Raw genomic sequence first — 144,179 nt, forward strand, 5'->3', positions numbered from 1 at the left:
ACAGTTAAGTAAATTTAAAACAATTTACTTACAAAACATTCCAAAGGTCAGATTCATGCATTTATCCAGGCAGCAGCAAGGCAGAATACTCTTGGGTAGAAAATACAGATAGATAGTTCCAAACATGTGCTCTAAGCTTGGCACTTGCTTAGACACGTCTTCCTTGGTCAGTTCCATGGCGTGGAGGGGGAAGGGGAGAGAGAAATCTTCACTTCCTCCCTCTTGGCGACAGAGGGAAGAGGTGGCGTGACCTGAGCCTAGGAAACACAGCTCTATTATCTTAACCCTTTCATACACTAACTAGCCCTATGCTTGCTAGTTGAGCCACTGACGTTGCCTAAGAAGCTTCTTGTAGCACCAGCCACTCTGTGTTCCAACCCAGCTATGCACAGGATCAGGGAAGGGTTAGAAATCAGATCAATCCGCATTCCTTGTCAGCATCAGGATCATGGATGTTGTCAGATGGGAGTGCAAGCAAGTTTGGCAAGGCTACTCCTTTTAACCAAAGGTCAACTGCCTATTTTCAGTATGACTGAAGAAGATGCTGAGAGTGAATCACATCGCATGAATGCACCTAGGGCTGTGAAGACCAGCATGCAAGTGACAGTCCCTTCAACAATGCTTGAACGTGATGGGCAATGGGGCTGGGCGATATCTGGTTTCCAACATCGTGATATATCTATCACCAGCTAAACATTGCGATATACCGATATATCACAATGTCTGAAATAAAGATGGAGTTATGTAGAGGCACTGGCTGGCTTCACAGTTTTTCCAACATCATGATTTTTGCATAGCACACACGTACATTTGTGATATATTGCCAGATCAAAAATTATGAAACCACTATCACATCGAGGACTTCAATCTGGTTTGGACGATCTATTGCCCAGCCCTAACACACATCATGATTCATGATATATTGCCAGGTCAAAGATTATGAAACTGATATCACAATGTGGACTTTAAAATAGTTTTAGGCGATATATATTGGCCCAACCCTAATGGGCAGCCATTGGGGAATTAAAAGGGTGAGGACAAGCTTGTTTGGCCCATTATGGCTTTCTTCTTTATCTAGAGATATAAAGAACCAACCTATTAATTCTAGGCCATTGTTCCCCCAATGTCTGAGAACTGAGGCACATTTTTTCCCCTTGAATTAAAACTGGAGGCACCGTTCACTCCAGAAAGATGTACACATGTTCAATGCAGAACAGTAAAAAGCAACCTGTTCACCTCTGCTGGAGTCACTGTTCTGAGCATGTCTCCTGACAGGTAAAGCACATGGCATTGCAACTAGAAAGCCCCACTTGCTCAATATTGTCTTCTGGGAGCAGCTCATCTGTGTTTCTGGCACGTGTCTCTCCCAGCCTTAGTTGTAGATGCCAGAAACACAGATGAGCTGCTACCAGAAGACAACATTGAGCAAGGCAGACCACCGGTCTGACTAAGTGGAAGGTGGCATCTTCTGCTGCAGAGGAACTCACACAGAGATGCAACCCCTTCTGAGATTGGAGAAGGCTGCAGAGTCTCCGCATTGAAAAAGAGTGACTGAATTGTTGGATATGGCCAAATTAATACCCGCCCTATCGTGCTCAGGCAGAGCAATAAATCATGTTCCAAGACTCAAAGCCCTCGATGGGCAGGTCCTTCAAAGGCTGCTGGGAACTGTGCTTTTAATGAATTAATTCATCACAGAGAGAGAGAGAGAGCTCTCTTGTGGAACGTAGCACAAGCATTACTCGTCTCACTGCCATGAGCCAACAAAACCTCACCCGTGGTTCTCCTGTTTCGCATTCGTTCCTGTCAAACCCGCCAAATTCCACAACAAGGCAGAGTATCCCCAAACTATTTCTTCGGCCCACCTTGTTGGCACGCAAACATGGAAACATTTCCCACCCTGTTTCTATTTTAAAAGGGTCCCTGGGAACCTAACCTAGCATACCTCTGGAGCTGCCACGAATGGCATCAGTCAAGAGTATAGACTGTCCTATCTGGAGGAGCAGCTGCGTGTGTCTATTTCACAACTCCGTGAGAAATGGAAACCCGGAGGGATGGAGGAACGAGACGCTGCTTCAAAAAGACCAGCATGCACCGTGGCTGCAATCCTGCACACAGGACTGGCTGAAAGGCAGGTGCTCTATTAAAAGTGTCTGCGTGAGTCAGGTGGGAAGAGAAGAGTGATTTTATTTTGCATTCCAGCATACACTGTTGTTGCAATCCTACATGCAGCCACATTAGACAGGTTTGGTTTTTTAAAAGGATGGGGAAGAGGGAGTAATTTCCTTTTGCATTCCTTAGAGGAAACGTCGGGTGGGGTTGCCAAGGCACCAAATATTACAGTATTTTCTAAGCTGAGAGCCAATTGACTTGCAAAGCATCTGTAACATCCCGTTATCAGGAATGCTTGTACATATGTATGTATGTGTTGACGTTCCCTGGCATCACTGAAAATCACCCCCGAACTGATATGCATCAAACCACAGGCTTCAGTAATAACTGAATCAGCTTAATTTTCTTATGCTTGTTTTTCTTTAGGAGAAGCACAACATGTTTTCCTTCTCTAGCTTCCAAAAGTTTTAAATATGATTATCAGGAGGTTTTGCTAAAATGACACTGGACTCAGAGTGGGCCCACATTAAAGTGAAGGTGTCGGGCGGGGGGGACATGTCCAAGTTAATGAACAGTAAAAAAAAATGTATGCAAAAGGGAGTCACAAACAAGATATTCAAACCAAGAGCGATATGTAACAAGTTGATATACTGCAAAGTTAAGCCGACCAAGACTTCAAACGAGCTCCCTGTATTTTCATTTATGCACCTTACACATTGTTGTGCTTTGCAATAAAATCACAATATGTAGCATTACAGGTTGTCAAGGCATTTTGCATGTACTGTTTTCATAAATCGTTGCAAACAACAGTCCTATAAGGTGGGTCAGAATGATTATCTTTCTACTGCAGATGCAACAGGGAGACTGGGCTGGCAGAAACCTGCCTGAATCGACCTACTGAATTATTGGCAGCAGCGAGCTTTGATTGGACCCGGTTCACATCTGCAAACCTAGACCCACTTACCTGGGAGTAAGCTCCAATGAACTCAGTGACACTCGCTTCTGAGTAGTAGACATGTAAAGGATCCCACTGTTAGCTGCTACATTACAGTAGGTCTCCACATATAGTTATGGTTTTTCTCTCTTTCTCTCTCTGCCCTTCAAAGAAAGGATACAAAAATAGCCAGGACAAAAGTGCCCTTGTGCAATTCCTTACTATGCCAAAGTATGTTTGCTGTGCAACATAAAAGACCGTAAGAAAAGCATTGCTGGATCAGACCAAGCAAAGGTCCAACTAGCCCAGCAGTTGCTTAAGAAGCCCACCAGGAAGGCTGGAAGACAATATATTTTTCATGCTGTTGCCCCCACTCCTAGCAGTGTTCAAGAGCCATACGGCCTCTGAACACAAGGGAGTCGATCTGTGCGCAGTGGCTAATAGCCCTTGATAGACCCCACCCTGCTCCATAAATTTGTCTTATTTCTTTTAAAAGCACCTGAGCCAGCCTCCGTTGTCACAACCTGTGTTGGCGCATAGCCCATCAATTAAGCACAGTTCATACGAAGAAGAAGCGCTTTCTTTTGCCCGTCCGGAATCAGCTGCCAATCAATGTCATTGAGTGACCCCCAACTTTCTAGTGTTCTATGTTTTATATGGGCACAGACCCGCAGAATGGAAAGCTGGCTGTGCATGACTGACTCAAAAGACAATCTGGCAGGGGGCGGAGGGGAGGTGCATTCATAATCCTTTGCAAATGCATTGTTCCTGGCCAAAGCCAATCTGCTCAGATTGCAGCATGTCTTTGTGGGGATGGTGTGTGTGTGTTTGTGTGTGTGTGTGTGTGTGTGTCCGTCCGTCCATCCTACCCTTTATTTAATGCCTTTGTTAGTAAATCTTCCAGAGGGGTAGTGGGAAGAACTAAGTGGCTCTTCAGACGATGTCAAGAGGGCAAAAGCCAGACTTTCTGAGTTTTATTGCTTAATCAAATTGCTTTTCCTTCTGATGGAACAGCCATTAGATGAAACCGTAGCTGCTTCCAAACCTCCCTTCCCATCAGCTGACCAGACATTTCCCCAGCCTCCTTGGTGGGTTTTTGAAATAGACCAAACCAGATGTCGGAGGGGCTACGTCGGAAAAACATGCCCCCGCTGGCAAGCTCGCAAGACGTTTCCCTGGGAGCAATTAACCCGGAATTAACTAGCACTCCCTAAAATCACTAGCATCCCTCCGATGCCAAACTCAGCTAGCGAGTGCCGAAATAATTTTAGACATAATGGGGGCTGCTGAGAAAGAAGTGGGGGAAATCAGAATGTCTGTGGGAGGAGAGGGGAAGCAGAGGTTTGTGGAAGTGTAAGAAATCGTTTTGCAGGTTCCCCTGAGAGAACCCCACCCACAAGCACGAACTGTGAATGTGTGAGTACCTAAAAACCCCAGCAAACCAGGCGAAAGGCCTGCATACCCCAGTGTGGGGTTAAGTTAGTTAGTTCTTGTTTCCACCATGTTCAACCAAGACCACAAGCGGGGTGCAAAGAGCTCCTTTCCCACCCCCTTGTAATCCACAAGTGCTCGCAACCTCTGCTACTAGAGGTCGTATGTGGGGCTCTTATGGGAGGGGGAACCCATCATTTGACCACCTGATGGTGAATAAAACTAAGGTTTTTAACAGATGTTTTGAGGGCAAACTCGTCTGAATTAAGTGCTCTTGCCCACGGAAATGTTTTTTTTCCCCCTTTCTAAATGCAGGATTTACACTTTACGCTGCATAAATAGGGGCGCCAGCAGTGAGAAGAGCATTATTTCTTTTTTTGGCTGGACCTGCTTCTTCCTCTTTATCACCTGCCTGGGCATGCACAAAGCGAGCAGAAGACGCTTTACCTGGCAAGCAAGCAAATGGCACGTAAAGTGTCACCTGGTAAAATTCTGTAGGTGGGGGCTGCCCTTAAAAGGCACAGCAGTTAACAACAATAGCAAGCCTAGACATCAGCCTATTTCATTTATCCTTTGTTTCGTTTGTACGGTTGCCTAGTCCCCATAAAAACTGGCACCGTTTTACCGATGAGGAGGCACAGGGAGGACCGAAAAGCAGATCTATTCAAACAGGGAGGGGTGGCTGTGGTGTGATCTTCTGGTCAATTAATTTTAAAAAGGAGAACTATACAAATGAACCCCCTCACCTCCCACCCCACAAATACTGGGTCTCCCTGGGGATCGCCTCTCTTCCGACTTTTATTTAGTGTGGACCTCACAGAATAAATCTTAAAAGAGCAGGGCGGGGAGCGGGGAGAATTGCCCATCTGGTTGCAGGATGAGCAAACTAGAGCCTTATCCACCCATTGTCCCAACAGCAGAGAACAGACGAAGGGGCTTTCAAAAGGAAATCTACAGCCACATACTCCAGAGAGCTTGCTGCATGAGTCTGCTCAGCAAAAGCAGCCGTCAGTCCAAATCCTACATAGGCTTAGTTGGGAGCAAAGCTCACCAAACTCAGCATTCGTGAGCCTGAGTCCATTTATCCAGATGCACCCAGGGGAATTTAATTTAATTATCTCCAGTGCAAGGCAGCTTGATCCAAACTCAGTCTGGGTTCACAACAACCTGCCATGGAAGTAAGTGAGCTAGTAAGAAGACATGGGCAGAAATACACTTTCCTTTGCCAATGGAAGTCCAGGCTCCAAAATCTCCCCCTTATTTCCAGGCAGGATGCAGCAGTTTCGGCAGGTGTGGCTCACCGCTACGGTGCTGCTTGGAGATAGGAAAAGCTGCAACTGCCAAAATTCTCTCTTTCTACGTGCCTATTTTCTTTAAAAAGCACATGAGCCTTGACCTCTATTGGGTTGGGTCCCAAGAATCTGTAGAAAATGAATCACTCTCAGTTTTGGCCTTGAAAGGTAAGCCAACTCATTCCTTGTACTCTCTTGCTGATAGCTGATGCCAGATGAGCAACCTCAGCAACAGCAGCACCCCCCAGACACCCCCCCCCCGAAAAAGGAGGACCTGCATCTGTTATCTGGGTGTAAGATGAAGCTTCTCTGTTCCCTAGTGACCATCCTAAACAATCACTAGGCACATTTATTTCTCAGAAATATTGTAGGTGTGGGTAGTTGTCGTAGAACAAGGGAGGCTGGGGTTGCAATCCTACACACCCAAATGACCTAGGAATGAGTCCTATTGAGCTCACGGCGGCTTGCTTCCGAGTAGACTAGTCAGGATTGCAAAGCCAGGCAGATTTCCCTCTTCTGCTTAGTTTGCACACCTGTATAATGTGGCTCAGTTTCTCCTTGCATCTACTATTCCCCCTGCACACCTGTATAATGTGGCTCCGTTTCCCCTTGCATCTACTATTCCCCCTCCCTCAATTTTCTCTGTCCTTTCGTTGATGTCCGATTTCGCCAGCGTCAGCCGTAAAAAAAAAAAAAAAGGGGGGGGGAGCGGCGAGTGAAGTGTGCCCGCTCCAACACTGCAGTAACAAGAAAGACCAACCAAAGCACACTAACGTGGAAACCGATCCACCCGCCCCGTCCCAACTCCACCCCGCGTTTACTGTTCCAGGACCTTAACGATATAGCAAAGAATTTTTGCACAAGGTGGCAAACTGAGCAGGAAGCGAGAAGGCGAGATGCCAGCCTGGAACAAACACACGCACAGCTCCCCCCCCCCGGCGCTGCGTGGCTTGCCTTGCAGCAAACGGCTCCGCCGCCAAAGGGCTCGTCGAAGTTCGCAAGGGCGGGTCTCCGCCTGGCCGCGTCGGAAGGAAATGGGAGTTCCGACGGGGCTCTACGCAGCCAAGCAAAGAGGTTGCAACGCGAGCTTGCGCGGCGGCCAGGGGAGATCTTTGCAAACTCGAGTGTCTGTGCGCGTAACAGGAATTAAACCGCGAGGCTGCAAAAGCCGGGGATCCAAATCCCACTTGCTCTCGTTTTAAAATAAAGAATCGGGACCCACAGTGCAACCTTAGCTCTCCCAGCCCCGCTTTTTGCTCGACAGCCGCCGTGCAAAGAATCGGGTGCAGGTTCCCACCTACCCGCCCAGCTTTCCCGCTCCAAATGCACCAGCCACTGGGAGCCCCCCCCCCCCCCCGAGCCTTTGCAACGGTTGCTCCGCGCACTGCTACTGCTGCTGCAACCGGCGATTGCTCTTGGCGGCTCCCGGCGCGCCACCTGCACGCGGGCTGGCGCTGCAAGAGGAGCCGCCTCAACCGGCCACCGCCTCCTCCACGCCACGCCTGCACCTACATCCTCGACAGCAGCAGCAGCAATTGTTGCAGGCTGCCAATCGCTCCGTTGCCCATGCAGCCCCGCGGGTGCAACGCGTTGCAACAGCCTCTATCCACCGTTCCCTCCCTTCCCCACTCCCGGGTTGCCCTGGATGCTAGCGGGGCGGAGGAATTTGCATGCTACGAGGTAAAAAAATAAAATAAAAAATCATGCATGGGCTACTCCATCCGGACTCACGTCTCGGAAGCGGTTCCAGTGCTTGATCTTGCCGCTGTACTGGGAGATGGAAGACAGCCATTGCTCGTCCTCCATGAAATTGCCGGGATTGTCGCCTTCTTTGGCCGCCTTGCCGTCCCCTTCCGCCAAGGCGAGGGCCAGCAGCAGCGGCAGCAGCGGCACCAGACAACAACCTGGGGCTCTCATCTTGCCTGCGAGGCGGTGGCTCCCTCGCTGGCCGCAAAGCGATTATAGAGACTTCTTCTTCCTCCTCCTCCTCCTCTGATCTCTCTCCCGGCTCGGAGGGAGAGAAGGGCGGCTGGATCCCCGCTGAAATGTGACCTGATTAGGAGATGCACTACTTCTGCGAAGCCCGGCGCTGCCTGGGAGCCACCGGGAGGATTACGGAGTCTGCGCCAAAAGAGGCAGGCTTAAGTCACTGGAGCATCAGCATCACATTTGACATCATCATACCTGTTAAAAGAAGCCCACCCCCGACGGAAGGGGGTTGGGGGGGAACGGGAAAGGGGCGGACTCGGAATGCACCGGTCTCTTCGACTTCTGCCTAATTTGCAAAGGGCAACTGAGTGTTGCTATTGACTAATAATGACAGTGCATAGCCCAAGAAAGACCTTGGGAGTGGGGTCCTAGATTATTTTTTTATGAGCAGGAACCCTACATCTTTTTAGTTCAGTAGCTGTGGACGATTTGGGCGTAGCCAGGGTTTATGTTGACCAGGGTGGGCACCCGTCGTCATCCTCTGTCTGGCTCTGTCATGGGGAATGAAATGTCTCCACAACCGTTATTTTAAATTGCTTTCTTTTGACACCAAGTGCTCAGAAAAGTATTTCCACAATTTCTACTTTTAAGTTAAGCATATTTATTTATTTACTTGATGGGGGGGCACAGCCCTCCCCCCCAAGCTACGCCCATGTCCCAGAAGATAATAAATATACATGAAAGAGGAGCTTATTGTGATCGAAGGCATCCAAGCATTCAGGGTTATACAGAACTAAGAGCAGGTTGGGCAGACAGCAGTTTCTTTTAAAGCTACAGGACAGGTAAGAACATCAGAAGATGTTGGTGGATCAGGCCAATGGCCCCTCTAGGCCAGCATCCTATTCTCACAGCGGCCCACCAGAACCCAAGCACAAGAACACTCTACCCTCCTGTGGCTTCCAGCAACTGGTATTCCAAAACACCATACTGCTTCCAGCTGTGGAGACAGAGCTTTGCATCACAGCTAGCAGCCATCGATTGCTCTCTCCTTCGTGAATTTGTCCAATCTTCTTTGAAAGCCATCTAGGTTGTTGGTTACCACTACTTCCTGCAGAACTGAGTTCCATAGATTAACTATGTGCTGCATTAGGAAGCACTTTCCTTTATCTGCCCTGCATCTTCCATCATTCAGCTTCACTGAATGCCCACCACCAGGGCTAGCACTGAGAGAGAGAGGGTGCTTCCCCGCCCCCATGTCCACTTTCTTCCTGCCATGAATAGTTTTATAAACTTGCGTCCTGTTGCCTCTTACTTGCCTAAAAAGTTCCCAGTGCTGCAGTGGCGTAGCGTGGGTTGTCAGCACCTGGGGCAAGGCAAGTAATTTGCGCCCCCTAACCCGTGGATTTGCGCCCCCTAACCCGTGGATTTGCGCCCCCTAACCCTAACCCCCAGATGTTGCGCCCGGTGCGGCCAGCCCCCCCTGCACCCCCCACACTACGCCACTGCAGTGCTGCAGCCTTTCTTCATAGGGGCGTCTCTCCATCCCTTAAGGGGTTGTGTCACACAAGATGTATGGGCCCGTCGTAGGCTTGGCACTCAGCAGGGAGCTGTAGCGAGCCCAAGTGTACCCAAAGGATACACACAGTGATGCCCTTAGGTAATATTAGCTTCTGGACTTCATGGTCATATGGGACCATTGTGTAATAATATGTGTATAATTTCCACTTCCTGCAATATGTACTAAGCCAACCCCACTGTGTTTGGGGCCGCTGCCAAGATGGCATCACTCGATATAGCTGTTTGTTCTATTCACACTTTACATCTTAATTTTACTCCCCAAGAAAGGCCCCCTGCAGCTAGAGTGGCTTTACAGGAAAGGCTTTTAACCCCTCAGGCCACATCAGATAATGTTTCTCCCACACCCATGTTTCCCCCCACTTCCTAGCTATATGATACCGCAGGAACTCTCTGGGGGGTTACAGCTGCTTGTAACGACTTTGCCAAATGTGATAACTAAACATTTCAAGCCCAACTGCTTCTACTCAAACCCCTGCTCCCCAACTGAAAACTGCTGGATTCCGTACAATCTGGTGTCTCGAGGGATCCTAACCTATTCTCACCCAAGCACCAATGCGGCAACAGCAAGATCATACAAAGGACCAGGCCTATACCAAACACAAACACCTTATCAGAATATCTGGATACATTTTAAAAGTGGGGAAGGGGCACCCATTTGGTAGGTGCAATTATTAATAATTGTGAGGCCATTGTTCTCCACAGGAGAGAGTTATGCATGTCCTGGACTTTCCTTCTGAAATAATAAGTGGGAACTGAAAGTGCTTAACTGTGGCAGGATCATGTCCACAACGCTGACTCCCCTCACTCCCAAAATGCATACTGTACTCAGATTATTCAGTGCAGCTACTCTTGCTGACCTGAATAGTTGTAGAAGCTGTCAACTAAAACAACAGCGATAAAAACTAACCTCTACCTCACCAGGTGTCCACCCTCCCTGTTCTATGCTGCTACTATACTGGGCAATTAAGTGCACTGTCTAGCATATCACCTACGGGTTCAACCACCTAGCAGAATTTGATGTTGCAAGTCTCCAGTGAGACTTCCTTACTTTTGCAGCAATGAAGCCAATCAGTCCTGGTTCTTCCTGTGCAGGGATTTTACAGTCTTGCCAGACTCATGCTACAACCCTGTGCACACCTATCTGGAAATAAACACCATTGAACATGCATAGAAGTAAGGGGGGGGGGAGCCAACACTTCGATCTTCTAATGTTGTGCATGCTTAAGACAGTATCTTTCCAGCTCTTCAACCCAAACTCACCCCCCTCAAGAACCTCCAAGCCCATAGTCAAGGATTCATCCACTCTAAATTGGGAAAGCAGACAAAGAGCTATGGTTTCTCTTCTCAGAAAATCCTCCAAGAACAGGATACAAATGAGCTCTCCCGTACCTTTTCCTGGCCAATCATTTTTGATAGAAAGCTTCAAGGAATCCCAGTAGGGCATTTAATCATTGGACTATGCAGGGATGTTGAAACCAATTTCAAGAGTTGAAACCAATTTCAACCGTAGGTGATATGCTAGACACATGCTTTTCACTGTCTTGACCTGCTGATAACCAACTGCTAGAAACTATAAGCCACAGTGGGCCACCCTATCCATCTATCTATCGATCTATCTATCTATATCTATCTATCATCTATCTATCTATCTATCTATCTATCTATCTATCTATCTATCTATCATCTATCATCTATGTATCATCAGTGAACATTGCACATGAAGAGTACAGATGGGTATATTGAACAGACATTAAACAAAAACTAAAGAGTGAGTTTTTAACATCACGTGAGTTAGCCAAAGAAGAAGAAGCCAGGACATAGTAATACGATATGTGATTATTTCCATGGATCAGATGAAGAGTCATTCCAAAATGTGATGGGGGAAGCTGAAATTTAGAAATCCCGTTATTGATATATGGAAATAATCAGAGACCATTAAAAAGTTATTGTTTGGCTGTCTCCTAGCCAGGGTGGGGGTGGGGGGAGTATTCCTATGAGGCCCAGGCAACGTGACAAATAGCATGGGATGTTGTTGTCTCCATGTTGTCCCTGTTACTCAGATAATTTAAAAAATAAAGAAAAAAACCCAGCCCAATACTGTAAATATATAGCAGGACAAAGTTTCCAAATGTCTATTATTATTATTTTATTTTGATTGAATTTATATACCGCCCTATACCTGGAGGTCTCAGCTATTTCCTTCCTGCCTGTCACTAGTATAACATATTTAAGAAGAAACTGTCATTGCAGGTTAGAGGGGAGCCTTCAAGATAACAGAGAAAATGATGGTTCTGGTTGCACCAATTGTGCTAAGTCAGAGATAGTGCTAAATGCTCATTCCCCAAAGATATCTACATTGTAGCTAATCTATCACACATGAGTAAAAGATCCTTATTTCTTGAACCCAGTTTCTTGAACCCTTTTCAGTATCATATGCCAAATGTAAAGTAGCTTTTAAGTGGACCAGTCTTATTCCCCACCCCACAATCTCCATCCCTATTATAGAGAGAGAGAGAGAGAGAGATTTAAATGGAAAACACTCTGTCCTAAGAGTCCCTATCTGGAGTAGTGCCGCCCAGACAGAGGTTTAGCACCTCACTGAGTACTAGACCCATGCAATTAGTAAATGAAGTGCAGAATTAGTACCTTGGCGGATTCAACCTTGGTTGCCTGATTTATGAATAAGCCACATGTGGCTATAAGTTTGCAGACAATGCCTTTGCGGCACTACGTTCATTACAGAAATGCTTCAGCCATCTGTTCTGCTGGCAAGAGAGGCACGATTAAGTATCATGTGACACATTGCTAGCCGTGCAACTTAACATGGTTTAAGATGCTGCTATTTACACAGAGAGTGGACTGCTGAGGGTCTTAAATGGAGCCAAAGCTTGTTGGCTCCAAAGTCATAATCTATAAACCGGGCACCACTCTCTGACGCGGTTTTGCAAATATGCAGGATTATGAACTAGAAAAGAACGGTTTTCTGTCGAAGCCAACAAATGCAGTGATGTGATCTGAACTATTTCACAACATCCGTTCATTATAGCCATAGCTTGCAGTTGTTTGCATACAAAACTTCAATTATGCAGGGGAGGAGGCAAAAAATGTCTCTGGGTGTGTGTGTGTGTGTGTGTGTGTGAGAGAGAGAGAGAGAGAGAGAGAGAGAAACAGACAGGCAGACAGACAGACAGACAGACAGAGAGGAGGGTGCTTTCTGGGGGAAATAGAGCTAAAACCCTATGCAGACTAACTTGGAAGGAAGACCCATATACCGGTAACTCACCCAAAATAAGGAATCATACATAAGATCAGGCTACACATATAAAGGGCCAGGGTGCCTTAAAACATACAAAAGATTCAGTACCGTATAGTGACCATGAGTGTTAGACTGAAGAACTAAGTTCAAATCGCCATTTAGCCAAGAAGCTCACTGGGTGACCTTGGGCCAATCACTCTCGCTCAACCTAGCCTACCTCACAGGGTTGTTGTAAAGGTAGAATGGCATGGGAGGTGTGTGTGTGCTACCTTGAGCTCCTTGGAGGAAAGGCAGAATATAAACGTAATAAAGAAATCCTGGTTTCTTGCAGTCCTAGGTATTTGTGCCACGATTACAGTCAGAAAGCATTTTGTTGATGAATGCAAAAAGGCACTCCTAAAATCCTGAGAGCTGCCTTTGTATTAGGAAACTCAGCCACCGCTGGTCACATGTTTTTTCCACTTGCCAGTCATATTTGTTCTGTGAGGCATACAGAGGCTTGATCTACTAAAAGCCACACATAATCTGATCAAACACAGCCCATCCTAAACTGCTCCATCTATCTTATTTATTGTCTGCATGCAGATGGCACATCATGTAACCTTCTTTTAAGCAACGTGTATTACAGACAGGAACTCAGATGGCAACAGGATTCAGAAGGGTCCAGGTCTATGCAGCAAGGGTTTCTACCCCCCTCCCAACCCTGTCTCCAGTAACAAATCATAGGAAGAGCCATCTAGACACAGTTCATGCACATAGCTTTTGTGTGTGTTTTGAGATTTAGCAAAAGCAAAGATAAAATAAAACCAGAAAATTCAAGCAGTAGTTATCTCCAGCTCAGACACCATTGTTGGCAAAGCTTCCTTCTATTCCAGATAGGGAGAAAGAGATAGAAAAAGTACGCAGCAGGCATTTTTCACGAGCTGGTCCTGAATGTTTGGGGCCTGAGATGCAAAAAATATGCAATCTTGGGCACACACAGTATCATTTTCAAGTCAGGGATGCAATTTCAAAGTGGCTATCAAGATGAAAGGCTTTACGGTAAGAATAACCCTGTAATTTCCAGCTAGAATCACAAGGGATGGATAAAGCAGGGCAACATGAGCAGCAGAATCAATTCAGCTGTATTGCTCTGCAAAAGATGGTGCTTTGTCAAAGCGCAGTGCCAAGCTGTCTGTCAGGGGGGGAAGAAGTCAAAATGCTGTGCTCAGAAATTTCAGCCAGAGCCAGTTGCAAGCAGAGACAGAGGTGTGCTTAGATTGCCTGCATCTAACACACTTGTCAGATGTCAAGTGGCTGTGCGACTACAACCTGATGAGCCCAGTTCTTAATGTTTCTAAAGTGTTGACCCTGTCAGCTGGGCTTGTCTTTTGTGCAGGGCACAAATCAATTGCTACAGTCAGCTAATGCTACAGTGCTCAACACAATGACTCAGAAATAAGGACTGCTTAGAACACAATGCAGTGATTTTGAAACTGCCTTGGGCAGCAGATCCAGTGGTTACAGAGCAATGTTGTGATCTGCTTGCTCCTTGTAGATTTTTGTGCAGTGTCTCACAAAACCCTGTGGCTGCCAGAAAGGTTTGTTAATTAAGGCTCGTATACTTCTGTACCCTGATACATCTGTACGGTGTGCTCCGACTAAAATATATATTAATGTAGCATCTTCAATGTATACTTTGCATAAGAGGACATGCCCCTGCCCAACTGGAGACAGGAGAGATGACAGAGGAAACAGAGGCAAATGGAGGTGCATGTTCCATGTCGCTGTCTTGATCCTGTTATTCAGGGCTTTTGATGGTATACCTTGTGAGGTCACCTTGCTTAGACATCTTTGACACAGGGTTCTCTTCTCTCTCCACCCCCTCCCTTTGGGATGTCTTGCACCCCTTGTCAGTACCTATTTGAGGTGTGCTAATGTCCAGAACCTCACATTTTTAGATAATTTTAATTTTAAAAGGCCCTTAAAGTGTCCATTGTGCACCAGCTCCATTAAGCTCAAATAAGACTGGACTTTGTGCTTGTGTTTCTTTCAGTGCTGTTACATGTTACAACAGTCAAGACAGATCCTCATTTTTGCACCTCACAATTTTTAAAGGATGCTTACGTCTGTAAACATATGACGGACGATTTCCCAGCTACCACAATTGGCCAAAGTTCCCAGGGATATATTCATTCCTTGCTTTGAAATATGTGAATGTCCTTCAAATATTTAACAAAAGCATAGTCAATCCAGTAGAAATGCAAGGATTTGTTTTCGTTGCAAAATGTAAGCCACTTCTCTCTCACTGCAATAATATGCATCTTAAAAAGCAGAGACATCACCTTGCCGACAAAGGTCTATATAGTTAAAGCTATGGTTTTCCCAGTAGTGATGTATGGAAGTGAGAGCTGGACCATAAAGAAGGCTGATCGCCGAAGAATTGATGCTTTTGAATTATGGTGCTGGAGGAGACTCTTGAGAGTCCCATGGACTGCAAGAAGATCAAACCTATCCATTCTTAAGGAAATCAGCCCTGAGTGCTCACTGGAAGGACAGATCCTGAAGCTGAGGCTCCAATACCTTGGCCACCTCATAAGAGAAGACTCTCTGGAAAAGACACTGATGTTGGGAAAGATGGAGGGCACAAGGAGAAGGGAACGGCAGAGGACAAGATGGTTGGATAGTGCTCTTGAAGCTACCAGCATGAGTCTGACCAAACTGTGGGAGGCAGTGGAAGACAGGAGTGCCTGGCGTGCTCTGGTCCATGGGGTCACAAAGAGTCGGACATGACTAAACGACTAAACAACAATGTGTAAGTTTGCATACTGTACTAACCAGCAGATTTTTGGGGGGCGGCGGGGGGGGGGGGGGACACGGACATTTCCCAAATCTTAAGACTTAAGCCAGCATCAAGAAACACAAGCTTCTGTAGTCACTGAACACTGACAATGCTCTGCCACCAGCTCTTGTGATCACAATTTGCCTTCACCAACAGCATAGACCAGGTTTGCTCAACTTGGTGTCCCAGATGTGTTGGACTGCCACAGTGCTGCACCAATTATCCCCAGCTAACACAGCTGGAAGGAAGGCTGGAATAGATTGAATGTCCATTTATTTAAGGTGGGTTAGAGTTAGATGGCTATTTGGATAGACTTCCCAGTCGTCTTCAGAAAGAGGTATCCAGCGATGCTGGTACGTAGTCATTATCTTTGTGATGTGCTGAGTCCAAACGTTTGTATTAGAACACCTACCTGCAATGTAAGAATTTTGATAGGACTTGTGATGAGGCACCTGAGGTATCCCCAGTGCTAAGCATTTATAAGCTGTGTGTATTGTATTAGCTAACTGCCAAGGTTCTGCTGAGGACAGCTTTCAAAACAGATGTATCTAAAATAACTCGCTATAAAACAAAAATATATTTATTAATTAGCTTGCCCTTAAACATGTCCATATGAGGTATTGGACTACTACTCAGCTTCATAGAAATTAATTCCAGATCTACTTCTCTCTGCTGTGAATTTTATGTACCAACTTAATCCAGCATTGCTGAATTAATTATACTTCATACATTATAAAGGAACAAACTTATTAAATATATATATATTCAAAAACGAAAAAGAAAGTACATACAATTAAAATAAACCCTTTCCAATCTCATTTAAAATAAATTGTGTTCTCTGAGTTCAGACCTTGACCTACTAAGTAATTAACTATATTATAGTGGGTTTGCACTGAAATTCAGTGCTATACTACTTAATCTGTAGCACTGAAAAAGATGTGTCAAGCTTCAGGTTGGCCCATTTGGTATAGTTGGTAGTACCCAGAAAGAACTACTCTCATGAACAATGAGAATGGCAGAATCTGGCCCTGCATAATCAAACCCAGCCATATTAATGTCAACCTCAATAACCAACAAGCAGCTAGGGGAAAAATCAATGCTAGACGATAAAGGACAAAACTGGTCAGGAAAGAAAAATTATTGGAAAAGCTTCTACGAGGGAACTGCAGACAAAGAAGAATAAAAATAGTCCTCGTCTCCTTTTCGGGCTCTAATATGCAGCATGAAGTGCATTGCTAAGTGCATAAACAGCTTCTTGGTTACTGTTGTTAAAAATAAAAATATGTCAAGAAGCTTTCTGATGTACTTCTTTTCTTTCTGCTGCAGAAGAGATGCCTGGCTTTTGTGAGCAAGTGGAACAACAACAAAAACCCACCCCCCTCTGCCTTTGCTCTGGGTAAAGGAAGAACCAAAGGGGCCTGTATTTGGGCAAGCAGAGTACCTCTCAAAAGGTGCTGAAAATTGCTGTGTGGAGGAGAAGAGCACTCAGGATCAGACCTCCAATGAACTATCTGTGCTCTTCGAGGTGACTGGCAAAGTCAAGCCTTAAGAGCCTCAGAAGAGACTCTTGATAGCTGAAGAACGAAAGTGATGACATTAGCCAGCTAAGGAGTGAATAGGGAACGCAGGGGTTGCATATTTTAAGAGTAATCATTAAAATGGTTCGTAGTTATTCATATGCCACAAAAAGAGTTTCACTCTGCCTGCCTTTGGGAGAAAGGCCATAATGCATGCAAAAGATCCTAGCTTCAATCCCCATCTCCAGGTAGGGATGGTAAGGAATCGTTGAGAATAGTCCTGTAAGTCTGCTTTACCTGTGAAAGGTCCCAGCTCCAGGCAGGGCTGGAAGAGAGTCCTGTCTGAAATCATGGAAAGCCACCGCCAGCCGGTGTCGATGGACCAATGGTAGGACTCTAGGGCAGCTTCCTATGTTGCTATATACTGAAGATCCACTGGCAGTGAGAGAAGATAATACTTAGATAGACTGACATAGTATAAGGCAGGCTACTGTGTTCCCATATGCCACTGGGTTGTTTTTTTTTTTTAAAAAAAAGCCACGACAGGACATCCTAATGCAAGGAAACAGGTGTTGGTTGAGTTGGTAAACAAAAAAGCCCAGCCCACCCTCAGAAAACAATTGTGCTGCTAGTATAACTGGATGTGGACAGTGAGGATGATCCCCCAAGTGACAAACAGGAAAATGTATGCCATAGCTCCTGCATTCTAAAAATTGGCAGGTGTACATTTATTCACTTTAGCAGAATTTCTAGAAAACTGTTTTGTAACATTCAAGGGACAGGGATATGGATGCGAATTGGACATTTCTTGCCAGTACTAAAATAAGCAGCATGATTCAGTCCCATATCAAATACTGTCAACCAAATAAACAATAGAATTGTAGAGTTGGAAGGGACCACGAGGGGCATCTTGTCCAACCCGCTTCAGTGCAGGCATCCCTTGCCCAGTGTATTGCTATCAGTCATTAAGAAAGACTGGGTTAGATCTTCCAGAATTTACTCCAAGCATTCAGTAATATGGGGAATAATATTTCAGATATTACCAGAATTCTTGTATTTGCTTTTGCCTTACCTTCCATCTACCGTTTCACTTCTCACTGTTTCTCCTTATATACTCTTGTTCCCTTCTTTTTGTTATGAGATGAAATAATTCTAGAACTCATATACAATAGCTTGTAGATGTTTTTTAAGATACGGGTCACCACACTGTGAGCCGTAGTAAATGCTCAGAGCTGCACACAAGCGAACACATCATGCCTACTGCCTTTGGGGCTACACAAGGAAATAGGCAAGCATTATCACACTGCTGGGTGTGATTTTTCACTACCATGTAAGCAGAATCATCCAGGGTGTTGTCCACGTGGCAAAACCTGGCCCCTCGTACGGAAAAATGTTGCTTTGCATGGATTGTGCTCCATGGACAATGACCATTTCAGAGATGAAAAGAGTTACTTGCAGCCCACCTGGACATGCAGTAAGAACCCCTTCTAGGCAACTGAAGATGGGAGCTTTTGTAAACTGAAAGCATCGATTCTTAGGGCAATCCATGAGTAATAACTAGCATTAGATATGTGTTCAAAGGTAAGCTAGTAAAAAAAATGGATTGGTAACCTTGATTAATTTATTTACAACTAACTGAAAGCCTGTTACACGCAGAATGTATTATTTTATCTGTAACCAGCACCTATTCTTCAATAAAAGAACCAACAAACTAAAATATCTTATTTGAACAAGTAATTGTTTTCACTGTGTTCAGACCAAGGTGAATTTGCAAATTTAGAAGGAGGACAGAATGACGCTGGCCCATCAACAGGATCCATTTAAATCATCATCTTCTTCTTCCTCTCCCTCTTCTTCTTCTTCTTCTTCTTCTTCTTCTTCTTCTTCTTCTTCTTCTTCTTCTTCATTGTGCAGTTCTGATGTCATTCTGTTGGGGCATTGGTCTCTACTTCAGGAGAAATTTAACTGCCCAGATGTCGCATAGTAACCAGAGCTATCTGAGGAGAATCTCTGAGAGAGGTAGACTGAATTCAGCTGCACTTCTCCGAAGCAGAAGTTCTCAAAGAGCTGAAAGAAATGAGATGGAAATAATGAAAGATCCCTAAAAGCGTGTGCTCATATTTCTTATGAGTGAAACTACAAACAATATTTTTTAAACACTTTGATTTTGTTGGACAGTAAGAAGCCAGATGTAATAGCATCACAGATTATATCTGGCCTCTGGCCCAACCGTTGGCCATCTCTGTTCCTGACATTTCACAATTCTTGTTTACACTTGCCTCAGTAAAACACAAAGGGAAACATAAAAGTGGAATCAGCCCTTCAGACAAACTTTTGCTTGCTTCCCTGGGCTCCCCACAGATTGGAATGTGAGTACTGCTCCTTCATCAGCCAAAATGAGCTCAGTGACCAAGTTCCCAGTAGATTTCATAAAAGATGTTACTGCCTCTCTTTGTTGGTATGTAGTGGTATCAGAGAAGATATGGATTGTGGCTCAAGGAAGAGGTAAAATTATAGTTTAACCCTGAGTCTTCATTCTTCTGTTAGGCCTGAATATAATATAGGCGACGACCATTTTAGGTGCATCTGACTGACATGTGATCGCCAGTGCCACAGGTCCTTTTGGACCTGGAAGAATGGCAGAACAGGGGTGGGCTGGGGTGTAATGGAGCGGGGGATGTGGGGTAGGGGGATCAGGAACAACAGTCCCACACAAAATGGTCATCGCCAGTAGTTAATGAACTAGGTTAAACAAGGCTTTCTTTGGTGAGAGCTAGTTTGTAACGTCCATGATAAATAAACTGAGTTCATTTAATTAATGCAGGTTATCAAACTGCATACTGAAAGGAGACACCCTCGGGTGCTTTTGTTCAAGATAAGAAGAGTGAACCGGAACAAAAGGCTCTTTGACCCAATTCCTTCAATGAAGTCTTTCAAGGGCACTTAAACCACACACACACCACTACTGAAACCTAGTTCAGGAGAAAGCTGCTCCAGTGATTAACACTGTACAGGAGACAGATGAAATGATTACATCAGAATATATTACAAAGGGAAGCCAGTAATATTGCTTTGAAGAAACATCACATTCAAGTGCTTTTCTCCATTCCATTAAGAAGCAGGAAATTGCTCTGCCTTTAAAATGCCTTTGGAAAACCTTTCAACAAATACACTAATTTCAAACTCGATTTAATGCTGCTGTGCCAAGGGTCAACAAGGGCTGAGTAGCTTAGCTTCCCCATCATGGAGGCCTTAAAAACCCACACTCCATCTGACTTCTGTCCCTACAGACCTCAGCTCAACATGGGCACATACAACTCTTCTGGCCATTAAAGACTCCCAGCGGCTTTGAAAAAATCTACAGCTTCATTAAGCCCTGCTCATCCAGAGCTGACAATGCATTGATTCTTCTGTGTGAAACCACTAAAATTCAAAAATTTACTTGGCAGGCATAATGTAATATATTTCACTTCTTTCCAGAAATGTACTGAACTCTCCCTGGTACGGTTTATCTTAAACCACTTCTTCACTGATGTTGGCCATTTATTTTATGTTCCATGACCCTCTTATGTAAATCAGGATTTGCCCAAGTGGGTGGGGCATCTGACACCGTAAGAGTTTGCTAGGGGAGCCTGAGGGAGAGACATACTGTCAGAGCTGCCCGAGGTCCCAGCTCACAAAGGACCAAAGCCAGTTCGTTGTTATATACAAAAGTCTTTATTGAAGTTCAGTTTCGATTTCAAAGCCGCGGCACGCAGCTCTACATCTCAAACTCTAGACCGCTGAAGCTCCGTCTGAATCTCCTCCCCCCAGACACCAGTTTAAGACTCTAGCCTTGCTCCACCTCTTCCTTTGCTCTTTCCTCCTCTGGGTCCGCCTGTCCGCTGGGGTCTTGCCCTTTCTAGACTCTTCTGACGCTGAGTCCCCTGAGTCTTCCCCCTCCCCCTGGCGGGCTTTAGGACCTGGCTCCCAATCCGTGCTTCCTGCTGTCCCGCGCGCCTGTACATTCGAACTTGGCGCTCGCGCCCAGCCGGCAACCTTTCTCCTGACCGTTACACTGCTCCTGTCACTGCTTCCCCCTTCGGGGAGGCTAGCTGGACCTGACTTCCCCTCCGTTCCCTCACTCTCCGATAGAGGCATGGTCAGTCCTGACTCATCTTCTCTCCCTGCTGGAGGAGACGCTGGCCCTGATACATGGGACTCTTCCCCCCCCCGCTACGCTCTGGTGGGGGAGCTGGTCCTGATCTCCCGCTGCTGCTTTGGGAGTCCCCGCTGGCCCCTTGCTTCTGGTGCATCCCCCCTGGGACCCCCCTTGCCCTGGCCCTCGGCGCCCCCCTCTGGGAATCTTCTGATTCGCTGGAGAAGCTCATGGAATCTCTCGTGCCACTGTCATACTCCCCTACGCTGCCCTCAGATTCTTCCCCTTCGCTCTCCATTTCCTCTCTCCCCTGTGCCTCTGCTCCTGAGCCCCTGACACATATACTGTACTGCTCAAAGATGAAGACACTTCAAGGCAAGCTGCAGCTGACTGGGCTGTACTGTCAATCTCGCTGCAAATATATGGATGGGGAAGAGCAGAAGCAAAGACAGGGACTTAAAATGATCTGGTTGGCTGGGCAGAATACATTATGGGATCTAATAGGGTGGTAGGTAAAAGGAATTTCAAAATCTTGAGTCTCTAAGTATGGAGCCTTGGAAACAAACAAAAGGTTCTTAAACTATAAATCTAGCTTTTATTTTCAGATCCTTCTTCCTCCCAAGAGCTTCAGAGAATAAAGTAGCAAAGGAGAATTGCAATAAACCTCACTGTCCCTACTTTGGCCCCTCCTTGACTATTTTTCTGGTTGCCTGGATGGAGGACAGAGTGGAGTGTCAGTGTAGAAAGTCACCTACTGTGTAATGAGTAGAATTTACATTTGTTGCTCCAACCCTTTTTGGTTCTGGCCCCGCCCACCATTGGCATGTGGCCCCTTGAAGCATGCCAAGAAGGGAATGTGGCCCTCACTGTCCTCCGCCCTTGTTCTGGAAGCTGGTCCTGAAAACCTGACTTACTAAAAGATTGCCCCAACAACTGCTGGAAGTGCAGTTACATTTTGAAAAGGACATGAAACTACACAGGAGGAGGCCAAAAATTACTTTGAAATAATATTCTAGGAAAATCAATATTTGGATAATAAGACCTATCCTTTTATTGCTTCTTGTTAAGCCTAGCGAGAATACAGTTTATCGAAAACTTTTAAAAATAAGTTTTGATTTCATATTTAAAGCACAGGGTAAAAAAAGGAGAATTGAAAAGCCCTATGCAATTATAAACATGAATCCATAATGAGGCTCCAAAATCTTATGTTCCTGCAATCAAGATATACATTTCTCATATATTAGAACTAATAATGGTGTGTGTAGGGGGTTGTTTTTAAATTAAAATCCAGTTTGACTGAGCACAGTATTTAGAGAATATTTTTTGAAGACTGCAGCAATTTTGACAGGGCATAGGCTCTGAGCTTAGTGGCCAGAAGTGGGATTTTAAGACTACACCTGTTTTTTATTTTCCATATATTTTAAATAAGTAGCTCTCACAGGTCCTCATAATCCTACCTTTTTGCTTACTCAGCAAACAGGATGCTCCCTGCACTGCCTACACAACAGGAAATTGTTACTGTCAGATTGTTTGTGAGCCTGAAGATGTTTTTAAAGTGAGGAATATTGAAGTATTTATTTGCAGTGGCGGGGGCGGAATGTTGAAGTTTTAACTTCTAAGGGGATTATTTGCCTCAAGACAAGCTAGCACAGGAAGCAAAATGCATTTACAGGATATTGCAAATATCTGTTTGAGATAACAAAAGCAAGCTCTCTCTTACCATATAGGCAGTTCTTATTTGAAAATAAGCTCATGCACACACACACACAAACACTTTTCAGGGGGTACTCAAGAATACGCAGTACCAGCACCTCTTCTTGTTGTTGTTAAAAAGTGTAGCACTTACTGTAACAATTCATGGTGTGTACCAGCACCTATTTTTCTAGAAAAAAAGCACTATATACCGGTATATGTATACACTCACACAAACACACTTTGTGTACACAGACACAAACACAGATATAGTAACTAAGTGCAAGAGCATTCTCCCCTCCTGTGGTTTACAGCAACTGGTATTCCGAAGCATATTGCCTTTGACAATGGAGACAGGAAATAGCCAATAGTAACCACTGAAAGTCCCATCGTCCATGAATTTGTCGAACCCTCTTTCAAAGTCATCCAAGTTGGTAGCCATCACTGCCTCATGTGGGACTGAATTCCATAGCTTCACTAAGCATCACTGGGTGTCTGCAAGTTTTAATGTTATGATCCACTTTCTCCATGCCATGCTATGATTTTACAAATTTCTATAAAGTCACCTTTTGTCTAAACTAAAAAGCCCCACAGCAGCCCTATTGCTCAAGAAAGGGTAAGGGAAAACATGAAGCAGCTTAGTCATGCTGGCAACATGCTGTCTGCAGACAAATGCTGGCTCCCTCAGCTTATAGAGCAAGATGAGCGCCACAACCTCAGAGTCGTTCACGAATGGACCTAACGGTCAGGGGTACCTTTACACTTATTTAAAATACCTTTTACACTTATTTAAAAAGGATACACTTATTTAAAATAGCCACCTGTTCCCAGAGTGGGGTGTGACCTCAACATGTAAAAAAAAGAAGAGAGAAAATAGCACTTTCCCACAGTGAACTTTACTAGAACAATTGATTTTTCTGGAAAGGTACCAGCCGTACATTAATCATGAGCATAGCGCAAGATTTAAAGAACAGCCCCAGCCTTTTCTCTTCCCGCTTTCACATCAAGCCTCCTACTTTTATTACCTCACTTTATTCCCTCAGGTGACCGAAGCTGCTGGATACCAAGAGTAGGCAGATGAGGGCAATAGCGTAGTCCAAAGGGCATAAGCTCCCTCTCAAAGCACAGCTAGGAAAGAGGCTCTTGGGAGCACAGATGGTAGCAAAAGGTCTCTGATATTGCAATGTTAATTTCTTGCTTTGAAAAAGGGGTCCCGTGACCCTTCCTCCTGAGCTTTGTTTTAATAGAGCTGCTTTCTACTTCACATCTGATGAAGTTGACTCTGGGCCACGGAAACCTATGACATAATCAGTTATAGTGGTACCTTGGGTTAAGTACTTAATTCGTTCCGGAGGTCTGTTCTTAACCTGAAACTGTTCTTAACCTGAAACTGTTCTTAACCTGAAGCACTACTTTAGCTAATGGGACCTCCCATTGCCGCTGCACCGCCAGAGCACGATTTCTGTTCTCATCCTCAAGCAAAGTTCTTAACCTGAGGTACTATTTCTGGGTTAGCGGAGTCTGTAACCTGAAGCGTATGTAACCTGAAGCGTATGTAACCCGAGGTACCACTGTAGTTTTCAAAAGGTGCCACACCTGTCCTGATTTTGCTTACATTATTTCAGATTAAGGGGAGTTAACAGCAAGTAAAAAAACATTAGCAAGTTGGATGATCTTTTGTTTGCCCTCCTTTGTTTTCTCAAGCCACTCAAACTTTACTTATGATTGTAGGTCTTTTGAAGACAGAGATGAAACTGCTGTAGGCCACCCTGAACCCATGGTCTTGAGTGGGTTAAACATAGGATTAATAAAATTAAAATTTTCAAAAACATTTTAACTATAGTTTTAAGAATACTTTAAAGTGAGGCTTCCATAAATGTGCACAATATATTTTGCTTTGGGCAGCATGAGTGGAACACCCCCTTTCTTGTCTGCTCGGTTCCTGCAGTTTCCTTTCGGCTACCTTCCCCCAAAATGTGATGCACCACTTCTGTTTTCAAACCTGGCAATAGCTACAATCAATCACAGGGCTAATATATACCAGGCTACCAGCAGAGCAGCACGGCAGCTCCATTTATGATTTTTCTGGAAAGGTACCAGACATGCCAGCACAAACTACTGCTTTTAAATCACCTGTCATGAACACAGCAAGCATGAGAAACATTAATAGATTTGGCTGAAAAGGTGCTGGGCAGCAGGACGACAAATATAACCAGAAGAGAGGAAGGGGAAGCAGAGGTATTTAAGACTTCCTTCACGTAATCTCTCTGCTCTGCGCTTTGGGCAGGCTGGCCTGGATTTCACTGCTACTGTCACAGGTATTGATCAGTTCCAAAAGCTTTGCTCTTGCCTAAAGTGGCAAGGCCAAAAGGACCATTTGGAATTAATTAAAAAAAAGAAAAGAAAAAGAAAACCTAGCAGTTCTGCAGAGAATTTCAATACTTCAATACCATGGGAACAACTCACTGCAATGCTCTGCAGTTAAAAATCTACTAACAAAGAGAAGCAGTATCAGAGGATAAGATGCACACATTCACCCGGAAATGAATACACACATGCAGTCAGTCTGTAGGGAATCCATTCACTGAAAAGTATCAACCATATAAAGCACTGGCTAAGGATAAGGAGATTAATGGTGCAAAACTGTCCTTTGTGAAGCCGCACAAGAAGGCTGGCAAGAGAAATAGCATGTCCATAGCCGCCCGTACAGTTTATTCACAAAACCAGATACTCCCAGCCACGGGTGTGGGAGGCTAAGGACTCAGCCTGAAGGTAAGAATGTTTTAAGCATCAGAAGATGGAGGGGGGCCTTTCTCAACCTTGGGTCCCCAGATATTGTTGAACTACAACTCCCATCATCCCTCGCTAGCAAGGCCAGAGATCAGGGATGATGGGAGTTGTAGTCCAACAACATCTGGGGACCCAAGGTTAAGAAACACTGTGTTAAGGAATCAGATGCCTTGTTGGTGATACAAAGCAGCTACGCTGTGTGGTATCACTCCCAAAACTAAATATACCCCTAAGGGTGATAGTTCTTAGACTTGGATACAAGATCAGATAGGATATACAGTAAGAGCAACCAGGGACATAGTCAGACTTCTTGTGCCGGTGGAGCAGAGAGAGACAACACACCCATACCCACCCCTCAGTTTCCTCCTCAGGCAAGCTAAGCTGCCTAAACTGGTCCCATCATGACCCGCCCACAGAAAAGGACCTAAAAATATGATTACATCAGCTTAACTCCAAGGATAGATGTTTCTAAGGGCACTCCATCAACAGAAAATGTTTGTGGTGACTGCCCTTTCCTTTATCGCATCTGCAGCACCCAGTTTTCCCAAGAGGAGATAAAAAAATCCCCACCAAAAGATTCCATTGGGATTGTTTTCATGTCCACTCTTTTCTGAAGGCAAAACTCACACTTATTTCGAAGCAGCGAGGTTCACTACATCATTTTTAGCAGGGAAAGTGGTCGCCTACCATCTCACTCTCCCACAAATGAAAAGCACCAAAGTGTACACTTAAAATAAGGGGGCAAATTCACCATACACATATTAATTAGCTCTCAGCCACACTGATGAAGAAGTGGGAGGACTTGACTTCAGCTACATTCAAATAGGTACAGACTGGTAGAGAGTTTGGGATTTCACTCAAGATTACATTATTTGACTACAGTCTTAAAGAGCAATACATGCTCTGCATCTATCATGCAGATAATATTAGAAAGTAACTTTGCTCAGTTCTTGACTTACATATCATAACTCTCCCTAGTTTTCTACCTGGAGACTTTGAAATTTTCAGTGACTACAACTAAATATACACTTTAAAACAGGCATTCCAGAGCCCTTGGCTTCACAAACTTTTATCTACTCAAGTGCTTAGTCTATATTGCAAAATACAGGAGAGTACCAAGCCCTCAGCCAGCTTCTCTTGAAATTATCCATGAAAAATTTAATAATCCTACCCTAAACAAGTATAAATTAACCTAAATTGAAAATATATTGGTCCCGTGGCTTAGAAGAACTAGCTAGTTAAACCCATGCTCTTTATAGCCTGTCTTTGTGGAAAATATTACTTAAAGTGCAAATTATTATAATTTTTCAGACTTTGACTAAATCAGAATCTTAATACCTGCACAAGCTAGAGGGAAATAAGCTGTAAGTAGGTCACCCATCAAGCATACAATAATTTATCAAAGAAGACAATGTTTGTTGTATTGGCCTGCAGCTCTTGTTCAGTCTTTTTTGGCAGAAATGAGTATCTACTACAAGGTCTCTGACAAGGAGAAGATTGGTTTAAAACCAACGAGGGGTCTGCAAGTATAAATAAAGAACCTCTACTGCAGTCCTCTGGGAACCACATGGATTTAGAAACACATGCTATCCTGAGATGGCAGATATGGATACTGTGGGAGAGAGAAAGGGGGAGGAGGAATGCTTGTAGGGATAAGAAATAAATCAAAGTGATTGATAGGACAAAGGAGACTGATTGATACAAATGGGGTGAATTTCACAGTTCATGAATATGTGGAATGGATCTCAGTTGGCTAGCAGACAGATGGGAACTATGGACGCAGGATGCTTTGGCCATCTGTCCCACACAACTCTCGTTAATGAGCCTCCATTGCGACATGGAATGAATCTGATATTTTAGTTCCTAGAAGGCATGAAGCTGGAAGGAATCTAAAAATCACCTAAATCCAGCTTCTACACATCATCATACTTTCTCTTTCTCTCACACACACTGATTTACACAGGTGATCCAGATTGCAATGCCTCACCAAACAGGAAACAGGAAGGAATAAGAACATGCAGTCAATGAACATGCAGTAAAACAATGAGTTAAGAGCCTGTCCGTCCCTCCTGCCCCGGCACATCAGTACAGTGGTACCTTGGGTTACAAACACTTCAGGTTACAAACTCTGCTAACCCAGAAGTAGTACCTCGGGTTGCGAACTTTGCCTCAGGATGAGAACGGAAATCGTGTGCCAGCAGCGTGGCAGCAGCCGGGGGGCCCCATTAGCGAAAGAGCACCTCAGGTCAAGAACCGTTTCGGGTTAAGAACAGACCTCCGGAAAGAATTAAGTCCGTAACCCGAGGTACCACTGTATTATAAAAATACTAATGATAAAAAGGGTTCTGGCCAGAAAATGTCTAAAAGTGCATGTTGTTATAGTTCTGAAATGATCAGATATGAATCTAATCAATAGCATTCCATACACACTTCAGAAAAGAGCCTAACCATTCCCACATTACATAGATGAAAAATAACATGAAAAATGTATTTCAGTCTCTGTTACGTAACAAGAACCACAAACTTACAGCACTTCAGTGATTTATGTTCCAAGATCGTTCAACTGTTTCTAACAAAAGGGCCTCTTTGCTACATTTCCAAAGCAAAGCCTACTTCAGGTCACGGGCGTCAATAAAATCGATAAAAATACTTAACTAATTGAGGTTCTGCCCTCCCCCAACATAAAGCCTGACCCCCCCCCCAAATGAATCTTGGCTACACCCATGCTTCAGGAGGCAAGTTGTTGTTTGGATGAGTAGCAGTGAACCATAGATATGTTTCTTGAGTCAGATCTTTTACTGGATCAGGAGACAGAAGTTTACATACAACTAGCCATCACAACAAAGGAACAAATATGGAGGGTTAATTAGTTGATTCAGATCTTTTCATTCCACATTTGAAATATGTTTTCAATAACGTTTTGGTCACGTACAAAAAGCATATATCTGACTGTGTGCGACTCCAGACTCTGCAAGCCTAGTAATTACCTTGCACCATTTAATGGCACCTAGAAGCTTTCCAGCACTACAACCATTAAAAGAGCAGGTAGGCTGGTGCTGTTCCAGAGCGAAAGACCCTACCTTCTGCTCCAGAGTGAAATGAATGCTACCTTCTGTCAAAATGAGCCTGCTGCTCCTTTCTAATGGCTTTTTAAAGGCATGCTAGCCAGATGAAGAACAAAAACTTCTGTTATGGCACAGGTGCTTTGTGATTAAGATGTGCTGCAGAGTTTCACAAAAAGCATGGGGGGGGGGAATGAAAAGAAGAAAATGACGGCCTGGCATTCTTTCCTTACTTCCCATAGCAGGGCTTCCAAAACAACCCACAGGTTATCAAGGCCTTCCACCTTGAAAATACAGCTTGACAGATTTCTGGAACAGTCTCCCTAGAATAGCAAAGGGAGCAAATAATGTCATCAAGTCCCAAAGGAATAATTTGTAAGAGTATTTTATTCTTTTTCTTTAAAATCTGGTGTACTACTCAGAATCTGTTGCGTTCAGCTTTTCTCTCCCCCCCCCCACCCCTCAATCTTGTGTGTTTTTTTCTGGGTCCAATTGCATCTCCAGTCACTACAAAACTTTGGAAGACAGCATATGCCAAAATTCTCCCTTATATGAAACAAAAGGCACAGAAGCCTTCTCAGGGCCAGGCTGGGAAATCCTAGCTTTTTCCTGCACTTCTGGAGCAAGACAGGTTGTCACACTGAGAATGCTGACTGGGATGATGCTGTGATAAGAATGCCTTTTATTTGAATAGCTTGTGCTTCATCCTCAAGAGGCTACCAGTTTTTTTCTCCTGATTCAACAGGCTAGCTATCCAGCGACCTTTTTCCCCTCCTACTGCAGCATTTGGCTTGGCTCAGACAGATTGTTCCACTAAATAATAAGACAGTGGTTCTTCCATAAGTGAGTGTGCATGAAAAGTGTTCCATGAACATTGGAGGAGACTATTGATCTGGATAAGGTTTTACGAAGGACTTTGCCTTCAAGAATGAAGTGGTCTATCCAGTCCACTTCCCTTCCCATTCTTTTTTTTAAAAAATGTATTCTGCATTGTATTAATATTTTAAAGAGCTATGATCTGGAGATGTAGGATTATAAAGGATTAATGGGGTCTCCTTAGTATTCCATAAAAACACCTTCAAAGCTCCCCAAATGTTGTGTCTTATTCTGCAAAACTAACATGTCAAGCAATTTATAGAAGCCTCTGTTTTATCAGCAAGCGCAATATTCTTTTTGTTCAGTTCTCATTTTGATTAACTGTTTCCACAAGAACTTTAATATAATGAAGCTTATTAAAAAGTCTCATGCTAGGGTTAAAAAAAACCCAAGATTTGAGAACAAAATTAGATAGTGTTTGAATTATGAAGGCAATTCACAGAATCATAGAATTGTAGAGTTGGAAGGGACCCCAAGGGTCATCTAGTCCAACCCTCTGGAATGCAGGAGTTTCAACTAAAGTCCATGACAGATGGCCATCCAACCTCTGCTTAAAAACCTCCGATGAAGGAGAGTCCCTCACCTCCCAAGGGAGACCGTTGTTCTTCCCTTCATCCGAGCATCACAGAGCGGTTTACAATACAAAAACACAAAAATACATACCTCAGTAACAAATAAAAACAATACCCCCCTAAAACAGTTTAAAAGGCCATAGATTGTTTAATTAGCCAAAGGCCTGTTATACTTAAATGATCATGCAACAGAGTCACTCTTGGTACAAGACCTAATTACAATACCTGGAAATACCCACATTTGCTGCATTTTATGCTCCATTATTTTCAATACCCACTGCTAACAAACTACTAGCCCACCCACAGGACCGCACTCAAATTAGTAACAGATCATACTCTTGAGTAACTAGCTGCACACAGAGACAAGCACATACAGAGTTCCCTCTCCTTTAATCGGTGTTACAAGAGAGTTAAGCAAGCAGTAATGGCACCTGCTGAAAAATAATGAATTAAAGATACATCTGCACAGAGCAATCCGGCACATTTTAGTGATGCTCCATTAACTTTAATGCACTTTGAATGAAGCCATGTAGGCCTCTGAGAGTCTAATGTGTTAATGAGGTACTGATGGCTTTAGAAGTAGTTAGGCTGCAAAATGGGCCTTACTGGTTGCTTCCCAAGAAGCCTCACAGCTAAACAAAGACTACTTGAAACAGAAGCAAACATTTCGCTATGTCTCTCCATATTGCAAAACTTGGGCACGTTACAATATTCCATTCACACCTTCAGCAGACCCTGTTGCCTTGGTACCAGTGCTACTTCCGTGAAGCAGTATCTTGCTGTTATGTGACCTCTTTCTACTACCTTAAGCGGAACTATCACATTCTTTGGCAACCAATTTGTGTGCCCCATCTCTCCGTTTGTGTTTTGCTGAGGGAAGGATTGAACACTGAGATGTTCACAAGAGTGTAAGGAATCTAGACATTCGTCTTCAGATGAAGAGCTATTTCCTCCTTAGGGCAATACCAAAGATTCATATATGTTAATATGCCACAAGTAGGTCCCCCAAGAGTCTGTTCTCAGGCAAAAACATCTGAATTACTCTTACAATAAACCTAAAGATTGAGACTGGAACATCTCTTTCTATACATATGCTTGCCTCTGGGCATTTTCTCCATGCTTTTTGGAAAGGTTACTCAAGGTCAGTAGCAGAGAATAATCAAGTAAGTTAGTACTTACAGATGACAACAATACCCGACTCCCAGTATATTGTGAAGTGCAAACTGGAGTGCTTTGTTTTAAGGGAGGGAATAGATTTAGCGGGCAGTCATGGGATAAGAGGACAGGTCCTCTTATGGATCAGGCACTGGTTAAAGAACAGGAAGCAGGAGCTGTAATAAATGGATAGCTCTCCCAATGGAAGGATGTACTTTTAAGTATAGGAGTGAGAGTGTGCTCAATGATACTTATCGCCTTGTAGCTGTGTTTGGAATTGCACACATACTCTGGAAAGTCTAACATAAAGGGGATACAGAATTTCCAAAATCAATCACATACTTTCTCCCATAAAGTTTCTGTCTCGTAAGATACATAATGCATTGGGTCAGTGTGGTCTACTGGCCACTGTAAATCAAGTGTAGGACTTTCAACTCACCTACTAGAAAGGAGGCAGAGCTAATTGCTGCTATACTGATCGAAGAGAACCTAAGATTGAAAGGAATGCCCATTGAAAGGAGTATGAGGGAAAGGGAAAGATTCAAAAATATCACAAATTCCCTATACTGTATTACATTTCTTATTCACTTCTTCCTAGAATTGTTTCTCCAGTGGATTGCCTTTTTTTCTTTTTCTTTTTTGCTGTATTCGAGTTACTCCAACAAAATAAATTTTCTTCCCAGTCTCTCTTCTGAATGTTCTCATATTCTCTCTTAGATCACTAGCTTAAGGATTGCCCATATTCAGAGGATGTAAAAAAGCTTTTCCCCCTCAAATATTAGATTTCTATTAATGTATTTATACACTCATCCAGCCCCTTTAATCTTCCTTTCTCCAGACAATGCAAAAGTTGATTTTGAATCTCTCTTTAGCCCTGCGGTCTCCCTACCACAGCATCATTCTAATTGTGTGTTCTTGAATTTTCTCTAGTATATCAGAATCCTTTAATAATGCAGGGATCAGAAATAGATGCAATGTTCTGCAGTGTGCAAAGTGGCATTATGTGTTTCCAATTCTCCTTTCAATTTTTCTACCTAGCCACTCCAATATTAAAAAACCACTCTTTACCAAATATTCTATCCAAAAATGCTACAAAACATATATTTGTTTTCTTTCATCAACTTCTTAGTTTTATCTTCTGGTGTTTACGAAGCATGCCAGTAGTGTGTTATAGTCATCTTGCTTTTATTAATTTACTTGTGAAATGCCTGTCATTATGAAGGGTGGAAGGAGAGCACATATACTACAGGGACTCACAAGTGTGAGTATAATATTATTTATTTGGAAACTTTATAAACAGCTTGACTAAAAAAGTATCTCCAACTGGTGTACATTTAGCATGCAACAGTGTCAGTGGAGACTGGATCTCCTAATTTCAGAAGAAAGAAGCAGGCTTCAGAACAGTGTACCCAAGTACAGTACTTTTACCTATAAGACCAGACAGCAGCTACTCGTTTTAAAATAAAAAGATGCATGTGGGAACACTGCTGGGATGAGAGCTGAACCCACTCCTGCACCAAGTGACCCAAGTAGTTGCAATACAAGACATGTTCCACTCCCATCCCTACTGACACACCATCTTTCAATTCATTTATTTGTCACAGGAAGCAACTGACTTATAGCCAATGAGCTGCACCAGGATACACTCATGAGCCCCATGTCCAGAGCACAGGTAGATTTTCCTAGTCCCTTGCAATCCAGTCCCAGTTTGCATCTTAGCTTACTTTACCCACTAGGACTCTATGGAAGCCTTTAAGAACTAAGTCCATTCCTATATGCATATCCCCACCCTTGGCTTTATAGACTAGTCTCTCATTTTGTGTGACAAAACAAGAGAATCCAGGAGCTAGCTCTTATAAGAATATGATTGTGGGTTCATCCAAGTCACGCAGATTGCAACCAGACCCCCTCAATATGGCCTGTACAAACTCAACAATGCCTTAGCACTTCTTTCTCGTATTGTAATTAAATAAAATAACCAAACTGATTTTCAGTGTTCAGCACTAGTGGAGATGGGGCTGTAGCCTGGGAGGGTCATTATTAAGAAAGTTAAGCTCTGTCAGTTTCTCAATAATGGCTGTTGTGGAATGCCATAAAACCCTTCTCTATCAGGATGTAATTAACTCTGCTCAGCATTATGTAGGCAACTGTTACTCTAGGCTATTTTTTAAAAAAATCCAGGCAGTTTCCCCTCTATTTCACTTTAAATATATGACATTACAAAGTTAAGGGTCATACTAAAAATCTGTGTCCTGCATCTAGGTTATATCTATTTACCGACATGAGGATTACAAGCATACTCAAAGATCATACCCCATTATCACTTTATTATCTTTTGCTAAATCTCCCTTACTTTTCCTAATCACAGAGAGATGCAAAGACACCAAATGATCTTCGCTTCATTACAGGAGCAGAGTACCTCAAGGCCTGGACATTCTAATGGATTGGAAGTGAAGTAAGTGTGAGGTTTACGCCATAGGATGAAAGGGAAACCTTAGTGGGCCAGTGCAGTGCAAAGAATTGTTAAGGAAATGTATGATAAGACCTTGCTTGCTGTGTCATGCATTCAATTGGCAAGAGAACCTTCGGCATGAGTGTACCAGTTGTAAGGAACTCTGTTTCCTTGATGATTGGACAAACCTACTACTCTGTCCTTTTTACTCAGGCCTTCTCCAGCATTGCTTTTCAGTTGATATGATCTATGATGAAGGCTTTTCTTATTATGGAAAAGGGGCTTATAGCTCAGTGGCACAGCATCTGCTTTGCATGCAGAAGGTCCCACCTCATTCTCTGGCAGGTAGGGCTGGGAACGTCTGAAACCCTGAAACCCTGTCAGTATAGACAATACAGTGGTACCTCATTTTTCAAATGTCTCAGAAGTCGAACGTTTTGGTTTTCGAACGCCAAAAACCCAGAAGTAACTGCTTCGGTTTTCGAATGCTTTTCGGAAGTCAAACATTCCACGCGGCTTCCGTATTGAGTTTTCCGTAAGTAAATGCTTCTGGAAGTAAATGCTTCAGTTTTTGAACGTTTCAGAAGTCAAATGGTCTTCCGGAACGGATTACGTTGGAAAACCGAGGTACCACTGTACTGTGTTAGATGGATCAATGATCTAACTCAATATAAGGTACATTCCTACATTCCAACTATACTTTATAGTTTTGTTTTATGATGGATTTTATTTTATGCATTTTTATGCACTCTTGTTCACCACTTAGAGGTTTTATGTTAAGATCTTTATACATCCTTAAAATAAACAAGAGTTAAGTGTATGCAGGAATATTATGAAGGGATAGATTATTGCCGAGCACTGTCAGTTAAAGCCTCTGGAAATCTGTAAACCTGGGGATATACACTGCAATAGCCCCCATATTTTATCAGTCTACAACTCCCATCAGCTTTAGCCTGCACAGAGAATTGTGAGAGATTATGGAAATTGGGAGTCCAACATCCGTAATATGTTGACTACTCCTGCTTTAAACAAAAGGGGACTCTATGTCACTGGGATCCCATTATACTGACTTTGCATATGAAGGAAGAGATATCTTCTTTCAGAACATACAGTCAATAATGGCTTAGACTCATTAGAGCAGAGTTTCCCAAACTGGGGTCTCCAGTTGTTTTTGGACTACAACTCCCACCATTCCTAGCTAGCAGCATGAGTGATGATGGGAATTGTAGTTCAAAAGCAGCTGGAGACCCAAGTTTGGGAAACCCTTCCTTAAAGCCTTCCTCTCACATGTTTCTTCATGATTTCTAAGATCAGCTAGGAGTGCCCTCTTCAGGATCACACTCCTAGGTTGTTCTGGTGACAACGGCACATAGAAAAGAACTACCAGCAGCTGTCCAAACACAGAATCCACAAGCCTGCCCCAAATTTTCCAAAATTTAAACATTGTTGGAAGCAAGAAAACATTTCTGTTTACGTTGGCATTTGGTAGCAGTCATAAGCAGGCAAAAAGTTATTTTATGTTCTCATCCATTTGAAAACATGCGACATCTGCTGAGCCCTTTCTATCAGATTACTTTCTACTATATATTTATTACAGTCAGTATGGTGTTGTCTACAGGAAGGTACCAGCCGACTTTAATCTCAAAATTCTCCCAGCCTCATGTATTCTGGCTTCTTACAGACTTATTACCTCTTGAGCCCCTACTGTTGCATCCTAATGCCTAACTTCTGGCTTTTTCAGTAGTAGTAGGAGTAATTATTCTCAATGCATTTATATTCTGCCTTCCTGCCTTAATATGAGGCACTCAAGGTAACTCACAGCGTGGTAAATACACACATACACCACAAATCACTTTTAAAAAACTCACCTAAAAAGGGGGGGGGGATAGCAGAAAATACAAATCAAATACATGCAAAAGAGAAGGCCAAAAAGGAGAAACAAACTGCTGGAACAAAATAATAAATAAATCTGCCAGGCAGAGTAATCCAAAGCCTAGACACAATAGGGGAGAATGCTCTATTGAACATTCCCACCAGCCCACTCTCAGATATCAGTGGGATACACAAACAGGCTTCTCCAAATGACCTCACAGAACAGGCAGGCTCATAAGGTAGGAGGAGCCAGCGTATTTGATATACTGATTCCTAAGGTGTTTATGAATTTAAAGGTAATGGCCAGTACTCAAGTCCCAAACAAACCAGAATGAATACTGTAAATAGAGTGAGAGGGAGAGTTGACTAAATCCAAGAGGAGGAGGTGGGAGGTTTGGCTACTCAAGGTTTCCAAATGCCCCCACCCCACATTTCTCATTCAAACCTCCACAGGGGGTGGCATGGGGGGCTACACTGGAAGGCATGAACCCACCTGCCTATCAGCTTCTCCAGCACCCACCGCCCAGAAACTTCTCCCTTCAAACCTCAGTTCATTTTGATGTCCCAGCACAGCTTCAAAAAAATCACTTTGGCCCACTAGGGGTAAGGGAGATAAAGATTGAGCCTGATCTAATGGGGAGGAGTTTGGCAAGCTGTAAGGGGGGAGGTGGCTTTGGCAAGGAAGGGGATAGGGTGGTTTAGGCGGGGTGGGGGTAAATGAGGTTGGTGAGTTAAGCCAGCAGGGGTGGAAGCCCCTAGTACAGGGTTCCCCAAAATTGGGTCTCCAGCTGTTGTTGGACTACAACTCACATCATTCCTAGCTAGCAGGACCAATGGTCAGGGATGATAGGAACTGTAGTCCAAAAACAGTTTGAGAAACCCTGCCCTAGTACATTGACAAGAGCAAAATGACTGATCAAAGTGTGGCAGTAATCCTAAACATACTTGGCATAACACACTTAAAGCTGCAATCCAACTCCCCAATCTGTCACAGCCTCTCCTCAGAGTTCTGCTAGCATCACTCCTCCAGCCTGGAGCTTCTTGTTCTGCTCACTGAAAGTGTAGGTTGGAAGTATCGCTAGCAGGAACTCGCAGAAAGCCCCTAAATGGGGAATGCTGGGAGGAGAGGTTGCACTGGCCCTAGATTCACTGAATCCCAAACTAACCCCACTGCAGTCACTTGATGGTATTGGGCCTGATCCAGGAACAGTCACCACATCAGTTCCACATCAGCATGGAACAGGGTTTTATCTGCCCCAGGCAACGTTGAGTAGCAAGGCTGTGGATGCAGTAGTGGCCACCCCATCCATTCATGCCCCTCGGCTGCCCAGCCAGTGTCATGATTGCTCTGTGATTCAGTGGGTTTAATTCTGAGTAAATATGCACAGGATTGTGCTGTAATGGATCTTCTGTTTGTCTAACAGGGCTGTTGCTGGAAAACGTCTGGATGCACAGAAGTCTAAGGTTTGTTTTTTGTTTTTAATATGCATATTGCTTAGTAAGGTAAAGGTAAAGGTAAAGGTAAAGGTAAAGGTAAAGGTAAAGGTAAAGGTACCCCTGCCCGTACGGGCCAGTCGTGTCTGACTCTAGGGTTGTGCGCTCATCTCGCTCAAGAGGCCGTGAGCCGGCACCGTCCGAAGACACTTCCGGGTCACATGGCCATTGTGACGAAGCTGCAGCTGGCGAGCCAGCACCAGCGCAGCACACGGAAACGCCGTTTACCTTCCCGCTATAAAGCGCTCCCTATTTATCTACTTGCACTTAGGGGTGCTTTCGAACTGCTAGGTGGGCAGGAGCTGGGACCAAACAACGGGAGCTTACCCCGCCGTGGGGATTCGAACCGCCAACCTTACGATCAGCAAGTCCTAGGCACTGAGGTTTTACCCACAGCGCCACCCGCATCCCTGCATATTGCTTATTGTGAAGCATTAAATAATTGTTGGAAGATACTGGCAGATGTGCTGATGTGGATGAAATTAATTCAAGGTGAGTTAATAGATCTCAAAGATCTACACTGGCATGTAATGACCGCAAAATAAAAAAAAATCTACATTTATAACAGAAAAGGTTATTGGAAAGGCTATCTGCAGTGGCATATTTTGGAAGAAAATGCCACTGGAGGTGTATCGGTGGCTGAAACGGTGCCAGTCCAGTATCACAGCAGAACAAAAACGAAAAAGAGTTTTAAAAAATAGGCCTCTGCCTAACTTGCTGCAGGAAGTTCATCAGCTTGTGCCTGAGCTGTGCACTTTCTTTTGGCTGTTCCCACTTGAAGTTTGCAAATATACTTTAATTACTACTTCCAAATGAGATTTCTTTATACTACTGCTCAACCTCTTTTGGTTTTGCTCTATAAAAAGGGGCTTGCTCTTACCTGGCATGCTCTCATTTTCAGTTATCAAACCAATCTGAAAGTTATCCGACTGGGAGAATTAACCCCAATCACTGAGCTGGTTGCATAAGCATCCACAAAGCAAATAACAAGTCAACAATACGTAATTTGGACTGGAAGTAAAAAAAAATGAAAGACTACGATTTAAGGAGTAAGGGAGAATGGGTGAGTTTGTAAAGCACATTGCATTTAGATGGCAGGATGCAGCTGGTATGCTGTGACAGTCGCTGCAGCTGCATTTGTAACCAATCTGACATTTGGGCTTCTGTCTCTAAACCTAAGGAAACTACTTTGCAAGGAGAATTAGCAGAAGAATGTAACTAATATAAAATGGCAGGGGCAAGAGTGCCTATCAGAGCAAAATTCAAAAGAATGCATCACTGATCAATGGTCGGGCTGTCAGGGCTCTACTGCCAGTTATGAGTCATACTTAATTAGTGCCAGTGGGTGTTCCTCTGGGCAGTTGGCAACGAGGAGGGAAATGCCAAATGAGTGGCGAAAGAATGGGGGGGTGCTGGAGAAAGATGGTGTTTCTTAAAAGAAGGCGTGCTTGGGGGAAATTAGCAGAATTCTTTCATGCATCAAACAGCCAAGGTTCTGTTGGCTGGAAAAGTAAAAAAAAAATAAAAAAATAAACCCCACAATTAATGCTTCTAAAAAACAACTGGTCTGTCTCACATTTCACAGAACTGTGGTATGAATAATAGACATGGGTGATCAAATGTAATGTATTTTTCCACTTAGAAACTCCATACATCAGCATGCCAAGTCAAGACACAGAAGTGCAAATGACACAATCTTTAACTTGTTGCCAAGCAGGAAGATGGGACAGGTGGGAGATGAATGAACTACTTGAATGTATGCTTCTTTTAAAAATCTAAGTATTTGGGAAATGTTCAAGGAATGAAGGACTCAAAAGTAGCTTAAGGTAGACCTAATGACAGCTTATATTCTTTTCTGCTGTGTTGCAATTAAGTATTATTGTATGTTTTTGCCTGTCTGTCTGTCTGTCTCTCTCTCTCTCTCTCTCACACACACACACACACACAATAACTATGCTTGGATAATACTACCTGGGTTTGACATGCCAAGATATGAACAACTCTTTTGGCTGCATAGACAGCAACTTATTGCCACCTTTATCATTGCATGCTTGAATGAAATGCAGGCATTTCTAACTAAACAGAGTTTCCCATTTTGTTCCCACTGGTAAACTATGGCTACCTGCTTTGGACTACAGTTTCAATATCTGTATATGTGTGCCCCACCCCATTCTGCCCCCATTCCACCTTCTTCTGGGTCCAAAAGGACCCATGCATTGGCAATCACATATCTAATAGCTATATTAGGATCTCACTTAGTCCAGTCAATGTGCCTCCACATGTCAGTGTCATTTATACATTTCGCACATGTTAGACATGCCAACAGCATTTCAGACTGAATTCCTTTCCTTTTAGTACATACATTCTTTTTAAGTACATACATACATAGTACATACAATAGTCCATCCTCTCTCCCGCCAATTTGGATATCATAGATACAATATACAGCTGCAAGTTTGCAATTTATTTTTAATTTCACCTGGGATGTCATTTAACATAAGCTAAACAAGCCTACTTCACACTGACCTTCAATATATTTCGTCCATCAAATGACTCCCTTTCCTTGAAAAATTTGCCTGCAGATCTATTACTTTGCTCCTCAGCTGCAAAATAAATATATCAAATTACAGCTCATCCTAAAATGGTTTTTTCACACATGGAATACAACTCTGCACTCACCTTTTATACAAGAAAGAAAACCTGCAAATTATTTCCCAAAGTATCATGTCAAAATTCCTACAGTCATCAATATTGTTGCAAGGATTATGCAGGGCTGACAGTTCAGTGTAATAGAATCATCCAAGGGGAAACTAGAGTGTAATACTCAGTGCTCTGTCAAAGCACATTTCAGCAATAAAGCATTCTCTCATCTCTTGAATTACCAAGTCCAGCATCAAATATCTGATCACTCTGCATAGTATATATTTAAAACCAATGAGGAAAAGTAAGCACTTGGGCAATGCATCCTTGTTCACAAGGTGTCTCTAATCTCTCACTGCCAGTATCTTGAGAACAAACTCAAGAAGATGAATTACCCCTTAGCTAGGGTTCTGTTACTCTGCAATCTACATATTCTCCTCACAAGCATATAACCACCAATATGATTTCTGAGATGTTCATGTTTCATTAAAAACCCCTCAAAATTCTAGCTGTTGCATTGCACTGAGCTAAGCCAAGGTGTAGCTTAGCATATCATATGAACTGGAAACAGCGGTTCTCTCCTCACTAACCACAAGCTACAATCAATAAAAAACTTCAGTGCTATCTCACTAAGCCATAGTTTGGCTTACTATGTTGTGCAAACCAGCTATCTGAAAGTACGACTTTCAGAAGTTGTCTATTTGTTATAAATAAACATGAGCAGTAGTTTGTAATTCAGGCTTGTAAGCAGCAAGCTACCTGTTCACCTGTGAGAACTGCTTCCAGGAAAGATAGTAAAAACCGTGGTGGACTAAGAATTTTTATAATTTTTAATTTGCAGCTCAGGCACAAGATTTGAGATTGTGTGGACTCTTTGATAGAAAGTCTGAATTTTCAGATGCAGACATCACACAAACACATCTATTAAGTGTCCTATTTGTTCCATCAGCTAAAATCAAAGACAAAATCTTGATATACAGTTAGTTGGATGAACTTAGCATGGTAGTTCTTATGGCCTTAAAATATGCAATGCACAGAGTGACTTAAGGAAATGTCCTTGTCATAGTTTGCTGTAAGCAGTATGTTAGAATTAGTGCAAGGCATGTTCAGTTCAATTACTCAGTTACTATTCTATTTACTGATATAGTCATTCTCACTAAAACAAAACAAAACAATACAGGAGCCTGGAAGTACATAGCATTAACCAAATCCATTTTTTAGATACAGGAAATACGAATGAAGACAGTAAGAGTCTGGTCTAAAAAGCAATACACTACCCTAACTTTCATCAGACATAAGGGGAAGAAAGAGCCAATTTCTGCCAGATATAAACAGTGTGTTTAATGTTTTAACAAAAGATTTCTTCTCTGCTCTGTACTGTGTAACCTTAATGAAGGAACCCTACTCCTTTTGAGAGTCATGAACCAATTATCTTCTGCCTAAAGGTCACAAAACAATAACAAATGAGCAACACCAAACACAGGAATCATATAACAATTTCAGAGATCAAAGTGGTAGCTATATTTCCTCAAGGAGACCTTAACAAATGCTCACCACTAGGATCTTTCCGGAAGATTGTGTTCATGACTGTGGCATGGAGTTTCACCCGATCCCACTCTTTCATCATTAGTCCAGAGGTCACAAACCGATCTGTCAGTCTATCTGCTATGAGTTGGAGCCTATGGAAAGGGAAAGGAAGTAAGGAAAGCCACAATTTTTTCATTACCGTAATGGGATACATAATTGTATGTTCATAACCCTGCGAGGAAAAATACATAAAATTGTTGTTACTAAAACAACAGATGTTGCATTTACAGCCTGTCATTGCTTCAAGGTAGGGAGATATCAGTGGTGAAAGTTGGAATTGGCAGGTCTGGAGTACAGAAAAAAATGTTTCAGTCACATTTGTCACTGGGCTTAGAATACAAGGCAAGCCTAGATAAGGGATCAATCATGGGATGAGATGGCAAAACTATGTTCTTAAGACCAAAAATATACTGACCCCACCTGAAGATGGCTTGATATCATGCTAAAAACAATTTATCTTGTTCCATGTACAACTTTGTAGTGTGGAAATCAGAAACTTGGCCAAGGATGCTTGTCTGAGATAAAGAAATCACCTCTGAATCACAAGCACTTCTTCAAGTCATGCTGGTACCTGTCACTAATCGTGTCTAGTGACAGAGGTGATAAAACAATGTAGCTGGGAACTGACGATACCTTGCTTAACCCTAGCAATACAACACCTTCCCCTACCCTACAATGCAGACATTCCTAGGACAATGTAGTGCACAGGCAGGTCATCATACAGGATCGTTTTATTTGGGTGTGCACATCACATTCATTTTGGAATTAACCTGCAGCACACAGCCACAGGGTGGAGCTTTATTTGGACATGTTTGTTTTCTGAAGATTGCCAGAATAACCCAAAACATTTACAGTCAAGTGTTAAGATGTATTTAGAGACAAGTCAGATGGATCGTTTTTTGTTTATTCACTGCCAAGCATAATTGAACCCATTTGGTTTAATCTGCTGCGGTACAACTCAGCTGCATGGTTTATCTGGGAATGCTTTCCAAGGCTGGTGCTTATGAATGAATTATTCTGCCTTACGCTATTTAAAGCACAGAGTGATGGAATCCAGACAGAAGTAAAACATGAGGTCACCATATACAGCAGCTTTCCTCACCATTTCAGCTCCGGCTTGAGATAATGGTTCTCCACAGGAAAAGTGGAAGGACAGAAAGTGATAGAAAAGAGGCAAAGCAATGCTCTCAGCTTAGAGCGCCTTCCCAAAAATGAGCAGTTGACCAAAGCAGCTAGAACTGTATAGAGCTGCCATGAGATTTTAGCTGTCTCTGATGACATCGATCATGTTGCTTCTATAAGTGGAAATATATATATATATACGCACATATATATGGCAGGGGGACTGGAGCAGATATATAACCAATGCCTGAGCCAAAAATCCACCTATATCTGTAAGCAATAAAGTTGTGTCCATTTCTAATCCAGATCATTGTCTGCTTGAGTTTATTAAATACATCTTACATTTAGCCACTGCCCATGGGGGCGGTGGCACTATGACTGGGCCCGCAATAAACAAACAAACAAACAAATAAACAAACTTTGTGGCGAGTTCCCCACTTTTTTTCCAAAAAGAAAGCACTGGTTCTACATCATCTTAAAGGCATCAGTTTAATTCCAGTTTACAACTGAATGTTTCTGAAAGGTCAAATACGGGAATCAGGAAGTTCGCTAAGTGTACAGGAACTTGTCCCTGCTAGAACATACAAGTAATCTCCCCACACAAAAGTGTGATGATTCATATTTGTGCTAACTGCAAGCTAAATGTGTGCACTAGGGGATGAACACATTTCTAAAGCCCCGTAGCTCTTCAGTATGTTTTCTTCCTTGAAAGGACTGAGCAAGATTCATAGCACCATGGACAGAGAACATTCATTAAAACCAAACATTCCTGCTCATTAAAATGGGAAATCATCACACAAATGGGAAGTCTTATACAATCTTGTCACCAACTCCATTAGCAACATAATTTGCCAGATAGCTCATCCCTTTCCAGCTATAAATTGCCACCTTGGCCCTTTAGGTCTTACTCAGAGATGGAACAGTAATAAGGTTATTCCCTCTCCCTCTCTGGTCACCATTTGCTTGACAATCCTTGATGAGCTAACGCTACAGCCTGCTAGCTTTGAGCTGTCCCTTTGAAGCAGTTACTGGCCAATTTCTAGTCTTACTGATTGAATCTTATGTTTTGCCCCTCATCATTTTATTTCTGGTGATACATCAGTGACTTTTAAAATTAGCGATGACAAATGAAAGAAGTATCATCACAGATGATACTAAAACAAATTAACAAAATAGCTCAAGTGAAAATGGTGCTTTATTATGTTATAAAATTAATCAAAGAAATGAGACAAATTAAAATGAATTACAAAGTCTTTGCTACATGGGAACCATCAGAGCATAACCTTATTTCACTGTCTCCACCCACTCCACCCCACACAGTCTAAACACAGTCTCCAGCATCACCAAGGCAAAGGAGGGAAATGGGAACTCTTATGCTTTGAGAAATCAACTATTCAGAAGCAAACAAAAATCAGAAAGGATATTTGCTTCTCACATTGCCATATAAAGGATGGATCAAGAACTTATTTTATAATCCTAAGTGTTGAAAGAGTCAGTCACTTTTCGAACTTCCGGGTTAGCGCGATCCGAGTAATGGCGGATTCCCTCCGAGCTCCGGAGGGAATCGGCTCCATTGCAAACGGGTCTCACCGCGACGGCGACGCGGGGACCCTTAGAAACCGCAGGCGTGGAAGCCTGCGGACCTGGTGACTCGGCGGGCACCTAAAGCGCCCCCCCGACCCACGAAGAGCCTTTTTAAAGGCTGCGGAGAGGGTACGGGGAGTGGCGTGGTGCTGTGAGTAGACCGCTACTGCAGTGGAGCGAAGCCGCGAGCCATGGCCGGAGACCGCTGACTTTCTTCCCTGAAATTTGGACTCTAATTAATCCGTGAGTAGATTGGAATTTGGACTCTAAAAAGCTTATCCTTGAATTCGGCACGATCGGGGGATGTGCTAAAGGGAAGTCCGCACCCCCCTTGCCTACAGAAAATTTAAAGCAAAGATCGGAGAACTAAGGTGGAGAGTTCTTTCCTTGGTGTTCTGTAAAAGATAAGATTTGCATGAATTTGGCAGAAGAAGATGTGTGCTGGAGAGTAAGAGTGATTTTTTAGAAGTTTTTGTTTGAACCCCCCCAGACCCGGGGGTGTCCTTTTATGTGAGCTGGAGAATAAGGAACGAGGAGTTTGACAGCTGTCAAAGGAGCTGTCAAACGGGCAGCGAAAGTGAAAAACTCTATTATTTAACACTTTTTGGACTTAATTTGTTATATTCGAACTAAAGTGGTTGGAAACAAAGTAGGGAAATAACAAAGTAAAGGACTATTGGAAAAGATTACTAAGTAACTAGAATCCCCCTAGGGGAAACATTGAAACATTGCAATGGCTGCAGATGGAAAACTACAGGCAGAGCTAGAAAGAATGTTTTTTCTTGTGGGAAAACTGGAGGAGCAGACTATGGTCATGAGTAAACAACTCATAACCTTGAACTCTAAAATAAATGACTCTGCTGAAGGTACAATGGATTTGACTGGGGAAAAATCTGCGGCTGAATCAGAAGAGATAACTTTGGAACAGGGGGAGAGCGAGCAAGGGCTAGTACAGATGGAGACTACCAACCACAAGCCTTCATTGTTAGAATACAAAGAAGAAGACCCTTGGATTACAAATCTGCGAAAGATGTGAAAGAGGAGGGAGGAAGCCCCTGGAACATTTGGAACACCTGATTTTAAAAGATATAAGAAATATGACCGGGGCTTCCTATTTGAGTATGGACTGGTTGATCTTCTGCAGCAGCTGGTGTCAAGTACTTTGGATGGAAGAAATTTTGATGAGACTGAGCTGAAATTTCCCCGAAACCTGAGGACCAATGAGGAGGGTTACCAACAAGATCGGCAAAGAGAGACTGATAAGGACTTAAAGGCCTCAGATGTGAGGAACCCAGGCTAAAAACTGTTGTTATGGATGGGGGGACATTTGGAAGGGACAGAAACCGGGGCTGGGGGGGGGGAAAGAGAACTTGTTTTTAAATCTTTATGACTTTTGTGCTTGACTATTATGACCTATTTTTAAGATTAAAGGGAAATTCATGGAAGGAACTCGAGACGACCTTAGAAAAGGTTTTAATGTTTTATAAGAAAATTGGATAAGTAAAATCTGGCCAAGTAAATGGTCTTTTTTATAAAAAAAAAAAAAAAACATATATTTATAGATATAGTAATAATATGTAATGGATGAGAGATTTGAATTTGCTGAGTTAATGTAATTGAACTAGGATGTATGAAGGGGGGGTGGGGGGAGGTCAAGAACTGGGGTTAGGAAAGTAAGGTTATGAAATTTTATACGTGTTGTCTTTGTCTTTGTGTGTGTATGTTTGTCTTTATAAAATGTGAAAATTTAATAAAAATATTATAAAAAAAGAAAGAAAGAGTCAGTCACTTTTCTTAAGGTATCAGAGTAACTAATACTGTATGTTACTATTAGTTATTAAACTCATGGAATCTACTGAGTATATCTATTAAATCCAAGTGCCTTAGCTTTTATATCATCCCAAGTATGTATGTCCTGGTAGCACAGAATCCAGTTAATGGGTAGTGAGAGAGCTATGAAGCAATGGACACTTGGTCTTTGAAACTGTAAAATCCCAAAGTAATTAGGATCTGTTTCCACCACTGATCCTACGGATCAGATTCCTTGTAAGGCAGAGGGCTAAAGCAAATAAAAACACGGTAGTCCTTATTTTAACAAAAGCTGAGGATTAATTTGAAATGATACATTTAAATCTTGTTTTTTTAATTTTGCTGTAACTATTTACTCTGATGCTTCTTTTCAGGAAACCACAGATACATTTCAAAGGGAAGAAAGAAGGAAATTGAAACATTCAATATACATTTGAAAAGAAAACAAAAGGAAAGGCCTGGTCTATATTTAAACTGGTTTCTTAGGGAAGGTAGTGACAACACTGAATACAAAATAAATGAACATTCATACTTTGCAAGTAGGCAAAGTAAAGAGCATTACAAAATTGTGATAACAATGTGACTTAGCAGTCAGTTGAAAAGACAGGGGCCACATTCTCGCAGGTTAGCCATCTAGACAAGTCTGAACGGGTCCAAGCAAAGTTTTCAGCTTCCATGCTCCCCCTTCCTTTCTCTGCCTTCCATGGGGCCAGGACTTCAGCAGCATTTAGTTTCATTTTAAAAGAATTTTGGCTCAGCACCACCATGTGCATCAGAGATCCTGGTTTTAAAAAGCCTATGGCTAGCCACATAGCAAACAAACTCCAAACCATGGGTTATGAAAGTGGGTTTTAAAATGAACCAAGGTTTGTTTTAAATCAGAATCTGTGGTTCAAACCTAACACTTTAAAAGTGAAACAAAACTCTGCTGAAGTCATCTTGCTCCTGACTGCATGGAAAGAGAAGATGGGAGGGAGGAGTGCACAAGCCTGATGCACTGTTTGGGCACTTTCAGGTTCACCCACATATGTGCGAACGCAGCCACTAGCTAGCAGTGGTAAGAATTTCAACCACATATTTACCGTATTTTTCGCCCTATAGGACGCACTTTTTCTCCTCCAAAAATGAAGGGGAAATGTGTGTGCGTCCTATGGGGTGAATGCAGGCTTTCGCTGAAGCCTGGAGAGCGAGAGGGGTCGGTACGCACCAACCCCTCTCGCTCTCCAGGCTTCAGGAAGCTATCCGCAAGCCTTGCAAGCCCGGCGGGAGGTCCCGCGGGCTCGCAAGGCTTGTGGACAGCAACCTGCAGCCCACAAGCTCGGGGGACAGCGGGGAGGTGGCACGCCGCCACCCTGCTATTCCCGGACCTGATCTGGAGGCTGGCGGGGGGGGGGGAGAAGCAAACTTGCTTCTCCCCCCCCCCGCCAGCCCCACAAGTTCGGGGGATAGCGGGGAGGCGGAGCACCGCCACCCCGCTATTCCCGGACCTGATCTGGAGGCTGGCGGGGGGGGAGAAGCAAGCTTGCTTCTCCCCATCGCCAGCCCCACAAGCTCAGGGGACAGTAGGAGAAGCTGCTGCCCCATGGAGGCTGTCCCTGAAGACAGAAGAGGGAGACGGAGCGCTCCGTCTCCCTCTTCTAGCTTGGGGATGGCTGCGCAAACCTGGGGGGGAAATAAAAAAATTTTCCTTGATTCCCCCCCCAAAAAACTAGGTGCGTCCTATGGGCCGGTGCGTCCTATAGGGTGAAAAATACGGTAAATTAGAACTAACGAGAGTGGAAACAGTTTCTAGTTTTCAGAAGTATCAACATTAAGCAGAAACTGCACGGGTGGATACTCCATAATTATCTCTCTCAGTAATACTACTTGTTATCAGCCCAAGGGCAAACTCATTACAGACCCTTCTTTACCTACAAAGAGGTTGCAATAACCTTATCTCCTGGATATCTTGCGGTATATTTTCTGGCAGAAACAATCAAACTCAGAGGTTGAGAGCCTTCTCAAGAGTCATTATATTACTTTTGCAAATTCATATATAATCACTTTGTGGAATTAAAATGATTTTTTTAAATTAGAAAAGCAGGGGGAAACTTACTTGTTAGAGCCATCCTTCATGTGAACTTTTGCATAGAGAACATCCATCATGGCTGGATCATCATTCATGTACTCTACACCTGCTACTTCTACAGTTAGTGGTTTGCCTCCAGCAATTGAGCTGTTTGAAAGAGGGGGAAAACACCAAACACAGTTGTCAGGGGCTCAGGAGCAGAAGCACAGGGAAGAGGGGAGATGGAGAGCGAAGGGGAAGAATCTGAGGGCAGCGTAGGAGAAGATGACAGTGGCCTGAGAGATTCCATGAGCCTCTCCAGCGAATCGGAAGATTCACAGAAGGGGGCGCCGGTGGCCAGGGCAAGGGGGGTCCCAAGGGGGACACTCCAGAAGCAAGGGGCCAGCGGGGACTCCCAGAGCAGCAGTTGGAGATCAGGACCAGCTTCCCCACCTGAGCATAGTGGGGGGGAAGAGTCCCAGGTATCGGGGGTAGCGTCTCCCCCAGCAGGGAGAGAAGAGGAGTCAGGGCTGACCACGCCTCCATCGGAGAGTCAGGCAACGGAGGGGAGGTCAGGTCCAGCTAGCATCCCGGAAGAGGGAAGCAGTGACAGAAGCAGTGTAATGGTCAGGAGGAAGGTCACTGGGTTGGCGCGAGAGCCAAGTTCAAAAGTACAGGCGCGCAGGGCAGCAGAGAACGAGGATTGGGAACCGGGTCCTAAAGCCTGCCGGAGGCAGGGGGAGGAGTCAGGGGACTCAGCGTCAGAAGAGTCCAGAAAGGGGAATGCCTCAGCGGACAGGAGGACCCAGAGGAGAAGAGAGCAGAGGAAGAGGTGGAGCAGGGCTAGAATCTTAAACTGGTGTCAGGGGGGAGGAGATTCAGACGGAACTTCGGCGGTCTAGGGTTTAAGACGTAGAGCTGCGCGCTACGGCTTTAGAATGGAAACTGAACTTCAATAAAGACTTTTGTATATAACGACGACCTGGCGTTGGTCCTCTGTGAGCTGGGACCTTGGGCAGCTCTGACAACAGTTCATATTTAAGATTTGGCAACTGCATAATTCACTTGGTCAGCTGCACTAGGCTACACCAATTCACCAACACAGTTTCTCCCCCACTTTTTAATGGAGGTTTATGGATTACTTCAATTAAATTTATATATTTTAGTGCGGCTGTTATTTCAGTAGTTTGATGCATATTTAATTTTTTATTTTCATTATTTTCTTTTAAGCCTTTGTATGCTGCTTGAAAATACTTTTTTGAACAGAATATCATACAAAATAAAATGATCATCAGCAGAATTCACAACTATATCCTGTCCCCAGCAAATTCCCCAGAATACCTACCCTTTCTTCCCTAGAAGACAGAATGGATTGTTCATCACTATTGACTTTTGCCCTTGTTTCTGCTGTTTCTAGAATCATATAAACCTAACTTAGTTCAATTAATTTCAGTGCGTCTGCTCTGAGCACGTTAGCCGACTACAACCCAATGGATTCAGCTCACAACAATTTTACACTATAGAACATTGAATCATACAGAGCAATGCCTCCAGGCCTCCTAAGCCCCAACAGATTATTGTCCCATTGTGAAACTTATAATGAAGACATTCAGATTATTTTGCCACATAGAGTGTCACAGGCTGTATTAATGGTCCCATCAAATGGAATGTTGTATGATCATATGAGGGTCAGTTCATATGAGGTCATCACAGGGATTCACTGAGATAGAGGAAAATTAAATCCTGTCATTATTAATGTAGATTGCAAGCTTTACATGCAGCAACTTCTAGATACTATACAGCACAGTGCTAGTAATATTTAACTGTTAAAGAGTACAAACAACTGTAGCATATTTCCCATACATAATAAACTGCCAAATACTGTCAAATATTAAAGCAAAGGATGAGAATTTTATCTATTTCTGTGGATAGTATCAGAATCTATGCAGCTAGCTGCTCCCTGAATAACACAGACAAAGGCCTTTTCTCTGACAATTTAAACAAACAATCTAGAAAAGCATGTTGCTCATTGTGCTGCCAAGTCCTCATCACACACTAATGTCAACTTGGTGACACACACACAAGCATCCTGCGATGCAAAACTGGGTCCAGAAGTCCTCAACTTTGAGCTGGCCTCAATAAACCAAGTCAATTTTGTGACTGCCACCAATCCTCCTGCTATGGATAAAATCTTTGTCGTTGCACTTGGAGGCACTGAGCAGTGAGAAATTTTGCTGCATTAGAGTGACTCTGAAGCTCAGCAAAGCAGGGCCAAGCCCTCTCCATCAACCCCCTTTTCCTTAGGAGAGAGTGGTGGGAGGCTCAAGCCTGCAGTCACAAAAGGAATGTAAAGTAAGAGATGGGCAGGGGCTCATCTCTGACCTCTCTTTGGTCTTCAGGGGCACAGTAAGGCTTCTTGCCACTTCTGAGCACCTCACTGATTTCAAGTGCCTCTGAAGCCCAAAGCAAGGTCAGAGACAAGCCCCTGGCCATAACTCACTTTGCATTTGCCACCAATGTGCTTACCTGCTAAAAAAATATGCTCATCATTTGCAAGCTCATCTGCGGGTCTCACCCTGCAAGCTAGGGATCATTCTGCTAAAAGGTCCTTGCAAAAAGATTGGAAGTGAAAAAAATATCGGGGGGGGGGGGGGAGATTCATAGTTTCACAGCTTGCTAATTCTACAGCTCAAAGACAATGGGTTTGTGTAGTAGATTATGACAACTCCTGCACTGTAGAATCACTGATCTACTGTATTAGAGCTTATTTTTTTAATACAGTTCAATACTCTCTACCTTCGACTTGTTTCGGAAATTAATCTCAGGGATATACGACCATTGAGTGGGGGGAGCTATTTGCCAAAGGCTCTGCTAGTGAAAAAGTGCCAAGGCAATCCCATTTTTCATGCACTTCCAGGAGGGGAGAATCAATCTTTGTTCATGTACAAATAAAACCAGCTACTGTAAGAGAGAGAAATGCTAGGTTATAATAAGATTGCAAGCAAAGAGATGCTTCTAAATGGTTTATATCAAGAACAAAGTGCAATTAGGTCCTTGTATTGTTTTGTGTAGGCTTTTCATTTACTCCTAATAATGGTTTGCTGAACTGCTGCAAGCTGGGATACCCCACACCCCTCTAAGTTACCCTGGCCCTAGAACCAGTACTTCTTTTTGAGTGCTGCAGCTGGATTATGGCATCCCAAGTGCTTTCAATTTACTCACTCAACAAAGTCTTCTTTACACCTCTGTAGGAGTTCTTGGGCCTTCTGGATTTCCTGTTCATTCAGGAGTACCAGTGTCCCAATAGTCAGATGGAGCTTGGCAGGGTTCTGGAACAGGCTACTACTGACACCATAGTCCTGTAGAAACATTGAGAAATTCATTGAGTGACATCAGAAATTCATGTTTTCATTACTTTTGCATATCTAGGAATCTGTGTCGCTTTTAAGGTATAGAGCAGATCTCTATTACAAGCGAGGCTTTATGTTCTAAAAAATGTGGAGCAGCTATTGGTTCTTTATTCCAATCTCACATATTTGTAACCAGGTACCTGTAGCATCTGTGGGACGCAGGTGGCGCTGTGGGTTAAAGCCTCAGCGCCTAGGACTTGCCGATCGAAAGGTCGGCGGTTCGAATCCCTGCGGCGGCTTGTTTGTGCAGAGTGGGTGGGGGCGTCTACTATGTTCCATGGTATAAGCGTGCTAACACTGCCAGGGTAGATGACTGCAATGCGTTATACATGGGGCTGCCTCTGGTTCGGAAACTTCAGCTGGTGCAGAATTCAGTGCCCAGGTTGCTCACCAGGGCAAGATGCTTTGAGCATATTACACCAATCCTGGCCCAACTGCACTGGCTGCCAAATAAGTTTCCGGGCCCAATTCAAAGTGCTGGTTTTGACCTATAAAGCCTTAAATGGCTCAGGACTGCAATACCTCAAGGACTGCCTCTCCCCATATGAACTGACCCAAATAAAACTGATTGTTTTATTTTATTTAATACCATCCATCTGATCATCATCTAAGGTCCTTCTTTGTTTGCCTCTTCCACGAGAGGTCCGGAAGGTGGCAACACAAGAATGGTCCTTTTCCGTGGTGGCTCCGTTTGTGAATGTTCTCTCCCTGGGAGGCTCACCTGGCACCTTTGTTACATATCCTTAGGCACCAGGCAAAAGCATGCCTTTCGCTGGCCAGAGCAGCGATGTCACGCTGGCCACGTGACCCGGAAGTGTCTCCGGACAGCGCTGGCCCCTGGCCTCTTAAGTGAGATGGGCGCACAACCCCAGAGTCTGTCAAGACTGGCCCGTACGGGCAGGGGTACCTTTACCTTTACCTTTACCTGTAGCATCTTAGGGAGACTTATTCAACTGCTATCTCCATCTTGTAACTGAGTCTTCAAGGTAACCTCATAGCTAAACATCCAGCCCAATTTACTTTATTTCTTTTTCCTTCTCTCCCAATCCCCTATTTTGTGTAACATCTTGCCTAATTGAAGAATTCTCGAGAACTCAATAACTTTTTGTAATGTTTTGCTTTCTTCTGAGAAAGGTATTAACCAACTCCATATTTTTGAAGTAGAACGTCTGATGATCAGAATTCAAAATGGGTGACATGCAAAATTAAAGTCATATAATAACATGGCAATAGCAACAAATAGGAAATATTATTTTTTAAAAAAACAGCAAACTAAAAAATGCCCAGATAAATGTATTCAAATTACATTACATAATTTCCTACATTTTGCTGGCTCCTGCATTTTAAAATCAGTTAGCTCTTATCTTCATAGCTGCTTTAGAAAAGGTAATTTCCCTACAGGTAATTGTCTTGTCTCCATTCAACCACATTGTTAATTTTTACATTTCAGAAACCCAAGTGATGCTGCACAGCAGGGGGCCAGCTAATGACTCCCTTTCTTATATGCAAGTCTTATTTGAAGGAGCAAAGTGGCAGATCATTTGCTACTCCTCGGCCACATATACAGTGATGCAGGCTGTAGAATCAACACACCCTTACTCTCATCTTGTTTGATGCCTGCCTATGCGCTGCACACATGGGAGATGCTAGCAATATGTATCACACTGTAATAGCTATATGCCGTGGCTAGGCGTGGCACCAGCAAGGCTGGGGCGCATGTGTGTCAGATGACAGTGCATGGCAGGAGACACCGGGTGATGCAGGAAGCGTTGGAGTAGCAGGGGGCTCTGCCACACAAGGACCCTGGAATTATGATGACTAAATGTATTACCAACCCTTCATCAGCAGGTCCCACAACAGTAACAACAATTTAAAATTTGGTATTAAAAATGTTAAAAAGAAATAATAGTCACAGAATTTCAGGTGCCAAAGGCCGGGGTGAATTGGCGTGTCATCAGCATTCACTGAAAGCTGTATAGTGAAGTCACCAGATGTATCTCTGTGAAGAGGGAATTCCACACCTTAGGGGTTGCCACGGAGAGAATGCCCTTTCCCCAGGCCACTGCCCCCTGAATTTCTGAGGGTGGCAGAACTACCAGCCCCCCCCCCCGATCTTAACACCTGAGAGGGTCTGTAGAGAAGGAGGCAGTCTTTCAGCTATTTGGGGCCTAAGTCGTTTAGGGCTTTAAACACTATCTACATAGGGAAATTAATTTTCAACAGTGAATGAACTGTACCAACTGGAAGAAATATACCAACTGGAAGAAAGACCAAGAACATTGATTTAGGGCCCTACATCCTCCAAGAGTCAGGAATCACTATAGCATATCTATTCAGTGTAAAAATAGATCCAAGTATGAGGAACGCAGAGGTCTTGATCCCTGAATAGTAGAAGTTTGACAAAGGCTTTTTCTTGTTTCTAAGCTTTTAGAAAGACTGCTCCAATTTGAGTTTTGTCAGCCACCTTTATACACAGAAACTTTTAAATCATTCGCTGAAATCTTCCAGAAACAGAAAGTTCCACAGCAGTCTATGCCAACCTGGTGTCCCCGAGATGTTTTGGACTATAATTCCCATCAACCTCCGACAGCAAGGCGATAATGGACAGGCCTGATGGGAGTTACAGTCCAAAATATCTGAACAGAACCAGGTTGGCAAAGACTGCTTTTTTTAAAAAAAGTAATATTTATTAAAATTTCAAAAAATACATAATCTGAAAAAAAAGAAAAAAGAAAAAGAAAATTTCAACATTTACAATCCAAATTTTCAACACCTTCTTTCCAGGACTTCCCCTCGCCTCCCCTTCTTGTATTCCCTGTCCAGAAATTTGTTCAACAAGTTCTTCTTCTTAAGTTCTTAACCTTAAATTGTTATTATATTAACTTCACTTTATATATCAACTTTTAGCATATATACATCAATCATTATACTTAAAAACTTTTTCTAAGGTCGACCCAATTCTCCTTCCACGAATTCCCCATATCAATACTAGTAACAACATAGAAAGAAAAAAAGATATAATAAATCAGAATATTTTGGTACGCCTTTTGGATTTCCAAAACCCCACCCTCCCTTCCCCGGTTTCGATCCCCAAGCCACTGTCCATTAGTCCATCTGTTATCAGCCCGGCAGTCTCACATCTGAGGCCCTTAAATCTCTCTCAGTCCCTCTCTGCCAGTTTCTTTGAAAGTCTTTTATATTAAACACCAAGTCTCGGAGGGGCACTATCCCTATAATATCCATGTTTCTTCCAGCTGGATCTCCATATTTAAAATCTTGATTCTCAATCCTTCTAAGTCCAAATAGCCAGAAAATTCCATCTTCCACCTTGATCAAATTTGTAAAACATAAGTCTTCAGATCCCTGCTCAAGGAGATCCTTCCATTCCTGATTTTCCAAATTAAACCCAGTTTTTATCAACCAATTCTTACTTTCTTTTATATTCATCTTGACAGACCTCCGGCTCTCCTTTATCTTCTGCAACATTACAGCCCCTCCTTCCTGCTCCTCTTGCTCAAATTTTTTTCCCTGTTCAGCTGCCTGGGTTTTGTAGATCAAATCCTTTTCCAGCTCAGTAGGTTCCATTACTGTTGGCTTCAAAGTTGTGGCACTTGTAGACAAAACATGGCCTTGTTCATGTAACTTACACAACTTTCTCACGAGAAACCTAACCTCCTCCAGGCCAGCTAGTATTTTTTGGCCTATTTCCATTTTTGTAATGTCCCTGAACCCCCACTAGAGGGGTTCTGGTTATTTCAGTATTCCTTTCACAAAAGCCAAGTCAGTTTGTTTCAATTCTTCTTTATTTTCAACAGTTAACTATATTGTATCAAATGTAACCAGCAAAGACAACGGAAACAAAGTTCTCTACTTTCCCCGACTTTGACAGCTAGTTTGACAGCTGTCAAAATCTTCTATGTCTCTTCCGCAGGCTCCTCTCGCAGATCGCTCCCGGTCCCGGGATGAGTGGCACCTTAATTCAAAAAATAACTCTTCTCCTCCAGCCCAATCACTTATACAGTCAATCCGTGGAATTAATAACTTTTATCAAATAAAAAAAAGACTCCTCCTTCGACCTTAGTAGTTAAAATCCTTGCTTTATATTGTTATACAATAGGGGGGAGGCGGACTTCCTTTTTGCACCTCCCCCGCTCGTGCCAAACCAAAAAAGAAAAAAAAGTTTTAAGTCCAATTTCCAAGTTACTCACGGGTTGTTGTTTTTAGATTTAGTCCCAATTCTCCAAAGAAGAAGTTAGCGCTCTCCGTCGAATGGCATGCGGCTTCGCTCGGTAGGGGAAGCAGAAGACTCTCAGCACTGCGCCGCTCCCCGTCCTCCGCTCCGTAGCCTTTAAAAAGGCTCCTTCGTGGTCGGGGAGGACGCAAACGGTGCCCGCCGAGTCACCAGGTCCACGGGCTTCTGCGCCCGTGGTTTTTGAGGGTCCCCGCGTCGCCGGCGCGGCAGGACCCGACCCCTTTCGAGCCAATTCCCTCCGGAGCTCGGAGGGAATCCGCCATTCGGCTATGGCGCCAACCCGGAAGTCCGGCAAAGACTGCCTTAAACAAACCATTGTATTGTTCCATATCTTATGACTCCAGTTATGATCCTGCAGACTCCAAGACTCACTGAACATGGGCAATAATCTGCAGACAGAGCTAGGAATCCCTTATCAATGCTGCCCATGTTATTGGGAAAGCGTTACTACCGTCACTGCTACCTTCCAGGCCCTCACAGACAAAGGAGGCCAAATTGATAATATTCAATTCAATTCAGTTAATGACAATTCCACCTTTCAACGGGAATGCTCAAAGCAGCTGAGAACAAAAGCTCTCTCTCTCTCCCATTCTTTCCATTCTGCCAACTAGTACAAAAACAAAGCTGAAAAAGGTCCTCATTCTCTTCTGCATGAAAGCTTATTTAGGATATACTGCAAAGACAAAGTGGTTGTACTTATGAGCTTTCTCTTCAAATATGGGACAAGCCCCAGAAGCCATTTAGTCCATAATGAACACAGGGAGCCTCAGAAGCTGGGGAGGCAGCAGGGGGCAGGTTTGTTATGTTCCAACTGTTGACAGCAGTTCATTTTAATTTCTGTAATGCTCACAGAGATGATGTGCACAAAATATATTAACACAATAAATAAGCAGCTTTTAGGAAAAGAGGCATATTCAATCTAATCCCATGGGGGAGGGGAAAGGAGATTTCATGTTATAATTACCAGCAACCTAATCAGCTGAATTTCTTCTCTACAGCTTTCCAGGAATCAGTGGTATCTTACATGCTCTGACAGCTTCCTATTCTGATGCTGCACATCACTAGGAAACACCTGAACTAGCTTCGCAGGAGGAAGCCCCATTAATAGCAGAGAAGATCCATAACTCCTTCCTATAAATTATCTGCAAATATCAAACCAACTGCTTCTCATCTTTTACTACATTTTCAGAGCTCTAGTGATTGTGGTCTAAATTGGGCATAGGCAAACTCGGCCCTCCAGATGTTTTGGGACTACAACTCCCATCAACCCTGACCACTGGTTCTGTTAGCTAGGGATGATGGGAGTTGTAGTCCCAAAGCATCTAGAGGACCGAGTTTGGGGATGCCTGGTATAAACAGAACAATCCTAAGTAGGTTTACCCAGAAGTAAGACCTACTGAGTTCAATGGATCTTACTCCTTACCTGAAGGCGCAATCTTAATTCCTGGCAAGGGAACAGCAGGCTGAACAGAGAAGGAGAGCTGCCACCACATCTGAAGCTCTTCTGCTCACACTGGCCATGGAGGAAAGGGAAGGAGTATTTCACCTAATTTATGCTGTGCCAGCTTCATGTGACAACAGCAGAGAGACCTGGATCAAGTCCCTCCCTAGCTGCAGGACCAGTTCAGGGTCCAGCAAATTCATGGCTGGTCCAACTTCTCTCCACTGCCATTCCACCCCATACTGAGCCCTTAAACTGACTATTACCAATGGGAACACCACTAGCCATAGCATGTCAACAACTCACATTGTTGATGGTCAGAGACAAACAGAAGGGAAATCCTCCCCATACCCTAAATGCATCCCAGCAGTGGAGGTTGGGGGTTAGGATTGTTCTGCAAATGTGTTTTAATCTTAACAGTTTAGCCCCATGACGCTTCTGAGTGGACTTTTCCCAAGAAAAGCCTGCAGCAAAGTTGCAACAGGCTGCTCTAGCTTGCTGAGCCCTTGCTGTTTTGCTTAGATGCTTGCCTGCTTTAAGACAAAGAGCCTTTAAATTACTTGTTCAAACTCCCAGTTCATAATTTACTATTTAGTAATCAATGCAGTGCCATTGAATTGCATTGATTTTTCCTTTACATCTGCACCCAGCAATATCTTCAAACAACCCCTGTTGTACTTGAGCATCCTAACAGCAGCAGAAACATCAATAATAATAAAAAAGCAAGTCAGAAGCATATCTAGAACAACTCTTAAGTAAAGCAAAGTTAGAGAAGAAAGTTTGCTCACAAAAATCTGGACTAAACCAGACTTACAAGCTGTATACAGTGGTAAAGGTAAAGGTAAAGGTACCCCTGCCCGTACGGGCCAGTCTTGACAGACTCTGGGGTTGTGCGCCCATCTCACTTAAGAGGCCAGGGGCCAGCGCTGTCCGGAGACACTTCCGGGTCACGTGGCCAGCGTGACATCGCTGCTCTGGCCAGAGCCAGAGCCAGAGCCAGAGCCGCACACGGAAACGCCGTTTACCTTCCCGCTGGTAAGCGGTCCCTATTTATCTACTTGCACCCGGAGGTGCTTTCGAACTGCTAGGTTGGCAGGCGCTGGAACCGAGCAGCGGGAGCGCACCCCGCCGCAGGGATTCGAACCGCCGACCTTTCGATCGGCAAGCCCTAGGCGCTGAGGCTTTAACCCACAGCGCCACCTGCGTCCCGTATACAGTGGTACCTCGGGTTAAGTACTTAATTCGTTCCGGAGGTCCGTTCTTAACCTGAAACTGTTCTTAACCTGAAGCACCACTTTAGCTAATGGGGCCTCCCGCTGCCACCGTGCCGCCAGAGCCCGATTTCTGTTCTTATCCTGAAGCAAAGTTCTTAACCTGAAGTACTATTTCTGGGTTAGCGGAGTGTGTAACCTGAAGCATATGTAACCTGAAGCGTATGTAACCCAAGGTACCACTGTATCTAAATTCTATTTTCTTTCACCATTTAACTTGACACAAACTAATTTGGAGCCTCCACATTAGAATAATGGAAAGCTACCATTAACACTAGATTACTTCTCAGATACTTGTCACAATTTTTTTCTAAGCTTTCTTAGATGTAAGTTTCTAGCAGTAAATGCATCAGTTATATTGTGATAAAGCAACAAAGGGATATAAAGTGATTGGAATGGTTCAGAGCCACATGTGTACAATGACTTTCTATTACTATCTATGGGATTGTGCCTTGTGTGTGCATAAACCCAATGAAATCTTTGATGGCCACCAAACAGTTAAAGCAGTCCTCTTGTATTCCATAAAATGCAATGTATAATGTTGGTACCATACTATCACTGTTATTATTAATGCCTCAGAGAAGACGAACATTCAATTCAGCTGGACACATTGGTGCAAACTCAGCTTGCTTCATGTAACAGAAGGACAATGTAATTAGATATTATTATCTATGCAAATAGTGGTTAGATTTCATTTAAAAAGCAATTGTCTGTAATAGTTCTGCACATATGGTAGAAACAGAACACAATGTATCCATAAGTACAATCAAATTACTAAAGTATGAAGTAACCAGTAGTCCAGTGCATTCTGCCTCTTCTCAATGTGTGTACTTAGGGTCACAGTTTTTATATTGTTGTAGCATGAGTTGTACTCTGGGGCTCACTCTTAAAATGCTAAATTGAATTTAGAACTCCACTAGAAGCTAAAAAGATGCTCTAGCTTTTACAGCCCTTATAATTTGGCTTAGATACTTGCCTGCTCTGAAAAAAAAACCTCTTAACTATAATAATAATAATAATAATAATAAAGTGATAATAATAATAAAGTGAATAAATAAATAAATAATAATAAAGTGATAAAACAGCAAACATTAAAAACTTCCCTAACAGGGCTGCCTTCAGATGTCTTCTTAAAGTCGGATACAGTGGTACCTCGGGATGCGAGCAGAGCGTTTCGCCGCGACAGCGCATCTGTGTGTCGCGTTTCGCCGCTTCTGCGCATGCGTGTGATGTCATTTTGACCATCTGTGCATGTGTGAGCGGCGAAACCCGGAAGTAACGCGCTCTGTTACTTCCGGGTCGCCGTGGAGCACAACCCGAAAGCGCTCAACCTGAAGCGTATTTATCCCAAGATATGACTGTAGTTGTTTATTTCCTGCCCGCCCACAAGCCATTTCCAATTCAATTTTAAGTTCAATTATTTATTTTTGATGTGGGATAACTACTCATGTTTGCCAAGGAATAATTTGCCCAGAATCATGAGAAATGTTCCAGAATCAAAGTCAGCCTAAAAGTTCATCAGAACTATGGAGCTAAGTAAATGCACTGAGAAGAGACAGCGTGTGCTGACGGGTTGCATCCAACAATGGCAGAAAGCATTTTTGCTCATGCAAGTCTGGGTAGCCAATTCTTGTCGAGCCACTTAAGTCTCACATTTTCCCTCCTCAAAGCTGTTGAGGAACTCCCTGGAGAGGCTGGTAACGGCAGTATATTCAAAACTGAACATACTTTCCAACATCTAAGAAACTTTTTTTTTTTTTTAATGGAAGTACATTCCACTTAAACCAATATCATTTGTTTCACATTTATGTTTAGGAGTCGCGCATCAGACTCTTAAAATATTGAGTTTCAGATATCCACTACTGCTGCCTTCCTAGCACTGCCCTCTGCTGGACACAAAGTAATAGCAAGCCTTTATAACCCTATAAATAACCATAATTGTTCCATATAGTGGGAAATACTAAAGGTTGAAGGCTTAGAAGCAGATGAAGGAAATTAAAATTTGAAGGAAAGAGAAAATTGAAAATAAGGCTGCTGAGGCTTTCCCCGACAATGGTTTCTTCATACTTACATTACAGGAAAAAATAACTACAAATAAAAATGTTAGTTTCATGAACATTCTTATTTCAACATGGAAGTTACATTTAAAACAGCCAAAATAGCTCATGGTCAGGGATGGTGATAGTTGTAGTCCAACCAAATCTGGAGAACCACCAATTCCTCACTCATGATTTAAAAGAACTCGGGAGACCATAGTAACCTTATCATCATAGTAGCTTATATAATCTATGGCATGGAAGGTACCTCTGCTGATTTTGGGATTCCCCCTTCCACTCTCAGCCCTCCATTCCACATCCTCCTCCATTGATCAAGGCCCATAAGCCCTTGAAAGAGGTTTAGGGAGAGATGCCAGGAAGACTACCTTTTCCATCCAACAAGTGACCAAGAACTTCCACCCAGTCAGTCAGTTGGAAGTGCCATTTTTACAATCTGTTAACAATCTATAACAGGACCTACTTTCACTTATGGCAGTCTCATGCGATTTAGGAACTGTCAGATGCCATCTACCAGAAACTGTACTTAGTACAGTGGTACCTCGGGTTACAAACGTTTCAGGTTACAGACTCCGCTAACCCGGAAGTAGTACCTCGGGTTAAGAACTTTACTTCAGGATGAGAACAGAAATCGTGCGGCGGCAGTGGGAGGCCCCATTAGCTAAAGTGGTACCTCAGATTAAGAACAGTTTCAGGTTAAGAACGGACCTCCAGAACAAATTAAGTTCTTAACCAGAGGTACCACTGTATTTCAAACCTAACCCCATGTGCACAGTAAGCTCATCTATTGTATATAAAGGAAACCCTGTCTCAGTAAACTCATTTTAAAGGTGATTTCTCCAAAGGCAGAAAGATTGGAAAGATCTGATTCCTAATTTAAAATAACCACAGTTTGTTGTTATGGCCCAAATTACTAACTGCTGTGAGTTTAAACTATGGTTTATTAATTGCAGCAAGACACTTTCAAATCAGTTTGTGATGATGTCTCATTTCATTGAACCACAGTTTAAACTAACTAGAGTTCCTATTTCAGATAAAATGAAAGACTCTTATTAGTTTAAACCAGTAAGTGGATACCACTAAGCTCTTCCTCACAACTGCACCGACAAAAGAGGGATGGAGTAGGTCACAAACCCAACACTCACTTCTGACCATTCACATAATGCTAAATAAATCATGGGGCAGTGTTACATAGAATCTATGGCTTGATTAGATAAATGATCCTTCTGCCTATTTAATTTTTTTATTTTATTTGCCCTGGTCTGGGCTCCATTTACTTAGATTCTGGGAACCAATATTAAATATCTGCATTTTAGGTTTGTACTTCGATCTACAGCTATTTCCAGATTTATCCTTTTCCCCTCAGGAAATATTTTCTTGGTAATGTGTTTTTATCCATTTCGAAATTTACAGCAATAGATAAAAAAATGGCATTATAAAAACTTCAGGCATAAATCCTGTCTCTATCCAATGCATACTGCCAATGTATCAGGAGAGTACTAAGTACAGAACTTTTGAAAATTGTGGCCAAGATTATTTCCAGTTCTTCTATCACCATCAAACCCCAGATCTTAGCTTCCTCATATATACTTCAACAGATGAGATTTTCTTTTACTTTTAACAAAAGAAAGGATAACGTGTGGAGATATCAAGGCATTTTTAACACTCTTAAAGGTGAGTACTTGATAGAACACTTAAACAGGCAGTTGATCCTGACAAGCGGCGGAGGCACATCATGAAAAGCTACGAATGGTTGTGTTTTTTGTATATTTAGTACCGTATATCTGCTAATTGGGTGATTTAGTACAAAACACTGATCATTCTCTTTCCTGAACACCACCGGCTCTTTTGAAATTATGTTGTTTAAATTGGCCCAATCTTGCAACTTACTGGTAAAGAAACTGGTGGAGCCTTGAGCTGTTGTCTGTCTAACAGGCTGATAGGACAGCAATTGTTCCAATCAGATTTATTGCCTTCTTTGAGCACCAGAACTTCAATATTCATCCCCCAACCATTAAGCAGTCTTTTCATAGAAGTTTACATATGACAATTTGCTATGGTATGTCCACCTGGTGGTCATTATTCAGAAACATTTCAGAAGGCAATAATCAATTGTTGCAATACAGTCAATGGAATAGTCATGGCTTTGTTTGTTCTAATTTGGAAATTTAATTTGAGGATATAATACAAGTACAGTGGTACCTCAGGTTAAGAACTTAATTTGTTCTGGAGGTCCATTCTTAACCTGAAACTGTTCTTAACTTGAGATAACAGTTTAGCTAATGGGGCCTCCTGCTGCCGCCACCGTGCAATTTCTGTTCTCATCCTGAAGCAAAGTTCTTAACCCAAGGTACTATTTCTGGGTTAGCGGAGTCTGTAACCTGAAGCGTCTGTAACCTGAGGTACCACTGTACTGTATTTGATTTACTCAATAATTAAAGCCTTGATCAAATTGCGCTTTCCATCTTTCTGACTTTATTTGGGCATATATCATTACATTCACTGCTTTTGATTTATATGCTACTAGAATTATATGCTCCTTTGTTCACAGCAACTTCCATTAGTTTGTAGTTGTCTTAAACATGCTTCGTCCTCCCTGCTTTAACAGTTTGAGGAACCTAATGGAAATCAGCCTGCAACTTAACCTAAATATGTGAAACCAACACAATCACACATTGCCTCCTTGCTCATCCCTATTTCTCCTGCCCTGTCTTCCACTGAACTTTATATTGTAAGCTCGTCAGAGAAGGAACCTGCCTCATCTGTTCTGTAAAGTGTTAGGCACTCTGATTGTGCTATATAAAAATACTGACACTAACAAAGGGACAAAGCCACAAGCTGCAAGTAGCAGAAGCTACTTGAGAAATAAAATCAGTAAGGGCAAGGTCCTTTTTTGCTGTGATGCTTTGATGAGAAAACTTAGTCCCCTGAGACATCTGCCAGGGCAAATTAAACTTGTACACTTGTATTCAAACTTTTATTCTTTCAGAAGGCAAGCTATATATTTTCTGTTCAAGCAGGCATCTTGATTTCAACTTATTTGTGTTAGATTTATTTTCCATGTTATCTGGCATGATATTTTTATGAATTTTGATTATAATTGCTGTTATTCTGATGTTGTTAAGGCAACCATAGCTTTCCTCTGAGAAAGAAATCTGTGGTTTGTATAAAAATAACTTATAATAAATATAAATGTTCCTTGACCTTCAGTACAAGTTGTCTGCTCAGTGTAAAAGCTTAGATGGACAATGCTTATTCATTTTCACATTTTAATACACCCTTAATTTTCTAATGAAGCAAAAAAGAGGAAGAGTTATCTGCAGCATATACAGACGCATGAGACTACAGCAATATAAATGATGGATGTTCGGTTGCCATGGTAACTATTATCGTGAGAGGGAAAGATTCCGTACCATTGCTCAACAACCAGCAGAAATGTTAATCTCAACACCTGATATTATTCCATTTTTTAAATAACATGGCTGTTAATCAGCCTCATTTGAATAGAGACATCATTAACTGACTGCTCTATTTTGAAGCTGAAAAAAGCAGCAAGAACAAACACATACAGCTTCCATAACTAGCACCATATTCAGGTTCTAAGCATCCTAAAAGCTCACCCGCTGCTTTGCACAGCTGTATATACTTCCATATCGTGCTACAAAGCATAGGTTTGCAAATATTGCTTTCTGGCACATCCCACTGTGAGATAAAGTGACATAAGGGTGGGATAACTGACCATGAAATGAATGAGAGACATATGCGAAAGCAGTATGTTTTTTTCCTACTAACTAGCAGCTGTGTATTTTATACAACAGAGTTTAGAGAAAAGTGTGGAAAAAATAATGTACCTCACAGACTCCACTCTCTCTTGCAGTGACTTAATTCTAGGTTTTTAAAATGTGAAGACTATGAATTTTGACAAAGGGGATTATGTTGTCAGATTTCAAGGAATCCAATTAAACCCTCATAAAATACTGGAGTCACACATTCTGATGCACTATCAAATTATTTTCTCAGAATAGAGTATCAGTAGTTTGAAGTTGTTTTTTATCTGGCTGCACACAGAATTTCACCAGAAAGGTGCCAATACTATTCAACATGAAATGAAAATAGTGTGCCATAAATATATTGTGAGACTTACTGATCTCCAGATATATAGATAAATAATAGATAATAGATAATAAAAGGACTACCTTGTCTGTAACTTTTAGGGATTTTCTTAAAATTTAGTTATATATAGAGTATAAGTCTGTTTTTCCAGGAATACCAACATTTGAGGAACACTACACAGTTTCTGAAAGTGACTCCATGTAAACTGGACGCACTTCTGACCCCTTCTGCACAGACAGGCCACAGAACTTAGCTTAGAGGTCCTGGAAGTAGCAAGGTGCCAGTGCTGGGGAAATACTTGCTTTAGTAAGGGAAACATCTTGCAGGGCAGCAGCTGAAGAAGGAGCAAAAAGGGTTTTCTGGTGTGTGTGTTTCTTTGTGGCTGATTAGCTGCTCTCCCTGTGCAAGGGTCAGAGGGGGCAGGGTTTCTGTTGAGGCAGGTGATTAGCTGTGGGAGGAGCTTACCAGAGCTTGCAGGCGCGCGCAGTTTGATCCATCTTTTAGATTTAGGGGAGCTAGTCTCAAACGTTTGTTGGGGGAGACCTAGGTTTTTTTGGGGGGAGTTATTTGTCCTGTCTTCACGCTTTTTATGATGGAGGACCGCTGTAGACACCCCCAATGACATGTTCTCAAGATGGAGGGTGAGGGAACAGCTGCAGTCGCCTGCGGTTCCTGCGCAATGTTTGCCATCTTGCCAAAGGTTGCAGGCAGCTTTACCTGCAGCAATTGCATGTTGACTGCCCTCTTAAAAGACAAAGTCCAGCAACTGGAGGAACGTGTAGCTACGCTCCAAAGAATTAGAGAGCTGGAGCTCTTCTTGGAAGCAACAGAGCACACCGTCTCCACCAAGGAGGAGACAGGGGACTCCCCTGAGAAGGAGGCTAGTTCACCAACACAGGAGCCAGATATATGGAGAAACGTGACTCAAAGAAGTAGGAGGCCCAGGGTTCGCTCTGATTGTTTAGAAATACACAATTGCTTTGAGGTCCTCTCCCCTAGCATGGAAGACGAAGAGCAGACTCCATTTGAGTATCTCTCCCTCATTACAGTCGATCAGGTATATGAAGACGAGCAGCAAAGTCAGTCCTCAGGGAATGTGCAGGCAACCTTGGAACGGACAGCTCACGGAAGAACCCCGACCAAACCTAAAAGGAGGCGTGTAGTGGTGATAGAGGATTCCCTACTGAGGGGAACAGAAGCAGTGATCTGTGGGCCTGACAAGATGTCTCGGGAAGTGTGCTGTCTCCCCGGGGCTAAGATCCAAGATGTAACTGAACGACTGCAAGGAATCATAAAACCCACTGACAAATACCCCTTCCTCTTGGTTCATGTGGGAACCAATGACACTGCAAGCAATAGCCTCCAGAAGATCAAAAGAGACTACGAGGCTCTGGGCAGGAAATTGAAGCAATTAAATGCACAAACTGTCATCTCATCTGTCCTCCCAGTTGAACTACGTGGCCCAGGGAGAGAGGGAAAAATAGTGGAAGTGAACAGCTGGCTTCGCAAATGGTGTAAACAGGAACAGTTTGGATTCTTAGATCACGGACTGCAGTTTCTTGAAGATGGACTTCTGGCAAGCGATGGGCTGCACCTCACAACGGTTGGGAGGAATGTTTTTGCCAAAAATCTCAGAAACCTCATCAGGAGGGCTTTAAACTGACTAATGTGGGGGAGGGAGACAGTGCTCCTGAAGGTAGGAGTCTATCAATTGATGAAGATGATCATCCAAATGTCATAGACCAAATGGAGCAAACAGCACGCAGACCTAGTGGTGGGAGGAAAAAATCCTTAAATAAGAGACACGGGGGAATGATTAATGGACTTCAATGTCTGTACACTAATGCGCAAAGCATGGGAAATAAACAAGATGAGCTTGAGCTCTTGGTACAGCAAACTAAATATGACATAATAGGCATCACTGAAACCTGGTGGGATAAGTCCCACGATTGGAATGTAATAATGGAGGGATACAATCTATTTCAGAGAAACAGACCAGACAAAAAAGGAGGAGGAGTGGCGTTATATGTCAGGGATGTGTATACCTGTGAAGAGATCCAAGATTTAGAACCTCAAAGCCAAAGTGAGAGCATATGGGTCAAAATTAAGGGAGAGAAGAATAACAGTGACCTCATTGTGGGAGTTTACTATAGATCCCCAAGCCAAACGGAGGACATAGATGATGCCTTCCTGCAACAGATGGCCAAGCATGCAAAAGGAAGGGAGATAGCAGTAATGGGGGACTTAAATTACTCGGATATTTGTTGGATGTCACACTCAGCCAAGAGCATAAGGTTAAACAGATTCCTCACTGACCTTGAAGACAACTTCATTGTCCAGAAAGTGGGAGAAGCAACAAGAGGAGCACCATTTTAGATCTGGTCCTAACCAATGTTGATGACCTGGGAAGTGGAAGGATCATTAGGTGTGAGTGATCATGCTCTTCTGAAGTTTACTATACAGCGGAAAGGAGCAGCCAAGCATACTAGGACTCAATTTCTTGACTTTAAGAAAGCCGACTTCATAAAACTTAGGGAAGTGCTGGGTGAGATCCCATGGACAGTAATACTAAAAGGAAAGGGAGTTCATGATGGCTGGGAGTTTGTTAAGAGGGAGATAGTAAAAGCACAACTTCAGGCAATACCAATGAGACGGAAACATGGAAGGTGCCTAAAGAAGCCAGGGTGGCTATCTAAAGAACTTTTAACTGAGTTAAGATTAAAAAAGGATGTGTACAAAAAATGGAAAAGGGGGGAAACCACCAAAGAGGAATTCAAACAAATAGCCAGCACGTGTAGACACAAAGTCAGAAAAGCTAAAGCACGGAATGAACTCAGGCTTGCTAGAGAGGTTAAAAGCAACAAAAAAGGCTTTTATGGGTATGTTTGTAGCAAAAGGAAGAACAAAGAAACAGTGGGGTCACTCAGAGGAGAAGATGGTGAAATGCAAACAGGGGACACAGAAAGGGCTGAACTCCTCAATGCTTTCTTTGCCTCAGTCTTCTCCGATAAAGAAAACAATGCCCAACCTGAAGAATTTGGAGCAAATGATTCAGCAGAGGAAACACAGCCCAGAATAACTAAGGAGATAGTACAAGAATACTTGGCTAGTTTAGATGTATTCAAGTCTCCAGGGCCAGATGAACTGCATCCAAGAGTATTAAAAGAACTGGCAGATGTGATCTCAGAACCACTGGCAGTCATCTTTGAGAATTCCTGGAGAACAGGCGAAGTCCCGGCAGACTGGAGGAGGGCAAATGTTGTCCCTATTTTCAAAAAGGGGAAAAGAGAGGACCCAAATAATTACCGCCCAGTCAGTCTGACATCAATACCAGGGAAGATTCTGGAGCAGATCATTAAGCAAACAGTCTGTGAGCACCTAGAAAGGAATGCTGTGATCACCAATAGTCAGCATGGATTTCTGAAAAATAAGTCATGTCAGACTAACCTGATCTCGTTTTTTGACAGAATTACAAGCCTGGTAGATGAAGGGAACGCAGTGGATGTAGCCTACCTTGATTTCAGCAAGGCATTTGACAAGGTGCCCCATGATATTCTTGTAAAGAAGCTGGTAAAATGCGGTCTTGACTATGCTACCACTCAGTGGATTTGTAACTGGCTAACTGACCGAACCCAAAGGGTGCTCATCAATGGTTCCTCTTCATCCTGGAGAAGAGTGACTAGTGGGGTGCCACAGGGTTCTGCCTTGGGCCCGGTCTTATTCAACATCTTTATCAACGACTTGGATGATGGACTCAAGGGCATCCTGATCAAATTGCAGATGACACCAAACTGGGAGGGGTGGCTAACACCCCAGAGGACAGGATCACACTTCAAAACGACCTTGACAGATTAGAGAACTGGGCCAAAACAAACAAGATGAATTTGAACAGGGAGAAATGTAAAGTATTGCACTTGGGCAAAAAAAAATGAGAGGCACAAATACAAGATGGATGACACCTGGCTTGAGAGCAGTACATGTGAAAAGGATCTAGGAGTCTTGGTTGACCACAAACTTGACATGAGCCAACAGTGTGACGCGGCAGCTAAAAAAGCCAATGCAATTCTGGGCTGCATCAATAGGAGTATAGCATCTAGATCAAGGGAAGTAATAGTGCCACTGTATTCTGCTCTGGTCAGACCTCACCTGGAGTACTGTGTCCAGTTCTGGGCACCACAGTTCAAGAAGGACACTCACAAACTGGAACGTGTCCAGAGGAGGGCAACCAAAATGGTCAAAGGCCTGGAAACGATGCCTTATGAGGAATGGCTAAGGGAGCTGGGCATGTTTAGCCTGGAGAAGAGGAGGTTAAGGGGTGATATGATAGCCATGTTCAAATATATAAAAGGATGTCACATAGAGGAGGGAGAAAGGTTGTTTTCTGCTGCTCCAGAGAAGCGGACACGGAGCAATGGTTCCAAACTACAAGAAAGAAGATTCCACCTAAACATTAGGAAGAACTTCCTGACAGTAAGAGCTGTTCGACAGTGGAATTTGCTGCCAAGGAGTGTGGTGGAGTCTCCTTCTTTGGAGGTCTTTAAGCAGAGGCTTGACAACCATATGTCAGGAGTGCTCTGATGGTGTTTCCTGCTTGGCAGGGGGTTGGACTCGATGGCCCTTGTGGTCTCTTCCAACTCTATGATTCTATGATCTTTCACTTCTTCATCACTAAAGGATGTGGGCAGCTTCAATGGGGAAATCCTGGATTTTATCTTTATAATGTGCGAATTCCAGGGACAAAATACAAATTATATTTCTATGATCTCTCATGGCTTATCATCATACTTATTATCCCACCATATTGCTAACGTTGAGTATATCATCTCAGGTAATAGTGTTTTTACATATTTTTATGTAAAAAAATTAAAAAAAAATTATGTATTTTATGGGACGCAGGTGGCGCTGTGGGTTAAAGCCTCAGCGCCTAGGGCTTGCCGATCGAAAGGTCGGCGGTTCGAATCCCTGCGGCGGGGTGCGCTCCCGCTGCTCGGTCCCAGCGCCTGCCAACCTAGCAGTTCGAAAGCACCTCCGGGTGCAAGTAGATAAATAGGGACCGCTTACCAGCGGGAAGGTAAACGGCGTTTCCGTGTGCGGCTCTGGCTCGCCAGAGCAGCGATGTCACGCTGGCCACGTGACCCGGAAGTGTCTCCGGACAGCGCTGGCCCCTGGCCTCTTAAGTGAGATGGGCGCACAACCCCAGAGTCTGTCAAGACTGGCCCGTACGGGCAGGGGTACCTTTACCTTTTTAATGTGTCTCCCGATCTAGACAAGCTCATGTAGCATTTTGCAACATTCTCTACTTATTTTTTAAATTCAGATTATTTATGAGTATTATCATGGCAACTTACGTTTGAGCACTTCTCCAACACCTCCTCTTTGAACTGTAGAAACTTTTCCTGGATTGCAAGTTGGTTGAGTGCAAATGACAGAAAGTGTGTGAAGGGTTGCTTCTTGCGGAAGCTCTCCACAAGAACATCAATTCGCGTTCGAGCTGAAATAATACCATTCCGGTGTTGTCCTGTGATCACTGGAAACAAGCAAAACAGAAGACAGGATTTATGACAGCTTGCTACATGTGCTCACAAAAGTTTAGAATTAATAATAAGATTTTCCACTGTACCAGAAAGCCACTTCCTAACAAGGTGAGAGCTATCTCAGATGAATACACAGGTCAGTGTTACTATCAAACTAGTGTTTTTAAAGTGTGAGATGAAGCTCCCTGGTTTTAATATATTAATATTTATGTATTACTAGAATCTAACCATTAAAATATTTCTGTCCTTTAGTTCATACAATTTTTATTTCTCCTGATACAGGTTTGTATTTATTTATGTATACCTATTGATATTGCCAGGACTTTCTCTCTTATCAAAGTAGACTATTTTTGAGTCTCTTTGTTATAATAACTGATTCTACTTCCTCTGGAAACATTTGAGGTTTTCAGTTCACATTATTGGTGCACTGCAGAGTTTTGTCACTCGTTTTAGCCAAAGAGATTTTCGTGTGTGTTACTGTTATTACTGTGCAATGATTTGTGTAAAAGCAGTCCATACACTTTATGAATAAAGTGTATTGTGTGGAAAATAAATATCTAATGTTACATGCAGAAAGTATACCGGTAATTAAGGGAAGGGAAATAAATAAATGGATAGCAAGCATTCAATCATGTCTGGTTCTTAAAAAAAAAAAGTCATGCTAACCATGGTACCTGACTCTGCACAATTATGCAAAGCATAAATATGAAGAGAAAAATGTAGTTCCCCCTTTTTGAATAACAGGATGCAACCAACAATGATAGCCTTAACATTAGATCCACAAGATTACTTTTTGGCAATACCATAAGTGGAATTAAAGAATTTGACCCTCTTCAGTCTGTTTAAAATGTGTTCACACTGTGTTTCTACATTCCTTATTTTCAGCCAAAATGACAGTAGGTGGGCCAACTGCAGTGAAGATTCAGTTACTGAAAGTCTTCAAATCAACACCAAAACAGTAATACAAACAAACCTAATACAAACATGCTCAAAACCCGTTTTTGTGCATCCTGTTCTGGGTGTGCATGAAAGAGCTTGGAATGCGGAAAGAAAGCAATTGTCTGGAGGTGTAGCAAAGGAGAAGGCAAGTACAGAAAGACTATTCCCAGAAGCCTCAGGAGAAAGATAAACAGACAGATAATATATGGAGGAGGCAGCAAATGCCAGGAAGGCAGTAAGTGAAACAAGGACTAGAATAAAAGAGTAAAGAGCCCATAGTTCTAAAAGGTGGCTTAATTTTTCCTATACCCAGAAAAGGTGTAGGAGATAGTGAGGGGATAAGCAGCTATTTGGACACAAAAAAGAATACATGAGTGGCCTCAACCAAGACTTAAATAGACAAAATCACCTGGGGGAGAGCAAAAATGAGTTGCGATAGGCAATAATTGGTGTAATACAGTAGGCGTTTATTAGGGAATTTCACAGCATGGAAGGACATGCTCACTACTAGATACTTTCAGTGGCTTGGACCTAGCCTTTCCTATGTGCAGGAGGGTCTTTAATTAGGCAGGGGTTTCTGATGGCAGAAGAGAGGGAGGCAATTTTTGTCTATATCCACTTCAACTCCCATGCTACTTCCTACACTCTTCTAGTGGATTTGTCAACACCACAGAACAGATTTTCAAGGGTTGTAGGTAGAATCAGCCAAAATCGCCTCCTTCCTCTTTCATCAGGGCAGAATCCACTGAGCATGGACCTGCCCACGGGATCTCGGGATCCAAGCCAAGATCCCATGGGCATCTCGGGATTGTAATAATTGCCACCCTTCAGTCATAGTCACACAAATTACTTTGACATTCTGCACTGAAGACATATTACCTTTCCTATACTGAATTCAGTATTATAGAGGCAGCTAATTTCATTCTTCATGACAGTTTTTACATTTATTTTCCAAGAAGTACCAGGATGCCTTTATCATCTCTAAGTTTCACACCATGTCAGACCTGTGCATAAAAATTAAAGGCCTTTAAATTTTTCCAAAACCCAGAGCTCACCAATTTCTCCTTCAACTCCAGGCTTAGGAATAATGATAGAGGTTCGGGTTTCTGTTTCTATTTTCTTCTTTGTTTCTCCTTTTTTGCCTATTATATATCTATATAAGCATACAGTGGGAAAACAGAAAAGGGAATCAGTGATAATTTTTTTAAAAAGAAATGATTAAGTAGTTCCAAACTTTAACAGCTTAAACATCCTACCCATTTTGGAATCCTAAATGCTAATACAAGCACCAGTTTCCTGGTGATCGAGGCATAGGACAGTCCCCACAATGTGAGGCTATGGCAACTAATTTATCCCAAATTTCCCATTAGTAGTTGTCAAATGCTATTTGTAAAATCAATAATAAAGACTGAGAACACCTGACTTTCCCCTCTGTTGTTCTAGCTGCACGCTTAGCAATTCTGAATATGCACACACAGACTTACTTGTATAGTGGGCTGGGAATGTCCACGGCACATTGGTAGCCTCTTTCTGTCTCTTCCACTACAAAGGCATCACAGGGTTCATCTACACAATCCTCAGGACCTGCAAGGTATGGAGTGATTAGAAACTATTCATCTAAAGCAGGCATTCCCAAACTCGGCCCTCCAGATGTTTTGGGACTACAATTCCCATCATCCCTGACCACTGATCATGTTAGCTAGGGATGATGGGAGTTGTAGTCCCAAAAACATATGGAGGGCCGAGTTTGGGGGTGCCTGATCTAAAGGGTAAATAGCAAACAGACTTCTGTTTGCAAAATGTGACTTGACCACCACCCTTTAGCACCTCACAAACCAAAGGTTTTGGGATCCTCTAGATCTGGAGGCCTATGAGGGGGCTGGCAGGAGGAGGAAAGGAAGTTAAATCCAATTACATAAGCAGAAGTCCACTCACACTACAATGGCTTCCACCCATTATGCTAACTTTTAAGTCTTCCTGACATCGTCAGGAAGCAGTTGCTGCTGTCAACTGGAGGGCTTTCTTTCTTCTTTTATATTCTCATTGAAAATAATCTACAGAATAGCCCTGTGGAAATCTATTTTTCTCCAAGATGTAGGAGAAAATTTTCTCCTAGATGTTGAATTTTTGGCCTCATACTAATGCTTATTTAAGAAAACACTGAACAGCAGTGGATACAGATGCAGGACCCAAAAGCTGAAAATTGAGGCAAAGTGATATTGACTTCTATTCTCAACAGCAGTGACTGTAATATGTTGGAAAATGGGATATTTTTAGCTCAGTAAGAAAACACCGCAACTATTTTTCAGCTAACCAGAAATATAATTTCAAAAGATGTCACAAACCTCTGTGTTATCCCACTCTCACCATCATCGGATTTGTTAAGGTGGAATAAAATTTCATTGTATGAAGCAGCATTTTAAAGTGCCTTAAATTTAATTTACAGTATGTTACTGATTTGATAAACACTGTGGTTTGTCAAAGAAAGAACTATAGCTAAGGCTAATAACTGTGAGTAATTTGCTGAAAGGGTGTTCAAGATGCAGGCAAAAATGAGGCAAATATATTATAAACTGATTGTTTATAGCAAACCAAAATATACAGCCTGAAATGTGTGTCTGTACATGTGCAGTGTTGCACAGTGACATTTGCATACTCATAGTGCAATACACACATAGAAATTTTAGATAGTTGTGCATGCACATGTACACTCTGCTTCCTGCTGCTTATCCAATTCCTTGTCTATAAGAGGACCTTTCCTCTTACTCCATAACTGATAAACTTACTCAGGAATCTTTTGTGAAGTACCTTGTTGGAAGCTTTTTGAAAGTCCAACAACACTATGTCAAATGTCAAATGGATCACACCAATCTGTATGCTTGTTGACACTCTCAAAGAACTCTAAAAGGTGAGATTTCTGGCTCTGTTCAGCAAGGCTTATTATTCTATATGCCAAGTTATTTTTTCTTTGTCAATACTTGCCACCAGTGGCTTGTAATTTTTGGATCCCCCTCCCCCACCAGATTTCTTTTAAAAAATTGGTATTACATTGGCAGCTTTCCAGATGTGGAGGCTGGTCTAAGGGATAGAAGATCTACAACTTCACAGCATAGCTGTAAACCTTTCCCTTTTCTTGCGAGGAATCCTATTCGGAATAAGGGAATTTCCCTTAAAAAAAGGGAAAAGTTCACATCTATGCTTCACAGTGTTAGAAGATCTACAACTTCACATTTGAGTTCCTTGAGAACTCTCAGGTGAATGCCGTCCAGACCCAGCAATTTGTCACTTTTTATTTTTTCTATTAGGTCTGGAATTTAATCTCGTTACCACTACCTGCCTCAGACACTCTTTGTCCTAAGGGTTATCCTCTAAAGAACACAACATGAAACACAAGGAAAAGGGATTGTGAAGCAAGATGCAAAAAGTATGATAGCAGCTGGTTCAGTTGCCTAGGTGCATGGGAATATATCCATTCTGGATCCAAGTGTACACATTATAAAGATCAGGTGTGCACTGCATCGATTCTTCTGACCTGGCATGATATTTACCACCCTGTTCCCCTTTTCTTTTTCCTTTTCTGCTGTTTCTCTTCTCCTTGTGCTTTCTGCTCATGAATTCATGCCTAAGCTTTTTATTCTGCCCACCCAAACCTTCAGGGCAGGATGGCTCCTCAGAAGCCCATCTGGTGCTTCCGTTAAAGTGACTACAACAGTAGTTTCGAATGCAAGCAAACTTCGGCACAAAAACAAGTGTTGCCTCTTGACAATAGAGCTTTAACTCCCACTCCATAACAGAATGTGAAATATTTAGCAATTCAACACAACTTACTAATGTTGGCATTTTTCAGCAGTGTGCTGAATTCCACTCCAAACTGTGAGTTAAGACTGTGATATCAATGGTGACAATTGCCTTTTGGTAAAAGTCTGACTAATTGCATACACTTCCAGAAAAGCAGAGGCAAGCTCTTGCTTTCAAAGTTAAAGGAACAAATAATCACAGGCATAGAGAGCTCTGTGTTTCCTATGAATAAAACAGAGTAGCAAGAGATGAAGTCCCCTTGTATGAAGACATATCATCACCATAAACTTTGTTGCACTAGCCAAAGGCCATGGCATCATTCACAAAGGGAACAAAAAAGAAAAGCAACAATAACCATAAAACAAGACATATCAATAGTCCCCCAGGCCTAGTATGGCCAGACCCACAAATGGGGAATCTGTGGCCCTCAAAACTGTTGGATTACAACTCCAGTCATTCCATGGTGGCTGGAGCTGATGGGAGTCCAACAACATCTGGAGCCCCATAGATTCCCCATCCCTAGTCTGCATTGATTTGTGCAGCAAGTCACGGGCAGCCCTGCTATCCAGCTCTGTTAACTGGAGAGACCATGATCTGAAAATATAACCATAAATATGCAAAGCCCATATATTATTCCTGAGCTACAGCCCTCATATAATTGTATTCCTGATGCTTACCCTCACATCTCTACATTACTCTAAGTATAATATTGTCCTGTAATCCATATATTTCATACATTCTCTCACTGGTATTAAACAAACAGGTTAAGAATTTTGAGACCCACTCTCTATCATCTTGAGTGTCTGTTTCTTTATTATACTGAGTCCATACAGACAGCATGGGTGTTGGCATTTTCTTGAGAATCATGGTCCATATTCAGTACTTCTGTCCAAGTCCTAATGCCAAGATCAGTTTCATATCATAGTCTCATGAAATGAAACTCTGTGGATTCTTATCATACCTGCATAGAAATCCTCTTCCTCTTCATGCTGGTGGGGCTGTTCTCGAATATGTTTTTTCCTGTAAACACGTCCTCCAATTCTTATCAGCGGTGGCCGCAGAACTTCCATTGTGTTTTCCCTTTGCTGAAAGACTAAGTGGAATTCAACAGGACTTACTTCCAAGTAGATGTTGTTAAAACTGTACACTAGTTGTTGTTTTGTTGTTGTTTAGTCGTGTCCGACTCTTCGTGACCCCATGGACCAGAGCACACCCGGAACTCCTGTCCTCCACTGCCTCCCACATGTACACTAGTAAAGGTAAAGGTAAAGGTACCCCTGCCCGTACGGGCCAGTCTTGACAGACTCTGGGGTTGTGCGCCCATCTCACTTAAGAGGCCAGGGGCCAGCGCTGTCCGGAGACACTTCCGGGTCACGTGGCCAGCGTGACATCGCTGCTCTGGCGAGCCAGAGCCGCACACGGAAACGCCGTTTACCTTCCCGCTGGTAAGCAGTCCCTATTTATCTACTTGCACCCGGAGGTGCTTTCGAACTGCTAGGTTGGCAGGCGCTGGGACCGAGCAGCGGGAGCGCACCCCGCCACAGGGATTCGAACCGCCGACCTTTCGATCGGCAAGCCCTAGGCGCTGAGGCTTTACAACAGCACAATTCTATACATGTTTACTTGAGAGTAAATCCAACTGTGTCCAATGGGACTTACTCCCGTGTTAACATGGTTAGGGCTGCAGCCTTCACTATGATATCTAAACAGAACCTCCCATTAAACAAGGCAAGGCAAACTTGCAAATATTATGTGCTGGAAAGGAAAAAACAGAGGCATACTCTACTTTTAAGATTCCACAAACATTTGACTGGCAACTGTGCTGGAAACAGAATGTTGGAATAGTAAATAGTAAATTTATGGAGAGAAAGAAGTCTTACACTATATATATGAACTGGTTCTTCACACAGGGAAAAGGGCAAGGCTTATGCAAATATGTTCTCTGTCCCATCCATTTTGACAGGGAAAAAACCTCCAGATGTTGTTAGACTACAACTCCCATTATGCCTGACCACTGGCCATGCTGGCTGGGGTTGATGGGATTTAGAACTCCAACAACATTTGGAGGACCACAGGTTCCACATTCCTTTTTTGTTAGGGTACATCCATTCTGGGTGCTCCATTTACTTGTGTATGTGGATTTCAGGTATGTTCATACAAAGATCGGGCACTTATACATAACCCTGCACAGATCTTTGCTGGTCCTTTTCATGGCTGAGATGCAAAAACTTGCACTGCTCTCAGGACGTCCTGTCTACACAGAGGGAAGGAGCAGAGCTGCCATGCAAAAAGCAGTCCTAATGCTATACAATGCTGTCACTCCTAATAGTTCCTGTACTTCCCAGGGCTTGTTTAAACTTAGGGTCTGCGGAGGTTCAGTGGACTAAGGCGTGTGCAGATTTGTGTGCATATTATTAGCATCTATTCCGAGCAGCCTTGATCAAAATGTGGGATAAAGAACTTCTAAACCCGTAGTTCCCAACGTGGGGCATACGCCCCACAGGAGGGCAATTCAAGAATGAGTTATTAACAGTGAATGGCTTTTTAGGCTTCCTCCATGCGAACAGCTTACTTTTTGAATAATAATAATTATATGTCATGGGGGTTAGGGATCAGGATTTTAGAGATGCTTAGGTGGGGCATGGTCAAAAAAAGGTTGGGAACCACTGTTCTAAATGAATCAACTGGACAGTGTTTCCTGATCTTGCTTTCCTCACTTCTGTGCCAAGTGACGGTGCAATTTGCCACCATTCTGTCATACCATGTGCAAATGTCTTGGGGATATTTGTTTAAAATATTTTTAAGGCACCCACCACCATGTGATATAGGTGCAAGGAACATTGATATAAATCAAATACAATTATAAACCCATATATACATAAATTCACAAGGGCAGCAGTACCAAGAATCAAAATCTGGCCAGATGATCCATCCCCCGTATTTAGTGAGGCGTTGTAGTATTCTCTCTCTCTCTCTCTCTCTATATATATATATTAGTAGGTCGGAAAACGTTATCACTTTTGCTAGGCAGTGTTGCCTTTTTTTTTTTCCTTGCAAAGCTCTTGCTGTGACGTGACAGACCCAAATGCAACTGGTCGAGCTTTTCCCCCATCAAGGAATCCTGACAAAGTAGGATGCTTTACTGGTTGAGTTTCAGCCTCTTGGGCATAAGTGGCAGATGCTGATATGGGTTAATGTCTCGAATACTAGTTTGTTTTTTTAACCTGCATCTCAATGCTAAACAACGAATTTTTTTTTTTTAATGTTGGCATCAAATAATAATCTCCGTATTTCCCTCCCCTTTAATTTCATAAACTTCTGGGGGGCTGCGGCCTGCCTTCAAGGCTTCAGCGCACTCCCTGGTCCTTCTCCCGCTGCCATGGCACCCAAGGGCCTGAGGGAGAAGGAGGAGGCCCCCGCCTCCGCAAGCGGCGTTGTACGTATTCAGGGCGTGCTCGTGCCCGCCAGCCTCCTAGGCGCGCGCACGTCTTCCTCGCCGACGTCATCCCGGTACGGCTCTCGTAAGTGAAGTTGCGAGGGGCTGAGGGTAAGCGAGGTAAGGACAAGATAAGGACGGGAGACTCTGCCGCGTTACTTACCGGGGGTGCCGTGGGGCGCACTAAAGCGGCCGCGTCTGGTCACCGGGAGGCCAATGGGCGAGTAACAAAAGGCCGCGGTTGTTCGGCCTGGTCTCTACCTCACATTGGCGGGGTGGCTGCGCGCATGCGTGTTTCGATACGGTTGCCCGCCATGGCGCAAGCGCACTGGGCATTTGAAAGTCAAGTCGGCGGGGTGTAACGTCGCGGTGAGTTCCGCCGTTCCCATATTGCTTTCTGGACATGCTGCCACCCCTGTTTTCCGTTCAAGTATACTTGGGGAAACGGTCCTCCGAGCTTAGTGGGCCTTAGTCGCGTCGCACTTAAGAACACAGCGAGGGTTTCCTTCTGAGCTGGCACGCATAGGATCCTGCTGCTCGAATTGTTAGGTTGCCAAATCTGCGGAGCAGGCAGACGTTAAAAAGGCGTGTATAAAAAGTTGGGCTAATTTTACGTTCTTGAAGTCAATGCACAGGACCAAGTTTGTAGATCTTTGGAAAATAAAGGGGAAAAGGCTGCTTAAAGCATAGCAGAAGCACTTGCTACACAGCTGGCCGTGGTTCCATCACCTCCCTCTCCTCACCTTCCAGCATTTTGTATTCAAATAGAAAATATATTAGTGGCTTACAGTTGACACTTGCAGTGACGCAGAATATAGTAAATATAGTATCCTGCTTTATTGCCCTCATGATAGGAGGTAATTATCATCGCAAACAACTGTGACAAGGCAACTGGGAAGCTAGCCCAACTGAGAGTAAAAAGAATTCACTGGGACTGGGATCAGCCAGGCAAACCAAAGGATGTACATAGATATTGATTTATTCTTGCAATAGTTCTGTGAAGGTCACATTCTATACAGAACAGATAGTTAAACGAAATAGCTAAACAGAATGTCTGTGCTTGTATCTGTCATGTCAAGAAGTGAACCCCTGTTTGTCCATATGTAATAAGTGCTTGTGCAAGTGGGTGGCTTTTTTCTTGCAAACCAGCAGAGATACCACTGCAGCCTAAAGGTAGCTGCATGACTGTCTTTTGGTAGCTTATCATGTCTACGGGGGCACCTGGAAACTGTTTCAGTGCAAGTGTGTCAGGGCATGGTTGAAAAGAAAACCCTCAAGATGGTACTCAAAAATGTAGAGAGCTTTTAATAAGATGTTGAATTCCCCAATGAGTTTCAATGGAAGTCATTCTTGAAGGCACAAGAATTCAGTTGGTTGGGTCACTCCAATAGTACAGCACCTCTTCCACTTGCTGACCTTGTGGTCTCAGTATGGCACATGTCATCATGGGCATAGCCAGCCCAGGATTTATGTTGGGGGGCAGGCTTTATATTAGAGGGCAGAGTCTCAGTTAGTTAAGTATTTTTATTGATTTGCTTGATTTCAGGGGGGGCAGCTGCTCTCCCCCTTAGCAACACCCATGCGTGTAATCAGGTGACAAGGAAAGTGTGTTCAGAAAAGTTCTATTCAGCTGAATGCATGGGGGCGCAAACTCAACCCATCCACCCGTCTGCATTAGCACCCACCCCTGCCACTGAATGCAGGTTGAGTTGAATGCAGCCTCCTTGTGATCATAACCTGTGTTATCAGAATTCCTGATTGTGAAGAGGTTTTTAAGTATGTTAAGTTGAATGTGCTTAGGATCTGCCTTCAGACTTTTGTGCTGAATGTGGCATGGTTGGGAGTGGAGAGTGTGGGGCTGGTGCATGCAGGTGTGTTGGGGGTGGCCTAGTGACCTCTACATAGTTTGTAAAGCTGGACACCTAAACAGAGCTAAAGTGATTCTTATTTCACTATCTGAAAACTTCTTTCCCCACGGTAGCCACTAACGTTGAATTAAAAGTTCTCTGCAAAATGTCCTGCAGTTCCATGTCAGGACACAATTTAAAGATACTGATTTCGGTTCTGCATAACCTTCACCCTTCTTGCCTGAGAGCCAGTGTGGTGTAGTGGTTAAGAGTGGTAGACTCGTAATCTGGGGAACCGGGTTCGATTCACCGCTCCTCCCCATGCAGCTGCTGGGTGACCTTGGGCTAGTCACACTTCTCTGAAGTCTCTCAGCCCCACTCACCTCACAGAGTGTTTGTTGTGGGGGAGGAAGGGAAAGGAGAATGTTAGCCACTTTGAGACTCCTTAAAGGGAGTGAAAGGCGGGATATCAAATCCAAACTCCTTCTTCTTCTTCTTCTTTTAGATGGTACCCTCCCTCCTTATTTCATTACACTGACCTGATTTGCGCATCATTTTGTGCCAAACTATGGCTTAGAGGAAACAGGTGTATGGGCTCTTGGAAAGCCATTTTGCTCACATCCAGACTGGGGCTTATGTTTAAGGTCTCTTGTCATGAACCACAAGCTGTAACCGAAGACCAGGGATGAGCAGAGTGGCTGTAGGGTCCTCTCCCTGAGCCCACAAACCTGTGTGGTCCCACTGGGCCATAGTTTGATAAAATGTAAGCCAAGCCATAATTGATCTCTTCCAGGGGTTTTGAGCCCTTGGCTGCAAAGTAAGGGGAAAGTGTGCTGTGGGGCTGGGGCGGGAGAAGCAATCTCTTTTTTAACAATAGGATGCAGAAATTGGTTAGGTTTGTGTCTTTAAATCTGTTCTTTAAACCTGCCGACACCTATCTCAAAATTTGTGAGGCTATTTGCTACCTACATCCACTAACAGAAAGTAGTTACTATACATGGAATGAATCAACCTAGTAATAGGGCTTGCTCACTGGCCTCCAACTACGTAGCATGATGAGTGGTCCTCTCCCAATTGTGACCCCACAAAGGTGCCCGTATATCTATGCCTGGCTCAGTGATACGGGGAAACACTGATGGCCGGCCCTACTAGCTTCAGACATGTTGTGCTATCTCTGGTGGACACTGAAGCCCCCGTTGAGGCTATGAGGAGGTTTGCTCAAAGACTGAAGAGGTACAGTATGAAGGTAGCTGGCAGTCTGAGAACTTTAGCAAGATATTTGTGGGGACACACCCCTCCAACTATTCCAGTGTTGGTTCTGTTTCTGGGAAATGCCTCATGTTACAGCCGTTTATTTCATATCTCATATAAGCAATGGGATATCACTCAAAGGGCCAAACTAGATGCAACATTTTTCATGTTTTTAGCCCTTACATGACTGGTTGGTTTTTTAAAAAATAGTCAATATGAGGAAGAGCTAGATGGGGGTGTGGCTGCTGTCGCATGCTGGCAGTTTCTAGGAGCCACAGGTGAGAGCTGAGTGCAGGGTGGGGACCAAAGGAGGACATACTGGCCCAGCAGGAGCACATTGTGTCCCCCACCAGAGGTATTACCCCTCCCCTAACACCCCATACACCCCCACACAAGGCTAAAGGTATGTACAATGTCAAATCTATTTTTAACTTATTGATTCTTTTGCATTTGTTCGAGTTCTAATGTCTCTCTGCTGTAGATTATTTGATTTCCTTCTGACCATGTTTGCTTGAAGGGCAGAGAGCAACAGAAGCGTCTTCTAGTGGCTTAGGTGAGACAGCATTTTTATAGGTTGTGAAGTGCTGCACTTGTGGCTTCCTGGTTGGTTTCCCTGCAGTTCCTTCGTTTGCTCAGAGTGTGGCAGTGGCGCCCGTGAACTGAGTTTCCACCCCAAGTTCAGGACTTGCTGTGAATGCCTTCATTACATTATTATATTACATATCCTCTTGTATTTTGTGGGATTTCTCTGGCTACAAATTGCATGAAGCCACTTGTTGCTTTACAGAGGTAAGGAGATTAACAGTACAATTCTGTGCATCATTAATTGGAAGTACGTCCTGCTGATTTAAATTGGAATTGCTTTCTAGCAGATGTGCATAGGTTTGCATGGTTTGTGTCACAATACATTCATTAGTCTTTAAGGTGTTGCAAAACATCTTGAGGTGTGTGGTTTTTCTTTTGTCACAACAGACTAACGCTACATCACTACTCTTTTTGAACTTGCTTTCATAGAGACCCCCAAAAGTGTCTATTATGAATCTTCAGTAGCTGTGATTCTAACCGGAACTTAATTGATGCAAGCATATTTCAGGTTATTAACCTGTGTCTGTGGCCATATGGGATAGAAAGAGGTTTGGGGTATGTGGTTGGGTTTGCATAGCAGCAGAGGAATACTTGAAATGCCCAGGACCTTTCAGAGAGAGAGAAAGTCCAAAGGACAGCTACTTGAATCTTCATGCTTACTACTTAGAGAGATTCTAGTTTTACTAGATTTCTTTCCTTTGTTTATTTCAAAATCAGTGAACCGGTTTTCCCAATATTCTCTATCCTGTTGCAGAGAAGACACTGAAGTCTTTTAAAAAGGAGGCTATAATACCCGTCTGGCTTATAGGCCATCCAGTGACTCTTGTGTACCTCAGAATTGATAGCTTTGTTGGCTTATACTAGCTAGGACAACACAAGGAAATACAAGCTCACAAAAAGCCATCCTTGATTGGATTAATTTACTGCTCCCATTGTGGCCAGCTTTTGGAAGATGTATTTCCTCCAGCGAATGCTTGGGTACCATGCTGAGCCACTGATCAGGTAGTCATTGGAGTATGGCGATTTACAAATGTGAAATGGGCTGCATGGCTCATAAAAGAGGAAGGAAGATGCTGTACATAATTGTAGTAGATCTGGAATGGATAATAAAAACAGTAGGTATTCAGTGACTAAACAGACAGCAATCGCTTTAACTGTGTTGTGTGTTGTAAGGTTTTGTTTTTTTTTTAATTATCTACATTAACGGCTTAAAAGAGCATTTTCTTTAGGTTGTGGGAGTAGTTAATACTGTAAGATAGCCGGCTCCACAAAACAACCTAAAGGTTTTGTATCTTACTTTTAAAAGATTTTATATAACAATAAGGACTTCAACTGGGGAAGGTAATTGAAACAGCTTTAAGGCCTCTCCAGCCCATGTTAATGCAGGAAACGTGAGGAGGTGGCATTGTAGATCTAAGGGTGTTTTTGTTAGGGGGAGGGGGCTGAAAAAATGTTTCATTTATTCACAAGCAATGCTTAGATTGGGTTTTACACTTGCTGTATTTCTAAGCTGTATGAAGAGTTTGTGTTGACTAGGCTTTCCCCATTATAAGTAAAAATGGCTCTTTTCTGGTTTTCCTTTTGCATATTCTAATAATATTCATTCTGGCGGTGAAATGGTGTCCTTATCATTGCTTCTGTCCTTGAATAGGTGGATGACCCAAAAGGAAAGAAGCAGTGGGAGAAGTCCACTGCATGGCATTTAACTTGTCATATCCAGTTCCTCTTCCTGCTATCTGATTCCACAAGGTGTTTGGTAACCAATTCAGAACATTACCCATCTTTGTTAGCCTCTGATAGTGAAAAGAATCCTGTGGCATCTTAGGGCCAATTCTTTTGTTACCTTCTGCACTTGAGAACTGGTATCTGGAATGTGAAATAAATGTGCATGGCATCTCTAAAAAATGGCACACACCTATATAATGCACAGCTTTTTGCCTGCAAAACACACCCAAGTGGCTGGAGAAGCTGTGAGCACTTGGCTCAGGACTGTTTTGCACGTTAAAGCTCATTATTTGTGACCTTTTATAATGATTTCAATCTGTTCGTGATTACAATACCAAGTTCCTGTCTAGGAGCACCTAATCTTCTAACAGTGAAGTTAAGAGCATGTGAACCTAATGCGTCCTGGACCCTGGGAGATTCATGGAAACTTCTCCGGGCTTTGTAAACTGCTTTGAGGTTTTTTCCTACATTCGAGCAGTGTATGCATTTTATTCGATAAATAAATGCAAATAATATAATGAAATGCATGACATTGACTTTGGCCTTTGAGGTGCCACAGAACTCCAAAGTTTGGGTTTCTGCATTCTGGCTGCCACCCAGTGGTGAAAGTTTGTATTGCATTTTGTTTCTAAGAGCAAACATGTTGCGAGCAAATGGAGTAGTAGGGTACAGACACATATTGTGGCAAAAGGTGAAGAAGAGTCAAGACTTGAAAGTTGGGGATGGTGCTGTGGCTGCTTGTGGTCCAAATATTCTTATGCATTCCTGAGAACAAGAGCACCTGTAGCTTTTGTTTGTCCTACAGATGCAGATTCAAGTTTTATATATTCATCTTCTACCTCTTAATTCCTAATGGGTTTAAAGAAACCTGGGTCCCAAGGTTAAACTGTTTGATTTCTGTAGACTCTCTTTTTTTCTTTTTTAGAAAAAGAAAAGCAGAATACCCAGCTGCATATTTTTCTACTTGACAGTGTTTGTAAGACAAATCTATTTTGATTTTTAAAATTCTGCTGCAATCCCATTCTCTTTCTCTCTCTCTCTCTCTCTCTCTCTCTCTCTCTCTCTCACACACACACACACACACACACACAAACACACACAAACAAACACACACAAACAAACACACACACACACACACACACATATATATATAATTGAGCCATTTTTTCCTTGCCAACCTTTGGTTAAGTGTACATAGTGCCAAGCACATTGCAACATGTCCAGCATTTTCTTTGATAGCAGGCTTGCCCACATCTTCTGTCGAGAGGTGCAGCAGTTGCACTTCTCCCCGGAGCCACAGTATGTGGGTCACTCAGAGTTGCTGGGTGGAGGTGGATGGTGTGGAACATGCAGTCATGTTTTGCTCTGAGTACCTGACTTGATGAGAACTGTCTGGGTTTTAAAGCCCTGCAGCACTTCAATAAAACTACTATTTATTTGAATGAATGATGCTTTAACCTGTTCTCAGTGTCTCATCCTTGGGATGTTAGGCCACAGCCTGCACTGCGGAGAATAATCATTTCTGTCGGCATGGTGTCCCATCAGATTGGAAGGAATTTGCATCACTACGTAAGCTACATGTAATCTGGCTATCAGGGACATAACTTTGGTTAAAACCTTTCCTGGTACAAAGGTCTCTGTGGTGTCTGAAATACTGTGAATTCATGCAGCTGATATGTAAGCTGCCATGCCTCTCTGTTATCATTTATATTTAACAATCGGCATTAACTATGTTGAGTATAATTAGTATAAATTAAGCTTTCAGCAAGTTAATCCTTTTCAAATCATATTGCTGTCTTAGCTCAGACTTTGTGCTGGGTCACAGAAGATGTGTAGCACAGCCTCCAGCTTTGATCTATTGAGTTATGTAAACTAGCTAAATTGTGGGAGGCGGATTTACACTGCGCTCCCTTTGAATCTTGATGTGTTTCAATAGTATGGTCTGGCGGGGGAATTAAAAAGTTGCCAATTCTAGCTCAAAGGCACACAGCTATATTGTGATTGTGTGATCTGTTTTCTAAGCTTGCAATCCTAAATACACAGACTTAGAAGCAGGCCCCATCGATAATGGTAGAGATTACTGTGTTTAAGAAGAAATAAAATAATAATAAATAGTCCAGTAGCACCTTAGAGACCAACTAAGTTTGTTCTGGGTAAAAGCTTTCATGTGCATACACACTTCTTCAGATACCAATGGATTTCCATTTCCTGTAGCTCAGTGTGGTGCCTTCCATGATTCTAGATTCAGGTAGATAGCCGTGTTGGTCTGATGCAGTTGAAATAAAAAAATAAAAAAATAGTCCAGTAGCACCACAGAGACCAACTAAGTTTGTTCTGGGTATAAGCTTTCATGTGCATGCACACTTCTTCAGATATGTTTAAGAAGATTTGTTTTAGGTTGGGATGGCAGTCTCTGAAATTGGTTTTTCTGTCACTGTTCTCATAATCACAGGCACCTAGATTTTGTGGGTTTGCAATTTAATTTGAGACATGGGTCTGGAATAAATAGGTTGACCTTCCTTCTAGCCTAGGAAGCAGGGCTAAACCTTTTGACCAGAAGCTGGTACTAGACTGGCCACTTGAGCTACACTGTTCCCTTGCAAACAGAACATTACCTCAAGCCAAGTCCCCCATTGATTTGAATATATTCCCTAATTACCTTATGTGTGAACAAAATGCTGTTTCCCCCCAGTTAACTCAGCAGTGTGCTGCTACACTCCCTCCACGGATAGCCTCACATAATGTAAACAACAGCACAAGAAGAAAGCAATCAAGATGGTACATACACTTGAAGCACTTGGTTTTCATGTCTTCCTTTCTCTTGCCTTTAGGTTCAGATTGAGCAAAATGGCTGCCTCTTCGTCATCGTCTTCGGCCGGTGGAGTTAGCGGAAGTTCCGTAACTGGGTCTGGGTTCAGCGTCTCAGACCTTGCTACACCAAGAAAAGCTCTCTTTACGTACCCCAAAGGAGCTGGCGAAATGTTAGAAGGTAACTGCTCTGCATATCTCCTCCTTTTGTGTCAAGGCAATAAAAAGGGCACTGCTAAACATCACATAAACTTTCAGCCTTGCGCCTGTGCAGCAGGGGCTTCTGTAGGTCTTTACAGTAAAGTGGTTTTCTCTTGGTGCAGGCGAGAGTGGTTAAGAGCCAGGAGATAGTAGCGGTAAAACAGTCTTGTGTGTGGCATATGGGCTCTCAACTTAAGCTGCTTTCCAGGGAGTGAGCCCCAATAAACCTGGGGGGACTTTACTTCTGAGTAAACCTGCTCAGGATTGCCTTGTGCCGTGTGCATTCTAGTGGAGCTTGTGCTACTTTTGTTATCCCTTTGCATCTGTTCAACGTGCATAGTTGGATGGAGTCGTTCGCCCAGTAAGCTGCATTGATTCCAGGCACCACTCTGCTGATGTTGCATTGCTGATCTGATCTATTGGGGTTTGGAATGTCGGCGATGTATGATTTGCACCCTTGTTTCAGGATTCGCTGCAGATAATTATAGAGCCCGTTTGGATACTTAGGAGCTGCCCGGTATTAGCCAGGAGACTGCCTGTCTCAGAGCCTCTGGGCTCATAAAGGAGAGCATGCAACCACAGCACCTTCTACTCAGTTAATGCTTGACCCATCTTTCTGTCCTGCCTTCTGCATCAAACAGGACTGGTTGTGCTCTGCAGCAGGCAAGATAAGCCAAAGAGGTAAAGTCAGAGGCTGCAGCATCTCCAAGCACTTAAACAGACAAGCAAAGTTTTTAGGTTAGCATCTGGCAATCCTATCAGTAATAGATCTCCAGACACACTTAAGGACATCATAAGAGCACAGCTGAATCTGGTCAAAGGCCCATTTAGTCCAGCTTCCTATTCTTGCAGTGGCCAACCAGATACCTTAGAGGAAGCCTACAAGCTGGACTGGAGTGCATCAGCACTCTCCCCATATGTTCCTATTTTGCCTTGGCAGTTCTTGGGTTTTTCTCCTCCTCTTGCTTACACTTACCCATCTTCTCCCTGCTTAAACCTTGAGTTCAAGCAGGAAGACGCAAAAGCATTTCATTCCCCCGCCTTTACAGAGTCCCAAGTAGTCTTTAGACTCTTGTAAGGGCACTTTGCCTTTTGACTGAAACTCAGACTTTATTTCAGTGGCTTAGATTTCTTGGCCAGTATGCTATGCTGTCAGTACAATTGCTCAGGCTTGATGGATGGTGGCCTGTTCATTAAGATCTGAGGCAGTAGCTACTGCTTAGCAATGCAAATACGTATCAGTCAGAATAAAGCTGCCCTGGGTTCTGCTGCTGGAGCAAGATATTGAATTCTAGGTAGCTTTATACTTACCTGTATATCTCTTAATCCTTGAAAGCAATAGATTGCTAGTATATGTAAAGTTTCAGTATAGATTATATTTATTAGGATAGAGTTGGCCATTTCCCTCAACAGCTCAGGACAGTTAACAGTATGACAGCAAGAAAGGATGGATTCTCCTTACATTTACGTTTTAGGAGTAGGAATGGAACTGAATTGTACAATTACTCTCACGCACAGCAAGAACAAATTATATGCTTATTTATCCAATTGCCACATCTGGGTATGGCATGGTCTGCTTTTACAAGCTGTCTTCCCTATAACAGGTGGCTCACAAGTCTTATCAGTATCAGGAATAGGATGCACCGTTCAGCTGTGGGACTTGAATCTGATGTGTCCTTAAGGTTTGCAGTTGGCGGCAGTTTCCAGACTCACTCATCCTAGGTCTTTTTGCTGAAAGAATGAATCTTTTCCCCATAGGCGTTTCAAGACTAAAAACTAACATATTGAAACAACACAAGGCATAAGCATGGGGACTTGCTCGTCGCCAAAAAAAATAGCTTTGGAAGCACTTGCCATCACATAGTGTAGCTTCTCCATCCAAGAATGATAGGCATTTATTTTTTAAAAAAACAGAAAGTTGGGATGGAACTCTTCCTTTATAAAACATGGCAGGATGGGTAGGTATAGTTGCTGTTTCCTTTCTTGAGAGGTAGTTGCTTTTCATTAGAGTTTTATATGCAGAGTTCGGTGTGGGGAGGGAAGAGCATTGTACTCTGTAGATCATGCCATCACTTTGCATGAATACTTGCCATGCTGCACTAATTATATACTGTGTCACAACCCTAATTAATATGTATACATATTAGCATCTGTATGCCAAACTGTTGGATTAATTAAGATTAAATGCTTGTCCTCAAACTTAATGAGCCTCTAGAACCAATTAAAATATTGAAGTATTTTTGTGTTACTGGGCATGTGCCCAGGAGAGAATGTCTGGTGAGGCTTTTTGTTCCCAAAAGAAGAAATAAGACTCCTCAGCTGCCACATATATTTAAGAGAAGTTAAAAAAACAAAAAACTTCCTACACTGAAAATCACCCATTATCCTTCCCCCACTTTGTTGCAAATAGTACTGGAAAAGTGTGGGGAGGGGGTGATAGTTGGTGAGACTTATACTAAATGGATTGCTCATATGAGGAGGGGGAATGTGTGGCTCCACCACAGTTAGGAACGCTTAATATCTCCAAAGCAGTTGCCTCCACCACCCCCTGCCTTGTCTCATGACTACAACAGTAAAGATTATCATAGCTGGAGGAGAGATTTCTGATAATTTAATAATATTTTTCTGATAAAGGTAAAGGTAAAGGTACCCCTGCCCGTACGGGCCAGTCTTGACAGACTCTGGGGTTGTGCGCCCATCTCACTTAAGAGGCCAGGGGCCAGCGCTGTCCGGAGACACTTCCGGGTCACGTGGCCAGCGTGACATTGCTGCTCTGGCGAGCCAGAGCCGCACACGGAAACGCCGTTTACCTTCCCGCTGGTAAGCGGTCCCTATTTATCTACTTGCACCCGGAGGTGCTTTCGAACTGCTAGGTTGGCAGGCGCTGGGACCGAGAAGCGGGAGCGCACCCCGCCGCAGGGATTCGAACCGCCGACCTTTCGATCGGCAAGCCCTAGGCGCTGAGGCTTTAACCCACAGTGCTAACGATAAATCAGCCTTGCCTAGAATTGCTTATAGGGCTTTCTTATTCGAGTGGGCCAGTTCTTGCCATTTGTCAAGTCTGGCAGCCTGTTGAGCAAAGACGTGGAGCTTCTTGCCCTCCAGATGTTGATGGACTACACCTCTCCTCACCCCTGACCATTGACCATGCTGGCTGAGGCTGATGGGAGTCCAACAGCATTCGAAGGGCCACAGGTTTCTTACCACGGCCTCATCATGCCCTAAAGCAAGGATCTCAGATTGTAATATACCTTTCTGAGGGGATACTAGACCAGAAACTGAATTTTGATTCTTCAAAGAGCATACAGTAAGATTGGCTGCAAGTTGGTGAAATGCCAAAAGAACCATAGTGTTATGCATCATCTTTCATGAATTTTAATATGCATTTCTAGCCTTGTGATCATTCACATGGATCAGAGTATCTTATCATCATCCCCCCCCCATCAAAGATTCAATGTTTGTCTCTCAGTAGTGTTTTCTACCTTTCCATCAGGCATTTGGTTGAAATAATCAACTATTTGCAGACCTACACCCCACACACAGTTTAAAAGGCCATTTATTGTTTCATTAGCCAAAGGGCTGGGACGAAAGGCATGCTTTTGCCTGGTGCCTAAGGATATGTAACAAAGGTGCCAGGTGAGCCTCCCAGGGAGAGAACATTCACAAACGGAGCCACCACGGAAAAGGACCATTCTTGTGTTGCCACCTTCCGGACCTCTCGTGGAAGAGGCAAACAAAGAAGGACCTTAGATGATGATCAGATGGATGGTATTAAATAAAATAAAACAATCAGTTTTATTTGGGTCAGTTCATATGGGGAGAGGCAGTCCTTGAGGTATTGCAGTCCTGAGCCATTTAAGGCTTTATAGGTCAAAACCAGCACTTTGAATTGGGCCCGGAAACTTATTTGGCAGCCAGTGCAGTTGGGCCAGGATTGGTGTAATATGCTCAAAGCATCTTGCCCTGGTGAGCAACCTGGGCACTGAATTCTGCACCAGCTGAAGTTTCCGAACCATCTTCAGAGGCAGCCCCATGTATAACGCATTGCAGTCATCTACCCTGGCAGTGTTAGCACGCTTATACCATGGAACATAGTAGACGCCCCCACCCACTTTGCACAAACAAGCTGCTTGAAAGAGTCTGCAGTGCCTTCCTTCTACACGGAGGACTCCATGGTTCACAGGTTAGGGAGACAGCAATTGACACCTTCAGTCACAAGTTCCAGGGCTCCTCCATGCACCCAAACAGAAGTTATAATCCCCTGGGAATCCAGATATAGCCACCTGCAGCCCACAAAAGATCCAATTTTGTGAGGGAAATGGACAGAGAAGGAAGACGCCTCGCTTGAATTGCAACAGCAAGCCCATACAAGGGATCGCATGTGGAATCCCTGCTTATGGATTCTTAGGAGAATTGAAGTCACTGTTCCACTAATCAGAGTGACGGGCACAGACAGTAGGGTCCTAAGACAATGATCCGCATGTTAACTTGGATGATTGCCGGCATCTGCTGGTTATTTCTCCAGCAGGCCTCCTGACTGATTTTCTCTGCTCCTTCTCCTTCTTTGGTGATCACTCTTGGCCGAGTAAGATTGTCTTCAATTAACACAGTCTTAACGGTGAGTCCGTAAGTGGCTGTAGAGGCCAATTCTGGATTCACACATCCTTCCACAGTGGGGATGTAGGTTTCTGGGTGGGAGTTGATCATGGTGAGGGTTTGCCAAATGTACTTTCTTCTTAGCACATTTCTCCCTTTCGTCCTGAATTAGACACTGTGAGACCTTTGGTGAAGGCTGTTCTCCAACTGGAGCGCTCATAGACCAGTGTTTCCCAGTTGTCAGTATTTATACTACATTTTTCTTAGATTTTCCTTTGAGAGAGTCTTTAAACCTCCTTTGTTGACCATCAGCATTATGCTTTCCATTTTTAAGTTTGGAATAGAGTAGTTGCTTTGGAAGTTGATAATCAGGCATCCGAACAACATCACCAGTCCAACAAAGTTTATGTTGAGGAATCATTGCTTCGACACTGGTGATCTTTGCTTCTTCCAAAACACTGGCATTAGTTCGCCTGTCTTCCCAGGTGATGTGTAAAAATTTTTGGAGACACCATTGATGGAATCTTTCAAGGAGTTGGAGATGACGTTTATAAGTGGTCCATGTTTCACAAGCATACAGTAAGGTTGGTAGTACAGTAGCTTTGTAAACAAGTATTCCCTGCAAATGTCCCGGTCCTCAAACACTCTGCACTTCAATCAGGAGAAAGTTGCACTTGCAGAGCTCAGGCAATGCTGGATTTCGGCGTCAGTGTCGGCCCTTGTGGAAAGATAACTGCTCAGGTAGGAGAAGTGATCAACATTTTCCGACACTGCACCATTGAGTTGGATTTGTGGCGCTGCAGAGGGGTTGTTTTGAGCTTGTTGGTGCAGCACTTTGGTTTTTGGGATGTTGAGCAATAGGCCAAGCATTTTGTAAACTTCTGTGAAGCTATTTAGGATGGTTTGGAGGTCACCCTCTGAGTGTGCACACACCACGTTGTCATCAGCATATTGAAGCTCTGTGATGGAAGTTATAGTAACTGTACTCTTTGCTTTCAGCCGACTCAAGTTAAAGAGCTTTCCATCAGCAGCAGGGTAGTTGGGGGGGGGGAAGAGGGCAGGGCTCCTGCACCTTTAGTAATTGCACAAAGGAGGACATTTTCAGCTTGGCTACACCAGCTGCAATTCTCTCTTCTATGCAGTATTAAATATTAAAGATGCAGGGCCCCGGTTATCTTTTTTCACCTGGCCACCCTACTCCCCTTTGCTTCTGGAAACCACTGGGAGAACTGCTGTTCAATATATGATTTTTACCCCAGTGAGGAGTTTCCCTTTGACAATGTATAGGATCATGGCAATGAAAATAATAAATAGAGTTGGGGTGATAATACAGTCCTGTTTAATACCTGATCCCACTGTGAATGGTTCACTTTGAGAACCACTGTTACCTGTCATTGTTGCTGTCATATTATCATGGAGGAGCTGAAGGATGTTCAGAAATTTATCTGGGCAGCCAATTTTCAGAAGGACAGTCCACAGGCCATTACAATTTAGTGTTGAAGGCTTTAGTCAGGTCAATGAATGCCATATACAGCGGCTGATTTTGCTCTCTGCATTTTTCTTGAAGCTGTCGAGGAGTGAAAATTATGTCCACTGTCCCCCTATAAGGTCGAAACCCATTTTGAGACTGAGGAAGGGTAGCCTCAGATATAGTTAGGAGACGGTTTACTAAGATCCTTGCAGGAATTTTGCTGGCCGCAGCTAATAAAGAGATGCCTTGATAGTTTCCACAGTCTGTTCTATCACCTTTTTTAAAAAATGTTGATCATTTTGTCTCCACCACGTAGGAACAACATTGCTTGGTTTATTATCACACCGTTGTTATCTAGGGGTGGGAGAGACAGGAGAGCACTGAGTTTTGGGGGCTCCACCTCCTTGATCAGTGGTCCAGTGGAATATTTAAGGAAGCTTGCCTGGCCTCTAGTGCAGTATCATTTTGGTACCAGGAAAACATCTTTCAGATCTTCCAAATGAGCCATCTGCTCATTTCAATTTTATTGCTGTTGCTTTTATTGCATATATTTTCATTGCTTTTGTTATATATAATTTCTGTCTCTCTCTTTTGTTTTGCTCTTTTATAGCTGCCCTGGGAAAGTTTCTTTGAAGGGTGGGGCATAAATAGCTTTAAATAATGGGTAGAAGCTGCAGCTAGGTGCTCATTAGGAGTTGTTGAGTGAGTAGTTTAAAGAGGGTGTTGGCCACAGAGGTACTGTTCGATTTTTTTGCAGGCACCATCTTTCCCATTTGTAGGCTTTCTGCTGATAGCACTGTTTTGAGGTTCACCAGTTTCGGGAGAACATGCACTTATGGAGATAATATTCACCCCATGCAGGAAGTTGCATCGGAATTATCTCTCTGGTTACTGTGTGTTCTGCTTGATGTGCCCTGGAACTGATCCTGTGAGGAAGAATGCATTGTATTGGCTAGCAGTACCAATGAGCAAAGTACTTGCTGTTTATCAGTGACCGTGTCTGTGCTCCTCAGTGTGTTGGGGCGGGGGCTCATTTAATTTTATTGTACACAGGTTGTACAATGACAATAAATGTATTGTGATTATTATTATTATTATTATTATTATTATTATTATTATGTGTGGTGTAAGCTTATGGGAGGCAGAACCTGCAGCAGGGCAGTCAGGGGAAAAAGAGGCTCCTGCACCTTTAGTAATTGCACAAAGGAGGACATTTTCAGCTTGGCTACACCAGCTGCAATTCTCTCTTCTATGCAATATTAAATATTAAAGATGCAGGGCCCCGATTATCTTTTTTCACCTGGCCACCCTACTCCCCTTCGTTTCTGGAAACCACTGGGAAAACTGCTGTTTGGGATGCACAAGTTGAGAGCACTCCTTTAGAAAAGCAGAACTAGCTACCCAGTTCTTTGGACCCTGACTCTAAACCACTTCAGAAGTTTATAGGCTCCAACACATAAACATCATTTGTCTGCCTTTGTCAGTGACGTACCTCTGAGCCATGGCGGCTGCATATTGCATCAAACGTCTCATGTCTCCTTCAAGTTAGTATATATGTCCAGTTTTAAAATAATAAATTTTACTTCTTTGAAAAGTATTATTTTCTGTTCAGTTCTGGCTGAAGGATTACAGATTGCGGCTGCTAGACATTATGTGGAAAATTCCACGTTGTTTCCTATCTGGAGAAATCTAGCTTTTAAGAGAGTTTCATTACAGATCATTCTGCACGAACATAAATGCCATAGATTGCAAAATGGTTTGTAGTGTTCAGGAAGCAATGTGTTCAAAGAAGAAAAGGAATCTTAGGAGATCGACTAAAACTGATTTATTTTTTTCCAGCCAAGTGGTTCTCTTGGCTTAACAAGTTAAAATGCTTTTTTTGGCCTGTTAACATGTACTGCCTTTGCCAGTTGCACTTAACTGACACCTTTCAACTTCTATACAGTGGTACCTCAGTCTACGAACAGCGTAGTTCACGAACTATTTGGAACACAAACACAAAAACCAGAAGAAGGTGTTCTGGTTAGCGAACTTTTTTTGGAATCCGAACATACTCCGTTCGGGGGTGCACTTCCATTTTGAGTGCCACACTTGCATAGGAAAAGCACGCCTTGGTTTAAGAGCACTTTGGTTTAAGAATGGACTTCCGGAACGGATTGAGTTCGTAAACCGAGGTACAACTGTATTAGAAATGACAGGACAAATAAAAGATAGTGGGTGTGATCCAGCAGAACATAAGCACGTTCTGGTCCCACAAAAACAATTAGACTTAAAGGTGCCTAACTGTGCTTGGACTGTGGTCAGCAATGACCTAGGTGGCTAATAATACATCACTAAACTTTAATGCCTGTGCAGCTTTACTCAGATGAGTTATAGAAGTACAGTCTGGCAGAAGCAAGATGTTTGTCCTTCAAAGGGCTTTTTGTCCTTATGGCCGGACTGTGAATTTTGCAGCCTTAAGTGCATCATCTATCTCATCTCAGACACCGACCATAATATGGTGTTGCTGAGTTCCTTTGGGCTGTGTGCTGGAGGTCAGCTGTATGTGAGAGCATGTCATCTCTTAGAACAATCACTTGGATATTTCACTTTCACTTACAATTCTCACACTACAGTGGTACCTCAGGTTAAGAACTTAATTTGTTCTGGAGGTCCATTCTTAACCTGAAACCTGAGGTTCTTAACCTGAGGTACCACTTTAGCTAAGGGGAGCTCCCGCCGCCGCTGCGTAATTTCTGTTCTCATCCTGAAGCAAAGTTTTTAACCCAAGGTATTATTTCTGGGTTAGCGGAGTCTGTAACCTGAAGTGTCTGAAACCCAAGGTACCAGTGTATGGGGAAGGATGTGACCCACAAAAATACATCTGCAAAATCAAATGTGGGAGGTGTAGCTTGGCTCTGCCTCTCCAAGGTATAGAGCATAATAGAAGGCTGCCCCACGGAACAACCTTCCTTTCCTCCACCAGACAACTGTTGTGCATGCTATGTTGTGACCAGGCCCTTTATTCCAAGGCCCTCCCGGACCTCTCCAGGTACCTCCTGCAATTGGTTGCTTCCTCAGGCCCTCTGCTTGTAGTCTTCTTTGAGAAAAGCAAATACCTTCACACATCCTATTCAGACACATCAGATGGGGCTATGTTGGTAGCATGTTAAATATAAAGCCTCAGAAACTCGTTTGCATGCTTTGCAAGTATTCATGAAACTACAAGGCAAATTCTTCGGGTAATTGTCAGCAGAATAAAGAGATGTATAGGATTCAAAACAGACCAGAAGTTCCTCCAGTTAAAACAACCAGCCCTTGCATGAGTTAGACTAAGGTAATTAATCCCTGTACTAAATTATTTCTCAGATCCCGCAATTGCAGGGCGGGGGTGAGCCAGGTGTATAAGGCCAGTGAGTGCCCACAGAACCAAGAGTGCAGAGGTGGCTCCTTTGGAAGCAGTGTACACACACAGTCACTGACCAGTGTTGTTTAAGTGTAAATTTCCTCCAAGCCTTGACAGCTCTGTTTGAGCCGGTCACCAGTATGAAGCAAAAACCCTTCCAGTAGCTGTACCCCCATCAGTAAATTATTTGGGGCAAAGTACCACACATCCCTGCTTTGTTCTAGTTGTGGGTGACTCCAAGGAAGAGGGGAGAAAACACAAATGTCTATGGTGAGGCAAAATATTCCGAACTGTAGTTGGGCACAACCGAAGCACAATACTGTTCTATTTATGTCCAAAGTCCCTGTAAGTGCAGATTGCAGATGCATGTTAATTTCAAAATGTACACTAAAAGTGTACAGTGTGCAGTAACTGATTTCAGTTTTAGTTTTCAAAATCGTCCAACTTCATCTGGAACTCTTGCCTAATAGCATGATACTCTTAATCTCAGGGTTGTGAATTCGAGCCTCATGTGGGGCAAAAGATTCCTGCATTGCATGGATTGGACTAGTTGACCCTCGCAGTGCCTTCCAACTCTAATCTATGATTCTTTGTAGCTACCACTGTTTAAGATGGGCTTAGGGAACCTCCTATGTCTGGCAAACCTAATCTCACTTGCTCTACCCCTTCCCAAACACCTGTCCCTTTCCACAGGGAAGAAGTCTCTTCCTGAGGAAACTGTGTGCAAAACTTCACACTTCTGGTAGCTGAAAATCTTTCTTCTTCTCTCCAACCATAATTTTTAGTGATATGCTTTATAGCCATTTGCTCCGCTAGCTCCATTCTGTCATAAACTCTATACTGCCTTCAGTGTATATAGAGTGCAGTCATTTCCCCTCCTGCCCCCACCAAACAATCAAAAGCATGTTTAATACATTTTCCTCCCTTGAAACTCTACAGTAGAATCTCTGAAGTCTACATGATGGTCATGGGGAGTCAAAATGGTGTCTCCTCTTCTCTCTTCTGTATGACTGACAACCCATTCCTAACCCTGTTTGCTGGGATGAGTGGATTTTCTTTCTGAGCAGGGCAGCTGGCGGTCTTGTGCAATTCCAAGTTAGATGAATCCAGTGCTAACTACTCTCTGAAGATTGTTCCCATAAGGTGGGAGGTGCTAATGCACTCTCTTCAATGAGTGATGTGGCCATGGTACATCTTAGAGGTTTTGTCCCAGGGATTTGCACAGTGGCCTATTTTCGATGTTGGATTGCCTGTACTTGACAAGTACCCATGCTCATATTGATTAACATTCTGCAATGTGAGCATGAGTTGCCAGCTCCATTCACTGCTAAGATTGCACCTTGAGATGCTAAAACATATATTGTCCTATTCTTTTCCATTGCTCTCAGGTAGGCAAGGTGTGTGTTGCCATTATGGGTGAGTCACCTATAGTCTCCTGAGATTAGCAATTCCTGGGGAGAATAGGCTCCCCCCCCCCACCTCCCTAAAGCCTTGTGTTGAGAATCACCTACAGTTGCTTTTGGGCACTGACATGCTGCTCCGTCTTGTAGCTGCTTTGAAGAGCTATTGAATCTTAACTGAAATCCCACTATCTTTGTGTCACTTGTAGAAAATCAAAGAATTGTTTTCTTTGAAGGGTGAAACTCGTCGTCTTTGTATTTTAAGGCAATTGAATTGGAGTTCATTTGCCTTTTTGAAAGAAAGAAAGAAAGAAAGAAAGAAAGAAAGAAAGAAAGAAAGAAAGAACAATAGTAACACAGGCTAGTCAAGAACAGGTTTTCTGCACTTCAATTCCATAGATGTTAGGAGGAGGTGTCTGCTTCCGTTGATCTGTTTTTCAGTCAGATACCACTTAAGGAGCCAATTCTTTTTTCACATGGGTAGCCTTGCTACTGGGAGCATCACCGCAGGGTTCTGTGATAGTGAAAGGAGCAAATTATGTGCTAGGGATAATTGGGAAGGGGGTTGAAAATAGACTGGCCAAGGTCATAATTCCTTCATATAAAGTTTGGTGTGGCTGCATTAGGAACCCTGATTGTGCCCCATCTCAGAAAGGATATGGTAGAGCTGAGAAAAGGGCAGAAAAACAACAACCAAATTGATCAAGGTATTGGGAGCATCGTTCTAATATAAAAAAGCTGAAGCATCTGCAAAACACTCTTTAGTCATTTTTCTCCATAAAGAACTAAAGAGGGGTGTGATAGAGTTTTACAAAACCAATGAACAGAGAGCAGTCTCTGCCTCCCCCCTCATAGCTCTAGGTCACCCAAGGAGGTGATTGGCATTATTATGCTTGGAGCAGACAAAAGCATACTCCTTCACACAACACAAAAACTTAATTTGCAGGATTTGCTTCCCTGAGATGTAGTGATGGCTTGGAAAGGCAAATCTGTGGAGGGTAGATCCATCAGCAGCTATTTAACCATGATGTATCATAGAATCCTAGAGCTGGAAGGGACCTTGAGGGCCATCTAGTCCAACCCCCCGGCAATGCAGGAATCTTGCCCAATGTGGGGCTCGAACTCATAATCCTGAGATTAAGGTTTTCATGCTGTACTGACTGAGCTAAATCTATGTGATGGTTAATGGAATGTCCAAGTTTCTAGGCAATATTTATTTGCTATATTTGTAAAATGCCTTTTGTCCCTAACAGCTAACAAGGCCATTTACGAGAAAAACAAAGGCGAGGGGCTTGATCAATTTGTACGACACACCCTGATTCAAATTTTGCATTCCAGTGTCTCTGTTTAACGTGGCTGCAGTAGCATAGGAAAGTGCCTTATAAAGAATTAGGCCTGTGGTCAATTTCGCTCAGTATTGTCCGGGAAAAGTGGTCATCCAGTTGCTGCTGGACTCCCAACTCCCAACATCCCTGACCCAGCTGTGGTGGCTGGCGCTAATGGGATCCAGAGCCCAACAACATCTGAAGGGCCATAGATTCCTTATCGAGATTTCCCCAGCGTTCCCTGGAGATAGTATCAGGCAGGGTTTTTGTGAAGTCTTGCAGGTGGTTGTTTAATTGTCACTCCCCGCCCCCTTTTTTCTATTAATGATAACAAAACCAAAAACCATTTTCTATCTCAGTACTCCATGAGTCCAAACCCAGGTTGGCTTGAATCCTTGGTCCAAAAAGAAATGGTTGTTGTTTCCAGTGGCACCGTTAGATGGACATAGGGAGGCATAAAAAACGTAAAGGGACCCCTGACCGTTAAGTCCAGTTGCAGACGACTCTGGGGTTGCGGCGCTCATCTCATCTTGCTTTCCAGGCCGAGGGAACTGGTGTTTTGTCTGCAGACAGTTTTTCCAGGTCATGTGGTGAACCAGAGCAGCGCACAGAAACAGAGTTTACCTTTCTGCTGGAGCAGTACCTATTCATTTACTTGCACTTTGACGTGCTTTTGAACTGCTAGGTTGGCAGGAGCTCACCCCGTTGCGGGGATTCAAACCGCCGACCTTCCGATCATCAAGCCCAAGAGACTCAATGGTTCAGACCACAGCGCCACCCACATAGACTAAATTATCTTCGCCTTCTATTTACAGATGGCTCAGAGAGATTCCTATGTGAATCCGTTTTCAGCTACCAGGTTGCATCCACATTAAAGCAAGTGAAACATGGTAAGTACTCTCCAACTTATATAAGAATCGTCAATGGATATATCTGTAGTAAAAGTTCCACAATCATAGAATCATAGAATTGTAGAGTTAGAAGGGACCCTATTTGCAAGTGGTTTTTTTTAAAAAAAAAAATCTTAATCTAGTTGATCTCTTGTGAACCTGTTGACACAATGTTATCTCAGATAATAGAATTGCAAAAGCAATATTTATTTATGCAGTCTAGTTATTGAAACCTCTATTACTTAGTCCTGCATTGTATGCATAAGAGGAGTAGTATGAATGCTGCATTTATACTAGGTAGTCTTGTGAGATGCAATTCTGCTGTTAAAAAAAAACGCTCTCTCCCCCACGGGTCAGTTGGTTTCAATATGACCTCCTCTCCTCCTTCCTGGCTCACATGGTATATTGGAGATCAGTTGGTATTTCTGAAGTGCCATCAAGATGCAAGAGATCTCTATCAGATACATATATATTTTTTGTACTGCAGTTCTGTGCAAAATGTTCAAAGTGTTATCTGGTTAGATTAACTTTTTGTGTACGAAACTAGATAATGTACTGTTCCAGCCATATTCTGTGGCCCAGCAGATTGGACAAGAATCCTTCAGTTGCAATAATCAATCCAAGTGGACTAAAAGTTAGATGACTGTTCTGAAGTCAGATTCCCTTTCAGATCTTCATGTTTACTGTGCAAAAGCAGTTCTACTGGTGTCTTTTTCCTGGGAGTAGATTCTGGTTATATAAACAACCTTTCTTTACGTTTATTGAAAGCTATTGTAATTGTAATCTGTAGCTCAGTAGTGTAAAAGGGTCTTCCTCTTTGAAGACATTAAGAGTTTTCCTGCACCCCCTGGGGAATTGAGTCTCCCACAGCTAAAGGAAGGGGGGCTTATTCACACTTACCTTTCATCCTGCTTTTTCCAGGCACAGGTGAATGTACATCTAGAATACATATATAAATAAAATCAAAACTTAAATTTTGTTGCAGATTGAAACCAACTTGCTGAAGTGGGGGGGGGAGAACTTTTCTGTAACCAATGAAAGAATTGTCTGCGGCAAGAGACTATTCATGGCTGTTAATGTGTTTCATTTGAAAAGCTTAATTGAAAGTTTATTGCTAACCACAGTCAAATTTTCTGTTGCAGATCAGCAAGTTGCTCGGATGGAAAAACTTGCTGGTTTAGTTGAAGAGCTGGAGGCAGACGAATGGCGGTACAAACCCATAGAACAGTTGCTGGGGTTCACTCCTTCATCGGGTTGAAAGTTTGTTGATGTGGAAAGATAAATCACTTGCACGGTTCCCTTTTAAAACACTTGGCTGTTTTCCATTGCTTGGACTGCAGTGTAGTAAAGAACGGTCCATAACTGGGCTGCCTCTTACCAGAGCCAGCAAACTGCAGACACACAAGGTTTTATTAAAGAAAAAAAAATTATTCCGTTTTCCAGCAGCCTCACTCAAGAGCTTGTTTCAGGAGGGTGTGATTGCTGTAACTAAGGAGATACAATCAGTTTTTGAAGAAGAACCTGTTTGCTCAAAAGGGAAGGGGTGGCTATTTAAACTTACAACCCTTTATGCTGACCTTGGAGCATGTGTGCTGAAAGTTGGCTGGGTAATTGGACCCTTGTTACTGTTCAAGTTAAACTCCTGGAGGGCAGAGTCAAAAGGCAACAGGCTTTGGCCTTAAGCTGTCCCTTTGAAGATGGAAGTGATAAAACAATAGGATAGGATCACTTGAAGGGCAGAAGAACATTAACTGTTTCCTGTATTTAGATTCCTTGGTTTTTGCTGAGTCTGCATTTTGTCAGCAGTTTCTCTCTCTTAACTGACTGTGGAAATATTGGCACAAGATGACTGCTGTTTAATGCAGAGCAAGCCTCTGAAAAGCAGTGTTGGCTGTCCTCTCCTTTGTTCCAATTCACTTGAACCGTCTGTTTGGCAATTAAATTATTTCTACTGCTATGGTGTCTGCTCCTGTATTCTTTTCAAGGGCTCTGGAGTCGGGAAAACGGGAATCAACTGGTGCCAACACAAGCTTCTATAAAGCAGCTGTCCATATTTAAATCTTTTTTAAAAATCTACTCCATAAGGATGATTATGAGTCAAGTGGATGAGTTCTCCTGCTGTATCTGCCAAAGCACAATAGCGGCATCTCATCTTAAGCACTTATTTGCTTGTAGAAGACGTTTTACGATTGGGTTTTGTGTATCCTGTTTTCTATCAAATTTTAAGGACAGAGTCATATATTACATTCAGCAATGTTTTTGTGTATTTTAGCAGTGCTCTACCTACACGGGCAGTGTAGTGTGGGAGGCAGGAACTGCTGTAATACTGCAGCCACAACTTTGCAAGCAGTGGGTGCTCAAAACCAAGTCTGCTGTGGCTTTAATACAATCAGTATAAGATTGGTAAGAAAAACATAGCTCTTGTACAACTTCTGTGCAGCCTTAAAGGGTACTAAAACATTTCAGTTTATCTTCTTTGTTTTTAGCTCTCATGAAGAGTTGGAATGTTTTGAAAGGTATATAGAAGTTCAAGTCCATCAGATTTGTCAGCTCTCAACCTAAGCCTAAGCTAAGTTACCTAGATTTCTGTGGAGCTTCCTTTTAAGTAAATTATGCTGAGGCTCAGCGAACGGTGCTTTCTCGCCTTTTGTCCTCTGTATGGACAGTTGCTATGTACCAGGGCTTACGTGGAGTTGCAAGGAATCCAGGTCTTCGCAGCATCTTCTGATACTGGGACAGCTGCAGGAGCGAAGAAGTCCCTAGGGTCTCTGGAAGACAGTCCTGCACTCCTTTTTTATAGTAACATCCCAGCATTATGCAAGTTTATGCATGCCCTGTTGCTTTCAGGTTGAGGAGAAATTCCAGATCTTCAGTGACAAAGAAAAGCAGCCTTGCTGCTGGGACAGGCCAAAAGCCAATCTAGTCCAACATCTTGTTCTCATGATAGCCAACCAGATGTCCATAGAAGCCTGCAAGCAGGTCCTCAGCTCAACAAACAGACAATGGGACACACAGGCATGATCTTTAACCAACTTGAAATGCTGAAGAGCATCTCTTTAGCTACAACTGCAGGCTGACCATTAGGACTGGACTTCCAGTTTGTGTGTTTAATTTTTGTTACAGATTATTCAAATTCGTCATAGTTTGAGGGTCATAATTTTACATTACAAATACTATGGAGTTGGTGTAGCATGCTAGCATACTGCTGCTCCACATCTGCATTCATTAAAAAAAGGTAAACGAAGGATATTAAATTGCAAACAGCTGAAATATCTAACAAGTTGACAACTAGTGAATCATTTCCATCTTCTCATGACTGATCAAGCTGCCCTTTTCTCTCTCCATTGTCAACTCTCCATAAATGTGTCACATGCAATGGCTATACGGAAAAGTCTCATATCCTTTACACAAAGCCACATCTCAAATTATTTCATAGAAAGTGGGTGATTATTTGAGGCAAAGCATTCTTAATCCAACGTATAGTCTGACTAGAACTTTTCAAACTGCACAATACATCATTCTTTTAAGCATGCACACACTGAAATTTGTTAGCAATCTGCATTCCACAATTTTTATCGCAGAGCAGATTATATAGCAAACTTGTTATTAAGCAGGGGGAAAGTTTTGTGAAATTATCTATCCCATTAAAACTCTTTGATCTCGGGGTCCAGGTCAGTTCACCTGGAGGGAGGTGGTCCTTGAGGTATTACGGTCCTGAGGTGTTTAAGGCTTTGTAGGTCAAAAACAGCACTTTCAATTGGGCCTGGAAACTAATTGTCTGCCAGTGCAGTCAGGCCAGAATGCAATATGCTCAAAGCATCTTGCTCCAGTGAGCAATCTGGCTGCCACATTCTGCATCGGCTGAAGTTTCTGAACTGTTTTCAGAGGCAGCCCTATGTATAATGTGTTGCAGCAGCAATCTAACCTGGAGGTTACCCGAGCACAGACAACAGTAGTTAGGCTGTCCTTATCCAAGTAGGGGCACAGTTTGGCCATAAAATAATTTTTTTACCCATGTTGGTTTTCTAAAAAGAAACCTGCAACATCTTCATTAACATTTTGACCCTTTTAAAAAAAGAAAAAAGAGGTGGTGGTGGTTCTTGACTTGTTTTCATTCTGAGAAACGGAGGGAAGGGGAAGGTTATTGCGAAGTAATTTTGATCAATGCTTTCCATTTAACGTTTGGATCTTTGACCCATCCCAATCTTCGTGGTGGAGGTCACCATGTCGAGTGCATCGTCCTTTCTTAGAAGTGGGAGGATTGTGGAACGCCAAACATGCCGTAAAAATAGTTTACAAGCAGAGAGAATACAACAAAAGGCCTTGTGCAGTGATGTTCTCAGGGTTTCCAGGAGATGCCAGAGGAACATTTTGTACTGACTCAAGCCTTTTCTGCAGCTCTTCCCTCCCAAAGTGCTACAATCTGTACATGAACTCTAATTATGTACAAACAAATCTCCAGCCAACATCTCCAGATTCAGACAGCAGAAGGGAGGCTTCTTAAATAACTTGGAGCAAACGGCACAGCAAATATTACCGATCCGAGCCAAAAGGAAGCCGTATAGCAAGCCAGTACTTCTGACCTGGCTTGCTGCGCTGTTGTGTGTGCTTGCAGAGCTGAAACTAGCACATTTTCTGACATGTTCCCCATCATGTGGCTTCAGTCACGCATCTATGTCTTGTTGTGCTGGACTCCTGCATCCTGGAATGGGGCCACTTGCTCCATTGTCCGTGCTAAAGGAGCAGCACACCCTTCTGAACAGCTTTGTTTTGTTTCTCCTTGAAGGGCACCGGCAACCCATGAGCAGATCAACTGATGAAGTGAAGGGGATAGCTTCACCTGCTGAATTCGTGCTTGCCGTGTGGTAGTTAACAGCAACATTAATGGAAGGGGGATAATAGACAAGATGCTTCCACCAATATTTCTGAATAGCAGTTGGTGGAAGCCACTGGAGTGGAGAGTACTCTTGTTTGCCGGTTTCCCCATAGGCTGGCCACTCTTGAGAACAGGATGCTGGCCTGGATGGGCCTGATCCAGCAGGCTTTTCTTATATAGGCAGCCTTGGCTCCTACAATAGGTCCTTGCATTAAAGGGACAGGGTGGGGACACCCTCCACATCATGAAATGGTTCGATCATGAAGCTGCAATAGAAGACCCCAATTTGATGTTCTATGTCTTTACCAACTGTCTATTGTGCAGGAATTGGAGAGATGAAACATGAAGGGTGCGATGAGAGGAAAGCCTTCAGCCGCTTAATTTCTGCATGTCACACATATTCACAAATGCATACCAATGGGACTGGGGGGGGCAGTTGGTTATTGTTGCCTGTATAGGTTATCAATTAGTAAACAGACCTAAGGAAGATTACACCAGGTGATTGCATATTCCCTTTCAGCCCTAGGTGTCTTTGTTTCGTTTTTTAAAATTTCTCAGTACTCTGTGTCCTGGAACGATTCCTGGAGTTTGTTTAAGGAGTACTCAGACAATTCTCTTATTTTGAAAACGCATTTATAGGAGGCAGCATGGAACAAAGCACTAGTTAGAACATTTTTGTAATGACAGCAAACATCAATCAGAGAGTGAAACGATTTCCTATGCCAGTGTCAACAGAGGGTTGCACTCTGCATATGGTTTATTCTCATCTGCTATTAAGCATCATCAGACTCTGCAACTGCCTGAGGATATGGGTAGCATCTTGTTGGGAATGGCCATTCCCAATGAACACAGTGGTACCTTGGGTTAAGAACTTAATTTGTTCTGGAGGTCTGTTCTTAACCTGAAACTGTTCTTAACCTGAAGCACCACTTTAGCTAATGGGGCCTCCCGCTGCCGCTGCACCGCTACTGCACGATTTCTGTTCTCATCCTGAAGCAAAGTTCTTAACCCAAGGTACTATTTCTGGGTTAGCAGAGTCTGTAACCTGAAGCGTATATAACCTGAAGCGTATGTAACCCGAGGTACCACTGTATAGGACAACAATGAAACTTGCAATCTGACATCCTCCGAGAAGATAAGGAGAAATAACTTGGCTTTGATCCATCTGTGAAGACATAGCTATCATTTCAAAGTCTGTTCGCAGGCTATCTGATCAGTCTGTGAGGATATATCATGTCAAAGTCCATTCCCAAGCTATCTGATCATCTTCTCTTGAATGCATTGTTGTTGACATCCATCTGTCTCTTAGTCCTTATAGTAGGCCGTGCCATTGGTCCACCTAGTCTGCTATTGTATGGTATATTCTGATTGCCAAAGGCTCTTTAAGATCTGCCTCTATCTGGAGGTGCCTGAGGTTGAACCTTGAGTGTTATGTAAGCTCAGAACATGCCACTCGCTGGGCTGTGGAGATTTCCATTGCACTGCCCTGGAATAAGGAAATCGGATGTTTGCTTAACTTCATAACTGAATCCCATAATGCTTTCTGAATCTTCAGCACAGTTGTTAATTTCCAGGAAGTGACATGCCCTGGACATTAAATATAACCTATCATTAACGCTCTCTGGTCCAAGCAGAAAATTTCCACCGGGGGTGTTGGGGAGAGAGAGAGAATTCCACACTCTAATGTTTCTTTTTACTGTTTCTGCATCAACACAGCAAGAGAACTGAACACAGAAATGATACTCATAGGAAAATAACTGATCCTGTTGCTTCATGAGTTTCTCCGGCAGCTGGCATTGCTCATACTCTAAACACAAGGCCCTGATTTAGCTAAATCTATTGTGAAGTAACCTGAAGTCTTAACATCCATTAGGAAATCCAGGGGAATGTCTGTGCTGTGACACATTGTGATGTATGCATTGCCTTGCTTGTGGAATTTTTATGCCTTTAGCTGTTTATCCTTCCCTATTTTCTTCTTACTTGCCTTATTAGTAACTGATACTTGATATGCCAGAGTTGGTCCTCTTTTCGCCCCCTGATTTCTCCGAGGGAAGATGGACAGGTGTAAGTCTCACTGGCTGCATTTAAACATCAAACTGAACCAGCATTTAGCCTTCCCTGAATCTTGCGCTTCTGGGCCAAGGATGATGCTGAGTCTCCTTGGGAGGAAGAGCGGGTTATAAAATTAATAATAAGTAAATACCAAACACTGGTTGGTTTAACAAATCAGCTTCGGCAACCATGGTTTGACTGGAGCTTGTTATAAATGCCGATCCTTGGTGTGGATGACACAGCGAGCCAAGATTCAGGAAAAGCAAAACTAAATGCTTCCATTTGCATACCCTCCAACATTTCTCCGATGTAAAAAGGGACGTCCCTTTCCATAATGATAATTGTGCTATTTATACCCCCACACATCTTATTGGGTTGCCCTAACACTGGGCAGCTTCCAACACATATATAAAACACAAGAAAACATTTTAAAAAATTAAAAAACCACTTCTTTATACAGTGATACCTTGGGTTACATACACTTCAGGTTACATACGCTTCAGGTTACAGACTCTGCTAACCCAGAAATAGTGCTTCAGGTTAAGAACTTTGCTTCAGGATGAGAACAGAAATCGTGCTCAAGTGGCGCAGCGGCAGCAGGAGGCCCCAATAGCTAAAGTGCTTCAGGTTAAGAACAGTTTCAGGTAAGAACGGACCTCCGGAACGAATTAAGTACTTAACCCAAGGTATCACTGTACAGGATTGCCTTCAATCTGCTGTGGGGTTGGCTAACTTCATACCCTCCAGCGTTTCTCAAAGAATCTAGGGACATCCTAAGGAAAAGCAGGACATTCTGGGATCAAAACAGAAACCAGGATGGCTTCTCAAAATCAGGAACATCCCTGGAAAATAGGGATACTTGAAGGGTCCGCATTTGGGATGTGCAGGAGAGGGGAGGTGGACCACATGTGGATAGCGTGCTTTGACTTATTCTAGCGCATGCATGCCACACTGATTAAACCAAAAATAGGGAATCCCAGCTGAGTGCGACCCTCCTTTTCAGCTTCAATTTCTCCTCTTCAATTGCTGTGATGGCTACAGAGAGACTTTCCTTCCTCCCAACCTCTGTGTGTGTGTGTATGTGTGTGTGTGTGTGTGTGTGTATACACAAACACAAATACTAGGGGCTACCTACTCTTGCCAACTGCCCTTCCCCCACATCTGACCACCCCCTTTTACACCTCACCCATCCCCTCATTTATCCCCCCCACAGCTTGCCCCAAGCCCCACTACCTTCCCCTTGCACCCTCTCCTTTAAAGGACAGGCAGGCATTTCAAAGAACAGTTTGTTAAACTGCTGTGTGAAGCACCTCCATTAAACCTCAGTGCAGCTATGTTTAATGGAAGGGGGAGGCACCTGACACAATAGCTGTCTAAACTGTCCCCCTCCATTAAACAGCGGCTCTGGGATGCCTGCCACCTGCACTGCTTCCCCACTCACCTGGCTGCCATTTGTGACATTGCAGTTGGCATGGCCGACTATCAGCAGCCAAGCCAACCACAGCGTGATGACAGCCTTACATTTTTATGTCTATAGAAAGATAAGATAGATAAGGTGCTTATCTGTCTTAGCAGGCACTTTATATTGTTGATTATGTAATACATGTACATCTTGAAATAAACCACACAGAAAAAAGAACACGTGTTTTTTAAGTGCTTGTCTCACCCACTCTTTATATTTTTAAATGTGCACCTTAGAAAAAAAACAACCTCTTAGGTATACAAACAGACAAAAAAAAAAACCCTGCTTATCTGGTGCTGAACAGTAGCTCTAAAATCTGCCAAAAGCAGGTCTGAAAGGGAAACAGCCTCAGCAGCTTTGTGGGTTTCCTTTCAGCTGCTCTCTTAAGTTGTGAAAATGTTCTTAAGGACTTCTTAGTCTCCCACATAAGCCACCAGTGGGAGGGTTTTGGTTGCCTTGGAACAAGAGCAAAACCAGAGGCCCCTTGTTTGTTGCTGCTACTTTGGAACTGGTTGTACTAGAAGCAAAGGCAGTGAAAGAGCAGCTCCCTGAAATGGGCTCTTAAGTAACAGGGTCTTAAGGTTGTCGCTTGCCACTGGTCACCACAGCACAGGAAACTTCCACGGTTTTAGAACATCTGGGCAGACTGGCTGAGATTCTGCTGCATGCAGAGAGAGAGACTGAGCCAACCAGCCTGATGGACTTCATACCAGAATAAATGAAAAACACGCATTGGCGTGTATTGGGGCGGGGGCAGAGTTGGCCCAAAACGCATCACTTTGTACTTGCTTACATTGAACTGCATTTCTCATTTTATTGTCCATTCATCCCATTTGGAAATTCTTTTGGGGCTTGTTTTTTTTCCTTTTTTTCCTACCTTGGTGTTTGTCAGCAAACCTGGCCATTTCAGTGCTCCCCTCTAACTGCAGATCACTTGTGGGCAAGTAAAAAACCAATAGTCCCAATGAGCAGTGTGGATGAGCAGGAGGTTGAGCCAACCTGCTCACTATCCCACCGATCTTCTGGCAAATAGCCCCATGACAGAAAGCCTAATAACAAAATCCTGCAACAGCCTATTTTAGTACCTGGTAAACTAGTAAGTCTATGTACACAATTAGCAACTTAAAATGCTGCAAAATCGTTCCCCCCCCCCCATTACGTTTCAAGTCGCATTTTAACGTTGCTGTACAAACCAGAGGGGGGTGGGGTAAGAATGTCTTCCCTCATTACCTGATTTATTTCCCCATGCCTGCAACCCCCTCCAACTTCTGTTCAAAGATGATGTCATCTATGCACATGCTGTCATCTGGGCATGCGCAAAAAAGGCTGTCAGAACTGTCCACACTTCAGCTTAACTGGCTTACATTTTCATATTGGATGGAAGCTGGTTTGAGGGTGTATCAGGAGTATCTCTTGGGAGTCTACTTTGCACTTCAGTTACAACAGGATGCAGATGGATTGTGGCTAACATCACATGTGCCCGGCTTCAAAAACCAGCGGTGAGAGTCTGATGGATCCAGAGTAGACGCTATTGTGTACGTACTATAGCATTCAGCTCTTAAACTCTTGTTATGCCAAGGTGAGGATCGCTAATCTGGTTTTCTTGTTCTTCATAGGTGACCGAAAGTAAAATATTACAGCCACGCTGTGGGCGGTGTCATTGAAACATTTCCAAATTGCAATGCATCCTCTGTGTCCATCCTGAAGCATAGAGGAGGAATTCTTCAAAGTATACATCCACTGCTTTGCTGAAAGGCAATACACTTTTCAGTTTTAAAAGCAAGTTGCCTCTGCAGCAACCTTTCCTCCCTCTTATTTTTAACTCCTCTGGCTTTTCAGGATCTTCTTTATTATTTTCATTTGGGGTCCCCAGCCGGGATAAGAATCACGGATCCACTCTGAAGCAAGAGGAGGAGACAGCCAATCCCTGTCCAACCTGATCTGAGCACAATCCTGCGCAAAATGCACCCCACAGAGCCAGAGGCCACCCATCAGTCATGCGGTCTGCCAGAGGCTGCACGGCCCCTTTGTTTGTACAGTTCCAGGCAGGAGATTTATCAAGCCCCCTCCTGGTGTGCCGGCCTTGCAGAGTTGTGGGCTGTGTTGGGTGTGATGGATTGCAGGTTGTACAGGCCTGATCTAATCTGATGGCATCTCTCATCCCGGCTTTGCAAGTGCACAGAGGGAGCTGACAGGGCAGAGCAGCTCTTTCCCAACCCGGTGACCTCAAGATGTGCCGGCCCACAATTCCCAGCCCTGCCCTGCCGGTTGGGAAAGGCGGCTGCTGCAGAGGATGTTTAGAGCTCCTTTCCCGTCTCTAATCTCCATTTCCCAGTTTGTCCTCCGTTCTCTGGGAGGCGATACATGATCCAGCACCCTCACGCTCCAGCAATGTGGCCGCCCAGACGATGAGATGGCACGCATAAGTGCAGCTACGCACCAACAACAACAAAAAAGGCCCCCAATTTAGACAACACCGGGAATAGTGTAGAAACGAATCCAGCAGAGAAATGCCCTTTGCCCTTCGTGCTTGGATGTCTGGATGCTGTTTTATGAAGCTAGCCGACCGGGTGCATGAAGAATTAGCATTCATGGAGACCGGTTTGGCAGCTAGGAGGGGAGGCGAGGGGGGGGCGGGGAAGCGGAGACCATCTCTGTCTAGACCAGCTACCTCTGGCAAGAAGCCCAGCTTTAGATTTCCTCTCAAGCCCTTGAGCTATTGAGGATTGCTCTGGAGTCAGGAAGCAAAATCCAAACACGAGAAGAATCTCCCTCGGACCTCCTTATTTTGGCATGCACAGAAGGTACAGCCATCTCTATGTCGCCTAAAAACTGGTTGTGGCTCTTGGGTGCCCAAAGAAGTGGTGAAGCAATTTCTTCCTCCCATGTGGCCCTGCTATGCATGGACTCTGACCTAAGATACAGGCTCAATTTGGAGCTTACTGGTCTTATGCACAGCATCCTCGTTATAGATGGCAATGTGCATTACTTTGCATTCCTTCAAAGTGTGGCAGACCAGCCCTGCCGCATTGGGGAGCTCTCCAACTCATTCTGCTGAGTGGGGCCTCAGACTTCGGCTCCAGTATCCTTTACTGATGGTGCCAGTCAGACAAGACATATTCTCCCAGGCATATGGGCATATTTAATTCTATTAATGCTGCAGGAACGCAATCTGGGCTTTAGGGTGTGTTTGTATAATGGTTTATTGTATTGATTTTGTTCATTATCATGCTTTTATTATGCTGTATTAGAATCGTTACACTATATATGGTTGTGGGGGTTGATTTGGACGATTTCTTTGGGTCACCTGCAGGGAGGTTTTGTATCTGTAAGGTTAGAGTCTGTAACAGAAGGAACTGCTCTTGTTAAGCATCCTCTTTACATGTCTAAAGAGGTGGTCAACTACAAGGGTGTTGCCATAGAAGCAACAAGCTTGTGAAGCCTTTGGAATGTACCATTTGTACAGGAGGCTAGTTTCTACACACACTCGCACATCCCTCTCTAGCATCCACCCAGACCAGCAAAAGACATAATCAGAGTTCAAGAACGTATTCCAGCCAGGCAAGAATATTTGAGGGTGCAAAGAAGGGAGGTATAGAGGGACGTGAAAGGCTGAAATCAGCCCCTGGGTCTGAGGTCCAACTCCCCCCACCCCCAGCCATAGGTGACATGTCTGCACTACCAAGCTCAGCTGCTGAGAGGATAGCTGAAGAAGCAGCCCAAGCCTAGCACCCTCAAGCCTGGCATTTAGGGGTTGTCTGCCCCTAAACCTAACCCTGGGAGCCATCTGCAACCCATGTGAACCCTACACAAATCTGGAGTCCCTGAGATGGTTAGATGGCACCTTGTAGGCCTCCTTCTGGCGACTCCTGCAGCCAAGCTGGTGACAAACTTGCTCTGCTTTCCTTTGGACCACCTCAGCGAGGCCAAGAGGGGATATTGTCATCTGGGCAGCCCTGAACCTCCATACACACTGTCCAGGCTTGTTCCCCAGAGAGGTCACTTTGGTGCTGCTAACACAGCAAAAGCAATGCAGGGGAGGTAGCAGTTATGAGCTACCCGTCTCTGCAGCCACAGCAGGAGCTGTTAGCATTCAGCAGTTTGACTTCACCCTGGGTGGTTCACTCCATTGTCTCTCAAGGCAGACAACAACAAACTCCCTTCCCTCTTGTCCCTCCTCCTATTGATCTGTAGTTCCTTGGGGCGGAGACTTGCCTTTTTATTCACATTACTCCCCAGTGCAACATGAATACAGTACTTAGGAGGAGGAGAACACTGTTGTCTCCTTGCCATCTGTCCCCCCCCCAAAAAAAATCCCACCTCAGTGGCTCTTTCTGAAAAATGTGAGAATGCTACATGGAGGCATAAAACAAGCTTGGCCCTCCTGTTGCTGTTGGACTTCGGCTCCCAGCCTCCCTGTCCGTTAGCAATGATGCCTGGGATTTATGGGTACCAGAGTTTAACAACATCTGGAGGGCCACAGATTCGCTTCCCAGCACACAGGAAGAACTCGATAAACGCAGGCAGGAAGGCTTTTTCAGTCATCCTTTAAGTGCATCCCTTCAGCCCTCAGGGAGTTCCCAGGACTGTCCCATCTGCTTCACTTCTGAATAGCTGTTCCTGCTTCCTTCTTTTGCTGTGCAATTTCAGCAGACCCCCCCCCCCATCTCCTCCTTCAGATGAGCAAAAATCACTGAGCTCAGCACATGCCTGCCTTGGAGCTGGGTGGGAGGGTTGGGGGGTTTTTTTTGGGGGGGGAGGTGCCTCTTCTGCCTCGCAAGGCACGTCCCTGGCAGCCCAAGAATTTTTGTTTTTGTTTTTAACCATTTCCAGGGATGGTAGTACCACAGTGTGTGCTGCTTTGCTCTGGAGTTTGATCTCCTTCCAAATGAATCCCGGCTACTGCAGACACATCAGACAAAAGCAGACGGGGAGGCGGGAGAAATGAGCCAATTGCACAAGGGCAAAAATAGTGTCACTAGGTTCATTCTGACTGCCAGGATCGCTGCCATAATTCGCCTAGGCTTTTCTTCCACCATGTGATCTGCCTGGTTTTAATTCCAGTGGCTTTTGCTGCTTTCTGCTGGGTTAAGCATTTGCATTGAGGACTCTGCTGAATTCATTTGTGCCGTTCTTATTTACATGCTTGTCTTGGCAGCCATCAGTGGTTTTAGGATCATGAAAGTTAAGACTGAAAAGAGCGGCATATAAATCTTTTAATCAATCTTTATTTACTCATTTAAAAGATTGATAACCCATCCTTCACTAATACTGATATCAGGGCAAAGTTCAACAAAAGGTCAAATAGCCAACCAATTTAGCGGATAAACAACCAAGGCTGCAATTCTAAGAGGGAGACCAGATCCAAAAGTGGCTTATCCACAGGAAAATTAACTACAAACCCCAAAATTTGGGATCCTCTCCAAACCTGAGTCACACGTTTTGCAGGTTGTTTTGCAGCGAAAACCCCACATTTTGCAGCACCCCACAAACTGAGCCACTGATACATCAAAAATGGGGTTCGTACTTAACATTAACAAACCCCAAAATTTGGGACCCCCTCCAAACTGATGCCAAACTGTTGCAGTTGTTTTGTAGTATTTTTTTAGTGAAACCCCTGGGTTTTGCTGTACCCCACAAACTGAGCAATTGCTACTCAAACCTAGGGTCATAGCTATCCCCCAAACACAACATTGTCCAATTCGCTTCAAAACAGTGCCAACACCAACAAGGAAGGACGTCTCTCCTTGCCATCTTCCATGGGCCAGAGTCCGCTCTGTCAAATAGAATTGACTGCCGCTGTGTTTGAAGAACAACCTCCCTGAAGGTTACAATCTGCTGCTTTTCCTCTGTAGAAAAGGAGAGGAAATCATGATGATAACACCGAGGACACAATTTGTGGGAGAACTTCACATCCTCCAGTCTGGGCAACTGGCCAGAAGGATAAAACTGGGCTATACTAAAACTCTGGCCTGTTCATGGGTATACTTTGCTAAAGTACCATGTTGGGGGACATGAAACAGAACTTGTGGATGCACTTACCAAGGTCAGATCCAGGTGGTTGGGGTCCCTGGGGTAATGCAACACATGAAAGAAGGTACCACAAAGAAAAGTCTTGTGGTATCTTAAAGACTGGGAAGGAACCTACCAGCTCTCTAGTTTGCTTTCACCTGCCTCAAAATTACTCTCGTCCACAGGAAGGATGCAAACCAACACATAAAAGTGAGTGGGGGGTGACCAGTGCTATTCTTCTAGAAAAAGAGGTTCTAGAATTTGTCGTGAACGCCTCCCTTGTTCTCTTATAACATACTGTCCAACATTTCTCCGATGAAAACAAGGACATCTCATTCCATAATGATAATTTTAGTATTTATACCCCACACATCTTGCTGGGTTGTCCCAGCCACTCTGGGCAGCTTCCAACATATATAAAAACAGAATATATATAAAACATATATAAACATATATAAAAACAGAACATTAAACTTTTTTTAAAAAAACAAAATCTTCCCTATACAGCATTGCCTTCAGATGGCTCAGGGGACGTCCTGAGGAAAAGTGGGACATTCCGGGATCAAATCAAAAACAGGGACAGTTTCTCTAAATCAGGGATGTCACTGGAAAATAGGGGCACTTGGAGGGCAATGGCGCCCACCTGAGAAGTGCCAGAACTGAGTTCCAGTGATTTCCAGCTGAAAACAAAAAAAGCCTTGGTGATGGAGGAAGCGACCTCTGGCATCATTTCCCTCCTAGGCAACAGAATATGCTCCTTTGCCACCTTTTGCCTCCAAAAGGCAATGAGGGTGGGAGATGATGACTTCAGGGCTAATCAGGGTGGGAGATCCTTCAGACTTCTGGAAGTGTTCTGCATGAAACCTGTGTCACCAACTTCTGGAAAACCTGCTCCCCTTTCAGGTTACGCATTTTAATTCATACCTTGCCTCCAGGAAGGGACACACAAATATATATAATGTAAGTTCAGACGGCAAGGACCCCTTGCAGGCATTGGCCCTGTTGCAATTACTCCAATTACACCCGTGCTCGCAGGGGATCTCTGCATGCCTAATGATCCAAAAGACCAAATGAAGCCACAGGTAAGAGCAGGTTGAAGCCACAGCAGACACATGCCCCAACTTGCCCCAAAGGGAAACAGGCATCAATCAGCTTGGATGAGTCACCTTCAGTGCTTCAGACTGCTTTTTTTCTATTTGCCCATTTCTTGGAGTTAAAGTCGCTGGGTGCCTTTTCTTTCTATATAGCCCCCCCCTTTTTTTTGGAAATGCCCCTGCTCCCTTCTTCCAGAAAGTTATATCAATAAGGAAGAACTTAATGGCAGTTCAAAAAAAGAAGGTGTCAAATTGCTGTTGTTTTTCTTAAGGAGCAGTAGATGTAGGTATGCTAGATCTGACTGGGCATGCAAACTATGGGGGGGGGGTTTCTTCCTTTAAAGCTGCATGAAGATTGGCTTGCCAGTTTTTCTGTAGCTGTGCCTTTAAAAACAGTTTGATCTGTAGGCACTGACAAGCGATTCTGTTGACCTCCATGTTGAGAAAAGCTTCACTTGCTGGTTTGCGCAGTGTTTTTTACTCTGCACAAGATCAAGCACCAAAACTGAATTCCTAATTGTACTTTCCTCAAAGTAAAGTGAGGTACGATCTGATCCTAAGCATGTCTCCTCAGACTGGAGACAAACAATAATTCCTGAGAGGTGAAAGTAACGCAAGACAGGCATTCTTCCCCATGCGATGCTTAGGATAGAATTTAACAAAGTTTTACTAAGTGTAGACCCCTGGAAACGAATATACATAACTAAGTTAGGTCCATCAATTTCAATGGATCTACTATGAGTAAAAGTTAGTTAAATGCCACTCTCATCTCTGGTCAAACCAGCTTTATAGGATTTTAAAGAATCACTAAAATCTGAGGGATAATAGTGTATGGTTACCAGATTTTTTTTCAGTGAATTCGGGGATCTTTTTTTTTTTTTTTTTTTTTTTTTTGAAGCTGAGTGGCAACAGGGAGTCAGTAGTGGGGATGGTGAGGCAAAAGACCCTGGGCCCAAGCACACATGCATGTTGTATAAAGGTGCAAAGCCCTTCTTTCGCACCCTGTGAAACATAAATGTGCAGAGTTTTTTAAAAACTGGGCAACAGCCGCTGCCCGCCTGTGACTCCTGAGCCTCCTCCAATCTCCTCCCCCTTCCCCCTTTGTTTTGACTGACCGGGAGAGACTCAGGAGTCGCAGGCAGCTTGCCACTGCCCAGTTTTTTTAAAAACTCTGTGCATTTATGTTTCACGGGGTGCGAAAGAAGGGCTTTGCACCTAGCCTGGCAGAGAACCCGCGTGCCTCACGCCCCTCCTGGGCAACAGCCACCCACCCGCAACTCCCGAGCCCCCCTTGATCTGCCAAAACAAAGGGGGAAGGGGGGCAGGAGATCTGTACCACTGAACATCCCCGATTCTCCTTTGGCAGTGGTGGCAGCGAGCAGCTCCTGAAACCAGCCAGAGCCAACTGCGCTACCAGGCTGGCTCCAGGCTGCTGAGGCTGCCACTGCCACGTTTCCCAGGGACAGATTTGCAAATCTGGGGACATTCCAGGGACAGAACTTGTCTGGGGACAGATTTGCAAATCCAGGGACTGTCCCCGGGAACCAGGGACGTCTGGTAACCCTATAATAGTGTGATGCATCTATGTTGTACACATTATACATATATATAAAAATGCTCCTGTCTTCCTGTCTTCAATTCTCTGGCTACTTTTGAGCATCACAATAACCATGGTTTATCATTATAGAAACAAAACCTGGGGTCAAATGCTCTCCTTCTCTGGGCAGCCACAAGGAGGAGATTGGAAGCTTTCACTTCCATTGTCTTATTAACTACAGCGTGTTGTCTTCTTCAAATCTAACAAACTGCAATTAATCTAAATGCGGATAGTTTGAAACAAGTCAACTTCAAACCATGGGTTATGAAGCTGGCCTGTTTCAACAAATATTATCAAGCGGCGACCTGAAAAATGGCATTTTCTGCCATTACCCCTGTATTATGGAATGCCCTTCCCTCTGCCATATGTGAAGTAGCAACCATCAGGTGCTGAAGACATCCTGCAAAGACTTATCCATTTGCCCAGGCTTTAACTCATAAGATCAGTCCCTATTCTATGTGGCTTTTATGCTAATGTTTCATTAGTTTTAGGCTGTTGTTTTCCCCCCAGCTGTTGCTTTTATTCAATTTGTTGTTGTTTAGTCGTTTAGTCGTGTCCGACTCTTCATGACCCCATGGACCAGAGCACGCCAGGCACTCCTGTCCTCCACTGCCCCCCGCAGCTTGGTCAGACTCATGCTGGTAACCTCGAAAACACTATCCAACCATCTCGTCCTCTGTCGCCCCCTTCTCCTTGTGCCCTCCATCTTTCCCAACATCAGGGTCTTCTCCAGGGAGTCTTCTCTTCTCATGAGGTGGCCAAAGTACTGGAGCCTCAGCTTCACAATCTGTCCTTCCAGTGAGCACTCAGGGCTGATTTCCTTCAGAATGGAGAGGTTTGATCTTCTTGCAGTCCATGGGACTCTCAAGAGTCTCCTCCAGCACCATAATTCAAAGGAATCAATTCTTCGGCGATCTGCCTTCTTTATGGTCCAACTCTCGCTTCCATACATCACTACTGGGAAAACCATAGCTTTTACTATACGGACCTTTGTTGGCAAGGTGATGTCTCTACTTTTTAAGATGCTGTCTAGGTTTGTCATTGCTTTCCTCCCAAGAAGCAGGCGTCTTTTAATTTCGTGGCTGCTGTCACCATCTGCAGTGATCATGGAGCCCAAGAAAGTAAAATCTCTCACTGCCTCCATTTCTTCTCCTTCTATTTGCCAGGAGGTGATGGGACCAGTGGCCATGATCTTCGTTTTTTTGATGTTGAGCTTCAGACCATATTTTGCGCTCTCCTCTTTCACCCTCAATAAAAGCTTCTTTAATTCCTCCTCACTTTCTGCCATCAAGGTTGTGTCATCTGCATATCTGAGGTTGTTGATATTTCTTCCGGCAATCTTAATTCCGGCTTCGGATTCATCCAGCCCAGCCTTTCGCATGATGAATTCTGCATATAAGTTAAATAAGCAGGGAGACAATATACAGCCTTGTCGTACTCCTTTCCCAATTTTGAACCAATCAGTTGTTCCATATCCAGTTCTAACTGTAGCTTCTTGTCCCACATAGAGATTTCTCAGGAGACAGATGAGGTGATCAGGCACTCCCATTTCTTTAAGAGCTTGCCATAGTTTGCTGTGGTCGACACTGTCAAAGGCTTTTGCATAGTCAATGAAGCAGAAGTAGATGTCTTTCTGGAACTCTCTAGCTTTCTCCATAATCCAGCGCATGTTTGCAATTTGGTCTCTGGTTCCTCTGCCTCTTCTAAATCCAGCTTGCACTTCTGGGAGTTCTCGGTCCACATACTGCTTGAGCCTTCCTTGTAGAATTTTAAGCATAACCTTGCTAGCGTGTGAAATGAGTGAAATTGTGCGGTAGTTGGAGCATTCTTTGGCACTGCCCTTCTTTGGGATTGGGATGTAGACTGATCTTCTCCAATCCTCTGGCCACTGCTGAGTTTTCCAAACTTGCTGGCATATTGAGTGTAGCACCTTAACAGCATCATCTTTTAAAATTTTAAAAAGTTCAGCTGGAATACCATCACTTCCACTGGCCTTGTTATTTGCAGTGCTTTCTAAGGCCCATTTAACTTCACTCTCCAGGATGTCTGGCTCAAGGTCAGCAACCCCACTACCTGGGGTGTACGAGACATCCATATCTTTCTGGTATAATTCCTCTGTGTATTCTTGCCACCTCTTCTTGATGTCTTCTGCTTCTGTTAGGTCCTTACCACTTTTGTCCTTTATTATGGTAATCTTTGAACGAAATGTTCCTTTCATATCTCCAATTTTCTTGAACAGATCTCTGGTTCTTCCCATTCTGTTGTTTTCCTCTATTTCTTTGCATTGCTCATTTAAGAAGGCCTTCTTATCTCTCCTTGCTATTTTTTGGAAATCTGCATTCAATTTCCTGTATCTTTCTCTATCTCCCTCGCATTTTGCTTGCTTTCTCTCCCCCGCTATTTGTAAGGCCTCGTTGGACAGCCACTTTGCTTTCTTGCATTTCCTTTTCATTGGGATGGTTTTCGTTGCTGCCTCCTGTATAATGTTGCGAGCCTCCATCCATAGTTCTTCAGGCACTCTGTCCAGCAGATCTAAATCCTTAAACCTGTTCCTCACTTCCACTGTGTATTCATAAGGGATTTGATTTAGATTGTATCTTACCGGCCCAGTGGTTTTTCCTACTTTCTTCAGTTTAAGCTTGAATTTTGCTATAAGAAGCTGATGATCTGAGCCACAGTCAGCTCCAGGTCTTGTTTTTGCTGACTGTATCGAGCTTCTCCATCTTTGGCTGCAGAGAATATAATCAATCTGATTTCGATGCTGCCCATCTGGTGATGTCCACGTGTAGAGTCGTCTCTTGTGTTGTTGGAAAAGTGTGTTTGTGATGACCAGCTTGTTCTCTTGACAGAACTCTATTAGCCTTTGCCCTGCTTCATTTTGCTCTCCAAGGCCAAACTTGCCAGTTGTTCCTTTTATCTCTTGGTTCCCTACTTTAGCATTCCAATCTCGTATAATGAGAAGAACATCCTTCTTTGGTGTCACTTCTATAAGGTGTTGTAAGTCTTCATAGAATTGGTCAATTTCAGTTTCTTCCGCACCAGTAGTTGGTGCATAAACTTGGATTACTGTTATGTTAAAAGGTCTGCCTTGGATTCGTATCGAGATCATTCTATCATTTTTGAGATTGCAACCCAGTACTGCTTTCGCAACTCTTTTGTTGACTATGAGGGCCACTCCATTTCTTTTGCGGGTTTCTTGCCCACAGTAGTAGATATGATGGTCATCCGAACTAAATTCGCCCATTCCCGTCCATTTTAGCTCACTGATGCCCAGGATGTCAATATTTATTCTTGCCATCTCATTTTTGACCACATCCAACTTACCCAGGTTCATGGTTCTTACATTCCAGGTTCCTATGCAATATTTTTCTTTACAGCATTGGACTTTCCTTTCGCTTCCAGGCATATCCGCAACTGAACGTCCTTTCGGCTTTAGCCCAGCCGCTTCATCAGCTCTGGATCTACTTGTACTTGTCCTCCGCTCTTCCCCAGTAGCATGTTGGACGCCTTCTGACCTGAGGGGCTCATCTTCCAGCGTCATAACTTTTATATGCCTGTTGTCTTTGTCCATGGAGTTTTCTTGGCAGGGATACTGGAGTGGCTTGCCGGTTCCTCCTCCAGGTGGATCACGTTTGGTCAAAACTCTCCACTATGACCTGTTCATCTTGGGTGCCCTGCTCGGCATAGTTCATAGCTTCTCTGAGTTCTTCAAGCCCCTTCGCCACGGCAAGGCAGTGATCCATGAAGGGGTTTATTATTCAATTATTTTTGAATAAATGACAATTACCTTGACAATTACCAATAATCGACAAAACTCCGCTCCCCCACAAAATGTTGCTTTGTCTCCTAATATGATGCAAGTAAATGTGAATCAACATAAAGACACCATCTCCCCTCCCCCCCGCCTCCTCGCAAAGAATGAAAACCTACATAAATTTGCTTTCGTGTGAGGAAATTATTTCGCTGACAATATATAATGGGCAGCCAGTTTATTCATGTGTTTATTTATTTCATTTATGGATAGCTTTTCATAAAAAAAAATCCCAAGGCAATTTGACAATTAAAAAAACAACCCAATAATGGAAAAGCCTTGATTAAAAAACAACAACATTGTTGTTGAGTCTGGTATGGATACCGACTGGGATACAAATCTCCACTTGAAAGATTTCGGCCACTTAAAAGATTCTGCAAGGCTGAAACCTGAGAGCAGTGTGGGAGACTGTACTGGAAAAGGAGGGTAAGCTTTTGACTGCTTTGAAGTCCTTGTTGCCAGGACCATGGGCAAGAGACTGTTGTGGTTGTGTGTGTCTCCTTCCTCTTCCCCAGGATTAAGCAGGGCTAGGGTGGGGTCTTCTTAGACTTCTTTCTTTCTTTGTGCCTTTGGTCCTAATGAATACTGCTTTCCCACCCACCCACAACTGCTATTTGAACAAGGAGAAAGAAGCTGTTGGGTGGGTGCTGGGGGGGGGTCTTCCCTGCTAACAGCACCCTCCCCAGGCAGCAAAGAGAGCCATCCTGTGTATTACACTGGGCAACAATTTTTTACTTTTTGAATGTTGTCTAGATTTCTACAACTGATTTAGGGTATTTTTGCACTGCTGAATCAGGAAATGGCATCCATTTCTCTCCATCAGGTCAGGTTTACTGTAAACTGAATGGTGGGGATTGATAAAGGTAAGTACACGTAAATTGCATGTTGCTTCACCATTTTTCAAACTTCAGGGCTTGAACTTCTGTTTCTTGGAACTCCTGGAATGCTCAGTGGCAGGGAGTCTCTCTTCAGAGTCCAACAGTAGTCAGCCATCATGACTGCGTCCCAACGACCCTGATACCTGGTCTCCATCTCTTTCATGTCCTGATGGAATCTCTCCCCCTGCTCATCACTCATTGAACCCAGGTTCTCAGGAAACCAGTCCATATGTGAAAATAGGTAGTGCATCTTGACGCTCATGTTGCAGCCCAGGTTTCTGAAAGCAGTCAGCATGTTGTTGACAAGTTCTGCATAGTTTCTGGCCTTATTGTTGCCAAGAAAGTTCTTCACTTCCAGAACAAAGGCCTTCCACACTTCCAGTTCCACTTCGTTCATTGAGTTTCCGAACTCTGGATCTCTGATGAGCTGACGGATCTGAGGACCGTCAAAGATGCTAGCTTTCAACTTCTCCATGGTCATTCCTAGAAAAGCCTGGCACAAGTACGTGAAGCAGTCACCATCCTTGTCCAGAGCGTTGATGAACTGCTTGATTAAGCCAAGCTTGATGTGCAGCGGTGGGAAGAGTATTCTGTCTCTGTCCACCAGAGGGTCGTTGATGACGTTCCTTTCTTTGCAAGGCACCAATTCCTCCCGCACAGGCCAGTCCTTCTTCGTGTAATGCTGAGCACGGTCCCTACTATCCCACATGCACAGAAAACATGGGTACTTGGTGAAGCCAGACTGTTGTCCCAACAAAAAGTTTACCATCTTCAGGTCAACACAAATAAACCACTTATGCTGATCATAACCAATTTTCTCCAGCACATACTTCACCGCTTCATAGTTCTCCTTCAGTGTACTCAAGTGAGCCAGGGGTATAGAGGCAAACTGGTTGCCGTTGTGTAGCAGAACACATTTCAGTGATTGCTTGCTGCTGTCAATGAACAGTCTCCAATCTTTGGGTTCGTACTGTGGCACTCCAAGCTTGAGCAGAAGCTGCGCAATATCTGCACAGTACACCAAGTCCTTCTCTTCCGAGAAAAAACAGAGGTACTCTTGATGCCTGTTGCGGAAGAAGCTCATGCGAGCACTGTCAGAGAGGAGGTTTTTTTCCTTCAATCTGGATGCCAACAGTTTGGCAGAGTCCTTTGACAAGCTGAGGTCGCGAACTAGATCATTCAACTCCTTTTGGGAAAATGGATGTGGAGCATCATCTTCAAGAACCACTTCTTCTTCATGTCCTTCAACATTGGAGGCATCTTCGTCACTAATGTCAGGAAGTTCTCCGAAGATAGGCACTGGAATTTCATCACAAAGAGCTACAGGATGACGTGCTGACTGAAGATCAGGATACTTAGTGGGGCGGCTGCCCCATTAACTTAGTTTTGATCCCCCAACATTATGCTTTGCCACACCAATTTATGGAAGATTTCGAGGTTTTATGACTTCAAACTGATCCCTTTTCGACATAATCGCCCAGAACTATTGGACCTGAATACTTTTTGTCATTAAAATAATCATTTCCAATCAGAACAATTATTCGACATGGCATTTTACCCCCACCAACTTCTTCTAAAATGCTCCACACAAGTGTACATGTGAACAAAAATGTAAAAAAACCCACGTGTGGCCATAACTCAAAAACTTGACCTGAATGTGATTTTTGGATTCAGCGCATCAGATTCATCCTAAATCAACTGAAAAAACGCAGACAACAAATTTGTTGCTGACCAGTGTTATCAACACATTCGGTAATCACAGGTAGTCCTGTGCAGACTGCAACCGCTCTTCCTGTTCTCAGCACCTTTCCCTTCACAACGTGCCTCTCGCCATTTGCTTCCCAGGTCACCTATGCTGTCGGCGATGATGAACGCGAATCAAGCCCGCCCTGAATTGTCGCCAGCTTGTCTGTAGTCAACACAAATGACTTCAGTGGATGGAATTGAGGTCAGCTGCAGTGGACCGATTGTCCTGAGGAAATTGAGGTCAAATGATGTACGAGTCCCCCCACAAATAATCTGCGGCCGGCACAGGAATCATGGGCAAAATAACAGGTTGAGCTTAAATCTGTGTCCCTCAGCCACTTGGAAGCCTTTGCCTAGCAGTATGTATCTTCCGCTCCATCATTCCTAAACTAATCCCTTAGGAAGGGACAGTGCTCAAAAATATATACTGACTTCCACAATGATCAAAGTTATCCTTAGTAATGCAGTAAAATAAACATTGAGGGTGTGCTACCAATGAATTAATACAGATGCTTACATTTCCATGGGAAATGCTCCCCAGCCTTTAACAAATTCTGATCTTTGGCTGTTTGATAATAAATTGCAGATTTGGACATACAGGAGCATCATTCAGGTATAAACCTGTCTGAGAGCACCACGCAGGCATCAGACACAGTTTTAAAATCTTTTATAGATTGCTTCACTGGAGCAAAAACCCGGTTCCTCCTTGTTGCCACCAAGGTGACATGCTGAGTCATTAGTGGGATCTACAAATAGAACTAGCTGGCCTAATTCCTTCCCTCCTTCTCTAACCAGTGCTTACATTCAAACAGGAGAGGTGTGCCCGGGGTCAAGGATGCCATCTGTCCTAGAAGCCCCCGTTCCATAGCCCTAGGTGTGTGAAGAAAGGCTGTGGTTATTTGTTGGCTGTGGGGAGCAGGGGACACTCTGCACATGCTCAAAGGCATGTTTCGTTAGGATTATTTCACATTTTCCAGGACTCAGAGCCCTGGCATTAAAAACAGATCCCGAGGCTGAGCCCAGGGCACAGAAGGTGCGCCATCTGTAGCATATAAAACTCATTTGCATCCTAGGGTCCAGTGGTGTCAAATGCTTAACTTGTCCAGTTCCTTTTCTTTGACTTTGCAAAACGTAAATCGGCTAATACAGCATGCTTCCTAGGTAAACGCAACGCTAGAGCATTTGCCAGACTTTTCAGGGGACGCTTGAAGAAACCATTTTCAGAAAATGCCACATTTTTATTTTTTATTAAAGTTAGATGTAGAGAAATGGTCAGGTTGTAGCTGAATCACTGGCTTCAAGAACAGTGCAGGTACAGCTTGGGAGGAAACAGTTCTGGTGCTAGTTCTTAGTTTTAAGGGCCTAAGTGGTTCAGGGACCTGTGCAACTTGCAAGACCACCATCTCCCATATGTCTTCCCATCTCCCCCCACCCCACGCCTGCATTCCACTCAATACTTGAGTTTCTGTTGCATATTCTCTCACCAACCAGGGATGATGCCCAGGACCAGCATGAATGAGGCATCTGTCAAGGTGTGCCTTGCTGCCTTGCTGGGGCTAGGCTCTTCTTTTCAATGTTCTGCTTCTGATTTTACTACTTTTTATGACATTTATGAGCTTGCTTAGCTTTGGCTATCTGTTTGGCTGCTTATGCTGTCTGCTGCTGTTTGGGGCTACTTTCTTGACATGATTCGCAGTGTTGTGTTACTGGTCTTCATGTGGCTAGCTGCTTTGATTTCTTAGGAAGATAAACCAGGGTGCACATTTTAAAAATAAAATCTTCATAGGATCTACTGGATATGACCTGAGGCAACTTGTGGACCCTCGAGAGAGAAAGAAAGCGAGCAAGCCCCCCACCAGCCAGAAAAAAGGGTGGCATTCAACTGAAAACATATGAATGATTGCACTGCTTTTCAGAGACTGGGACATTTATGGTCCTCCATACTCACAGCCATGCAAGAGTCTGTGCTTTTTTAAGAGGGGGGATTTAAAATGCTTTCCTTTCTAAGATTGAATTTTACCATCTTTTTTTTTCTTCTAAAAGCAATGGGTGGGGTTAACCTAATGAACCCGTCTCCTCCTTCTGTTTGCTCCCTGAACCCCACAAAATTAACTACGGAAGAACCCCCACAACAGCACACAGGGTTGAGGGGGGATTGTTCTGTCTGGCAAGCTAATAGGTTTGTAGAGGTGGAACATTCAACATAGCATGACTTTGAATTCCAGCCAAGGGATGTGCTCATTTTTACTCATCTGCTGAAGTTAATGAATAGGACTTAAGTTAGCTTTATTCATTTCAACAGGTAAAACTTATTTTGAGTACCACACACTATTTTGCAAGCTTCCACATATCAAGACAATAATAAGGATTTTTAAACAAGGGCTACATGTATTTTAACAGATGCAATGTAAGTAGCTATAATGTATTGCCTACATCGCACGCACGCACACAAACACACCTTTCTCTGCAGTGTATATGTTTTTTTGGAGTGACTTTACAATCTATGAGCCACTATATATGGGGTTTGTAATGCATATCCTGCAGGTCCCATGAGACAGTCCGCAAAGCAGTTTTGTGCATCTCACAGAACATTGCGAGAATGTATAAAACCTTTAATTTAGTTTCTTAGAAAAACAGATTTTGAGTCCTCATTATTGCAGGGATAATTTTGAAATCATAGTAGTAAAAAAAGCACTACAGGAGCGGTGAGTGGAAGGGCTTATAAAAGTTTGCCAGATTCATTATTTTTCAAGTCTCATCATCATTGAAGGCAGGGGGTCTTTTTCCTCAGTAGAAGCCACCATTTGAACATCCATCAGTCTAGTTTATGACAGTGAACGGCTAAGGAAGTGAATTCCCTGCTACTGAAAATACATGCTACTGAACAAATGAATCTGTGGGTTGAACTATTTTGTGTGTCCGTGTTATCAGCAATGATGCTACACATTGTCCATGCAGCCTTGATTATACACCCATGCCGGTCAGTTTCACAACCCAGGGTGCCACGATATTCCCACACAAGGTAACATGACCACATAGAGAGAACCACATGGTTCTAAGTGTGGTCCGAGGGCTGCTACCTTTTGTTTTACAGCAGCTAATAAAAATACCTGTAAATTTCCATTGGAAGAGGCTTTCAATCATTTCCTTCAGAGTTGTCCAGGAAAGAAAGGCTGATTCACGAATCCACCTCCTCTCTCATTTGCTGTCCTAAGAACCCACCCCCCTCCATTGACATCAAGCCTCTGTAGCAATGCCAGTGTCTGCTTGCATAGAGAAAAAAACCGGGGGAATATCTTAATAGAAGGCAATTGCTTGTAGTCACAACCAGGATGTCAGGTTCAAATGAGAAAGGAAACAGTGCTGGGCAGATGAAGGGGATAATCTTCTATATTCAGTGGTGCACTTTGTTGGTTTACAATGCCTGATAAACATTGGCTTTATGAAGATGAAAGGAATCTGATCATTAAGTCATTGCCTACTTAATCCCTCCATCTTTCTGCTTTTAAATAATAAAATTTTTACATCAGTTTTTGGTTGAAGAGCTCCTTAGTGTCCAGCACTGAACCCTATCATGCTGCAAAGGATTCTGGGATATTTTATGGAGGAACATATTCAAGGCTAAACAGACACAACACAGGAGATCTGTAATCAAATTTCCTGACTTTCAACAACTGTTTTAAAGCAGACATGGGGCTCCAGTTTTGTTCAGGGGCAGTGGCACAGGGAGAAGCAGATGTTTAGCTCTTCCTTCCTGCCATTCTTCAGCTCAGAATTGCCCTGCAGAACTGTGGGAAAATACAGCCATGAAACAGCTACCTATACGATGCGCCCCTGGCCAAAATGCTTTGGACTACAACTCCCATCATCCCAAGACAGCCTGACCGGTGGTAAGGGATGGTGGGAATGGTTAGGCCAACAACATCTAGAAGGCACCAATGTGGGGAAGGATGAGCGAAGGTGAATGTCCTGAGACAAGGCCATGAAAGCTGGGATCTGAAGTTGCACACACTCTGGAAAGCCACAGGTTCTCCACTTCAGACATATACAGACACTGACATGGCAACAGTGGGAAGATCCTCCATCTCTGTACAGTTCTAGCCTGCTGAATTTTGCTGGAGAGTTTTAAGCACCTACCAGAGCTTTGGGTGCGTGTTTATAAAGCTTAATGTGGATTAAAGTGCTCTGTCACCCTACATGTCCCCTTCTGAAACTCAACCTTTTTTTTTTTTTTTAGAATAATATTTATTACCTTTTCCAACAATTTAAACACTACCAAAAAATACAATACAATACAGTACAAAAACACACATAAAAAAAACACATTACACTAACAAAACACTAACATTAAACAACAAAACAAAACAAACACAGTTTAAAACACATCAAAAAGTTTCAATATCTTATATTTCATTCACTTATTTCCACGACCTCCTCACACCTCCCTTTTTGTATTCCACTTCTATTAATTTTCCAGCAATTCCTTTCCATCTTCCTCTATTTTTAATCCTATAATTATCTTAACACATTCTAACCTTATTTTCCCTTTAATACTCTATTAATCTATTTATCCTTAATTCCTTATAACATTTCTACTATAGCCATATAACTTCATTCCAACATTTTCCTAACTTTCATTAATTTTACAGTATTTCCGTAAATAGTCTTTAAACTTTTTCCAGTCTTCTTCCACCGACTCTTTTCCCTGGTCTTGGATTCTGCCAGTCATTTCCGCCAATTCCATGTAGTCCATCATCTTCATCTGCCATTCTTCCCGGGTGGGTAAATCTTGTGTCTTCCAGTATTTTGCGATAAGTATTCTTGCTGCTGTTGTTGCATACATAAAAAATGTTCTATCCTTCTTTGGCACCAATTGGCCGACCATGCCCAGGAGAAAGGCCTCTGGTTTCTTCAGGAAGGTATATTTGAATACCTTTTTCATTTCATTATAAATCATCTCCCAGAATGTCTTAATCCTTGGGCATGTCCACCAAAGGTGAAAGAATGTACCTTCAATCTCATTACATTTCCAACATTTATTATTGGGCAAAAGGTAACTTTTTGCAAGCTGGACTGTGTCATGTACCACCTGTAAATCATTTTCATTAAGTTTTCTCCTAGGGCATTACATGCCGTAAATTTCATACCTGTGGTCCATAACTGTTCCCAGTCAGCCATCATTATGTTATGTCCAACATCTTGTGCCCATTTAATCATAACTGATTTCACCATTTCATCCTGAGTGTTCCATCTCAGCAACAACCTTTTGAGGTCTAGAAAGTGCATCCATGTGAATGCTGGATGAACGCTCCATCACTCACGGTCATACAAACGACATTCTCATTGTCCTATTGTGGCGCCTATATCACTTGCACCTCTATTCTATGGCTTGATTTGGGTTAGACCGCCAGACTTTAGACTTTTGATTTAGCTGCACTCACTTAATTTTTTCTTGGCCAAAATGGCATAGCAGTCCGGAAACCGGAATGGATGGGGGTGGGGGGATGGAGGAGGAGAATTCTGGTCCCACTAGCATAAAACCATGCAAGGACTACCGCTATCACAGTAGGGTTTCCTCTCTCTCCACCCTATGCACCACTAAATTGGCTGGGGAAGCAGGATCAGGAGAAGCTGCAGAACATGTGTGTATGTGTCTGTGTGTGATTATTCCACTGGGCATGCAGAAATGCTAGTATTGATGCAACTTGAATTATTCTGTGACTGCAATCCGCAAACCACAGAATCTGGATTATCTTGGAATAGACGTGTATGTGAAGGGGGCGGGGCTTATCCACAAGAAGAAAACCCCCGCTCTTTAGCTCTGAATTGGAACAAACAAATTTGTGGAAAACAAAAATTGACTTTTCCTCTGATTGAGTGCTAAAGAGTGGGTTTTCATGGGGGGGGGGACTCTGGGTCAAAACAAACAAACAAAACCACTAGACACAGAGCTTTCAAGTACAGTGGTACCTCAGGTTAAGTACTTAATTTGTTCCGGAGGTCTGTTCTTAACCTGAAACTGTTCTTAACCTGAAGCACCACTTTAGCTAATAGGGCCTCCTCCTGCTGCTGCTGCTGCTGCTGCGCCGCCAGAGCCCGATTTCTGTTCTTATCCTGAGGCAAAGTTCTTAACCTGAAGCACTATTTCTGAATTAGCAGAGTGTGTAACCTGAAGCGTATGTAACCTGAAGTGTATGTAACCTGAGGTACCACTGTACAGTACTGTGCCTGGAAAGAGCGAGGCAAAAGGTAAGCATGAATAAACCCAGAGAGTTTTATAGGTTTGGGCTGTGTATTATGGCTGCTTTCGTTACGTATACTGTTCCTGAGCATTGTGTGATTGAGCAATCTAGAAAACTTCCTAAATAAATACATAAGGGCAAAACAAGATGCTGCCAGGAAAATAATTGAATGATGAGCAATTTGGGGTACCTTGCAAGGCAACAATGGGACCTGGCTAGTTTAAATCACGGGGGCCATTCTGGAGAAGAAAGGAGAAAACAGTACATTGTTGAAATAAGGAAAACACACTGCTTCTTTTTGTATTTTTTAGAAATAAAAATCTTAAATTACAGGTGGAAATCAGTTTGAATGTTGGAAAAGCAACATGTGAACATTTAAATAAATGTGCCTGCCTTTGATGGGAGATCTGGTCACCTTGGGATAGGACGGACACATCAAGAGCAGCTGAATGACTCAGGATGTGAGCTGGGAATTCCCCAGGTTCAAATCTCACCTCATCCGTGAACTCAGAAGATGCCCTTAGGCCAGCTGGGATCTTGAAGCCTGCCCCTCCTCCATTCTTCCCATTGGCATTATGAACGTAATAACACTGGCATGCCTACAGGGTTCTTTTAAGAACGATTGAGATAATAATATAGATTGAGTGCTCTGAGCAGTCTTCAAGCACTCTATAAAATGCTGAGTAGCATTATTACTATCAGGTTGAGAGACATTTTAATTAGGATTCTCTAGATTTCTTCTTCATCTCAGTCTCACTGTTTATGTGCATGTGGGGAACATAAGCAGAAATGCAAAGGCTATGGCAGCCTGGTGCCTTGCAAATGCTTTGGACTACAACTACTATCACCCCAAAGCAGTATGACCAATGGTCAGGAATGATGGGAGTTGTAGTAACAAAAAAATAAATAAAATCTAGAGGGCACCAAGTTGGGGGAGACAAAACCAAGGCAAATCTCCTGACACATGGATTTGGACTGGCCCACTTTCCTAAATCTTGCCAGGGCATGGTGGATTTTTGCCTGGGCATGTACCACAACACAGCCACTGATGTGCGTGAGTAGGATGGAAATAAACCTAAGTCAGCTTCACACACATTTTAAATGGATTGCAGGGACCAGTTCTCAGGGGCGTCTTACCCATAGAAGCTAGTGGAGCGGGGCGCCAGGGTGTTAAGTTCTGGAGGGCACCAGGGAAGAGGCGGAGGCCTCTTTTGTATTTCTCCCTGCTCTGTTGTTTTTCAATTTATGCAGCGCTGTGAACTGAAACCCAGGATAGGGCACACAGGTAGATTTTAAAAAAGGGGGGTAAGGTAAGGTAAAGGACACCTGGATGGTTAAGTCCAGTCAAAGGCGACTATGGGGTACGACACTCATCTTGATTTTCAGGCTGAGGGAGCCAGCGTTTGTCCACAGACAGCTTTCCGGGTCATGCGGCCAGCATGACTAAACCGCTTCTGGTACACGGAGGACTGTGACGAGTGCCAGAGCACATGGAAACGCCGTTTACCTTCTCGCCACAGCTGTACCTATTTATCTACTTGCACTGGTATGCTTTCGAACTGCTAAGCTGGGACCGAGCAACGGGAGCTCACTCCCGTTGTGCGGATTCGAACCACCAACCTTCCGAGCGGCAAGCCCAAGAGGCTCAGTGGTTTAGACCACAGCACCACCCGCGTCCCATGGGGCACAGAACTCCTATACCTGCTCAAATTTCCTCTCCGTTTTGGCAAGCTTAATTTCACCCCCGGTTATTTTCATTTAAAAACGTATCTGCTCTCACTGAATATTTTTATTTTGCCTATTTGAAGGCATTTATGATATAAAAACAGGAGCCAAACTTATGGACCAGAGAAAGCGTAGCAAGGGCGGGGGGAGGGGGGAGAAAACAAAAATATATGCAACTTGGCTAGCCATCTGCTAAGGCCTGCTGCCACCATCAGCAGATGGGAGAAAAAGTTTGGTGCGCCGGACAGAGAAGTTACCGTTTCCCAAGTTACCATTTCCCAGGGCTGCCAGCTGTTTTAGTTTTAGTTTTGGTTTTGCTTGACTTAAGAACTTAAGAAGAAAAGTTTTGGGGAAATCTGAACGCTGGCTCATTGCTCTTTCAACCTAACCAATAACTTATTGTGACACCAGGTCAATGCGCTTAGTATGTTCAGAACTCATTTATTCCCCCCCCCCTCTCTAATGAATGTGTGAAGCCTGCATTGGACTGGACCCATCTTTATCTATTCTAAACCAGGGGTCAGCAAACTTTTTCAGCAAGGGGCTGGTCCACTGTCCCTCAGACCTTGTGGTGGGCTGGGCTATATTTTGGGGGAAAAAATAATGAACGAATTCTTACGCCCCACAAATAACCCAGAGATGCATTTTAAATAAAAGCACACATTCTACTCATGTAAAAACACACTGATTCCCGGACCGTACATGGGCCAGATTTATAAGGCGATTGGGCCGGATCCGGCCCCCAGGGCGTTAGTTTGCCTACCCATGATCTAAACTCAGTGCCCTCTCTTCCAGAAACCTCGGCTGAGTCAGTCCGGCCTTAAGCCCTCGAAAAGGTCCTGCAGTTTATTATGTGGAGTTTCCTCCTTTCTGATGAAACGATATGCTTTTTTGCAGCAGCTCCGGGTGCTTCCTCTCCCCTCGCTCATGATGCAATTCCCGCAGCAATTTACACGGCTGGGAACCCGGGAGGCGCTAGGACCCAGCCGAGCTCGCCGTGTGAGTTCTGGCTGCGGCTGGACTGCTCGGCTCGAGTTACGGAGCTCCCCGACGTGCCGAGCTCGTCGTCGCACCGAGCGGCCTCCTCCTCCTCTGCCCGAGGAATTGCAACAAAACCCGCCCTTATCAGCTCCGCGGCGGTCAGTCGATAGCGCGGCCCTGCGCGCACCAGCGCCCAGACATGAGCTGACGTCAATGCAGGCGCAATAATAATAATAATAATAATAATAAAACCCCTGTTATTTTTTGGCGATCCAAAGTGTTGGCAGGGTGGCCAACACTTAACGTGTGAACCCGAGTCCGACACGGGTATTATATCACTCCTCTTGTTGTGCATTGCAAGGAAAAGCCCGATGAAAATGCGCATAATACCAAGTACGTTTGCGGGGCGGGGGGTGTCCTGATCTTTGCAGCAACAAAACACGCACACATCCCTCTACAGGCCGCTTTGTGGAAGATTCACTTCTTCGGCTGCTTGTCAAAATAATGTAACCTGACTGCTAATGCAACTGTTACTTTCGTGGCCATATATCTACATGTTAAGATCTTTGGGAGAGAACACTGTAAATAGGAAACGGATCCTTTAAGCTTTGGAAGTGTCCGGAGGTATATTATAATTAAAGTTGGCAGACAGATGCCAAACTGTTTCTACGTGCGCATCATGTAGATATTCCCTTGAAATCCAAGGGGTTTCTCTGGCCTAGGATCGTGGTTAGGATCGGGGGGTGTGAGATATACCGGTGTCCTTCCTTTTAACTACAAATCTATTGTGTGTCTGGGGAAAACAAAATGCAAAAGGAGCCACAGCTTCATGAGAGAGAAAGAGAAATCCCGTGCGTAACACTGGGATTGAGAACAAAGCAGGTAGCTCAATCCGTAGAACTCAAGAGACTCTTAACCTCAGGGTCTCGGGTTCGAGTTCCACGTTGGGGGGGGGAGAGTCCAACATTGGGGGGGGGGTTGAACTGAATGATCCTTGGGGTCCCTTGCAGTTCTTTGATTCTATGAAAACTACCTCGCCACTGACTCTGTAAGGCTGCGGTCCTAACCCCACATTTACCTGGGTGTAAGCCGCACTTGAATACAATAGGACGGGCTTTTCAGTAGACTTGCGCCGATCCTTTCCTTGTCCATCCTAGTGCGCATTATAAGGAGGACAGGCCCTACTGGTTTGTAGCGGAGCCTGCTCGCTACGTGATATGGGCGCCCAGCAACGGATCCATCGCTTGCCTTCCCCACTCTTAGAATCCTATGCACGTTGAAGGGAGTTTACTCAGAAGCAACCCCCCTCCCCCCCGTTTGGAAGCTGCCTTATACTGAGACACACTATTGCTCCATCGAGCTTAGTGCTGCCTACACTGACTGGCAGCCGTAAGCCTTTCCCATCCCTAGCGGGAGTTATTTACATGGCTTTCTCTTTCAGTCCCACACAATTGGGGGCTTGATTTCCAGGTAAACGCGTCCGTGGGACCTTCTGCTTGCACGCAGTGCTAAGATGCATGCATGCACCTCGGGCTTACTTGGGAGCGATGCTCCGTTGAACTCCGCAGGCTTTTGCACCCGGGTGCAATTGCAAACGCGCAATTTTGCAATCGGGCATCGAGGGGTGCGAAGTTTAGGGGTGGGTGCCACACACATTGTTATGCGCCCCTTTTCCCCCCTTCCCCCCACTTCCAACAGCAGCCTATTGTTCTGCAGCCTGCGCCACCCCCTCGCCGCAGCCACAAGCCTCCCCCCGCCCCCATCCCCGTGCAGCCGCAGAACAAGAACAGCGCGGAGGAGGAGGAGGAGGTGGAGGGGGCGTGTCCCAGGCTGCTGTAACCGGGCAGGAGAGAACGTTGCGAACGTGCGCTCCCTCTCCATTGGAGCGGCCCAGCTCCCGCTCCCGGCCAATGAGCTGCGGCGGAGCAGGAGACCCGAAGCGGCGAAGGCGGCGGAGGGAATGGGGCGGGGCTTCCGAGCGCGCACACCCCCTGACCCGACTATTTAAAGGCGGAGCGACGGGGGGTGGAACCGCAGTGCCAACGAAAGGGCAGAGGAGGGAGGTTGGGTGGCAGCGGGGTCGCTCGGGCAGCTGCGCGCCTCTTACGGGTCCTACGGCTCAGCGCTGCTGCTTCCACTATCTTCCTCGACGGGCGCCCTGAAGCCGGTAAGTAGATGGGTTTTTTCATTAGATGCCCGTTTTGCACGGGTCCCGTGGTCGAGTCTGCTGTCCTTTATCCTTTGGAGCTGGTCTTAAGACGTAGGGATCCGATCCACTCCGATCCTCACCTGCGCCCTCCTCTTTCCCTTTGCTACAGAGCCGTCGATCCCAGTAGCGGACACCCGTCTTCCGACCCCCGGTGTGGAAAAGCGGCCGTGGGAAGAAGGGCAGAGATGCCAGTCTCGTGGGACAGCTTCTCCCCGCTGCCTCCCATCCCGGAGCAGAGGGAGAACCCGCCCGCCTTCGCCTGGGAGAAGGAGAGCGCCTACCAAGGGGCCGCCGGCCGCAGCGCCCGGCTGGAGAGCTCCGACTGCGAGTCCCTGGATAGCAGCTTGAGCTCCGAAGCGGGTAAGCGGGGTTTCTCCATCTCACCGGGGGTGTCTGTCTTAATGTCTGCAAAACGGGCTCCTAGGCCTCCATATGCGGGTCTGGGCTGGGAGAATTGGGGCCGGGGAGCTGCTTGTAATGGGTACCACGTCTAAGCAGATTGCGGGGAGGTGACTAGGGATGCTAATAAAGGGGAGCTTTGGGGACCTGCATACATAGACGGGGTGGGGGTGGAGTTCTATCATGTTTACTTAATTCCGTTTAAAAACTCCCCTTCCCACCCCTTGAAAGCAGAAAAGGAGCTCTTCAGTGATTCCCATTTAAGTGCATGCAGAATCGGCCTACTTTAATGAAGCCTTGGAGGAGGGTGGGGGGTGGGGGAGATAGTGAGCATTATGGGCAACTACAGGTCAAAACAGGAATTTAAAGTGCTATGTATGTTTAATGGGCAAACCAGCAAGCAGCCACTGCCTTTGTTGCCTGCCTTCTCTAGCAGAGGGGTTGCTGAGAAGCGGCTGCCTTAAGCTTATAATGTGATCTTTTTGTTGCCCAGAATGGCTTCTACCAATTAAAAACAACGAAATGCACAAAGCTGTTTTAATTTCTTGGCAGGGGGGTATCGCAGCAGCATTAGCAGCAGAGTAGTCATGGGGCTGTTGTCTCTCCTTCATTTGCAGATGCCCAGGAATATCTGGATGAAGTGTCCTTGCCAGACTTTGACTTGTTAAATGATCCGGAGGATGAGCTCCTGTGTGCCAATCTCATGAAGCTAATCCAAGTCAGTCTGAATAAAGCGAAGATCAACTCCAACCGCTCCTCCAGGCTCCTCATGCCAAGCCAGCTGATCGCCCAAGTTGGCAAGGAGCTCCTCCACTTGGCCTATAGGGAGCCCTGTGGCTTGCGGGGGGCCCTCATTGACTTGTGCGTGGAACAAGGGAAGGGTTGCCATAGTGTGGGGCAGATTGCTGTGGACCCCGGCCTGGTGCCTACCTTCCAGCTGACTCTCATTCTTAGACTGGATTCCCGCCTCTGGCCTAAAATCCAGGGACTCTTTAGCTCCGGCTCTGCTTTTTCTCCAGGCTTCAGCCAATCGCTGAAGCTCAGCACTGGCTTCAGGGTCATTAAAAAGAAACTGTATAGCTCTGAGCAGTTGCTCATAGAAGAGTGCTGAGAAGTGTCTCCTGGTTGGAATTAAAACTGAGCATTTACTCTCTTAAAGATAATGGCCAGCACCGGTCCAAAGTGGGGAGGAGGCGTGTTTAAAGGGCTGTGGAACACAAGCCGTTTCCAAGACGCAGCTGTCCTCTTGAGCCACTGTAGGTTAGATTTAGATGGAAGATTGACTTAACAAGTGATACTAGGCAGGTAGTCCAAAGAGGAGGAGGAGGAGGAAGGCAAGGTTTGAAAATTAAAAACAGCAACAACAGCACTCTGGTTTTTAGTAACTGACAAAAAAAGCCCGCTGGAAACAATGTGCTAGCTTTAAAAAAATCCTTGTCTGACACGTGGGACAACTTTAGCAGTATTTTTTTTCCTGACAGCTGATGACATAACAGCAGGGCTGCCACTAAGGAGAGATGAAGGTTGCCTGCTTTTTTGTGATAAACTTTTCTTTTTTTAGAAATCGGAAAGAAAAAAAACTTAGATAGTAATCAATGGATATCTGGTGAGTGGTGAGGTGCATGGACAATTGTTTATATGTGTTTTAAGGTCTAAAGGGACCCAAGAATGTGTTGCATTGCTTTGAACAGAAGGGCATGAAGAAGCTCCACTACTGACACACTAGGGCAGCTAAATATAAGGACTTCTGAATGAATGGGGGCGTTAAATCCACCATGCATCATTTACGCAGCTCTGTTCGTGTTTATTTTTTCCCTGAATGAGACCAGTGTGGGAGGCACAGGGCACACAAGGTGGAGTGTGCTCTGTCATGGTTGGGTATTCTGGTGATGTATGTTTGAGGGAGGTGTGAGGTGATGCTGGGCTGGGGTTGGGGGGGGGCAGGAACCCTCACAGTCGGTCTGTAGTGCTTCCATTGGTTACAGTTCACATGGAATACACTTGATGTTCAAGTTTTTGAAGACTCCTATACAACTGTTGGTTTTTTTACTTTTCTAATAAAAACATTTCTAATAATCTGCTTCTCTCCTTCCTTTTCCTTGCCAGTGTTTTAACTGGGGCTGCAAAAAGGTGATGGTAGTTGGATGATTGACTTCTGAAATTGGATGATTGATTTCTGAAATGGGCTTTGGGACACTGGAGGTTTCCTAGGATCAAATTTGGCCTGCGGCCTCTATTTTCAAATACGGTTGACTGAGGGGAAAACAATGCACTCGGTTGTTCCCACTGTGCCTCTCTCCACCCGAATCCCAATTTTCAAACATCTTCTGGACATACCTCCTTCCTTCAGATTGTACTGTCTTAGGAACCTGGATGCTGGGAGTGAGCTGGAGAGAAAAGGCCCTTGCTTTGATGTAAGATTGGAATGGACACCTTGGTCAGCAATTCTGTGGTTGCCTCTTCAAATTTGCTAAGCCTAGGGTGCCAATTGACCTGTAGCCGAAAATGCCTGTTCATGACCAGGTTGTCAAATGGGGTTTAAACCAACTAGCATATAGGCCTCAAAAGGATATGGGCATGTCTACCAGTACAATGGAGATCATTCCATCAAGGGCAGAAGGCCTTGTGTGTTGTACCTATCTGAATTATCTTCCCTCCCCACAGCTACTCCCAAAGCCACCACAGAAAGGGGCCTTGCATCAGATGCTCTGCTGGGGCCTGCTCCATTGTTAGCCATTCTCCTTGCAGGGGCTGGTGAATAGAACTCTTTAAGTATCGTTATCAGCCCTTAGGGACACTCCCTCTGCTGAAAGGAAAGGGATTGGCTTTAAGTTGCCAATGTCTCATCTGCTGTAGGAAGGCAGCTATTGGTATTCTTCCAGTGGTGAATGCATGAGAATTCTTCCCTAATGGCTGAAATCAGTGGTACAATAGAGGTTGTGTTTGCTCTAAGAAGGTTACTTGGGGAAACAAATCAAAAACCTCAACAAAAGTAATCAGTCCTGTAAGTCAGCTGTAGGTTTTTTGTTTTAAGTGGCAAGTTAAAGGCTAATAAAATGTAAAAGGTAAATAAATATTGAGCCATTGAGTGTGGCATAAGCTGCTGTAATGCAGAGCCCATCTTGTCAGGTTCATGAGTTGCACTTTTGGCAGATAACACCTAGTACATACAGAATTTGGGGAAGTGTACTAAAGTCCCGCCTGGAGCCCCTGCAACATAAGAGTAAAAAGGGAAAAAGCTGAGAGCGTAATCCAGCTGAAGGGCCATCAATTTTGGTGGAAATGTTAGGCATAGGCAAACATAAGATCCCGGCCAGATGAGGCTAAAAGCCCACAATGTTCAATATGTTTCAAGAGTGGCCCGTCGGACAAAAAAGTCCACAGCAGAATATGAGCGCAATAGCCCTCTTCCCACATGTGATTCCCACCAACTGGTATTTTAAGACTTGGCTGAGTAATCCTTTACCTGACTTTAAGTAGAATCTGGGACTGAAGGGGGAGGAACCACAAAAGGCAATTATACAAACATGGTATGGGAAAGAGAGACACACGCAGCATCCATGGAAACATGGATACAGCCCACCAGTAGGGACTGTGTTGCCAATAATGGCCCCATGCTACCCAAACGTGGAAAGAGACCATGAACTGCAAATGGGGATATGCTTGCTGCATTGTGACACCTGTGGATGAGGGCAGCCCAGCAGCCTCACTAGCTCTAGCGCCACAGGCAGCAATGGCCATAACCGTCTGCAGACAAGTGTCTTCCCAATCATATGTGTGTTGTGAAGATGACAGTGGCACACACTACCTCTCTGTTTTTGCTGTAGAGTTCTGATAGGTATAAATACACAGAATATGTGATGTGCAGAGCTGAATTCTACAAGTGGCCTCTCGACAAAAGTTTGTAGAATCGCCTAACAAGCCTAGCAGTGCATTCCGTTTCACAGTGCTGACCACAAATGTTTGACTTCAGCTCGATGTCAGCACATTGCGGAATGGGCAACAGGCTTCCGTTTCTCCATTATGCATTGCAGAAGCAGCATATGGTTGCTGCTAGACAAGCATATTTTCCCCAGGATGAGTCTATCTGCTCATGGACGATGTGAGGCCCTGACAGCTATCGTTTTACATATTTATGAGATTCGTAACACCCCCATCATGACATAACCAGAAAAGGCACCTTGCTATTAGTAAAAGCACATGCACAAACTCATTCCTTCTAGTGAGTGGGGGAAGAATAGCTTAAGACTTACTTCAGTGTTACTTATTCCAGGTAAGTGAATCGGATTGCATGGGGCTCAGTTACATTTTAAAGGAAGGATGAGAGCAATCTACAACACAGGTACAATCCACATTCTTTCCTAGGGATGTCCCTGAAATACGACAAACTTCAACTGTGGTGGACCTGTGCCACCATCCTGAGCCAAATCTCTCTCTCTTAAAGGCTAATAAAATGTAAAAGATAAATAAATATTGAGCCATTGAGTTAGAACATTGCCACTTTATTCAAGGAAAACTGCTGGAGATGGATAGAACAGAAACAAATGTTTAAAGAATCCCTCAAAAGCATTCTAGTACAGTCAAATGTTTAAAAACAACAATTGCTGTTTGGGACAATGCATTTTGGAATGTTTGGGCAAATCATGATTTAGGTGTTCCATTAAAACTGACTTAGTTTTAGATTCTTAAGCAGAACCTCGAGTGAAATTGTTTTAGAGCTTGCTGCAATCCAGCAGAGGATCCTTTCTGTTGATCCTCTGCCTCGGGAGTATTGCATTTTCCATAGGAACCTAGGAAGCTGCCATTGGCCCACCTGGCTAAGTGTTGCCTGCACTGACTGGCAACAGCTCTCCAGGCTTTTGGACTGAGAACCTTCTTGACCTGACCTGGAGATGCTGGTGATTCAACCTGGGGGCTGTATACAGGTGCTATGCCAGAGAGCTATGGCCCTTCATTGGTGCTGGAAAGTAGGGAAATATTGAACCATAGCATTATAGAGTACTGGTCTACACACCTTTAAGCAGGACATACCTGCTCCTGTCCAGACTTCCCTCTACCTTCATGACACATTCAGCACATGTATTTACCAGCCATTAAAAAGCTTGATTTCAATCACCTGTCTTGCTTACATCTCTTCCGGTGTTTAGATGCATAAATTAAATGACATTTATTCATTTAAATCTTAATTTGTAGCTTTCTTTTTTGAGGAAAACAGATAAAAAGCACCCACTTAGAAAGAGCTCTCTAGAGATTTGTGAGCAGTGGGTGGGGGGGGAGAGAGATAGGTTTGTCACAACACAAATCCCAACAGTTGATGCAGAAAACTGGCCAAACCGGTACCCCTAAGTTCAATCCTTGACAAAGAATTGTACATAGGTATTCAAGGTGATGTGTGTCCTATCACAGCAGCTGGGCCATTCGAACAAAGTCTGCCTGCATACTTCCTTGAAGCAAGTCTCCGGGATGTGATTTTGGGTGCATCCACTGGAAAATGCCTATAATGACATAATTGTAGGCAGAATAATCCCTCTTCCCACATTATGATGCTAAACCTCAATGTTGATCCTGCAAAGTGGGGGGGGGAGTCTTCTGTGGTCAAACTGTCAAATCGTTCAAGAAGAAGTTCAGCCAAAAGACTTGAAGCACATAAAAACAACACCTGGGTACAATGTACAAGCTTCATTCAGAGGAGCTGAATGTAAAGCAAAGAATCCAAGGAGAGGCCAGTCAGGTCTCCTGAACCTTGTGCTTCGATCGTGAAGAATAAGGCTCAGGAATGGGTAATTCTCTAAATGTGCAATTATATCATAGATTTGTAGAGTTGGAAGGGACCCTGAGGATCATCTAGTCCAACCCCCTGAAATGCAGAACTATGAAGCTCTCCTATACAGGGATTGAACCTGCAACCCTGACACTATCAGCACCACACTCTAACCAACTGAGCTGTTTCACCAAAAACATCATGAAGCTGTTTGCAAATTAGAACACAGTAAGGTCAGCCAAGTAAGGGGCTGAAAAGACAGCTCTCCTGTCTTCACGTTTTAGCATGCAAGGACATGGAAGCATGTTGCGCGATCAGCTGATGTGCACATATAACCATGGGATTCCTCCATCTATGGAAAAGGAAGTCCATATTCACTGCCATTCCTTTTGCACACAGAAACCTGCCCAGAATCGAAGCAATTCCGTGCAAATGAGCCTGCAAAAAACTGTTTCTGTATTTGGAAGGTGTTGCAGAGCTGGGCACAATGTGTAGACAGCCGACTAATGTTCCTGTTGGACTATGAGCATCTTCATGCAGGGGCTGGTGCCTGGATCAAACCCCACCCATGGCAAAGTGTGTGAATATGGCCCATATTAGGCAGTAACAGTATCCCTGTGTAGGGGCAACTGCACACCAGCATCAAGGAAACATGCTCGACCTTAGTCCTATTCAGTACCCTATTGTGAGCTGATACCTCTGGCACTGTGGGTTAAACAACAAAACCTAGGGCTTGCAGATCAGAAGGTTGGTGGTTCGAATCCCCACGATGGGGTGAGCTCCCGTTGCTCAGTCCCATCTCCTGCCCACCTAGTAGTTTGAAAGCACGTCAAAGTGCAAGTAGATAAATAGGTACCGCTCCGGTGGGAAGGTAAACGGCATTTCCGTGCGCTGCTCTGGTTCGCCAGAAGCGGCTTAGTCATGCTGGCCACATAACCTGGAAGCTGCATGCCGGCTCCCTTGGCCAATAAAGTGAGATGAGCGCTGCAACCCCAGAGTCATCCGCAACTGGACCTAATGGTCAGGGGTCCCTTTACCTTTACCTCTGAATCAAGCTTGCAGATTGCACTCAGAGAATTTAGCTTTCCATGCAGTTGACTGGCGCACATATTACCACCTGTCAGAGCTGCCTCCAGGTCCCAGCTCACAGAGGACCAACGCTAGGCTGTAGTTATGTACAAAAGTCTTTATTGAGGTTCAGTTTCCATTTTGAAGCCGCAGCGCGCAGCTCTACGTCTCGACCTTAGACCGGCGAAGTCCCGTCTGAGTCTCCGCCCCTTCCACACCAGTTTAACACTCTCGCTTTGCTCCACCTCTTCCTAAGTTCCTTTCTCCTCTGGGCCCTCCTGCCTGCTAGGGTTTCATCCTTTCTGGACTCCTCTGACGCTGACCCTGATGATTCTTCCCCCTCCTTCCGGCGGGCTTTAGGACCTGGTTCCCTATCCGGGCTACCTTCTGTGCCGCTCGCCTGTACAATTGAACTTGGCGCGCGCGCCCAGCCTGCAACTTTCCTCTTGACCGTTCCCTCGCTCTCCGATGGAGGCGTGGCCAACCCTGACTCATCTTCTCTCGCTGGTGGTGCATATGTGGGCTCTGATACCTGGGACTCCTCCCCCCCACTACGCTCTGGTGGGGAAGCTGGTCCTGATTTCCAACTGCTGCTCTGGGAGTCCCCGCTGGCCCCTTGCTTCTGGGGTGGCCCCCTTGGGTCCCCCCTTGCCCTGCCCATCGGCGCCCCCTTCTGTGAATCTTCCGATTCGCTGGAGAGGCTCATGGAATCTATCGGGCTGCTGTCATCTCCTACGCTGCCCTCGGATTGCTCCCCCTCGCTCTCCATCTCCTCTCCTCCCTGCGCTCCCGCTGAGTCCCTGACACCACCAGTCATTTCTAAACGAATTAATTCCTCATTGGGCTGCAGTTCAGTGTGAGGTGTGACAAAAAAAGAACCCAAATTACTTCAGTGGACAATCACAGCTGTTCAGGAAAACACAGAAATCCCATACGTAGATGAAAACAAAGCTCTTTCTTCCTTGCTATCCTGTTCTTCTTCTGGAGTCTCTGAAATGTCAAGAAACACATTCCAGTGTGTTTCTGAGAAAGAAGGAATCTGCTCTGCAGAATTCCAAGAACGCTGGCTTTGGAATGGGACTGGTAAGAGGAGAGCAGATGAAATGGCGATTGGCTGCAGGAGGCAAGTCAGGCTAACTGAGCACAAGGCAAGCATCACACGATCCTCACAGGCTGATGGGAGTCTGCTGTACAATGTAATTCAAAACCCACAGTTATTGCTCTGGAGAAGAAAGTAGGTACAGGTAGTACCAGCCAAACATCCTTGGTCCCTCTGCCAGATACCAGCTGTTCCTTTTGGATCAGCCAGGTCAGAAGAACTCAACTCTGTAGGGTAACTCTTGAAATAAATCCATGGTGGTGTTTTCCAAGTTTTGTAACGTCAACGTAAACCCTGTCCAAAACAAAATTGTCCATTGAGGAACTCTCATGTCAGGGTAGCCACTGTGCACCCTCTGGTTGTTGTACTACAACTTCCATCAGCTCCAAGCTGGTATGACTAATGCTCAGAGATGAGGGGGAGTTGTAGCTGGCAACATCAGGAGGGTACCACAACGGCTTTCAGTCTGTACTGCTGCCTTGGCCATTGTTTTATAACTTTATTTTGATTGTTTTAATTATCTGTTTAATTCCCTTGTAGGCCGTCCTGGAGGTTTCTGTTGGACAGAAGGGTGCTATATTAAAATAGGGGAAGATTAACCAAACAATGGATTGGCATGAGGAAGTTTCCCTATTGTGGAGTGGTCCATCATGCTAGCAACATAGTGGCCGATAATACGAAATATGAACAAATGCTTTGACTAATGAGTCAAGGTCCATAATAACCAGATCATGCGGAGGATTACTAATAGTGACATGTTGAAATCAGCTTGTTCAACTGAAAATACAGGTTTAGGTACAAGGGGAGATGAGATGTAAAAAACAAAAACAAAACCTCTTCAAAATTCGACAGGTAGGGGACTTAGCTTGCTACGGGGTGCAGCCTGGGGTGAAGGGGTGTATAATCTGGGGAAGAGTTTCAAGATTAAAAGACAGAGGCCAGATCTAAGATTCCCTACTATATAAATTTACCTGGGAGTAAGTCTCACTGAATTCAGAGGGACTTACTTCTGAGCAGACATGCACTAGATTCCAGTGTATGACACTGTCACTGACTATTAAGACTACCAAATGACAAGGGTTGGGGGGAGAGGGCTGCTCCCAATGTCAAAAGATAGCAGTTTGATGGTTAGAAATCATAGCATGAGGACAAACAAATTATTTACCTGCTCTGGCTCCTGCCATTTTAAAATCCCCCAATGCCCTGTAGCCCTGTTAGGTCGGGTGCTGTGGGGCATTGTGGGAAATTTTAAATGGCGGCAGGGTGATTAGCATAGGAAGAGACTCATGTTGCTGAGGCTCCTTCACACCGAGAGCTGACTTGCCACCACAGATTCCCTGGCTGGATACACACCAAAGATTTAAAGCACACCCCTCCTGGATCCTGGAAACTGTAGTTTACCCTTCACGGAACTGTAATTCCCAGCTCTCTTTAACAAATCTCAGTTCCCAGGGTCCTGGGGTGTGTGGTGTATTGCAGCCGCCACTTTCTTTCGAATGTTGTTTTACGTTCTGCCATTAATTTTACTTCAAATATATACAGAAAAGAGGGCCTGTAAACTTTTGTGAGAATCTTGCTTCTCTTCCCACACCCCAACATGTCTCCCCTTCCTCTGTGAAATGCTAAATGACACCCTTTGCTGAGGCTCTTGGTTTAAAGAGCCTGAATATTGC

At 43.9% G+C, this 144,179-nt stretch overlaps 3 protein-coding genes and 1 pseudogene across 9 annotated transcripts; 2 read left to right on the forward strand and 2 right to left on the reverse strand.

Annotated features, from left to right (window-relative positions):
• Positions 1-7,314: 7,314 nt before the first annotated feature.
• On the reverse strand, positions 7,315-7,960 carry LOC307216327 (testican-2 pseudogene; annotated as a pseudogene). Its single transcript has one exon. The product of its transcript is annotated as a testican-2 pseudogene (transcript).
• A 10,509-nt stretch (positions 7,961-18,469) lies between these two features.
• On the reverse strand, positions 18,470-78,325 carry ASCC1 (activating signal cointegrator 1 complex subunit 1). Of its 3 annotated transcripts, none has more exons than XM_079976465.1 (10): positions 78,174-78,325; positions 75,536-75,667; positions 72,261-72,360; positions 71,832-71,929; positions 69,652-69,830; positions 50,985-51,121; positions 47,811-47,930; positions 41,168-41,292; positions 39,500-39,576; positions 18,470-18,937 (listed from the first exon to the last, which is right to left on the reverse strand). In XM_079976465.1, exons 2-10 carry the CDS (start codon positions 75,642-75,644, stop codon positions 18,821-18,823), a joined length of 1,062 nt encoding a protein of 353 aa, XP_079832591.1. In that variant the 5' UTR covers positions 75,645-75,667; positions 78,174-78,325; the 3' UTR covers positions 18,470-18,820. The 3 variants fall into 3 exon arrangements, with proteins under 3 accessions (XP_079832591.1, XP_079832592.1, XP_079832593.1); XM_079976466.1 differs by lacking the exon at positions 78,174-78,325 and adding an exon at positions 77,477-77,834; XM_079976467.1 differs by lacking the exon at positions 78,174-78,325 and adding an exon at positions 77,463-77,834.
• On the forward strand, positions 77,980-101,451 carry ANAPC16 (anaphase promoting complex subunit 16). 4 transcript variants are annotated; one of them, XM_079976498.1, is made up of 4 exons: positions 77,980-78,084; positions 86,250-86,407; positions 99,420-99,494; positions 100,637-101,451. In XM_079976498.1, the coding sequence occupies exons 2-4, from the start codon at positions 86,266-86,268 to the stop codon at positions 100,750-100,752; spliced, it is 333 nt and encodes a 110-aa protein (XP_079832624.1). In that variant the 5' UTR covers positions 77,980-78,084; positions 86,250-86,265; the 3' UTR covers positions 100,753-101,451. The 4 variants fall into 4 exon arrangements, with proteins under 4 accessions (XP_079832624.1, XP_079832626.1, XP_079832627.1 ...); XM_079976500.1 differs by having other exon boundaries at positions 78,006-78,130; XM_079976501.1 differs by lacking the exon at positions 77,980-78,084 and adding an exon at positions 78,356-78,379.
• Positions 101,452-133,986: 32,535 nt separating this feature from the next.
• DDIT4 (DNA damage inducible transcript 4) lies at positions 133,987-136,654 on the forward strand. Its single transcript, XM_079976490.1, has 3 exons — positions 133,987-134,137; positions 134,289-134,539; positions 135,196-136,654. Exons 2-3 carry the CDS (start codon positions 134,365-134,367, stop codon positions 135,687-135,689), a joined length of 669 nt encoding a protein of 222 aa, XP_079832616.1. The 5' UTR covers positions 133,987-134,137; positions 134,289-134,364; the 3' UTR covers positions 135,690-136,654.
• Positions 136,655-144,179: the final 7,525 nt, after the last annotated feature.

The sequence above is a fragment of the Podarcis cretensis genome (genome assembly GCF_951804945.1).
Source record: "Podarcis cretensis genome assembly, chromosome: 5".
NCBI classification, from domain to species: Eukaryota; Metazoa; Chordata; class Lepidosauria; order Squamata; family Lacertidae; genus Podarcis; species Podarcis cretensis.

Excerpts from the sequence above, each read along its gene's own strand:
- ANAPC16 (XM_079976499.1), top strand. The coding sequence starts at position 81,062 with ATGAGGAGGTTTGCTCAAAGACTGAAGAG. Across the intron at positions 86,408-99,419 it reads AGCTGGCGAAATGTTAGAAG|ATGGCTCAGAGAGATTCCTA; the intron begins GTAACTGCTCTG and ends TTCTATTTACAG. Across the intron at positions 99,495-100,636 it reads ATTAAAGCAAGTGAAACATG|ATCAGCAAGTTGCTCGGATG; the intron begins GTAAGTACTCTC and ends TTTCTGTTGCAG.
- DDIT4 (XM_079976490.1), top strand. The coding sequence starts at position 134,365 with ATGCCAGTCTCGTGGGACAGCTTCTCCCCGCTGCCTCCCATCCCGGAG. Across the intron at positions 134,540-135,195 it reads CAGCTTGAGCTCCGAAGCGG|ATGCCCAGGAATATCTGGAT; the intron begins GTAAGCGGGGTT and ends CTTCATTTGCAG.
- ASCC1 (XM_079976465.1), bottom strand. The coding sequence starts at position 75,644 with ATGGAAGTTCTGCGGCCACCGCTGATAAGAATTGGAGGACGTGTTTAC. Across the intron at positions 72,361-75,535 it reads GGAAGAGGATTTCTATGCAG|GTCCTGAGGATTGTGTAGAT; the intron begins GTATGATAAGAA and ends CATACCTTGCAG. Across the intron at positions 69,831-71,831 it reads TGGAGTTGAAGGAGAAATTG|TGATCACAGGACAACACCGG; the intron begins GTGAGCTCTGGG and ends GCTTGTTTCCAG.